The 129,314-nt window shown below is 51.2% G+C and overlaps 3 protein-coding genes and 2 long non-coding RNA genes across 6 annotated transcripts in view; 2 read left to right on the forward strand and 3 right to left on the reverse strand.

The window, feature by feature from the left end:
• Window positions 1-266, reverse strand: part of LOC134338818 (ubiquitin-conjugating enzyme E2 N-like) — a 28,569-nt gene extending 28,303 nt beyond the window's left edge. Inside the window, exon 1 of the mRNA XM_063034893.1 lies at window positions 136-266. Within this exon, the coding sequence (XP_062890963.1) occupies window positions 136-165 (30 nt within the window). The 5' untranslated portion in view covers window positions 166-266. The remainder of the gene's footprint in view (window positions 1-135) is intronic.
• A 21,614-nt stretch (window positions 267-21,880) lies between these two features.
• On the reverse strand, window positions 21,881-35,069 carry ebp (EBP cholestenol delta-isomerase). Its single transcript, XM_063034738.1, has 4 exons — window positions 34,723-35,069; window positions 34,306-34,342; window positions 33,056-33,186; window positions 21,881-24,038 (listed from the first exon to the last, which is right to left on the reverse strand). The coding sequence occupies exons 1-4, from the start codon at window positions 35,021-35,023 to the stop codon at window positions 23,821-23,823; spliced, it is 687 nt and encodes a 228-aa protein (XP_062890808.1). The 5' UTR covers window positions 35,024-35,069; the 3' UTR covers window positions 21,881-23,820.
• A 405-nt stretch (window positions 35,070-35,474) lies between these two features.
• LOC134339040 (uncharacterized) lies at window positions 35,475-40,906 on the forward strand. Its single transcript, XR_010016337.1, has 3 exons — window positions 35,475-35,559; window positions 36,051-36,337; window positions 40,389-40,906. It is a non-coding gene; the product is annotated as an uncharacterized LOC134339040 (long non-coding RNA).
• Window positions 40,907-54,183: 13,277 nt separating this feature from the next.
• On the forward strand, window positions 54,184-98,569 carry LOC134338707 (protein-serine O-palmitoleoyltransferase porcupine-like). Its single transcript, XM_063034753.1, has 13 exons — window positions 54,184-54,339; window positions 57,383-57,544; window positions 58,707-58,899; window positions 61,301-61,344; window positions 66,858-67,039; window positions 67,522-67,652; window positions 70,201-70,326; window positions 71,530-71,630; window positions 87,893-87,969; window positions 89,275-89,338; window positions 92,428-92,513; window positions 93,404-93,514; window positions 96,277-98,569. Exons 2-13 carry the CDS (start codon window positions 57,409-57,411, stop codon window positions 96,376-96,378), a joined length of 1,353 nt encoding a protein of 450 aa, XP_062890823.1. The 5' UTR covers window positions 54,184-54,339; window positions 57,383-57,408; the 3' UTR covers window positions 96,379-98,569.
• A 286-nt stretch (window positions 98,570-98,855) lies between these two features.
• Window positions 98,856-112,528, reverse strand: LOC134338708 (uncharacterized). 2 transcript variants are annotated; one of them, XR_010016284.1, is made up of 4 exons: window positions 112,171-112,528; window positions 110,879-110,910; window positions 99,917-99,959; window positions 98,856-99,052 (listed from the first exon to the last, which is right to left on the reverse strand). It is a non-coding gene; the product is annotated as an uncharacterized LOC134338708 (long non-coding RNA). The 2 variants fall into 2 exon arrangements; XR_010016283.1 differs by having other exon boundaries at window positions 99,917-99,962.
• Between the last annotated feature and the right edge of the window lie 16,786 nt (window positions 112,529-129,314).

Below are 129,314 nucleotides of genomic sequence, written 5' to 3' on the forward strand. Positions count from 1 at the left end.
CACCCGGCTCTGCCTCCCCAGCCACGGGACCCACCCAAGGCCCAGACAGCAGAGATCGACAGAAGCAAGAAGGTAGATTAGGGACCCATTGGCCGCTAATCGGCACGACATCCCGGGTTCCCCGCGAACCATTACCTTGATGATGCGCCGCGGCAGCCCCGCCATGTCGAGCCGACTCACTGAAGCAGACGGTCTGCAGCCCGGGCCCAAGGCAACAACAGCGCCATCGGCTGTGGGAGGACCGAACTGCAGCCCCGGGAGGACCGCAATGCAGCGCCCCGAGTGGCGGGCCGACCGCACTGAACCCACGGGAGGACCGCACTGCAGCGCCGGGAGGGGGCGGTTGGCAGCGCTATGGTTGTGGGAGGACCGAACTGCGGCCCAGGAGGACCGCACTGCAGCACCAGTAGGACAGCAGCGGCTCCATCGGTGGCGGGAGGACCGAACTGCAAGCACGGGAGGCCGCAGCTGCCACCCTCGGTTTGCGATGACTGGGGCACCTGTTGGTGGGAGGAGTGCATTACAGCCCTGGGAGGACCACTTTGCAGCTGTAGGAGGTCGGTGGTAGCGATACTTACTGTGGTCCAAACTAGCTGTACAAGGTACCACAATCACCTTTTGCTTTCACAGATGCTGCTTGGCCTCTGAGAGCGCAGTGCCACTGCTAGAGGGAATTTTAGAGGAAGACTCTTCCTTCAGTTGGTCCTGACGAAGGGTCTTGGCCCGAAATGTCAACTGTACCCCTTCCTAGAGATGCTGCCTGGCCTGCTGCGTTCACCAGCAACTTTGATGTGTGTTGCTATGTAGTGAAATTTATTGTTTTTGTTAACTTACTGTGTTAACAACTTAAGTAATTAGCGCAAAAGGGTGGTGAGGTAGTGTTCATAGGCTTATTGTCCATTCAGAAATCGGATGACAAGAGGGGAAGAAGCTGTTGTTGAATCATTGAGTGTGTGCCTTCAGGATGGCATCTTTAATGATGGATGCTGCCTGATTGAGGCATTGCTGGTGGAGCTGACTGAGTTTACAGCTTTCTTTCTGATGTTAGAGACAATCAATGATCACGAATAAAACATTAATTTGTGAACGCTAATATGATGTCATGCAAGTAAATTGCTCACTGCACCCATGCTTTCAATGAACGCGTACTCTGACGATAAACTTGACTTTGTTTTAAATGTAGGGTCAATGCAAATAAGTGATTCAAGGCTGGCGGTAACTCGGTGTGTGGAAAGACCTGTGAATGCATCTGCAATTTTAATTTTTATTTCAGATTACAGTACCAGGATAATCTGTGTTTGGTTTAAACAAACACCTAAACGCAGTCTGTTTCCACACAGCTCCAAATCTCGGGTACAGCAGCACCTGACGGTCGGAAGACCGCATTACAGCACCTGCTGGCTGGAAGACCGAATGTTCGGTGCAGGAAGCGGCAGCGGCTCCTGTTGCAACAACAGCCCATCAGCTGGAAGAACCCAGCGGGTTGAGCAGCCTCCATGGGATGAGAGCGATTCTCTGTTGTTCTCGGGGGTGGGAATGAAACCCTGCAGTTAGCAATTCCTTTCCAAACACGAACGAAAGAGATTCTGCACATGTTGGAAATCCAGAGTAAAACACACACACAATGTTGGAGGATCTCAGGAGGTCAGGCAATACCCTGGAGCAATAAAGAGTCGACATTTCGGGCTGAGACCTTTTATTAGGACTGGAGAGGAGGGCGGAAGATGCTAGAATAAGAAGGAAGGGAAGGAATCCAGACTAGAAGGTGATAGATGAAGCAACACACACACAAAATGCTGGAGGAACTCAGCAGGCCAGGCAGCATCTATTTTTAAAAAAGTACAATCAATGTTTCTGTCATGGTCTGGTCCGTTAACTACTCATTTCAGTTAATTTCCTTTTCCCCTTGTTCCACTGGGCTCCTTGATTAGTGCACCCGATCCTCATTCGAACCAGCCGCATAAAGACTCTGGCTGTCGTCTACTCGCTGCTGGTTCGTCACCGTGGCCAGTGCGGCTATGATTGTCCTGCAGCAGCCAAGAATCGTGGACTCTAAGTTGCTTCAGTGCCTGTGGCAGCTGAGTGAATTCAGTCGTTTTCGTGTCCAGCTGAGTTACCACCACTCCGAGTCAAGATGCGAATTCCGTCATTTTCATGTTCGGCTGAGATTTGCTGGACGATTGTCGCCACTCCGAGCCGCCAAGGATAAGGGACCGTCTTCGTGAGCTTCTCCGTGTCTAAAATACTCGAATGGACTGTCGTTGTTTTGTCGTCTCATATCCAGCTCAGTAGGCAGGCCGTTTGCCGCTACTCAAATGGACTGTCGTTGTTTTGTCGTTCCTTGTCCAAGTCCAAGTCGGAGTCCCGGCTCCCTGATCGGGTCCAAGTCCAAGCCCCAAGGCTCCGAGTCCAAGTCAAGTTCAAGTCCTGGTTCCGAGTTCCTAGTCAAGTCCAATTCTGTCTCCGTGCCTGTGTCCTCGCTTGGGTCCGCCTCCAGTCGCTCCCTACGCTCCCTTGTAACAGTTTCAGGCAAGAAATGAATCTCAGGTTAATATATAATGCACTGAAACACTGTGCAGCCAGCTAACTGACGTGCTGGTGGATATATTCAATATCTCTCTCAAACAGTCCCTTGTCCCCTCGGTGTTCAAAGCGTTAACCATCATTCCAGTGTCATTCACGTTCACAATTATGAGATGCTTTCTGCATTTGACCATGCATCTTGTCTCCTGGACCCCTTCCAGTTCGCATATCGCTTGAATTGTTCCACTGGCAATGCCAAAGCCTCTGCCCTCCAATCTGTCCTGTCCCACCTGGCAAACGGGGTCTCATATGCCAGGCTGCAGTTTATCGAATTCATTCTGCCGTTTAACTCCATCATAGCCCAGAAACTGGTGGGGAAACTGTCCTCGCTGGGTCTCGGCACCTCCCTCTGCAACTGGATCCTGGACTCCTTAACAGAGAGGCCACAGTCGGTCTGTGTGGGCAGCAACGTCCCTCGTCTCATTATAAGCAGCGGCTGTGAATTCTGTCATTTTAATTTTCGGCTCACACCTTCGACTTGTAAGGGAGAATGAGGCAGTCATAGATGAGAGCTACAGGGAGGTAGTCACACCTAGGCTGTCGGAAGCAGGTCGTTGGGTGACAGTCAGAGGGGGGAAAGCGAAGGTGAGCAGACAGGTAGTGCAGAGCACCCCTGTAGCCATTCCCCTGAATAATAAGTTTACCGTCCTGGATACTGTTGGCGGGGACGGCCGACCAGGTGTGAGCCACAGTGGCAGGGCCTCCGGCACTGAGTCTGACCCTGTGGTGCAGAAGGGTGGGACGGAGAAGAGGAGAGCTGTCGTCATTGGAGACTCTATAGTCAGGGGAGCAGACAGGAGATTTTGTGGACGTGAGAAGGACACCCGCATGGTTTGTTGCCTCCCGGGTGCCAGGGTCCAGGATGTCTCTGACCAGGTGCACGACATCCTGGTACGAGAGGGAAAGCAGCCAGAAGTCGTGATACATGTTGGGACCAATGACATGAGCAGGAAGAGGGATGAGGTCCTGAAGTGTGGGTGTCAGGAACTAGGCAGAAGGCTGAAGAACAGGACCTCAAGGGTGATGTTCTCAGGATTGCTGCCAGTGCTATGTGACAGTGATGGTAAGAATTGGAGGAGGTGGCAGTTGAATGCGTGGCTGAGGGTTTGGTGCAGGAAGCAGGGTTTTAGATTTTTAGATCATTGGGATCTCTTCTGGGGAAGGTGGGACCTGTACAGATTGGATGGGTTGCACCTGAACTCGAGGGGGAGCAATATCCTTGCAGGTAGGTTTGCTAGCATGGTTCTGGAGGGATTAAACTAATTTGCGAGGGGCATGGGACCCAGAGCGATAGAGCAGTGAAAGAAGTACATGGAGTAAAGCCAGATCTAACATATAGAGAGGCTTTGAGGAAAGAGAAGCAGAATAAACGGTGTAAAGACAGTAAGGTAGAAGGGCTGAAATGTGTGTACCTCAATGCAAGAAGCATCAGGAACAAAGGTGATGAACTGAGAGCTTGGATACATACATGGAATTATGATGTAGTGGCCATTACAGAGACTTGGCTGGCACCAGGGCAGGAATGGAATCTCAATATTCCTGGATTTCAGTGCTTTAAAAGGGATAGAGAGGGCAGAAAAAGGGGAGGAGGGGTGGCATTACTGGTCAGGGATACTATGACAGCTACAGAAAGGATGGGTAATATAGCAGGATCCTCTTTTGAGTCAGTATGGGTGGAAGTCAGGAGCATGAAGGGAGCAGTTACTCTATTGGGGGTATTCTATAGGCCCCCTGGTAGCAGCAGAGATACAGAGGAGCAGATTGGGAGGCAGATTTTGGAAAGGTGCAAAAATAACAGGGTTGTTATCATGGGTGACTTTAACTTCCCCTAATATTGATTGGCACCTGATTAGTTCCAAGGGTTTAGATGGGGCAGAGTTTGTTAAGTGTGTCCAGGACGGATTCCTGTCACAGTATGTGGACAGGACGACTAGGAGAAATACCATACTAGATCTAGTACTTGGTAATGAACCGGGTCAGGTCACAGATCTCTCAGTGAGTGAGCATCTGGGGGACAGTGACCACCGCTCCCTGGCCTTTAGCATTATCATGGAAAAGGATTGAATCAGAGAGGACAGGAAAATTTTTAATTGGGGAAGGGAAAATTATGAGGCTATAAGGCTAGAACTTGCGGGTGTGAATTGGGATGATGTTTTTGCAGGGAAATGTACTATGGACATGTGGTCGATGTTTAGAGATCTCTTGCAGGATGTAAGGGATAAATTTGTCCTGGTGAGGAAGATAAAGAATGATAGGGTGAAGGAGCCATGGGTGACAAGTGAGGTGGAAAATCTAGTCAGGTGGAAGAAGGCAGCATACATGAGGTTTAGGAAGCAAGGATCAGCTGGGTCTATTGAGGAATATAGGGTAGCAAGAAAGGAGCTTAAGAAGGGGCTGAGAAGAGCAAGAAGGGGGCATGAGAAGGCCTTGACGAGTAGGGTAAAGGAAAACCCCAAGGCATTCTTCAATTATGTGAAGAAAAAAAAGATGACAGGAGTGAAGGTAGGACCGATTAGAGATAAAGGTGGGAAGATGTGCCTGGAGGCTGTGGAAGTGAGCGAGGTCCTCAATGAATACTTCTCTTCGGTATTCACCAGTGAGAGGGAACTTGATGATGGTGAGGACAATACGAGTGAGGTTGATGTTCTGGAGCATGCTGATATTAAGGGAGAGGAGGTGTTGGAGTTGTTAAAATACATTAGGACAGATAAGTCCCCGGGGCCTGATGGAATATTCCCCAGGCTGCTCCACAAGGCAAGGGAAGAGTTTGCTGAGCCTCTGGCTAGGATCTTTATGTCCTCGTTGTCCACGGGAATGGTACCGGAGGATTGGAGGGAGGCGAATGTTGTCCCCTTGTTCAAAAACGGTAGTAGGGATAGTCCGGGTAATTATAGACCAGTGAGCCTTACGTCTGTGGTGGGAAAGCTGTTGGAAAAGATTCTTAGAGATAGGATCTATGGGCATTTACAGAATCATGGTCTGATCAGGGACAGTCAGCATGGCTTTGTGAAGGGCAGATCATGTCTAACAAGCCTGATAGAGTTCTTTGAGGAGGTGACCAGGCATATAGATGAGGGTACTGTAGTGGATGTGATCTATATGGATTTTAGTAAGGCATTTGACAAGGTTCCACATGGTAGGCTTATTCAGAAAGTCAGAAGGCATGGGATCCAGGGAAGTTTGGCCAGGTGGATTCAGAATTAGCTTGCCTGCAGAAGGCAGAGGGTCGTGGTGGAGGGAGTACATTTGGATTGGAGGGTTGTGACTAGTGGTGTCCCACAAGGATCGGTTCTGGGACCTCTACTCTTCGTGATTTTTATTAACGACCTTGATGTGGGGATAGAAGGGTGGGTTGGCAAGTTTGCAGACAACACAAAGGTTGGTGGTGTTGTAGATAGTGTGGAGGATTGTCGAAGATTGCAGAGAGACATTGATAGGATGCAGAAGTGGGCTGAGAAGTGTGGCAGATGGAGTTCAACCCGGAGAAGTGTGAGGCGGTACACTTTGGAAGGACAAACTCCAAGGCAGAGTACAAAGTAAATGACAGGATACTTGGTAGTGTGGAGGAGCAGAGGGGTCTCGGGGTACATGTCCACAGATCCCTGAAAGTTGCCTCACAGGTAGATAGAGTAGTTAAGAAAGCTTATGGGGTGTTAGCTTTCATAAGTCGAGGGATAGAGTTTAAGAGTCGCGATGTAATGATACAGCTCTATAAAACTCTGGTTAGGCCACACTTGGAGTACTGTGTCCAGTTCTGGTCGCCTCACTATAGGAAGGATGTGGAAGCATTGGAAAGGGTACAGAGGAGATTTACTGGGATGGTGCCTGGTTTAGAGAGTATGCATTATGATCAGAGATTAAGGGAGCTAGGGCTTTACTCTTTGGAGAGGATGAGGATGAGAGGAGACATGATAGAGGTATAAAAGATATTAAGAGGAATAGATAGAGTGGATAGCCAGCGCCTCTTCCCCAGGGCACCACTGCTCAATACAAGGGAACATGGCTTTAAGGTAAGGGGTGGGAATTTTAAGGGGGATATTAGAGGAAGGTTTTTTACTCAGAGAGTGGTTGGTGCGTGGAATGCACTGCCTGAGTCAGTGGTGGAGGCAGATACACTAGTGAAGTTTAAGAGACTACTAGACAGGTATATGGAGGAATTTAAGCTGGGGAGTTATATGGGAGGCAGGGTTTGAGGGTCGGCACAACATTGTGGGCCGAAGGGCCTGTACTGTGCTGTACTATTCTGTGTTCTATGCTCTATGTTCTATTACACTGAGCACTGGCGCTCCTCGGGGCTGCGTGCTTGTCCCACTGCCGACGCTCGGCTGCGTCGCAGGGTCCAGCTCTGACCGTGTCAGCAGGTTTGCGGATGACACCACAGCGGCTGGCCTCGTCAACAGCAGAGGGCAATGGAGTGGCTGGTGGGCTGGTGTGAGAACAGCGACTCTGAATCTGAATGTGGAGAAGTGAATGTGGACTTCATGAAAGGGAAGCTGAGGGAAGACACATTGTAGTCTTCACCGAGGGGTCAGCAGTGGAAAGGGTGAGCATAGAACATAGAAATCTACAACACATTACAGGCCCTTTGGCCCACAATGTTGTGCCGACCATGTAACCCACTCTAGAAACTGCCTAGAGTTTCCCTACCGCATAGCCCTCTGTTTTTCTAAGCTCCGTGTACCTATCTCAGAGGCTCTTTAAAGACCCTATTTCTCTCAAGTCACCTCTCATCCTCCGTTGCTCCAAGTTCAATCAACCTATACTCAGAAGACATGCTCCCCAATCCAGGCAATGTCCTTATAAACCTCCTCTGCACTCTCTCTACAGTATCCACATCCTTCCTGTAGTGAGGTGGCCAGACCTGAACATCGTACTCCAAGTGGGGTCTGACCAAGGTCTGATATAGCTGTAACTTCACCTCTTGAATGTTACAGCTCTTGAATCTCACGGTTGATGGATGCTAATACACACCTTCTTAACAACACTGACAACCTGCGCAGCAGCTTTGAGTGTCCTATGGACACAGACCCCAAGATCCCTCTGATCATCCACACTGCCTAGAGTCTTACCATTTATATTATATTCTGTCTTCCAATTTGACCTACCAAAATAAACCACTTCACACTTATCTGGGTTGAAGTCCATCTGCCACTTCTCAGCCCAGTTCTGCATCCTATCGATGTCTCACTGTAACCTCTGACAGCCCTCCAGACTATCCACAACACCCCCAACCTTTGTGTCATCAGCAAATTTACTAATCCTCTCTCTTCTACTTCTTCATCCAGGTTATTTATAAAAATCACAAAGAGGAGGGGTCCCAGAATAGATCCCTGCGGAACGCCACTGCTCACCGATATCCACGCAGAGTACGAACCGTCCACAACCACTCTTTGCCTTCTGTGGGCAACCCAATTCTGAATCCACAAAGCAAGATCTCCTTGCATCCCATTTCTCCTCAGTTTCTGAAGAAGCCTTGCATAGGGAACCTTATCAAATACTTTACAGAAATCCATGTACACTACATCCACTGCTCTACCTTCATCAATGTGTTCTGCTACCTCCTCAAAGAATTCAAACAGGCTTTTAAGGCACAACCTGCCCTTGACAAAGCCATGCTGACTATCCCTAGTCAGATTATGTTTCTCCAAATGCCCATAAATCCTGCCTCTCAGGATCTTCTCCAACACATTGCCCACCACTGAAGTCAGACTCACTGGTCTATAATTTCCTGGGTTATCTCCACTCCTTTCTTGAGAAAGGGAACAACATTTGCAACCCTCCAGTACAGTTCCCCATCGATGATGCAAAGATCATCGCCAGAGGCTCAGCAATCTCCTCCCTCGCTTCCCACAGTAGCCTGGGGTATATCTCATCCGGTCCCAGTGACTTATCTAACGTAATGCTTTTCAAAAAGCTCCAGCACATCCTCTTTCTTAATGTCTATATGCTCGAGCATTTCAGTCCACTGTAAGTCATCCCTACAATCACCAATATCTTTCTCCCTGGTGAATACTGAAGCAAAGTATTCATTAAGTACCTCCGCTACCTCCTCCAGCTCCATGCACACGTTGGCATGTCATCGAAGACTCTGGCAAATTTCTACAGATGTACCATGGAGAGCATTCAAACTGGTTGCAATTCTTCCACTCATCCCCACCCCCCTGCCTTCTCCCCATACCCTTTGATGCCCTGGCTAATCAAGAACCTATCTCTGCCTTAAATGCACCCAATGACTTGGCCTCCACAGCCACCTGTGGCAACAAATTCCACTCTCTGACTGAAGTAATTTCTCCGCATCTCTGTTCTAAATGGACAGCCTCCAATCCTGAAGTTGTGCCCTCTTGTCCTAGACTCCCCTACCATGGGAAATAACTTTGCCATATCTAACATTTGGAATGTTTCTATGAGATCCCCCCTCATTCTCCTGAACTCCAAAGAAAATAGCCCAAGAGCTCCCAGACGATCCTCATAAGGTAACCCTTTCATTCCTGGAATCATTCTCGTGAATCTTCTCTGAACCCTCTCCAACGTCAGTATATCCTTTCTTAAATAAGGAGCCCAAAACTGCACACAATACTCAAAGTGTGGTCTCATGAGTGCCTTATAGAGCCTCAACATCACATCCCTGCTCTTATGTTCTATATTTCCAGAAATGAATGCCAACTTTGCATTTGCCTTCTTCACAAACAACTCTGGAGGTTAACCTTTAGGGTATCTTGCACAAAGATTCCCAAGTCCTTTTGCATCTCTGCATTTTGAATTCTCTCCCCATCTAAATAATAGTCTGCTCATTTATTTCTACCACCAAAGTGCACAACCATACACTTTCCAACATTGTATTTCATTTGCCTCTTCTTTGCCCATTCGGCTGTTTGTTTCCTCAACACTACCCGCTCCTCCACCTATCTTTGTATCATTGGCAAATTTAGCCACAAATCCATTAATCCTATTCCAAATCATTGACATACATCGTAAAAAGCAGCGGTCACAACACCGTCCCCTGTGGAACTCCACTGGTAACTGGCAGCCAGCCAGAATAGGATCCCTTTATTCCCACTCTCTGTTTCTGCTGACCAGCCAATGCTCCACCCACGCTAGTAACTTCTCTGTAATTCCATGGGCTTTTATCTTGCTAAGCAACCTCAAGTGCGGCACCTTGTCAAAGGCCTTCTGAAAATCCAAGTACACCATATCTACTGCATCTCCTTTGTCTACCATCTTTGTCAAGAGATTGGTTTTGGCACACATCAACCACAGCCCACCTGTCAACCTCGCGCTTTGCAATTCGCCTACCGGAGCAACAGGTCAACATCTCTCTGGCCCTACATTCCTCCTGGAGAATAAAGACGTATACATAAGGCTCCTTTTCATTGACTACAGCTCTGCCTTTACTACCATCATTCCAAATAAACTGATTCCTAAGCTCCGGAACCTGGGCCTTAGCACTCAGATCAGCAGCTGGATCTTCAACTTCCTCACAGACAGGACCCAGGCTGTAAAAATAGGGGACAAGCTCTCCTCTACAATCACTCTGAGCACCGGTGCCCTACAAGGCTGAGTACTCAGCCCCCTGCTGTACTCACTGTACACCTATGATTGTGTAGCCAAGTTTCCATCAAACTCAATAGATAAGTTTGCTGATGACACAACAATTGTAGGCTGTATCTCGGTTAATGATGAGTTTGAGTACAGAGAGGAAATTAAGAACCTGGTGGCATGGTGCGAAGACAATGACCTATCCCTCAACGTCAGCAAGACGAAGGAATTGGTTGTTGACTTCAGAAGGAGTAGCGGACCGCACGACCCCATTTACATCGGTGGTACGCAAGTGGAACAGGTCAAAAGCTTTAAGTTCCTCGGGGTCAATATCACAAATGACCTGACTTGGTCCAACCAAGCAGGGTTCACTGCCAAGAAGGCCCACCAGCGCCTTTACTTCCTGAGAAAACTAAAGAAATTTGGCCTGTCCCCTAAAACCCTCACTAATTTTTTAGATGCACCATAGAAAGCATTCTTCTAGGGTGCATCACAACCTGGTATGGAAGTTGTCCTGTCCAAGACCAAAAGAAGCTGCAGAAGATCGTGAACACGGCGCAGCACATCACACAAACCAATCTTCCGTCCGTGGACTCACTTGACACCGCACGCTGTCGGAGCAGTGCTGCCAGGATAATCAAGGACACGACCCACCCAGCCAACACACTTTTCACCCCTCTTCCCTCCGGGAGAAGGCTCAGGAGCTTGAAGACTTGTACGGCCAGATTTAGGAACAGATTTTTTTCCAACTGTGATAAGACTGCTGAACGGATCCTGACCCAGATCTGGGCCGTACCCTCCAAATATCCGGACCTGCCTCTCGGTTATTTTGCACTACCTTACTTCCCATTTTTCTTTTTTCTATTTATGATTTATAATTTAAATTTTTAATATTTACTAATTTTAACTATTTTTAATATATTTAATGTTTAATATTTGTAATCCAGGGAGTGTGAAGAGCAGAATCAAATATCGCTGTGATGATAGTACGTTCTGGTACCAATTGTTTGGCGACAATAAAGTATAAAGTATAAAGTATACCCTGCTTGTAATTCCCTTAATAAATTGCAATAGGTTAGTCAGGCAGGATTTTCCTTTCAGGAAACCATGCTGGCTTTGGCCTATCTTGTCAGGTGCCTCCGTAATCTCATCCCTAACAATCGATTCCGACAACTTCCCAACCACTGATGTCAGGCTAACAGGTCTATAGTTTCCTTTCTGCTGCCTCCCACCCTTCTTAAATAGCGGAGTAACATTTGCAATTTTCCAGTCATCCCGCACAATGCCAGAATCTATCGATTCCTGAGAGATCATTGTTAATGCCTCCGCAAACTCTCCAGCTACTTTCTTCAGAACCCAAGGGTGCATTCCAGCAGGCCAGGAAATTTCTCCACCCTCAGACCATTAAGCTTCCTGAGCACCTTCTCAGTCATAATTTTCACTGCACAAACTTCACTTCTCTGACCCACGTGAATGTCCAGTATACTGCAGACATCTTCCACTGTGAAGACTGATGCAAAATACGTATTTAGTTCCTCTGCCATCTCTGCATCTCTCATTACAATATCTCCAGCGTCATTTTCTATTGGTCCTATATCTACCCTCAACTCTCTTTTACCCTTTATATACTTAAGAAAGCTTTTAGTATCTTCAAGACAAGACAAAGGAGCAGAAGTAGGCCATTCGGCCCATCGAGTCTGCTCCGCAGCTCCCCCATGAGCTAAACTATTCACCCATCTAGTTCCAATTTCCGGCTTTTTCCCCATATCGCTTGATACCCTGACTAATTAGATACCTGTCAATCTCCTCCTTAAACACCCTCAATGATTGGGCCTCCACAGCTGTATGTGACAACGAATTCCACAAATCCACGACCCTCTGGCTAAAAAAATTTCTCCTCATCTCTGTTTTAACTGGGTACCCTCTAATTCTAAGACTATGGCCTCTTGTCCTGGACTCACCCACCAAGGAAAACAACCTTTCCATATCTACTCTGTCCAACCCTTTCAACATTCGAAATGTTTCTATGAGATCCCCTTCTTTTATACTCTAATGAATACAATCCAAGAGCCGACAAACACTCCTCATATGTTAGCCCCTGCATTCCAGGAATCATCCCTGTAAATCTTCTCTGAACTCTCTCCAATATCAGTACATCCTTTCTAAGATAGGGGGCCCATAACTGCACACAGTATTCCAAATGAGGTCTCACTAATGCCCCATAGAGCCTCATCAACACCTCCTTACTCTTATACACTATTCCTCTTGAAATGAATGCCAACATAGCATTTGCTTTCCTTACTACTGATCCAACTTGATGGTTAACCTTTAGGGTATCCTGCACGAGGACCCCCAAGTCCCTTTGCACTTCCGATTTTTGAATTTTCTCCCCATCTAAATAATAATCTGCCTGATTATTTCTTCTTCCAAAATGAACAACCGTACATTTGTCAACGTTGTATCTCAACTGCCATTTCTTTGCCCACTCTCCTAAACTGACTAAGTCTCTCTTCAACCTTTCCGTTTCTTCAACACTTCCTGCTCCTCCACCTATATCTTGGTGTCATCCGCAAACTTAGCCACAAAACCATTTCATCCATCATCCAAATCATCGATATACATTGTAAAAAGAAGCGGCCCCAACACCGATCCTCGTGGAACACCACTAGTAACCGGCAACCAATCAGAATAGGATCCCTTTATTCCCACCCTTTGATTTCTGCCTATCAGCCAATGCTCCACCCATTCCAATATCTTTCCTGTAATTCCATGGGCTCTCATCTTATTAAGCAGCCTCATATGCGGCACCTTATCGAAGGCCTTTTGAAAATCCAAATACACAACATCCACAGCCTCTCCCTTGTCAATCTTATTCGAGATTACCTCAAAAAATTTCCAATAGGTTGGTGAGGTAGGATCTTCCCTTCATGAAACCATGCTGGCTTCGGCCTATCTTGTCATGCACCTCGAGGTATTTCATAACCTCGTCCTTGAGGATTGACTCCAATATCTTTCCAACTGCCGATGTCAGACTAACAGGTCAGTAATTTTCTTTTTGCTGCCTCCTTCCTTTCTTAAATAGCGGAACTACATTTGCGACCTTTCAGTCCTCCGGAACCATGCCAGACTCTATTGATTCCTGGAAGATCATTTCCAATGCTTCCACAATCTCCAAAGCCTCCTTCAGAACCCTTGGATGCACCTCATCCGGACCGGGAGACTTATCTTCTTTGATATTAGTCCCCAGTTTCATAGTTTCATTTCATAATTCATCTTTTCCTTCCTAATGACCAGCTTAGTTTCCTTCTGCAAGTTTTTAAAAGCTTCACAATCCTCTATCTTCCCACGAGCTTTGGCTTCCTCGTATCGATATCTCTGATCTACTCTGGGCCTAACGTATCATTGCAGGTACAACAGTGGCTTTATTTCTTTCGGAGTTTGAGGAGATTTGCTACATCACTAAAGACACAAATTTCTTTCTTTTTTTTTGCCGTGTGCCTGCGTGCGTGCGAGTCCGTGCATGTGCATCTGAGTGTCCGTGATGATGTCCTTTTCATGGCTTTTACAAGAGAGAGAGACTGTGTGGCGCGCCACTCCTCGCAGACATTTTCGCGGTACAAGGTCGAGTTGTGATCTCAACACTCAACCCGGCACGGATGGAAAACACACTCGGGGGCGGCCCCGACTGGCTTTGAACCCGGGAACCTCCGCTCCCGGGTCCGGCGCCACCTGCCGGCCCAACACTCACGAATTTCTACAGATGTGCTGTGGAGACCATTGTAACTGCTGCATCACCGACTGGTATGAGGGGTGGGAGATCTACTGCACAGGGTTGAAATCAGCTGCAGAAAGTTATAAACTCTGTCACCTCCACCACGGGCACCGGCCTCCCCTGCAGTCAGGACATCTTCAAGGAGAAAGGCGGCGTCTATCATGAGGGACTCTGCAATTCACGGACAGCTTCTTCCCCTCTGCCATCTGATTTCTGAATGGACAATGAACCCATAAACACTACCTTACTTCCTTTATTATCTCTTTTTGCACTACTTTTTCAAATTAACTTTTTATATAAATATATACTTCTTACTGTAATTTACAGTTTTTATTTTTATGGTTGGTGCGTGGAATGCACTGAGGCAGATACACTAGTGAAGTTTAAGAGACTGCTAGACAGGTATACGGAGGAATTTAGGGTGGGGGCTTATATGGGAGGCAGGGTTTGAGGGTCGGCACAACATTGTGGGCCGAAGAGCCTGTACTGTGCTGTACTATTCTATGTTCTATACATTGTAATGTGCCGCTACTACATAACAGCAAATTTCAGAATTGCGGGTGATATTAAACCCGATTCTGGTCAAGACAGCGCCAAGCTGTGATGTCTGACAAGGTTGTGGCTCAGTACTAATGGATTTTTTTTGGTGGAGGGAGAATATGGAGATGGTTTTCAGGACTGTGCAGGGTCAGCTCAGGGATAAGCGAAGGGATGAGGGAGAGAAGAGATCGGTGCAGTCGTTCAGAGTCTGAAGGCCAGTGATCGTGGAAGACACGTCAACAGACGCTGAAGACGGGGACCAGAGATCTCCAGGTCAGCGAGTCTTGGTGTCGGGGGTGGGGTGGGTGTACAAAGACTGGAGGCCCAGAGGTGGCCTCTCCTGGGTTTGAAGGCCAGTCTGTGTCTCTGTGTGTGTGAGTGGGGGGCAAAGGGAATTACTTCCCTCTCGTTTTACTGTTACTTGGTTTTGATGTTGTCGTTCTGCCGGGCGTTGTGTGCATACGATGTTGGCGCTGGAAGGTGGGGGTGGCACTTGTGGGCTGCCTCCCTGAACGTTGTGTGACGCGAGCGACAGATTTCGCCGTAGCCGTGATAAATAAATTGGATTCGGAATCTGATCTGAAAAAGGGCGGGAGGAATGGCGTGGAAGGAGTCTGAGGTGACTGGCGGAGTGAGGACAGGCTGCATCAGGTAGCGGAGGGGAGACAGCAGCAAGTGAATAATAGGTCAGAATGAGAAAAGTGAGCGGGAAAGAGTTGGGAGGCAGAGGGAGGGCGTGAGAGCCGGGGACAACTGCCAGAGCAGGGGTTCCCAGCTTGGGGCCCACGGACCCCTCGGTTAATGGTAAGGCTCCCCCATGGCATAAAAACGGTTGGGAACTGCTGTGCCAGGGGAGGGGATCTCACGCTCTGCACTCTCACTCAGACGAGAGAGATCAAATTGGGGGTGACGAAGGCGGATGCAAGGTTAGCATTCATCGACTAGAATATGAATGCACGGATGTAACGCTGAGGCTTGACAAGGCTCTGGCCAGAGTTTTGTGAGCGGTTTTGGGCCCCTCAGAAAGGTGTGCTGGCAATTGATGCTGAAGATGTGCCTCCGGTTAGATCGCAGAGGCTTCCACGGGTCCTTTTTAAACGATCGCACACCCCGCTGGACATTAATCACTGTGAGTACTGCAGGCCTACCCCGTCGGCAAGTTGGAGAAACTGGAGGATGTGGACGGTGCGGGTGGTGGTGCTGCCTGCGTCAGAGAGACATCGGAAACAAAGGCGGTTTGCAGTCTAACAGCCAGCGATCACCTCGGCCGCTTTTCCTGCGATCGTTGGACATTGTCAATGTGGACGCTGCCAGTGCAATTTACTGGTTTATAGTCGGACGGCTCGATTGTAGCGAGGACCAGGCCTCAAGCCGCAGTGCCACTTGCTTACAGCCACCCAGGAGAGAGGCACTGGAGTCGGTGCTGCCCCCCAGTGTTCACTTGGCAGAATACAAGCTGTATTGTGTTCTCCGCGGCATTCATGGACAGGGTCTCGAACTGTGCTTTTGTGACTGTATTTTATTGATATTTTATATGTGCCATATGTGCTTTGTGTGGTGTGTGAGTAGCAGTGTTTTACACCTTGTCCCTAGGGTAACGCCATTTCCTTTGGCTGTATGCTTGGGTATTTGTGTATGACCATAAGACAAAGAAGCAGAAGTCGGCCACTTGGCCCATCGAGTCTGCTCCGCCATTTTATCATGAGCTGATCCATTCTCCCATTCAGTCCCACTCCCCCACCTTCTCACCTTTGATGCCCTGGCTACTCAGATACCTATCAATCTCTGCCTTAAATACACCCAATGACTTGGCCTCCACTGCCGCCTGTGGCAATAAATTCCATAGATTCACCACCCTCTGGCTAAAAAAAATTTCTTTACATCTCTGTTCTGAACGGGCGCCCTTCAATCCTTAAGTCATGCTCTCTCGTACTAGACTCCCCCATCATGGGAAACAACTTTGCCACATCCACTCTGTTCATGCCTTTCAACATTCGTATGGTCCAATGAAAATTAAACTTGAACTTGAAGAGTTCGTGAAAACGATTCTGGCAACGGAAGGGTTAATGTATGAGGCCATTCGATGGCTCTGAGACTGTACTTGCTGCAGTTCAGAAGAATGACGTGGGATGTTGAGTTATAAGGAGACGTTGAATAGGTTAGGACTTTATTCTGTGGAGTGTTTGAGAATGAGGGAAGATATGATAGAGAGATAGAAAATTATGAGGGGTATAGACAGGGTAAATACAAGCAGGCTTTTTCCACTGAGCTTGGGTGAGACTAGAACCAGAGGTCATGGGTTAAGGGTGAAATGAGGGGAACTTCTTCACTCAGAGGGTGGCAAGAGTGTGGAACCAGCCACCAGTGGACCCGGGTCTGATTTCAACATTTAAGAGAAGCTTGGACAGGTACATGGATCAGAGGGGTATGCAGGGAGCCCGATGGTCCAGGTGAAGGTTAATGGGATTTAGCAAATTAATAGTTCGGCGTGGACTAGATAGGAAGGGCCTGTCTCTGTGGTGTGGAGCTACCCAGGAATAATCTCACAATTTCCTGACTCAGAAAGCAGTGGAGTGACAGATGGAGCCGTGCCTGAAATGGCTCGGCCCTGGGGGCCATTGTCCTAGAGCACTAGTCCATGCCAGACCATCAATCTGCCTTGCACCCAGACCATAGCCATCCAGATCCCTCCCATTCTCATACTTACCCAAACTTCTAGTCCTAGTCCCACCCCACTTTAGCAGGAAAAGACCCTGCTTGCATTTATCCTCTCCATAACTCATTTTGTATCTGTCAAATCTCCCCTTGTTCTCCTACACACCAGGGAATAAGGTCTGCACCCATTCAACCCTTCCCTCTTAATCAAGTTGTCCCAGCAACTTCCTTGTAAATTTACTTGGCATTCTTTCCATCTTATTGATATCTTTCCTGTAGGACAGTGAGCAGAACTGCACTCTAGATTTGGCCTCACCAACATCCTATCCAGTGGTGCTTGAAAGTTAGTGAACCCTGTAGAATCTTCTCAATTTCTGCATAAATATGACCCAAAATGTGATCAGATCTTTGCGCAAGTCCTAAAACTGGATAAAGAGAACCCAATTAAATAACACAAAAAATAATACTTGTTCACTTATTTGAGAAAAATGATCTAATATTTCATGTATTTGTTGAAAAAAGCATGTGAACCTCTGGGGTCATGCCTTCTACAAAAGTTATCTGGAGTCAGGTATTCCAATCAATAAGATGAGATTGGAGGTGTGGGTTGTAGAGGTGCCCTGCCCTATAAAAAAGACACACAAAGTCAGGTTACTGACAGAGCAACACTCACAACATGCTGGAGGAACTCAGCAGGTCAGGCAGCATCCGTGTTGGGGGGGGGGGGTCCTTATAAGGCCTCTGCCCCTTCCCTCTTCAGTCCTGACGAAGGGTTCTGGCCCGAAAAGTTGACTGACCGTTTCCACGGATGCTGCCCGACCTGCTGAGTTCCTCCAGCGTGTTGTGAGTGTTGCTTTGACCCCAACATCTGCAGATTATTTTGTGTTTAGGTTACTGACAGAGCCTGCTCTTCAAGAAAGATGTGTTTATGTGCATTATCCCTCAATCAAAACAACTTTCAGAGGACCTGTAGGCACGCATGAAGCTGGAAAAGGTTATAAAAGCATTTTCAAAGATCTGAGTGTTTATCACAGTACTACAAACGGAGGGTACTCTCCGAAGAGCACCAACGTGCAATGCTGAAGGAGATGATAAAGAACCCAAAGGTAACAGCAAAGGACCAGCAGAAATCTCCAGAACTTGCTAAAGTCCGTTTGTGTGTCCACTGGGAAAAACACTGAACAAGAATGGTGTTCATGGAAAGACACCATGGAGGAAACCGCTGATCTCCAAAAAAAAAGTCAAGTTTGCAAAAGACCCCCTGGAGGTTCTACAATGTTCCGTGGACAGATGAGTCAAAAGTTGAACTTTTTGGCAGAAATGCACATTGCTTCATTGCTTTGTTAGGAGGAAAAGAGGTCACTGCACACCAACACCAAACCCTCATCCTAATTGTGAAGCACGGTGGAAGGAACATCATGGTTTGGGGCTGTTGCACTGCCTCGGGGTCTGGACAGCTTGCAATCGTTGAGGGAACAATGAATTGAAATTTTTACAGGAGGTTATCAGGGTAGCAGTCAGGCACCTGAAACTTAGTAGAAGTTGGATAATGCAGCAAGACATTGATCTGAAAGACAAGAGTAAATCAACCAACAGAATGGTTTAAAAAGAAAATTAGTGTTTTGGAATGGCCGAGTCAAAGTCCTGAGCTTAATCCTATAGAAATGTTGTGGAAGGCCCTGAAGCAAGCAGTTCCTGCAAGGAAGCCCACCAACATCCCAGAGTTGAAGCAGTTTTGAGAGGAGGAATGGCCTAAAATTCCTCTAAGCCGATGTACAGGACTGATCAAGTTACTGGAAATGTGTGGTTGAAGTTATTGCTGTACAAGGGGGTCACACACCAGTTACTGAAAGCAAAGGTTCACATACATTTCCCAACAAATATATGGATCATTTTTCCAAATAAATAGATGAAAAAACATGATACCCGAAGATCTGATCACATTTTAGGTCACATTTATGCAGAAGTAGAGAAGATTCTACAGGGTTCACAAAGTTTCTAGTGCCACATCTTAACTCCTGCACTCAATACTCGGTTAATGAGGGGCCACTGTGCCAAAAGCTCCTCCAACACCGTAATGCCACTTTCAAAGAATTATAGATCTGTGTTCCCAGATCCCTTTGTTCTACCACACTCCTCAGTGCCCTACCACTCACTCCATCAGCCCTCTCCTGCTTTGCCCTCCTAAAGTGCAACCCCTCACATCCGTCTGCATTAAATTCCACCTGCCATTTCCCAGAATCAGGTTTTTAAAATCTCTGACACGTCAGGAAATTTGTTGTTTTGCAGCAGCAGTATCAGAACCTATAAATCACAGTAAGAACTACTGGTAAATTCAAGACAACTGCACCACTCCAAGGAGTGCTATAGGTTATTCTTACCCTCGGCCATTAGGCTCTATGATGAGTCAATCTATAGCTGACTCCCCCCCCACCCCCCATTAGACTGTTGGAGGGAACTTAATGATTTTTATTCTTTTTTTAAAAATTCTAATGTTTTGCATGTATGTTCTTGGATTGGTTAATTGGCTTCAGAGATCTGGTGGCAGAGTGGAAGAAGCTATTCTTCCTATGTTGAGTGTCTTCATGCTCCTGTACCTCCACCCAGTGAGAAGAGGCACATCTGGGGTGATGGGGTCCTTAATGATGGACGCCACCTTTCTTTTTGGCATGTGACTGCATGCTTGCATGATGTCTTTTTCATGGCTTTTACAAGGCGCGGAGTGAGACAGAGACTGTGTGGCTCTGTCCCGCACAGACATTTTTGCAGTATTTTGCCATTTATTTTACGAGGTCGAGTTGCGATCCCTGAAACTCAACCCGACACGGATGGAAAGCGTACACGGGAGCGGACCCGACTGGTTTTGAACCCGGGAACCTCCGCTCCTTATGCCACCAGCCGGCCCGGACGCCACCTTTTTGAAGATGTTCTCGACGTCGGTGCCCACAATGACGAAAACTGAGCCACACAGAAGCTGTAACTGGGAAATATAAAAGTCTTTATTCACACAGAGAACCCAAGTGACATTAAATAAGTTTGAACCTCCAGGGAGAGTCTCGGAGAATCTCACTCTGACACGATATTTTATGCTTCAACACAAAGACAACAATAAACAATTAACAACAGCTTCAATTGTGGTAATCACTTATTTTAACATTTGCAATATCATCATGTGCTGTGGGCAATCACGGTCTTCCACCTGCATTCTAATAAGACCCCCTTCAGTGTCTTTACAAGATGGATGACCCCAGCCATTATCAATACTCTTCAGAGATTGTCTACCCGGCGTCAGTGAGCGCATAACCAGGACTTGTGATCTGCACCGGCTACTCATATGACCATCCACAGCCTAGGCTCACGGCTTCATGTGACCCTGATCGGGGGCTAAGCAGGTGCTACACCTTGCCCCAGGGTGACCTGCAGGCCAGCAGAGGGAAAGAGGGCCTTACACCTCCTTTGGTAGAGATACACCTCCACCCCACCACCCAAATTTGGAATATAGTCATGTAAATTTGTTCTGGGACCCCCACTCTTCGTGATTTTTACATTTCCCTGGATGAGGAAATGGAAGCATGGGTTAGTAAGTTTGCTGATGACACAAAGGTTGGGGGTGTTGTGGATAGTGTGGAGGGCTATCAGAGGTTACAGCGGGACATTGATAGGATGCAAAACTGGGCTGAGAAGTGGCAGATGGAGTTCAACCCAGATAAGTATGAAGTGGTTCATTTTGGTAGGTCAAATATGACAGCAGAGTATAGTATTAATGGTAAGGCTCTTGGCAGTGTGGAGGATCAGAGGGATCTTGGGGTCCGAATCCATAGGACACTCAAAGCTGCTGCGCAGGTTGACTCTGTGGTTAAGAAGGCATACAGTGTATTGGCCTTCCTTAACCGTGGGATTGAGTCTAAGAGCCGAGAGGTAATGTTGCAGCTATATAGGGCCCTGGACAGACCCCACTTGGAGTACTGTGCTCAATTCTGTTCGCTTCACTACAGGAAGGATGCGGAAACCATAGAAAGGGTGCAGAGGAGATTTACAAGGATGTTGCCTGGATTGGGAAGCATGCCTTATGAGAATAGGCTGAGTGAACTCAGCCTTTTCTCCTTGGAGCGATAGAGGATGAGAGGTGACCTGATGGAGGTGTATAAGATGATGAGAGACATTGATCATGTGGATAGTCAGAGGCTTTTTCCTAGGACTGAAATGGCTAGCTCGAGAGGGCGCAGTTTTAAAGTGCTTGGAAGTAGATACAGAGGACATGTCAGGGGTAAGTTTTTCACGCAGAGAGTGGTGGGTGCGTGGAATGGGCTGCCGGCAACAGTGGTGGAGGCGGATACGATAGGATCTTTTAAGTGACTCCTGGACAGGTACATGGAGCTCAGAAAAACAGAGGGCGCTGGGTAACCTGAGGTAATTTCACAAGGACATGTTCCGCACAGCTTTGTGGGCCGAAGGGCCTGTATCGTGCTGTATGTTTTCTATGTTTGCATAATTATGCATTTATTGTGGTAGCACATCCCAAATTGTAGAATCACTTTGAATATTCAATGCTGGTGGTCTCTCTCTCCCCCTCCCCTTTGCTCACTGCTCCCGAAGGAAGGTCCCTCAATTCCAATGTTCTCCCTCCTGTCGGAGGATGGAGTCAGTGTTTTGGGTTTGTGGATTGGACTCTGTAGCTCACGTTATGATAGGTTTTAGTCATTCCTATGTTGAATCAGGGCAGCCTGCAGATAATAATCACGAAGTTGAACTGAATACAGACCCTTTCAGATTTTTATGTTTCATATTGTGTTTCTCCGCTCATTTTTTTTGTTGCCATTTCAGAGACTTGTTTTTGCACATGGCGGGGCGGGGGGATGGTTTGAAAGTTCTTCTTTGAACGGTATCCATGGCGTTTCTTTGTTTCCTGGCCGTCAGTGGGGAAGACTAATCTCAGGGTTGTACACTGCTAACGTTCTTTGATAAAGTATATTTTGGCGCCTGTTTTGAAAGCAAGACAAAACCCAAGAGGCGAAACAAATCGAGACTTGTCTGGAATTGCGCATTAAACGCACAGATACACCTTCATCAACGCTCAGAAACATCCACCTTTTGTCACCTGTAGTTTCAATGGGACAGAATATTCCCCCCACCCCAGCCACACATTGGTTTTACCAGCCACAAAGTATCACTCAGAAGCTAAACTGTTTTGTCTCCCAAGACTGGCTCACACTTTAGTTAATTGGGCAAGATGGTGCTGTGTTGCGGTCCCCATTAAGGTCATGGCTCAGACATTTTTAGGTTTGCAGGGATTGTTTTAGGGGGCAGGGGTTCCCAACCTTTTTTATGCCATGGACACCTACAAGGCATTTGTGGACCCCAGGTTGGACACTCCCGGATTAGGAACAGGGATTAGAGAGGAGTGAGGGGTCCAGGCCTCTGCTCAGCGTTTTAAAGTTAGCAATGTGACAGAGGACATCTGTCCGGCCTGTATCCAGTGAGGACAGTGGCTGACATGGACACCCCCCCTCCCCCCACAGGTCAGCAGGATCTGGGATCAGAGTTCCGTGCAGGCAGGAGGCACAAGGGCCTCAGCGAGACCAGAGATCGAAGCTTAGGCCTCGTGCTTGGTGTCTCCATCATTGGTGATTCTGGGGCTCGAGGCCTTGAGCCTCATTCATAGCCATCGGTGAGTCCTGGAGATGATTGGAAGACGGAAGCCCGGAGGTCAGTCAGAAGGGGGCAACTCCAGGCCTGTTGGCTGAAGCCTTGGGCCTACCAGTCCTCCTCTGGGGTATATGGGGTGTCAGGGAGGGGTAGCACCTCTGTGGGGGAACATGTCGCATCCTTTTCAGGGTGGTTAGTCCACCTTTGGTCCCCACCTGGCACTCAGCTCTCACCTGTGGCTCCCCGTAGCTGTTTGCATGCGACAGCGGCCACACCCCGGGCAACGGCTTCGACAAGCCGGCTAAACCAGGTGAGGGTAGCCGACGGGTCTCAAACCCTCGGTGAGATAGGGAGTTGCCTGTCCCAGCATGTGAAGACAGACTCCGGCGGATTGAGCGGACGAGACCTATGGAAGGTCCAACGGTCAAGAAAGCGGTCTCCGCAAGTGTCGTGGAACGTGTAGAGCAGGACAAGACACAGAAGATGTCCTGGTCATCCACTGTGCCTAGTCCCATCTCCAGCCGTCTCGACTCTGCCTTGCCGCTGGATCCAGACGGGAATTGGGAAGAGAGAGTGAGGCTGACGCTGCGCAACTCTCCCTCACTTAAATCCAAATCACGCGCTAGTCTCGACACCATCTGGTGTCGAGGTCCTCATCGACGTCAACGATGGACGAACAACAACAACGACAACAACACCAGTCCTTGGGGGGGGGGGGGAACATCGAAGGTCCAACGTCTGCAAGTGAGCTGGAGGACTGTCTACGCGCGTGGGTGTCTGTGTGGGAGAGGGAGGGGGCCTGTTCCCGTTTCATTGTGTTCTGTGTTGAACTGAACATTGACATTGACGACATGCTGTGTCGGTGACGGCAGAATTTGTGGCAACAGTTGTGGGTTGCCCCCCCCACCCCCCCATCGACAGAAATCACCGTGTTTTAAAAAAAAAAGATTCTGAACCTGAACATCTCTCAGAATTATTCCCAGCGAGCAGCCACCATTAGAATCTCTCTGGAGAAGGGCGGAGAACACAGCCCACCGTTGAATCACAGGAGCAGACTTGGGGGGTGGGAGCTGGGGACCCCACCCTGCTCAGGTGCTCTTGGCCTTGGGCCGTTGCTGGTCAGCGGCAGCCTGCGCGGCGCTGAGGTGCCTGCAGGCGTCGAGGATCAGGGCGACGGGGATGAGAATCCACAGGGAGTTCAGGAAGACGAAGTAGAACCAGAAATAGAGGGGGTGTCCCGGCTCGCTGTGCCGGAAGCCGTCCCGGTACTCCGTGAAAAGGTAGAGGACATCGCCGTACAGCTGCCCTGCGGTGGGGGGGGGGGAGGAGGGAGCAACAAGGGGTACATCAGTTAAAGAGCGAAGTTTCGTCTCCATCCACTGCAAAAAGTGGGATTTCCCAATGGCCTCCAACCTTTCAGCATGAGCATTGATTTCTCCAACTTCCAATAACTTCTCCCCCCCCCCACCCACTCACCCCAACTCATCTCCATCTCTGTTCCTCATTTTGGTTCTCTATTCACCTCCCTCTAGTTCCCCCCCCTTCCATGGTCCACTCGTTTTAGTTCCCTTCTTCAGCCCCTTTACCTCTTCTCTGGACCCGGACTTGCTGGAGTTTAGGAGAATGAGGGGGACGTCATTAAAAAAAAAACCTATCAAATGCCTAGACAGAGTGGACGAGGACATTTCCAACAGTGAGGGAGTCTAGAACCAGAGGAATGGAGGGACGTCCCTTTAGAACGGAGACCAGGAGGAATTTCTTTAGCCGGGGGCAGCGAATCTGTGGAATTCGTTGCCACAGATGGCTGTGGAGGTCAAGTCATTGGGCAGAGGCCGAGAGGCTCTTGATTAGTAATGGAGTCAAAGGTTAGGGGGAAGAAGTCAAGGGAGTGAGGTTGAGGGGAGATGATAAACCAGCCATGGAGTGGCAGAGCAGACTCGATGGGCTGCCAAGTCAAATTGCTCACATGTCCGAGGGCCCATCACTTAACAGGCCCCCAACCCGGTCTCACTCACAGCTCCCTCCCCCAATTTATTCCGGCTTCTGCCCCCTTCCTTTCCAATCCAGATGCAGGGTCTTGGTCCAACGTAGGCTGTTTATTCGACTCCATTGATCCTGCCTCACTTGTTGAGTTCCTCCAGCATTTTGCGAGAAACTCCCTCTATACCAAGAGATCCAAACCTTCATGACATTCACCAAAACCATTAAGCAAGTGGTCCGTGGATTCCAGGTTGGGAACCCCTGCTCGACACTGTCCCATCACACACTCCCAGAGTCAGACACAGAGTGTACCTCCCTCCACACTGTCCCATCACACACTCCCGGGGACAGACACAGAGTGAAGCTCCCTCCACACCATCCCATCACACACTCCCAGGGTCAGACACAGAGTGAAACTCCCTCCACACCGTCCCATCACACACTCCCGGGGTCAGACACAGAGTGAAACTCCCTCCACACCGTCCCATCACACACTCCCGGGGTCAGACACAGAGTGAAGCTCCCTCCACACCGTCCCATCACACATTCCCGGGGTCAGACACAGAGTGAAGCTCCCTCCACACCGTCCCATCACACACTCCCAGAGTCAGACACAGAGTGTACCTCCCTCCACACTGTCCCATCACACACTTCCGGGGACAGACACAGAGTGAAACTCCCTCCACACCGTCCCATCACACACTCCCGGGGTCAGACACAGAGTGAAGCTCCCTCCACACCATCCCATCACACACTCCCGGGGTCGGACACAGAGTGAAGTTCCCTCCGCACCGTCCCATCACACACTCCCGGGGACAGACACAGAGTGAAGCTCCCTCCACACCATCCCATCACACACTCCCAGGGTCAGACACAGAGTGAAACTCCCTCCACACCGTCCCATCACACACTCCCGGGGTCAGACACAGAGTGAAACTCCCTCCACACCGTCCCATCACACACTCCCGGGGTCAGACACAGAGTGAAGCTCCCTCCACACCGTCCCATCACACACTCCCGGGGTCAGACACAGAGTGAAGCTCCCTCCACACCGTCCCATCACACATTCCCGGGGTCAGACACAGAGTGAAGCTCCCTCCACACCGTCCCATCACACACTCCCAGAGTCAGACACAGAGTGTACCTCCCTCCACACTGTCCCATCACACACTTCCGGGGACAGACACAGAGTGAAACTCCCTCCACACCGTCCCATCACACACTCCCGGGGTCAGACACAGAGTGAAGCTCCCTCCACACCATCCCATCACACACTCCCGGGGTCGGACACAGAGTGAAGTTCCCTCCGCACCGTCCCATCACACACTCCCGGGGTCAGACACAGAGTGAAGCTCCCTCCACACCGTCCCATCACATATTCCCGGGGTCAGACACAGAGTGAAGCTCCCTCCACACTGTCCCATCACACACTCCCGGGGTCAGACACAGAGAGGAGCTGTGCTGACTGAGCTGGGAGAAATCGAGGCAAAACTACTGGATAAAGTTCGTGGAATACTTTGGAAATGGCACTAAAAGTCTCTTGGACAACTGAGTGAGTGACGGCACTGGTGTGGAAGCTCGGTGTGGAGTTTTACTGCCGCTTTGGGCTGGGTTTGTTGCCGGCTGCTAACTGCGTAGCTCCCAGCTGCGGCCGCTGGCAACTCGCCAGGAAGCCGGTTCACTCCAAAACCGGAGGCAAACGCCGTTGTTCCCCCCCCCATTGAGTAAACGGGGCAACGTTCCTCCTCCTTTATCTCCCTGATTTTCGTCCGGTGTCGGAGCCGGAGCATCTCAAAGGACGTTTCGACCTCTCCCGGCCTGGGTTTCTGCAAGTCCGACGGAGCCTTTCCTGGCGCTGAGCCAGTGAGGAACTGTCGACTGCAAACTTTCCCGGCCAGTTACTTGATTCGCTCCAGGACTTCTAATCGACACCGCTGTAAAATTTCGCGGACTGGAAACAGCGCCAGCATGCCAGACCGGTCTCCAGGGAGTCACGGGCCTTCGGGGAGTTACGCAAGGGCGGCTGCCTCCCCGGCCTCTGACAACGCCCTGTTTCGGTCGGTGAAGGTGGAACGTGGGGTGCAATGTATTTTGCGCCCTGGAATGACACTAGAAAAGTGTACGGAGGCAATGGAGGACCTGGTGGGGAAAGGTAGTATTTTGGCCACCGAAAAGGAGTTCGGAAAGGTGGTGTTCTATCTGGCAAATGAAGAGCTAGTGCACCGGGCCCTAAGCAGGGGAGTCACGGTAGACAACATCTTTTTACCTATGGAGCTGGTGACGGCCCCCACGCAACGTATCGTGCTTGGGCATGTTAAGCCTTTCATTCCGAATGAGGACCTGCTTCCCCCACTGGCCCGTTTAGGGCAAGTAAGGTCGGAGATCACTGCCATCCGACACAAATTTAAGAGACGCACCCTCCACGCCGTAATCTCTTTCCGGCGTCAGGTATTCATGCAGCTGGAAAGGGAGGACGACGTTGAGGGCCGGTTTACTGTCCGGCACGAGGGAGTAGATTATCAGGTGTACTGGAGCTCCGAGCGCCCACGGTGCCATGCGTGCAGGGAGGTGGGGCACTTTCGGAGGGACTGTCCCAACACCTGGAACCCGAGGGAGCCCACTTCGGGCACCAGTGCCCCAGCTACCTCTGCCCCTGATCCTACTCCTGCGCGTGCGCCTGCGCCTGCATCTGACCCTGCCCCCGCCCGTGATCCTGCCCCAGCCCCTCACCCTGCCCCTACTCCTACGGTTGGGTCGGTCCCTGCTCCTCTCCCTGTGGTTCAGGTGGGGGACGGGGTGGAGTCTGTACGGAGTAAGAAGGCAAAGGGGAAATCCAAACACAGTAAGAAGTCGACCTCTGGGGCCGCAGAGCTCACGCCCATTTCCCCTGAAGTGGAGCGTGGGGCTCGGGGAGGTGCGCAAGCAGATGGAAACAGAGAGCACCGCCCCATCGGTGAAGTCTGCACCTGTGTGCTCCTCAGGCGTGAAGAGGAGAAGGGAACGTTCCCGCAAGAGGGCAGGGGATGTAGATGCGGGGGAGTCCCAGGAAGGGGTGGGAATCCGGGTAGGGGTTGGTTCTAAACCTGAGTCCTCAGATGTAGCCACCAGTCCTGGGGTAGATGGTGTGGTTGTGCAAAAAGCTTGTGATAGCCCTGTTTGCACAAATGAGGCAGCCCTGGAGGCCTCCACCCAGGACTTACAAGTCAGCGCCTCTCTGGAGGCAAGCGTATCAAATAGTGTAAGAGGAGACGAGACAAAGCTCTCTCATTCTCAGCACCAGGCGGCTTGTGAATCCCTTGGACCAAAGGTGCCGGGTTCCCCTTCATACCTGCCCCCTGGGGAGGACGATATTCTGTGCACGTCTACCCCAGCAATTAATGGCTTGCAGAGAGTCCCTGGGGATTGTCCCTCCACTGTTGCAAATGTGGATGAGGCTGATGCGACGGTGGAGCGGGCAAGTAAGAGCGAGGTGCCCGCTGTGTGGTGTGGGTCACAGGCGCAGCCATCTATTGGAACATGCGGGGAGGACGATGGGGATTCTGTCTGCAGTGACAGGTTGGAGGGGGACTCCTTCGATAGTGAAACAATGGCCATCCTCACCCCTCCTGAGAAATCCCCATTGATAACTGTGGAGGAAATTAAGCATTTCATTCTCACCTCTGAGGGTGCCAAGCACCGGCCTCAGCTAGCCTCGCTTCGCTGGCCCAGCATGCCGAGGCTGGTGAGGTCCCTGCGAGTCATCCTCAGACGAAAGGGAAAGGGAAAGAGGAATGCGGTGGTGGGGAACGACAGACGGCAACTAAAATCTTTCCTAGATGACCTAGTAAGGGACATCAGAGGGAGAAGCAGCCTCGCTCCTACGGGGGATGGTGGGTCACAGGGTGGCGTTGCTACCACTCGAGCCCGGAAGGCAAAAAGTATCCTTGCTTTCTTTCGGGACAGTGTGGTGGAGGGCGCCTCCGCTCTCACCGGAATGGGCACAGCTGCTGAGGCCTAGTGTACTCCCGACATGAAGCTTACCATAGCTAGTCTCAATGTAAACGGCAGCAGAGGTCCTCTTCGCAGGCATAACAATCTCTCAGTCCTCAGGGATGGGCGGTATACGGTGAGTTTCCTGCAGGAAACCCATACCATCCCTGGGGACGAGTCCGCTTGACTCCTGGAGTGGCAGGACGGGGTCTACTTGAGCCACCTCGGCTCCAACTCTAGCGGGGTGGCGATCCTGTTGGCCCCGACCTTCCAGCTAGTAATTGAAAAAGTCCAAGACATTGTGCCCGGCTGTCTGCTCCACCTGGCTGTGCGCCTGGATGGCGTACCATTGCATTTTATCAATGTGTACGCTCCCAGGCGCGGTGTGATGCAGACCCGCCTATTCTGTCAGCTGTCCACCCTGCTGAGTTCCATCGATCCTGGGGACTGCGTCATCCTCGGGGGAGATTTCAATTGTACCCTCGAGGCGGAGGACCGCTCGGGCCTCCAACGCGACCCAGCATCAGCAAAAAAGTTAAAGGAGCTAGTCGGCTCCTTTGACTTGGTGGACAGCTGGCGGAATTTTCACCCCAACTCTAGCGCCTTCTCGAGAAGGTCGAGAGAAGGAGGTTCCAGGATAGACCGCATTTACATCTCTCGGGCCTACGCCTCCCGCGTGTCGGCGTCCTCCATGCAGCCAGTGTCGTGCTCGGATCATCACCTTGTGTGGATGGAATTTATTCCACTACACCCTCGGGTGAGATCCGGGTATTGGCATTTTAACAACCGGCTGCTGGAGGACAGCCGGCTCCGGGATTCGTTCCGAGCGTTCTGGGTCTCCTGGAAGGAGAGGCGGAGAGAGTTCTGCTCCCTACGGCTGTGGTGGGATGTGGGCAAAGCCCACATCGGGTTTTTATGTCGGGAGTATACTGGGGGTCGACAAAAGGGCGGGGCTCTGAGATTGAGCAGCTTGAGAGAGCGTTGCTTGACCTGGAGTCCCGTCTCGGTCTGACCGCTGGAGACCAGCAGCTGTGGCAGGAATACCAGGAGAAGGAGGACGCACTAAGGAACCTGCAGCTCCAGCAGTCCCGAGGTGCGTACGTGAGGTCACGGATCCAAATGCTGCAGGATTTGGACCGTGGCTCACCCTTCTTCTACTCGTTGGAGAGGTGGCGGGGAGTTCAGAAGCAGCTAGTGGAGCTGCTGGCTGCCGATGGCTCCTCCATCACGGACCCTGATGGAATTAACAACGAGGTCCATTCATTCTATCGGTCCTTATTCTCACCTGATCCGTCAAATGCAGAGGCATGTAATGAGGTCTGGAAGGATTTGCCTAAGGTCAGCCCAGAGGACGCAGTGCATCTGGACGCCCCCCTGACTCGGGAGCAGCTGTCCACTGCCCTTCGGCAACTCCGGAGGGGCAAGTCCCCTGGTTTGGATGGTCTGAGTGTTGAGTTTTATCAGGCTTTTTGGGATGTCCTGGGGGATGATTACAGCCATGTCCTAGGGGAGAGCCTAGCCACCGGAGAAATGCCCCTCTCATGGTGAAGAGCTGTTGTGGTCCTACTGCCCAAGAAGGGAGACCTGCGCCTGCTAAAGAACTGGCGGCCGGTCTCCCTCTTGTGCGTGGACTACAAGATCTTCGCCCTGGCAATGGCCAACTGTCTGGGTTCGGTAATTGGACAGGTGGTCCATCCTGACCAATCTTACACAGTCCCAGGCTGCTCCATTCAGGACAATGTCCACCTAGTGAGGGACTTGATTCAGCTACAACAGGAGACTGGGACCCCGGCAGCGTTTCTTTATCTTGACCAAGAGAAGGCGTTTGACCGGGTGGACCACAGTTTCCTGGTGGGCACCCTGCAGGCTTTTGGGCTCGGACCACACTTTGTGGCCCGAGTTTGGCTCCTATACTCTGCCACAGAGTGCCTAGTTAAGATTAACGGATCACTGACAGGACCTATTCCCTTCCGAAGAGGAGTGCGTCAAGGGTTCCCCATGTCTGGTCAACTGTATGCGATCTGTGTCGAGCCATTCCTCGGCCTTCTTCGTAGAAGGCTGACAGGTCTGGTTCTGCGCGAACCGGACATGGGGGTCGTCCTCTCGGCCTACGCCGATGACGTACTCCTCATGATGACAGACCCCTGTGACCTGCGGAGGATGCGCGAGTGCCAAGATGTTTTCTCGGCAGCATCCTCCACGAGGATCAACTGGGCGAAATGTTCCGTACTCTTAGTAGGCCAGTGGCAGGTGGACTCCCTGCCAGAGGAGATGAGAGCTTTTGAGTGGAGCACCAGACGTCTTCTCTATCTGGGAGTCTACTTGAGTCCTTCTGGGGAGACCTGGCTGGCGAACTGGCAGGACCTGGAGACAAAGGACATGGCCCGGCTAGGGCGCTGGTCAGGCCTTCTCAGGGTGCTTTCCTATCGAGGCAGGGTGGTGGTCATAAACCAGCTGGTGGCCTCCATGTTGTGGTACCGGATGGTCACCTTGGTCCCCGCCCCCTTTGTTGCGAGAATGCAGAGGAAGCTAGTGGACTTCTTCTGGGGAAACAGGAAACACTGGGTCTCTGCAGCGGTTCTGAGTCTCCCAGTAGGAGAGGGCGGACAGTCGCTGGTGTGTGTACGCACACGACTGGCGGCTCTCCGCCTCGGGACTCTGCAGAGATTCCTGTACGCCGAGCGCCCTCCCAGGTGGCACGTGTTGGCGACTTTCTTCCTCTGGAGGGGCTGCTGTCTTCACGAAGATATGCAGCTACCACCGGCAGGCGTCAGCCGTGCTGCTTTGCAGCGGCTGCCCGGCTTCTATCAGGACCTACTGAGAGTCTGGAACATGGTGGCCTCAGGCCGGGAATCCCCTCCTCTGGCAGAGGGCGGGGTCCTGGCCGACCCTTGCCCTGCCTCAACGGATGTCGGTACGGCTCAGGTGTGTGGATCGACTCAAGCTGAGCTGCTCGTCGGGCCCAGGCCCCGCAGCCTTACCCGAGAGACGAACCCACACAACTTGAGCCGTCTTTCATCGACACCCACAATCCCATTCAGGGATGCAGGCAGGAGGTACCTTTATGGGCTGCTGCTCCACACCCTCCACTTCCTAGCCCTTGTCCACCGTCCCGACACGCCATGGCGGTCGGTCTTTCCACCTGGAGGTGAGGGGGGTCCCCAGTGGAAGTCCCTTTACGAGGGAGCTCTTCCCATGCACCTTGGGGATCTCGGCTGGAGGGTGCTGCATAAAGCGGTACCCTGCAATAAGTTCTTTAGTTTGTACACGGATCTCCCAGCCGCGTGTCACTTCTGCGGGCTGGAGGAGACCGTGTACCATACGTACGTGGAGTGTGTGAGGCTGCAGCCCCTTTTCGCGTATTTGCGTGAGCTGCTTCTCGCCTTCTGGTCGCATTTCAGTCCCACCCTATTCATATATGGTCATCCAGTAAGGAGGGGGGCACAGAGGGATGAGGATGTCCTTGTCAACTTGATCCTGGGGCTGGCGAAAATTGCCATCCGTGGCTCCTGGAAAAGGGTGGCAGGAGGTTCTCCCCGGGCGGACTGCCTGGCTATGTTTAGGGGGTATGTTCGTGCCCGGGTGAACATTGAAAAGGAATACGCACAGTCCACGGCGACCGTAGAGGTGTTCCGGGACCGTTGGGCTCCGCGGGGTGTAAATGCCATCATTGATGAGGATGGTAATATATTGGTTTAACATGTATTGGGTCTGTTTGTAGTAGTAAATGTGTTAGTCACTGGTTTTGTACATACTGTATAGCACCAACATTTGTAATAAAGAATTTTGTTTAAAAAAAAATGTCAGACACAGAGTGAATCGCCCTCCACGCCGTCCCATCACACACTCCCAGGGTCAGACACAGAGTGAAACTCCCTCCACACCGTCCCATCACACACTCCCGGGGTCAGACGCAGAGTGAATCTCCCTCCACACCGTCCCATCACACACTCCCGGGGTCAGACACAGAGTGAATCTCCCTCCACACCGTCCCATCACACACTCCCAGGGTCAGACACAGAGCGAAGCTCCCTCCACACCGTCCCATCACACACTGCCAGGGTCAGACATTCCCACACCGTCCCATCACACACTCCCGGGGTCAGACACAGAGTGAAACTCCCTCCACACCGTCCCATCACACACTCCCAGGGTCAGACACGGAGTGAAACTCCCTCCACACCGTCCCATCACACACTCCCAGGGTCAGACACAGAGCGAAGCTCTCTCCACAGCGTTCCAATCCTGGGGTCAGACAGAGTTTGAGCTCTCTCCACACCAGCCCAGCACACCCCCTTGGGGTTGGACACAGGTGAAGCCCCTGCACCAAAGTTCCAGTCCCCTTCCCCACCCGCGAGGATCTGTGACACTTACCCAGTGAGATGATAAGTTGCAGGACAAGTCGGTATGGCTTATTCTGAAGGAAAGCAAAAACTGTCCAGATACTCAGGGGACCCCAGGCCCAGGCTGTTATGGTCTCCATGCAAACAGTGAAGTTGTCACTGCTGTGGAGAGAGTGGAGAAGATGACAATGCACCAAGAGAAATTCATTTACCTTCATATTTTAAGGGTACTCCCCATTCTGATGGAAGAAAGTACATTTAAACACTGTCGCTCAGTGGCCACTTTATTAGGTACGCCTGCTCGCTAACACAAATCAGCCAATCACGTGGCAGCAACTCAATGCAGAAAAGCATGCAGACATGGTCACGAGGTTCAGTTGTTGTTCTGACTGACCATCAGAATGCGGAAATGACCGCTGCTGCCAGAGGAGGTGGTCTGAGCATCTCAGAAAATGACCTCTTGAGATTTTTACACGCAAGAGTCTCCTGAGCAGGGGCTCCCAACCCGAGGCCCACTGGCCCCTCAGGAAGGGCCCATGGCATAAAAACGGCTGGGAGTCCAGAGATAACAGAGCATGGTAGTACAGAGCATACAAAATTTTGAAAGGGGGAGATAAGATAGAAGTAGGAAAGTTGTTTCCATTGGCTGGTGAGACTAGAACTAGGGGACATTCGGGGAGAAGATTTAGTACGGAGATGAGGAGAAACTGTTTTTCTCAAAGAGAGGTGAATCTGTGGAATTCTCTGCCCAGGGAAGCAGTTGAGGCTTCTTCACTAAATATATTTAAGATACAGTTAGATAGGTTTTGACATACGAAGGGAATTGAGGGTTTATGGGGAAAAGGCAGGTAGATGGAGCTCAGTTTACGGACAGATCAGCCGTGATCTTATTGAATGGCAGGGCAGGCTCGATGGGCCGGATGGCCTACTCCTGCTCCTATTTCCTATGTTCTCATGGTACAAGAAACAAAACAAAAAACAACCAGTGAGCAGCAGTTCTGGGTGTAATCAACTCGTTAATGAGAGAGGTCAGAGAATGGCTAGGTTGGTTCAAGCTGACAGGAAGGTGACAGTAACAGAAATAACCACACGTTACAACAGGGGTGTGCAGATGAACACACATATCAAACCTGGAAGTGGATGGGCTACAGTAGACCTCAAACAGACACTCAACGGCCACCTTACTCGGTCGGGGTTATGTTATGATCACTATTGCGGATATGCTCCCCCAGACGGAGATCCGATTCATCCAGCCAGTAGACAGTAAATGTAGGTACTCACCTGATATACCGGCTGTCACCCTTGGCGTATTCCTTCCCTGTAACAGGAGAACATACTGAATTAAATACTGACAGGGCACCCACCTCTGAGGGTGGGGTCAGTGCATGGGGGAGGGGCTCCCTCTGCCTCCCTTCCCCTGGGCTGACAATCCCCACCCAGCCTGTCACTCCCATATCCTTCACCCCCCAGGCCTGACAATTCTTCCCCACCCCACCCACCAGCAGCTTCACTTCCAAACCCCCTATGCTCACAGGTATCCCTGACACCCTCCTCCTCCCCCAGGAGACCACCGATGCCTCTCCTGCCTTCCTTCACCCACCCCACCGCCCAAGAAGCCCTCTTTTCATCCCTGCATCAACCCTCAGGGACGGCCTCCCCTCCCCACCCAGGGGAAACCTCCCTTCACCCGATACTCACAGATTTGCGACAGGAAGGCCTGGTCGCCGGCCAGCTGCCCGTGGTACAGGCTGAACCAGCCCTCGATCACGCCGTGCACGAAGGCGCAGACCGCGAACCAGCAGACGACGAGCCGGCGCGCTACCCCCGGCCGCCCGGCCCGGGCCCGGGCCGTCAGCAGCCAGGTGCCGGCCAGCAGCAGCCCCGAGCCGGCAAAGACGAAGGACAGCAGCTTCCAGAGCGGCTTCTCGTTGTGCCGGTAGCCGGGCAGCTGCAGCTCCCGCGGCCAGTACGGGTGACCGGTCGTCGCCGACTCCGCCATCGGTTCAATGACCTGGCCGCCCGCCTTCGTCCCTATGTTTATATGTTAGCCCAGATCTGGGCCGTTCCAACCTTGATAGATACCTTCTAAACCAATAGTAATTAGGTACTCTTTGATTGACAGCGCCGTCTACAAGTCATTGAAGACGGGGATAACAACAAGCGGAGGGAAACTGATTGGACGCAATTCCACCAACGAACGTCATCCCAGAACTGGGCCGTTCCAACAATGATAGACACACTCTAGACCAATAAATATTAAGAGCCCTTTGATTGACGGCGGAATCCTCAAATCAATCTAGGGATGGAAGTAGGAGATAAACGGCGCCACCAATGAAGACCTCAGCGCCGCCCCCCGTGCCTATTAAGAAAGCGCTGTTAATCATTGACGGCTCCGCTGACCAATCAGCAGTCACCGGTGGGTCCGCCCATGCGGTCTTCCTCACGCGCCAGGATGGTGCGATCACAGCGATTGGCTCGCACGCTGGGGTTGCTGCGGCAACGGGAGGCGGTCGATCTATCAGCAGCCAATGGCAGGTTGGTCCGACCTCACACCATGTGGGGACCCACACCGATCCCGTCCCTACCCCCCGGAACCGTAGCCCGGTGTGAAACCGTGAGGGGTCAGGCCCGCAACCTACGAGCCCATATGTTGCGCCGTTCAAGTTTACTGTATATACAACCAAACGAAACAACGTTCCTCCGGATCACGATGCCCCCACAAATTAGATAATACCATATAATTCGAAGTGCATGAGAGGTGCTGGCTGGCCCAGGGATGAGACCTCGGTGGTGGCCGGGTATTCATTAGTTACCCAGTCTGATAGTCCTAGTCCTGATGCTCCTGTACCTCCTCCCTGACGGGAGTGGGTCAGAGAGATTGTGGTAGGGATCCTCAAGAGTGTTTCTGGTCCCTGGTCTGCAACAGTCCCGGTAAGTGTCACAGGTCGTGGGGAGGGAGACCCCCAGTGAGCCTCTCGGTGGTCTTTGCTGTCCTCTGTAGGGTCTGGTGATCTGATGTCTTGCAGCTTCCAAACCACTCAATGATGCAGCCAGACAGGAAACTCTGGATGGTGTCCCTGTGGAAAGCTGTTAGAACGGGCGCCGGGAGCCTAGCAGGCCTCAGAAGGAGTAGACGCTGTGGTGACCGGTGAGGAGGTGTCGTGGGCCCAGGTTCGATCGTCCGTCTGTGCACAGTGTTACGTACCCCGTAACTGGGTTGCCAAACCAGCAGAAATGGACCACTAGTTGGAGTCTGGATTACTGGAAGCTAATGAAGTTTTATTAAAGAAATAAGTAACACAGTACTCTAATCGTAAGGATATAAATGCAACGGGTTAGCAATGATAAAACACACATGTACACAGAACTAGGGCAATAGGAATCAACCAAGCTCTATCGCAGTTCACATTTTCCGTTCCTTTATATGTTTTATTTTAATATCAAGTTCCTCTAAGACCAGGCTCCAACTTAGCAACCTTTTGTTTTTATCCTTCATAGTGGCCGAAAACATTAATGGGTTGTGATCAGTGTAAATTATCAGTGGTTTTCGTGCCAGACAAATATAACAAAGGTCGTCCCACACAAACTTTGCATTCTTTGGCAAGAGTTTAATAAGAGGGAGGGTAATATCCGCAAAGTTTTTGCAAAACTTCCAATTGTAACCCACCATCGCCAAACCTTCTCAGGGCTCTCTTGTCTGTCGGGGTGGGGACTTCAGAGATAGCCCGCACCTTAGCCTTCATCGGTGCCAGCTGGCCCTGTCTTACCACAATTCCCAGATAAGTGATCTTCAGATGGCCAAATTCAGTTTTTGCGAGGTTCACTATCAGGCTGGCTTCAAACAGTTCCTCTACTGCCACAATGTGCCCCTCCCATGTGTCACTCCAGACCACTAAATTGTCAATATACGCTTCTGCGTTCTTTAGCCCTTTTGTCACTGAATTAATCATCCTATAGGGGTGTTGCTCACTAGGCTAACCTGATGTGGCAACAACACCATGTATCGGCTCTTTGCATCGCCTTGAGATATCTGGACATACGTCTGCGTGCCGGTTAATTAGCTTTATCAGCGGCTCGCTCTGTTCGGGGGTCAAGTGAGAGAACTCGTCAGCAAAGTTGGCCAAAACAATAGAGTTCTCCCATCTGGTCGGTACCATACTTATCTTTTCAAAATGGGTTTTCCCCTTATCAGGTGGCACCCCAGCCTCATTAATTTTCGTGATAACACCAACAACTAGATCTGTTTTCTGATCGTGGTAAGCTTTTAACATGTTAATAGCCTTTCACTGTGTTAGCTCACGTCTACAGTAGTCAATAGCATCCTTCCTCCTGTGCGGCCAGTAAAACTCTTTCATGATTCTATCGACTGTCTTCCTCACCCCAAAATGTCCACCGAGGGGTATCTTGTGGGCCAGGTTAAAAATCTCATCCCTATAAATTTTCGGCACTACCACCTGGTGCACCACCCCCCATTCCTCATCTGCGGGCACAGTACTTGGTCTCTATTTCCTCCTTAGTACTTCCTCCTTCACATAATAGCCCACTGGCTCCCTTTTTAATTCTTCTTTGGAGAGAGCTGTCTCCGTCAAAACTATTAGCTCCTCGTCTCGTTCCTGTGCCTGTATAAATTCCTTCCTCGCTAATGATAAATCTACCTCAACTCCCTCACTTCCTTCCGCTCCACTATGCTCCTTCTTCTCACTTTCTAACCCCTCCTGGTACAAGGCTGGTAAAAACGTCTCAGCTAAATCTATATTCACTTCGGCAGCCTTTCTGGACGTGCGCCGAGTCACTGCGCAAATGGGATAAACCTGTGAGTCCATGGGCGGGGCCTCAATGCTGGCAGGCTGGTTTGTCAATCTCACTGCTGGGTACACCTCTCCGTCTGCAAGGTCATTACCGAGTAAGACCTCCACGTCTTCCATCGGTAGTTCGCGCCTCATCCCGATCGTGACCGGTCCGGAGACCAAGTCGCTTCTCAGGTGTATCTGGTGCAAAGGTACTGCTTCAGTCTCTCTCCTAATGCCTTTTATCACCCTGACCTTCCCAGTCTGGGTCTCTGAATTAAAGTCTAACACACTCTTTAAGATCAATGACTGACAAGCTCCAGTGTCTCTCCAGATCCGTACTGGAACCGGGTTTAACCCCTCCTTCACCGACACCAATCCGGCTGAGATAAACTTCTTGCGCCCTTCCTGAACTTTATCAGACCTCTTCTCCCCTAGCGGTTTGTTTGCCAGCTCAATACAGCCAGTCGGAACCGTCCTTTTCCCTTTCCCTGTCTCCTTCTTTGGGGCAAAGCACCTGGATGCAAAGTGACTGGCTTTCCCACAATTATAGCATACGACCCCAGGAGACTTCCTACCAAACTGCTTCCTGTCTACCTTCTCCTTCTCACTAGTCCCCGGCTTACTTTCTGACTTTTCTGGCAGACTCTCTCCGCCCTCTTGACTACCTTTCTGGTAGCTCTTACTCGGGGTAAACTACGCTTTGTGCATTAACGCGTAATCATCCGCTAACTTAGCAGTTGCGGCTAAGGTTTCTGCCTCTTTCTCATCTAGATAGGGCCTCATACCGTCAGGGACACAACCTTTAAACTGCTCAATCAGGATCAGCTGTAGCAGTCTGTCATAATTCCCTCTACCCCCTTTGAGGCGCATCAACGCTCACAATATGTCTGCATCTCACGGGCAAACTCTAAATACGTGTGGCCCCACTGCTTCCTCACATTCCGGAACCTCTGCCGGTATGCCTCAGGGACCAACTCATAAATCCTGAGGATGGCCTCTTTCACCACATCGTACCTCTGGGCATCTTCTGCGGACAATGCCGAGTAAGCTTGTTGAGCCTTCCCCTTAAGTACGCTCTGAAGCAAAACAGCCCACTTATCCCTCGGCCAGTCCCGACTTGCAGCGACTTTTTCAAAATGTAGAAAGTACCGATCAACATCGGCCTCCTCAAATGGGGGAACCAGCCTAACCTCCTGGGTCGCCCTGAACCCTCCACCTTGGTTCGACATGGGCCCCTGCACTACTGTCATCCTTAACTTCTCCAGTTTAAATTCCCTGTCCTTCTGCTTCTCTCTCTCTTCTTGTTCTAACTGCTTGTTTCTCTCTTCTCGTTCTAGCTGTTTTACCCGGAACTCGTGCTCGAGTCTCAATTTTTCCATCTGCAGCTGTACTGCTTCTCCACCAGGTTTGCCCATAGATACCACCTCCAGCTCCCCGTGGGGAAACACACCTTTAGATACATAATGCTCAATGATAGCTCTGTGCATCTCTGCTCTCCTCATTGTCCGCTTCCCCTTCAAAAGATTCAACCGTTTGGCAACAGTTGCCAACTCTGATTTCCTGGCATCCTCTAATGCCTCCAAGGTTGGTGCCTTTAGAAATTCCTCAATCTCCATTTCTACTGTTTGCCTTTTCTTTCTTTCGGGAATTTTAACCCAATCAATTTACCCAGTCCCAAATTTGGCGTTCAAAATCGCGGATGAGAACCCCACTTACGTTACGTGCCCTGTAACTGGGTTGCCAAACCAGCAGAAATGGACCACTAGTTGGAGTCTGGATTACTGGAAGCTAATAAAGTTTTATTAAAGAAATAAGTAACACAGTACTTTAATCGTACGGATATAAATGCAACAGGTTAGCAATGATAAAACACACATGTACACAGAACTAGGGTAATCGGAATCAATCAAGGTCTATCGCAGTCTAGGGGTAAAATGATCAGTCTCAAGGGATGCAGAGTTCAGTTCAGCTTAGTACAGCTCGCAGTAATGGCTGTTGTGCCATGGGGGGGGGGGGAGAGAGAGAGAGAGAGAGAGAGAGAGAGAGAGAGAGAGAGAGAGAGAGAGAGAGAGAGAGAGAGAGAGAGAAATGCAAATTGGATTCAGGCAGACCTTTGATGTTCTTCACAGTTGGCTTTCGGGCGGACCCTTTTTTATGTCTTCTGAGGTCACCGACTGTGACCCCTCTGTTCCGGATACGACCGTTCTTCCGCGGTGAACCCGGCACCCAGGCAAGGGCGGACACATACACCAGGTTCCCGCCGATCGTACCTTTTCACCCTGTGTGTCTGTGGTCGGTTCCTGCGACCAGACCTCCAAACTCTCACGAACTTGTGGGGGCACACCGCTCTTCCAGGGTCTCGTTATCGCGTGATCTCGTGGTGTCTGTCTTGCTTTAGCGAACCTGCTCTTTTTATCCCCCTGCTGGGGTATCGCCTGTCCATCAAACTTCAAACAGTTTAGGTTCAAAGCAACCGGTCTGTCAATACTCGGACTGGTGTCTCTTTTCGTGATCTCTCTCCTCTCTCATTAACATTTTGGACGTTTCTCCATTTGTCTCTCTTATCTCTCTCAGCAGCATCAATCTTCTGATAACTTGGTTTGTCGTCACAACAGCAAGGAGCTTCGTGCTGTTCACTCTCTCCACGGCAGAGCCATTGACGTCCAGTGGAGAGTGGTCAACCTGTGCCTTCCTGAAGTCCACAGTCACCTCTTCTGTCGTGTCCATGTTGAGACTCGGGTTGTTGATCTCACACCATCTGACAAGCCTCTCTGTCTCTCCTCTGTCTGCTGGCTCCTCATTGTGAGTACAGAGGAGATTTACTAAAATGTTGCCTGGGTTTGATCTCCTAAGTTACAGAGAAAGGTTGAACAAGTTCGGTCTTTATTCTTTGGAGCTTCGAAGGTTGAGGGAGGGACTTGATAGAGGTGTTTAAAATTATGAGGGGGATAGATAGAGTTGACGTGGATAGACTTTTTCCATTGAGAGTGGGGAAGATTCAAACAAGAGGACATGAGTTGAGAGTTAAAGGGCAAAAGTTCAGGGGTAACATGAGGGGAACTTCTTTACTCAGAGAGTGGTAGCTGTGTGGAACGAGCTTCCAGCAGAAGTGGTTGAGGCAGGTTCGATGTTGTCGTTTAAAGTTAAATTGGTTAGATATATGGACAGTAAAGGAATGGAGGGTTATGGGCTGAGTGCGGGTCGGTGGGACTAGGATAGGATAAGAGTTCGGCACGGACTAGAAGGGCCGAGATGGCCTGTTTCCGTGCTGTAATTGTTATATGGTTATATATGTTGGCGACGAGGCCAGTCACCGCAGCGACATCGGCGAACGATGATGCGGTTTGAGCTGGATGTGACAGTGGGGTCGTGAATCAGCAGTGTGAACAGCAGACGGAGGAACACACAGCTCCGGGGGTCGCCAGTACTGGGCATGATGGAGCTTCAGGTGTTGCTGGCAACTCGGACAGACTGGGGTCTTTCCGTCGAGACGTCCAAGGTTCGGTTACAGAGAGGGGCGTTGAGTCCCAACGAGGCCAGTTTGCACCCCCAACCCCAGCCTCTGAGGAATAATTGTGTTTAACTGGTCCAGTGTTGTAGGTGGGATAGGAGGGAGTGGCGGGCCGAGTGTCCGCATCCTTAGTGGACCGGTTTGGGCGGTGGGCCAACTGGAAATGTGGCTGGAAGGTGTCACGGGGAGAACGTACAAACTCCTGACAGGCAATGGGGGGAATTGAACCCTATCGTGATAACCACTAGGCAACTGAGTGTGTGCCCAGCAGCTTCACCCCATCTGCCCCAGAGGTGCTGTCTTCATCACCCTGTCCCCCAGAAGGTGCCTTCTTCACCCTGTCTGCCCCAGAAGGTGCCTTCACCAACCTGTCTACCCCAGAAGGTGCCCTCACCACCTTGTCTACCCCAGAAGGTGCCATCTTCACCACCCTGTCTGCCCCAGAAGGTGCCTTCACCACCCTGTCTACCCCAGAAGGTGCCGTCTTCACCCTGTCTGCCCCAGAAGGTGCCTTCACCACCCTGTCTACCCAAGAAGGTGCCGTCTTCACCCCGTCTGCCCCAGAAGGTGCCTTCACCAACCTGTCTGCCCCAGAAGGTGCCATCTTCACCCTGTCTACTCCAGAAGGTGCCATCTTCGCCCTGTCTGCCCCAGAAGGTGCCATCTTTGCCCTGTCTGCCCCAGAAGGTGCCATCTTTGCCCTGTCTGCCCCAGAAGGTGCCTTCACCAACCTGTCTGCTCCAGAAGGTGCCATCTTCACCCTGTCTACCCAGAAGGTGCCGTCTTCACCCTGTCTGCCCCAGAAGGTGCCTTCACCACCCTGTCTACCCAAGAAGGTGCCGTCTTAACCCCATCTGCCCCAGAAGGTGCCTTCACCAACCTGTCTGCCCCAGAAGGTGCCATCTTCACCCTGTCTACTCCAGAAGGTGCCATCTTCGCCCTGTCTGCCCCAGAAGGTGCCATCTTTGCCCTGTCTGCCCCAGAAGGTGCCATATTTGCCCTGTCTGCCCCAGAAGGTGCCTTCACCAACCTGTCTGCTCCAGAAGGTGCCATCTTCACCCTGTCTACCCCAGAAGGTGCTGTCTTCACCCTGTCTACCCCAGAAGGTGCCATCTTCGCCCTGTCTGCCCCAGAAGGTGCCTTCACCAACCTGTCTGCCCCAGAAGGTGCCGTCTTCACCCTGTCTACCCCAGAAGGTGCTGTCTTCACCCTGTCTACCCCAGAAGGTGCCTTCACCAACCTGTCTACCCCAGAAGGTGCCGTCTTCACCCTGTCTACCCCAGAAGGTGCCTTCACCAACCTGTCTGCCCGTGTCAGCACAACTGAGGAATGATGAACCTCTAACCCCAAGATCCCTTTCCTCCAAATCAGAATCAGGTTTAATATCACTGGTATAGATTGTGAAATTTGTTGTCTTGCAGAATTGCAATGCTGAATAATTCAAAAAACCTATAATTTACAATAACAAATATATTTCTAAAAATTAAATTAAATAGGTCGTGCAAAGAGAGAGCAAAAATAATATCGAGGTAGTGTACCTGGGTTCAATGTCCATTCAGAGATCTGATGGCAGAGGGAAGAAGTGGTTCCGAAAACTCCCGTATTTCAGTCCTGTACCTCCTCCTCGATGGTAGCAATTGAAACCCCTTCTTACTGGGCGTCTCTGAAAATGGAGCTCGTTAGCCCCTCGCTAACAGCCAGTGGACTCCGCAGCGAGAAACCCACCTTTCTCAGGCTTCGTACGTCCCGGGTTTATAGGACCTTGGTCCCACCAAATCCGTGGGGTTGGGTTGTCTCACCCTGCCAAACCCTGGTTTGTGAGAATGCTGTGTGATTTACTGCTCCCCCCACCCCCTGTAATCGCCTGTCAGCAGGAAATAACAGATCGCACACTGCATACAATTATAAAGAAGTACATTTGTGAGCGTTATCTTACCAACAGAGTCAATAAAGAACAGACAGAGGAAAAAAAACAAAAAGGGCCCATTATATTTAAACAGTCAAATATGTACAGGTTGGAGCTCAGATCTTCCAAAAGCCGTAATCACCGGTCCCCGGCAGACCTCCGCGCCTTGGCTTCATCAAATCGCATTTCCCACTCGATCAAATCCTACGACCCGTTCTCTCCAGAGTTCCCTCTTCATCTCCCGCCGAACAAGGACAAAGCCCAACCTCAGTATCTCTCACAAAACCCCTTCTCCACCCCGCGAGGCATTCTCTAGAACCTTCTCCCAGTCCCACCATCCTAACTGGATGACACACAACCCTAAGCATCCCTCATCTTCAACGATAACCCAACCAGGCTGAAAGCAGAACGGACTGCTCTTACAGAGCTGCTAAAATGAAATACCTGCAGCGTAACAATAAAAAATGTGAACCAGGAACCACAATGAATCAGAATCAGGTTTAATATCGTCAGCACATGCTGTGAAATTTGTTGATTTGCATCAGCAATACATTATACTTTATGCTTTATTGTCACCAAACAATTGATACCAGAACATACAATCATCACAGCGATATTTGATTCTGCACTTCTTGCTCCCTGGATTACAAATCGATAGTAAATATTAAAAATTTAAATTATAAATTATAAATAGAAAATAGAAAAATGGGAAGTAAGGTAGTGCAAAAAAACCAAGGTGCAGGTCCGGATATTTGGAGGGTACGGCCCAGATCCGGGTCAGGATCCGTTCAGCAGTCTTATCACAGTTGGAAAGAAGCTGTTCCCAAATCTGGCCGTACGAGTCTTCAAGCTCCTGAGCCTTCTCCCAGAGGGAAGAGGGACGAAAAGTGTGTTACAATACATAATAATGCAAAATCTGTAAATGAGAACAAGTGTATATCTACATATAAAAATGTGTAAGTGTGCAGATATGTATATATAAAATATATATATTTTAAGTTATGCTAAATAGCTAGTGCAAAAAAGAGAGGAAAAGGTAGTGGGGTAGTGTTCATGGTTTAATGTCCGTTCAAAATCAGATGGCATGTTCCTGAGTTGTTGAGTGTGTGCCTTCAGGCTCCTGTACTTCCTCCCTGATGGAACAGTGTGAAAAGGCATGTCCTGGGTGTCCCTAATGATGGGTGCCGCCTTTTTGAGGCATCGACATTTGAAGGTGCCCTCAGTGTTGGGGAGGCTCACGCCCAGAATGAAGCTGGGTAACTTCGCAACTTTATGCAGCTTGTTCCGACCCTGTGCAGTTGCCCCTCCAGACCAGACTGTGATGCAAACCGTTCGAATGCTCTGCACGGCACATCTGGTGAAATTTGTTGGTGCCCTTGGTGACAGACCGAATCTCCTCAAACCCCGGATGAAATATTGGCACTTTTGTGCATTATTTGCAATTTGATCAATTTTTGGGCCTTCAGAGATGTTGGCACCCAGGAACTCAAAACTGCTCAACCTTTCCACTTCTGATCCCTCGATGAGGACTGGTGTGTGTTCCCTCATCTTTCCCTTCCTTCCTTCTTGACATAAGTGCCGAGATGTGGTGAAAAGCTTGTCTTGTTTACTGTTCACACAGGTCATTACTGAGATCGAAAGATTAGCTTTATTTGTCACATGTACATGGGAAAATACAGGGAAATGTGTTATTTTGCTTCAACACTCAAAATAACACATTGTTTTTTGTTTGTGGGTAGTTTTTTATAGATTGCATTGTGTTTCTTTGTTCTACTGTGAATGCCCACAAGAAAATGAATGTCAAGGCAGCATAAGACCAGAAGACATGGGAGCCCATCAAGACTGCTCTATCATGCCATCATAACACTGGGCAACAAACTTCTTCAAAAGTGTTGCTTCCTCAGAATTTTTTATTGTTGTTTATGATAGATGGCTTGAAGCTGAACACAAATATAATGTCAGACTACTTGAATCACATAGGAATTTGGAGAAACAAGAAATTAAGTTTTATTGAATATAACGTGTTTAATTGTATAATGGTGCTGAGGCTTCAGCTGAGCTAAAATGTTTTGTTGATGATTTTCATTTGTGCTCAGTGTCTGAGGTTTCTCCCTTAAGTGTCTGACAATAATCAGCCAGCGTTGATGGATTCCAGTTGCCCTGATACCGTTTCTCCATGACCGCAATGTCCTGGCGAAACCTTTCACCATGCTCGTCACCGACAGCACCGAGATTTGCAGGGAAAAGGGCTAAATGGGAGTGCAGGAAATGAATCTTTAGTGAGGTGTTTGCACTTCATGGTTTTGTATGTATGCTTGAAGCATGTTGTCAATCGGTTGCATGTAGTTTGGTGTAGCTGCCGAGAAAATTTTCAACAACATCCCCGAATGTCGTTAGGGACTTGAGTTAGAGAGTAAGTTTGAATAGATTCGAACGGAGGTTCGAACAGGGGTTTGAACATAAGGTGGCTGACAGGAAGTGATAAAGTAGTGGTGGTTGGGGGTGTGGAGGGGTGGGGTAGTGGGTGGAGGTGTCCATCAGCCTTACTGCTTGAGGAAAGTAACTGTCTTTCAGTGTAGTGGTTTTAGGATGAATTGTTATGTAGTCTCCTCCCTGCTGGGAGTGGGACAAGCAGTCCATGAGCAGGGTGGGCGGGATCCTTCATGACATTACCAGCCCTCTCTCCGGCCTCTTTCTCTGTCTATGTGTCTGATGGCGGGTAGGATGGTGCCAGCGATGCGTTGGGCAGTTTTGACTGCCTGCTGTAGGGCCCTCCTGTCCGCCGCGGTGCGGTTTCCATTCCAAGCAGCACCATTCTGTCCTGCCTCAACCTGGTACGAAGGTGGAGCGGAGGTCAGAGAGATTGGTGAGAAAGTGAACTTCCTTAACCTCCCAAGGAAGCAAAGACACTGGTGCGCCTTGCTTGTGATAACTTCTGCGAGCCGGACCCGTTAAAAATATGCAATGTGCCCAGGGCGGGTAGGTTAACGCCCAGGAATTTAAAGCTGCTGGCTGAGAACACTCCTGCAGATCCACTGGCTGGAAGTCAGCAACAGTGATCGATGGTGGAGAACACGCGGCTACCAGTGGACGGAGAATTAAGGAAGAGAAGACGGGGGGTGGGTCGTGTGCCTACATCGCCAGGCGTGGGGAACCCCCAGGGGAACGGGGAGACAGGCCCAGCAACGAACACCTGCCAACGTGACCTGGAAGGTGGCACCAAGAAGGTGGGCTTCACTTGGGGGCAACTTGAAACCCTGGCCCAGGACGGAGGGCTCGGTCGAGCGGCTGTCGGCAGCCTCCGTCCCTGTAGGGGTGACGGGCTTACTGACTGACTCTCTGCGCCACCAATCCCCCTCTCAGTGTAGACGGGCACACGTTCACCTCCACCACCCCACTCACCTTCCTGGTCAATGGTCAGAATTGGACCTAATATCGTATTTAAAATCACCGGCATATTAGATTATGAGGACACGCAGTCCTCTTTTATTGTCATTTAGTAACTCATGCGTTAAGAAATGATACAATATTCTTCCGGTGTGATATCACAGAAACACAGGACAGACCAAGACTGAAAAAACTAACAAAAACCACGTAATTATAACATATAGTTACAACAGTGCAACAATACCATAACTTAATGAAGAACAGTCCATGGCACAGTAAAAAAGTTCAAAGTTTCTCGAAAGTCCCACATCTCACGCAGACGGGAGAAGGAAGAAAACTCTCCCTGCCATGCCCGACCACAGTCCAACTCTGAGTCGTCCGAAAACTTCAAGCTCTGATCAGCCCTCTGACACCAAGAACTGTCCGAACGTTTCGACCTCAGCCTCAGTTGCCAGCAGCAGACAAAGCCGGGGATTTTGGGGCCTACCCTTCGGAGATTCTCCATCGCACAGTAACAACGGCAACGAAACCAGGCATTCCATAAATTTCTCCAGATGTTCCTCTGCTTCTCACGTCTGTCTTCATCAAATCAGAATTGTCCACGGCCCCTACTTAACAGATACAATGTCATTTCACCGGAGAGCTACGCGCGCTGCGTCGTGCCGCCATCTCCTCCTCCCTCCTCATGTCATATGACATGAAATTTGTTACTTTTGCAGCAGCGGTGCAACGCAATACATAATAATATGGAGGAGGAGAAGGTGGCAGTGCGCGTGGCCTCTCCGGTGATGAATATCTGTAATCTGTCAAGTAGGGTGCTGTGAACAATCCTGATTTGATAGAGGCAGACGTGAGAAGCACGGAGGAACATCTGGTGAACCTTCTGAAATGCCAGCTTCGCTGCCGTGTGATCTGAAATCTCCGGAGGGGAAGGTCCCAAATCCTCGGCGCTGCCCGTAGCTTGGCAGCCGGGGCCGGGGTCGAAGCGCTTGGTGGAGATGGTGCTCGGTGCTCAGTGTCAGAGGGCTGGTCGGAGGCTTGAAGTTTTCGGACGGACTCAGAGTCGGACTGTGGTCGGGTGCTTCCAGGGTGCTGCATCGGCAAGTTTGCAGTGCTGGAGGCTCATGGCAGGGAGAGTTTTTCTTCCTTCTACCGTCTGCATGAGATGTTGGGGCTATCGGGACTTTGACACTTTTTTTTACCATGCCCATGGTCTGCTCTTTATCAAATTACGGTATTTCTTTGCACTGTTGTAACTATATGTTATAATTATGTGGTTTTTGTCAGTTCTAGTCTTGGTCTGTCTTGTGTTTCTGTGATATCATACTGGAGGAACATTGTATTTTTTTTTAATGCATGCATTACTAAATGACAATAAACGAGGACTGAGTGTCCTCATAATTTAATCTAGTAATAGAGAAAATAAAATGTCAATTACATTAAGCATTAAATAACAATGGAACATTAAATAACACACACACACACATTTAAAGGCATCCGTTAGTCTTGCGAGACCATGGATCTGTGCCTGGAAAGTCTCCACTCTCCAGGGCGCAGGCCTGGGCAAGGTTGTATGGAAGACCAGCAGTTGCCCGTGCTGCAAGTCTCCCCTCTCCACAACACCAATGTTGTCCAAGGGAAGGGCATTAGGACCCATACAGCTTGGTACCAGTGTTGTCACAGAGCAATGTGTGGTTAAGTGCCTTGCTCAAGGACACAATACGCTGCCTCGGCTGGGGCTCGAACTCATGACCTTCAGTTCACTAGTCCAATGCCTTAACCACTTGGCCACGTGCCTGTATTTTATATGTGTGTGTGTGTAACCCTCAGTTTTGGCTGGCGGCATTAGTCTATGGAAGACAGACTGGCGCCGTCAAACGTGTGGAGTCTGAGGTGCAAAACCTCTTCTTTATGTGGATGCTGTGTGATCTGATCCCCGTTACAAATCAATACTACGAGAAAACAGGCAGTACACCATATGCAGTTAAACAATTTAGCTTCATAATTCTTAACTTGACTAAAGGGTTAGTAAAGGTGTGCCGGGATCCTGAATTATCCCTATGAATTGTGCTTTTAAAAAGAGAGAAAGAGCCATACAACACAAACACCTTGTTATTAAGAGAGAGAGAGAGGCGAAAACTGCTCACAGTTTGTTTTGGAATTTCTGCAAGGACACTGAGAAGGGAGGAGCTACTTGATGGACAGCTGGTGTTCAGCACGGTGAGATAAATACAAGGCCAGCTGGTTGTTAGACACACATGGTTTTGGACACTGGATGACCTTTGTTGTGCCCCCAGAAAGGTGGGTTTTTGGAGGATTGATCAGTGGCTCTCGCAGTGTGGAAAAGGTGTGACTGGTGGGAAGTTTTTAGTGTGTCCAACCCTGGCCTGGGTTGATAACTCCACCACAGAAAATGGTCCCCTTGTTGTGGTCACATTCGGTGACTTCTAAAGGATTTCGGAGGACAACGGGAAGAATCAACAGTATCGGCTTACTCGGACAACCTCAACACCTCTCTCTCTTCATCACTACTCAACTAAATACCACGAACTGAACTGAACTTTACCCATCACCGTAAGACTGTATCCATTTACCTCTAGGCTTGAAGAAGCCTGTTTTTCATATTTCCACACATATATATAAAAAATATTGCTGTAATGCGTAGTTACCAATAAATAGCATTATTTAACAGCAATACCAGACTCCAAAGTGTCTTCCATTTCTGCTGGTTCTTTAACCTGTCATGGGGTACGTGACAAACGAAAATTTTAATGGAACAGTCTAATGTGCACAAGATGGAGCTCACCATTTCCCTTCCGTTGCTGTCAGGGAGGGAATGCCATGATTTTGACCCAGCGACAATGCTTTCAGTTTGAGAATTTCAGGTTACCGCCCTGTTGGCCTGGTGTTTATTGGTGTTAATTTCTGCGCGGTTCTCACTAAAATTCGGCGAACTGCTCACCTGCTGCAGTGTCTCGCCCTCAGCACTTGGGCCATGACTGCAAGCTTCGGTCACTCTGAGATACTGACGCCCAGGGACCTGAATCTGATCACCTCTCCCACCTGCTGATCAGTGGGTGTTCTCCTGGCTTCCTCTTGCTGAGGTCCACAATCAATTCCTTGGTCTCACTCGACATTAAGTGCAAGCCTGTTGTAGTGACACCACTCAGCCGAGCGACGTATCTCGCCCTTGTACGCCCGCTCGTCACTTTCCGAGATTCTCCCAGCGGTGGCGTTATTGGCGAATTTATAGGTGGTTTATACCAAGGCTGTTGATTCCGAGGGCAATGCTGCCTTGAGTTTAAGCCGTCTGGCTCATGGTAGGGCCACCATGGCAGGAAGGTCAAGGGGGAGGTCCCAGACAAAGAACGAGCCTACCAAGACCTTAGCGGTGGAGTTGGAGGAAGATAAAGACGGATCATAACAGCAGCGAAGGCAGAGGAAGGCTGCAGCAGTGAAGCATCCCCAGTCACCTTGCACTTCACGCCCCTGGTCCCTGACCCCGATCTGTCAAGGACTGTGTGGGGGCAGCCCATGCATCAGCCTCCCCACGTTGACCAAAGTCATGCACAGGCGTTCTCCATTAAGGGAATAACCCACAGCAGGTGCCATCTTATTGGCTCTTCTCAACCCTGGAATATCTGGACAGCAAAGGTGCATACATCAGGATATACAGCTTGGCATTCAATGCCATCATACCTCAAAACTAATCGTTAACCTTCAAGTCCTTGGACTCAATACAACTGGATCCTCGATTTCCTCACTTGCAGGCCCCAGTCAGTTCAGATTGGCAACAACAACTCCTCCACAATCTCCGTCAGAACAGGAGCACCACAAGGCTGTGTGCTTAGCCCCCCCTGCTCTACTCACTTTACACTTGTGGCTGCTTGGTTACGTACAGCACCAATGCCACATTCAAGTTTGCTGGTGACACTGCTGTCGTAGGCCCAGTCAAAGATGGTGACAAATCGGCATGTAAGAGGGAACTTGAAAATCTGCCTGAGTGGTGCCACAATGGCAACCTCCTACTCAATGTCGGCAAGACCAAGGAGCTGGTTATCAGCTTCAGCAGAAGGAAACCAGTGGTCTGTGAGCCAGGCCTCATCGGAGGATCAGAGGGTCAGCAACTTTAAATTCCAAGGTGTTATTATTTCGGAGGACCTGTCCTGGGCACGTAAGTGCAGTTACGACAAAAGCACAACAGTGTCTCGATCAGCTTAGGAGTTTGCAGAGATTCCGCATAACATTCAAAACTTCGAAAAACTTTGATTGGTGTGTAGTGGATAGTATACTGACTGGCTGCAACACAGCCCGGAATGAAACCACCAGCTCCCTTGAATGGGAAAGCCTACAAAAAGTGATGGATTCGGCCCAGTCTATCCCTCCCCACCACTGAGAACATCCACACGAAACATCGCGAGAAAGCAGCATCCATCCTCAGGGACTTTCACCACACAGGACAGGCTCCCTGTTCGCTGCTGCCACCAGGAAGAAGGTACAGGAGCCTCAGAACTCACACCACCAGGTTCAGGAACAGTTACTATCCCTTACACAAAATACTCTGCAGATGCTGGGGTCAAAGCAACACTCACAACAGGCTGTAGGAACTCAACAGGTCCGGCAGCATCCATGGAAATGATCAGTCAACGAAGGGTTCCGGTCCGGAACGCTGACTGATCGTTTCCAAGGATGTTGCCCAACTTGCTGCGTTCCTCCAGCGTGTTGTGAGTATTACTATCCCTTAACCGTCAGGCTTTTGAACCAGAGGAGATAACTTCACTCGCCCCATCATTGAAATGTTCCCATAACAGTAGACTCACTTTCAAAGACTCTTCACCTTACGTTCTTGATATTTATTGCTTATTTATTTACTCTATTTACTCTTTCTTTCTTTTTGTATTCACAAAGTTTGCTGTCTTTTGCACTCCTGTTGAGTGGTCTTTCACTGATTCTGTTGTAGTTATTATTCTATAGATTAATTGAGTATGCCCACAAGAAAATGGTGTATAATATACAGTATTTCTGTTTTTGCACATTCTTTTAAATCTATTCAATATATGTAATCCGCACCAAGGGGGAGGAGAAGATGGCAGTGCAACGCAGAGCACGCGTGGCCGCTCCAGAATATCTGTATTTGTGAAGTAGGGGACCGTGCACAATCCTGATTTGATGGAGACAGATGTGAGAAGCACAGAGGAACATCTGGAGAAACTTCTGAAATGCCCACTTTGCTGCCGCTGCTACTGTGCGATCCAGAATCTCCACAGGGGAAGGCCCCAAATCCTCAGCTTTGCCTATTGCTTGGCGGCCGGGTCTGGGGTCGAAGCGCTCGGCAGAGATGGTGCTCGGTGCTCGGTGTCGGAGGCTTGAAGTTTTCAGACGGACTCAAGAGTCGGCTGTGGTCTGGTGTTTCCAGGGTGCTGCATCGGCAAGTTTGCGGTGCTGGAGGTTCATGGCAGGGAGAGTTTTTCTTCCTTTTACCATCTGCGTGAGATGATGGGACTTTCGAGAGACTTTGAGACTTTTTTTTACGGTGCCCATGGTCTGTTCCTTATCAAATTACGGTATTGCTTTGCAGTGTTGTAATATATGTGGTTTTTGTCAATTTTTCAGTCTTGGTCTGTCTTGTGTTTCTGTGATATCATACTGGAGGAACATTGTATCATTTCTTAATGCATGCATTACTAAATGACAATAAAAGAGGACTGTATGTCCTCATAATCTAATCTAATTGATTTACTTGTTTATTTATTATTCTGTTTTATTTTATTTATTATTTATTTTTTCTCTCTGCTAGATTATGTATTCCATTGAACTGCTGCTGCTAAGTTAACAAATGTCACATCACATGCCAGTGATAGTAAATCTGATTCTGAGATACAGTATTTACTTTGATAACAAATTTACTTTAAACTTAGGAGAACGTCACACTCAACTCGAGTGATTGAACAACTGCTACTGTTGTCGGGACACTACTGAACCAGGTGTCCTACCTCACTCCTCCGCTGATATACTACCGACTGTGGTTCACCCAGCAAATGTGTACACGTTACTGGAGCTGTGTTTGGCCACATGACCAGGGCGGGGGGGGGGGAGGAAGAGAAGTGCACGCAGGAGCCTACACACACAGCCTTGGGTGACGGGGTCCTGAATTGCCCCTATAAACTGTGCTCGATTACCCCTATGAACTGTGCTTTGGAAAAGAGGGAGAGAGAGTTATTTAACACAGACATGTTGTTTTGAAAACGAGACAGAGACGAAGACTGTTCACAGGTTGTTTATACTTTCTTCAAGGACATTGCCTGCTTGTACATTTCTTACACAGAGAGAGGAAGGAGGAGTTATTGAATGACAGCTGGTATGTCATTCAGCTGGAATGACAGTACGGTAAGATAAATAGGTCAGATGATATAGACCTCAGAAACATGTTTTGGACACTGAATGAGCTTTGGGGTGCCCGCAGAAAGAGTGGGTTTTTGGAGGATCGATCAGTGGCTCTTGCAGTGTAGAGGAAAGGCAGTGACCGGTGGGGAGTTGTCCATGTGTCCACCCTTGCCTGGGTGATGGCTCTACCACAGAAACCCAGTCTACTTTCGTTGTGGTCACAGTCGGTGACTTTTAAGGGATTTCGGAGGACAACGAGAAGATCGACGGTGTCAGCTCACCTGAAGACTCAAATCTCTCCCTCTCTCTCTCTCCATCACTACTCAACTCAATACCACAAACTGAACTGAACTTTACTCATCATCATAAGACTGTATCTTTTTATCCCTTAGACTTGAAGAAGCTTGTTTTTTTAATATATATTTCCACACTTACTGATATACTTACATATGTATATAATCATTGCTAACCTGTTTGATTTATCTACATTTATATTACTGTACTGTATTGCGTAGTTACTAATAAACAGTATTAGTTAATAGCAATACTGGAGTCCAAAGTGTTTTCCATCTCTGCTGGTTCTTTATTCCCATCACGGGGTAGGTGACACTTGCAATCCACTAGTCTCGAAGGTCAGCAGAAAGAAGTTTCCAGGAATCATTTATTTACTTATTGAGATACAGCAGGGAAAAGGCCCTTCAAGCCATTCCCCCCCCCCCGCAATCCACCGATCTAACCCTGGCCCAATCACGTGACAATTTACGTCTTTGGACTGTGGGAGGAAACCTGAGCACCAGGAGGAAACCCACGCAGACGTACAAATTCCTTCCAGGCAGCGACGGGAAAGGAAAAGCCTGTAACGCCACCGTGCCGCCCTTCAAGGGACGATCAGTATCTCTGACTCTTTCCAGGAGTCCCCATGTTCCCATGATAAAGTCAGCGTGCATGGGCAAAGCAAACTGCGCAGGCGCAGCAGCCCGGTTGATGGAGGGGGGGAAGCTGGCAGTCGTGCGCATGTCCAGTGGGCGCACAGGTCCGGCAATCCCGGTGTGGTAGGAGGCAGTACGCACGCGTACCGATTGGACACCTGCCGACAATGCCGGGTGAATGCATGCGTGATGACGGCCGAGCCGGCTGCCTGCCAGGCAACCGTGCGCTTCCAGCCGCCCTGGCGCATGCGCGTTGAGCCACCCCCCCGGCGTCGGAATTCCTTTCCCTCTGGCGATCCGGCGGCAGGGATGATGTCGGAGGTCGGGATGGGTAGCGGCGGCCGTGTCGGGTTCCGACCGCTTTTGGACTGAGAAGCAGCAAGCAACAGCGGCTCGGCGACTCGATAGGTAAAGCCGGCCGATGGTGGAACCTCCGCCGCTAGGCCACATCGCCCTTCCCCCCTCCTCCCGGGATTTGGGGCCGGCCTTAAAGGTGGAACGAAACCTTGGGGAGAGAGAAAAAAACAATCGATGGATTGTCCCCAAATCCCGGCCTGGCGGCACAATTCCTCCATTGCGGGGAAATCCGCAAAGAAACCCGGGGTCACCGGGGGGCAAAGTGGAGCAACCCAGGGGGAGCTGATTGGTAGGGAGGCAATGGGATGGTCCTGGGGGGGGGGGTAGGAGAATGCAGAGGTGGGGTGGGGGTTGATGCATTTGCAGTGGAGATCCTTCCCGATGTACCGCCACGGCTTCCCGTTCTCAAACCCAGCAGGAATGCGAACCCTCCCCCCCCAGCCCACTGTGCATGGGAGGTTACCCCAAAAGGGAGGGGAATGGGAATGCAGATCCTCAAAGGGGGGAGAAGGAGTGTTTCATGAGAGGGGTGGAGTGTTTCATGAGAGGGGTGTTCCTGCTTTATTGTCTTAGCGCCATGAATCTGGAGCAGAATGCAGAGTGGGTGCATTCTCTGTGCTCCTTTCTGCCGTGTCAGGGACCCGGGCGATGTCTGTGTGGAGATCTCCCGGTGACCTCATGGGCTTCCTTTGGTGCTCCCGTTTTTCTCTATGATCTTGCACTCCTATCGTTTACCCGCTCTGCACTTTCACCTTTTTACAATGCATTGTTATCGTTTTACCTCGTTCTACCTCAATGCACTCGGTCATAGAGTCGTAGGACGGAAACAGGCCGTTTGGCCCATCTAGTTCGTGCCAAACTACTATTCATCCACCGGGACCATAGCCTGCCCATCCATGTACCTATCCAAACTTCTCTTAAACGTTGAAACCGAACCTGCATGCACCACTTGTGCTGGCAACTCGTTTCAAACTCTCAGCACCCTCTGAGAAGTTGTTCCCCTTAAACATTTCACCTTTCACCCATAACCCATAATCTCTAGTTGTCTCACTCAACCTCAGTGGAAAACGTCTGCTCACATTTTGTACGGTTTGTTTGTTTTGTGCCGTGTCCATAATTTTGTATCTCTCAATCAAATCTCCTTTCATTCTCCTACACTCTAGGGATTAAGTAATGATAGTAACAACTTTATTTTTCAAGCAGTTTTCATACAGATGATGTAGCTCAAGGTGCTTTACAATGGGCTAAAAGTAGGAACGTGAAAATAAAATAAAAACAAAAGACAAAATGATTTTAGTTAAAAGCAAGGTTAAATAAATGGGGTTTGAGCTGCCGTTTGAAAGTGTCAACAGAGTCTGTATCCCTTGTAGTTTTAGGGATTGAGTTTCAAAGTTTAAGAGCATAGTGTGAAAAGGCTTATCTGCCTCTTACCTTTTGAGGGAAATTGTGTAAGTTTAAGAGACTGGCGGAAGAAGACGTGAGAGCTAGAGCAGGAGAATAAAATGAAAATGATTCTGTGATGTATGTACTCTGTCCCAGACTTAAAAACAAGTAAAAGAACGTTAAAATCCTTCTGTAAGATACAGGAAACCAGTGCAGAGTAGCAAGCACAAGAGTGATAAGTTCCCTCATCCTGGTCTAGCAGCGATGTTCTGAATGAGTTGATGTTTGCCAATAGATTGCTTTGGAAGGCCAGTGTGAAGTGCAATGCATTGCTGTAATCTAGTCTATTCCATATAAAGGCATGAATTTGTTACATGACAAATAAACGTACTTAAAATCTCAACCAATTCAACCCTTCCCTATAACTCAGGTCTTCAAGTCCCAGCATCATCCTTGTAAATGATCTCTGCAGACTCCCAACCTTACTTTTATCTTTCTTGTCAGTAGTTGACCAGAACTGCGCACAATATTCCAAATTTGGTCACACCAATGTAACACCTGTGTAGCGTTGGTCTAATCTCATGTGAATGGTCGTCGCACTCTTTATGAGAAAATCAAATCACATAGTACTACACTAGATGCTAGTGGGCCATCAGAAGCTGTAGGTATCGAAAGGAGGCAATGAATAGAAAACACACGCTTCTGGTGGTAAGTTTTTTTTTAATATAAAAAAAAGCAAGATATACAAATTTTTTATATGAGTAAGAACAATTCAAAATTCCAGCGTTCTGTCTAGGTTCCAAATTTTAGGTATCAATCAAAAACCAAATTCCTTTTTAGTTAGAATTAGTGAGATTGATTAGAATAACCTTTATTACTTCAGTTTCTCTAACTAATTAGATCTAGTGTCATTCCCTATTTAAAGATTTATAGACTAACCTTTCCTTTTTATTTATCCCCCAGCCAGTTAAAAACTAATTGAATTCTTATTATTAAGTATTATGGTTAACTTCAGTTTCAGTTCAAGTCATTATGTCTACAAATTCAAATTCAATTTCAAAAATTATATGTCTATACAGCTTAACTCCTTCCACGACAATTCTCCAACATCACAGCTTTGAAATAAAGTAAATTAATTAGTCATTATAAATTGGCCTGTGGGGTTACATCGGTAGTTTGCTGGGTGGTGTGGCTCTGTGGGGCAGGAGGGTCTGTTCCATGCTGTATCTCTGAATAACAAATAACAGCGGGGTAGAAGCCGTGCTGGAGCCTGGTGAGACGTGCTTTCAGGCTTTTGCATCTTCTGCCTGAGGGGAGGGGAGAAGAGCGAACGTCCGGGGTGTGTGGGGTCTTCGACCACATTGGCTGCTTTACTGAGGCAGTGGGAAGACGATGGAGTGGAAGGACAGAACGTTTCGGCCCATCTGAGCTGATGCTAGCTCACAGAGCAATCCCACTTGCCCACTAATTCTCTGTGACCTGTTGCCCCTATAACCTGCCCCACACTAAAGGTGGGCAGTTGCGCCACAAGAAAGCAGCGTTCCGTGGAAAAAGACCCCCACCACGCAGGCCATACTCTGAGCCATAGGTCCCACACCCCCAGGTTCAGGAACTGGCGTGGAAAGCATTCCGCAAACGACAGACTCATTTTTAAGGATTCTACAGCTATTATTGATATTTACTTCGAAGCCTGTGCTCTCTCCTCTGGCAGGGATCCGATGAAGTTGGCGAGAGGCAATGGCTGCACTCAGTCAACAGGAGTTCTTCCGTCAGTTAACCCATGGCTGCATCCTCCCTACTGCCCAGCAGGGCCTGGAGCAGGTCTGGCAACTTCTCATCACCTGCCTGGCGTGCCGGGTCCTGTGGAGGTTAGGTGAGGCAGAGGGCAAGTGGACCCTGGCGAAGCACATCCCCGACTCCTTGATGCCTTCCCTCCCCGTCTCCATGTCCCCCTCCCTCCCCTACACCCCAACTCGTGTCTGTGAATCCCTCCCCTGCACCCCTCCCCTTGTATGTGACCCCCCTCCCTCCCATATACCCCTCCCAGTGTCGGACCCCCTCTCTCCCCTACACTCCTCCCTGTCTCCATGACCCCCTCCCTCCCCTACACCCCTCCCTGTCTTCATGACCCCCTCCCTCCCCTACACCCCTCCCTGTCTCCATGACCCCCTGCCCATCTCCGAGACCCCCCTCCCTCCTCTACATCACTTTGTGAACCTCTTCCTCCACGCTAACCCTCCCCATCTCTGTGACCCACCTCCTTCCCGGTCATCGTGGCCCCATTCCACCTTAACAGCCCTCCCCACCTCAGTGATAACTTCCCTTACCTTCACCCCTCCACATCTTTGTGACCTACACCCCTCCCAGCTCTGTGACTTCCTCTCTCCCCTACACCCCTCCCCGTCTCCATGTCCCCCCTCCCCTACACCCCTCCCCGTCTCCATATCCCCCTTCCCCTACACTCCTCCCTGTCTTCGTGACCCCTCCTCCCCATCTCTGTTACCCCTCCCTCTCCTACACCACTCCGTCTCCATGTTCCCCTCCCTCCCCTACACCCCAACTCATGTCCGTGACCCAATCCCTCCCCTATACTCCTCCCTGTCTCCATGACCCCCTCTCTTCCCTACATCCCTCTCCATCTCCATGACCCTCTGCCCATCTCCGAGACCCCCCTCCCTCCTCTACACCACTTTGTCTCTGTGAACCTCTCCCTCCACGCTAACCCTCCCCATCTCTGTGACCCACCTCCTTCCCGGTCATCGTGGCCCCCCCCCACCCTAACAGCCCTCCCCACCTCAGTGACAACTTCCCTCACCTTCACCCCCCAACATCTTTGTGACCCACTCCTTCCCTACACCCCTCCCAGCTCCCCCTGCACCCCTTCCTTCCGTACACCCCTACATGTCTCTGTGAGCCCTTCCCCATTTCTGTGACCACCTCCTCCCCTAGACTGCTCCCTGTCTCTGAAACAATATGTGCATTACCTCACAAGTGTGTCCTATTAACTGTCTTTTCTCTCTCTTCCTTACCCCCAGGTCTGCCCCCCTGGCTGAAGCACCTGAGCACGGTAGCCGGGGGTTTTTACTGTCTTTACCACTTCTTCCAGCAGCAGATGGTGTGGGTGGTGCTGCTCAGCCTGATGTGCTACACCGTGCTCTTCCTCTGTCGCCACTCGCAGCATAAAGGGGTCTTCCTGTCCGTCACCATCCTCATCTACCTGCTGCTCGGGTGAGTGGGCAGTGGTTGACTGACCTCCCCTTCTCCTCACCTCTCCGTCACCCCCCTACACCTCCCTCCGCTCCCCTCACCTCTCCATCTCTCCCCTACATCCACCCCCCTCCACTCTCCCTCTTCCCCTACACTCCCCTTGCCACTCCCTCCATTCCACCTCCTACACACTTCCACTTTCAGCCCCACCACTAACTCTCATTCCTCTGTCCCCCACCTCTCCCCCTTCTCTCCCTCTTCTCCCCTTCACTCCTCCCATCTCTCATTCACCCCTCCGCCTCACCCCCTTCTGAGGTCAAAATCCCGGAAATCCTACCCCTGACGGCACAGTGGGAGGTCCGTCCTCGCGTGACTGCGGCGCTTCGAGGGAACGGCTCGCTTCCCCTTCTCAAGGGGGGCGCAATTGAAGGGTTCATTTATTATCAAAGTATTCTTCTTCTCCGGCTAGCCGTGAAACCAAGAAAGAAAAGAAAGGCAGCATGATGACCAATGCCAAATTTCCCCCTCCCCACGCAAAAAATGAACAAAAATGGAACAGGCATATCAATCTTTCCTCCCCAGACAAAAAAATGAGCAAATTCGGAACAGGCACATCAAACCCCAAATACCCCCTCCCCACACAAGAATAACGAGAAAGATCTGGCAAAAAATACAGAGTATAAAAATGCTACAAGACTGGAAAAAATAGTCTATAGACCAAGTCCACGTCGAAAACACAGAAAACCTGAGTGACATTCTGCAGGCAGAGTGACAGGCTGTCCTCTCTCAGTAGTGTGGCAGAATGATCCTCAGCGATCAAAAGGCAGGCAGCGGGCACTTATCTTCCGCATCCACCTCAATGTTTCAATCTCCCTTGTCACTTTAACCGGTGAAATAGAGTCAAACATTGGCCTGCGCTCCGTCCCGCAGCCTGCCCGCCACGAGCTTCGCGCGGGCTACCTCTGCCTCCCCAATCCTCTCAGAGACTGCAGAATGTTGAAGCACCCAGACGTTCTCCAAGCAGCAAATCCTCACAGGCTCCCACAGTTCCAGAATCGCATTCGAGACAAGAGACAAACGTAAAGGACGTACGAGAAGTGGAATATATGGTTTCATGATCCATCCAGAAGATGTCGACTGAAGGAGCATTGTACGTGGGCTTTTTATCCCACCTCCCCAAAAGTGGCTTTGGCCGATGTGTCCTCTGTTGAACCGGCTTTCGATGGGATGCTTTGCCAGGTGTTGGTTAGAGACGGGGAGAGGGAAAAATCCTCTTCACTAAACCCTCCCTCTGAGACTGGGACTGGTTTAATATTGTCACAAGTAGATAGAGTGAAAAGCCGGTCGTACAGACTGTTCACACAGATCAGATTGTTACACAGTGAAATGAGGTAGAACAAGGTGAAACAGTAACAATACAGAGTAAAGTGTAACAGCTACAGGGAAAGTGCAATGCAGGCAGGCAATAAAGTGCAAGGTGAAGCCTGGTTTATACTTCTGCGTCGAATCTACGCCGTAGGTACCGCGTACCCTATGCTGTAGGGTGACGCGCACCTCCCTAAAAAAGTAACTCGCGCGTCGTGGTGACGCAGACTGCAACAACTCCGATTGGTCTGCTTGGTAGCATCGCATTTCCGGTTGCTTTTTCTCCGCCATGACTGTAGGCACACTGTGCATACACCGATGCAAAATAAATGGTTGGAGACGATGAACCAAATCGTCAAATCTACCTGCCGACGTCCGAAAATATTTGAAATGCATTTCCTTGTCCGTGTCTCTCATGAAGAAACTCAACACAGTGGCATAGAAACCCCACCGCCAACTAGCACTTTGGCGGTGAATTGCAGAGTGACGCAGACACACCAACACATACTCGCAATGGCGTAGAGCCAACACAGAAGTTTAAATCAGGCCTATGGCGTAGCCCGAATGCAGAAATATAAATCAGCCTTGATAGCGTGGTATGTTAGTGAGGTGAGGCCGAGAGTCCATTTTTTCATCCAAAACTCCAAAAACAATGGGATAGAAGCTGTCCTTGAGCTTGGTGGGACGTGCTATCTTCTGCCTCATGAGACGGGACAACAGGGGGTGTCCTGGTTGGATGGGGTCTTTGATCATACTGGCTGCTTGACTGAGGCAGTGAGACAAAGCAAGTCAGGAGCCGAGCCACAGACCATGCGATCCAGCCTAGCCACCAGCGAGAACTGCAGACCGGCTCCGTGGAGAGGAAGCTGGTTTCCGTGATGCTCTGAGCTGCGTCCTCAGCTCTCTGCGGTTTCTTTCAGTCACAGGTCGAGCATTTCCCGTACCGAGGGGAGGCTGGTTTCTGTGCTGCCTGGGGAGGGGGAGTGGGAGTGGGAGAGGGCGGATGTTGGTGGCTGTAACCCACATGCACTAACAGTGACGTTCTCTGCCTCTGTAGGGAGATGCACATGGTGGACACGATCAGCTGGCACAAAATGCGAGGTGAGTGCCCACGCGGTCATCGGACGGCAGCCCAGAGCGTTCCCCGTCTGAGTGCGGCTCATGAGGCCCGGCACCGGTGGGTGACTGAACCGGCCGCTCTCCGGCGCAGTTCATAGATTAGCGTAACGCTTGACGCCAGCACTCACTGATTGGGGTTCAATTCCTGCCGCCGCCTGTAAGGAGTTCGTACGCTCTCCCCGTGACTGCAGGGGTTTCCTCCAGGTGCTCTGGTTTCCTCCCACATTCCCAAGACGTACGGGTTAGGGTCAGTGAGTTGTTGACGCCGGAAGAATGGCGAAGCTTACGGGCTGCTGGCAGTGCAATCCTTGCTGGTCTGATTTGACGCAAACGATGCATATCACTCTCTGTTTCCGTTGTAACAAATAAAACTAGTCTTTCTTTTGATATCCTGATAAAGAGTCCTGGCCCGAAATTCGTATCTTTATTCCTCTCCAACTTCAAAGTAAATTTATTATCCAAGTCCCTATACGTCACCGTATACAACCCTGAGATTCATTTTCGTGAGGGCATTCACAGTAATAAACACGATAGAACCAGTTCAAAACCACGTACAGTCAATATGCAAATACCAAAAGAGTCAAAAACAAGCAATAAATATCAGCAGGAGATATAGATACTCCATAGATGGTACCCCAAAAAAAAGGTAAAGATATGCTTGAATCCTGCCACCAAACATTTCTTTACTTCCAGCCCCGGCTTCTGCCAGGATCACTCTCTCCACGATTCCCTTGTCCAATTGTCCCTCCCCACTAATCTACCTCCAGGCATCTATCCCTGCAAGCAGCCAAAGTGCCTTCACCTCCTCCCTCAGCTCTATTCAGAGCCCCAAACAGTCCTTCCAGGTGAGACAACACTTCACCTGTGAATCTGCTGGGGTCACCAATTGTGTCTGGAGCTCCCGATGCAGTCTCCTCTACATTGGTGAGGCCCGCTGTAATTTGGGGGACTGCTTCGTCGAGCACCTTCAAAAGCAGAATTTTCCAGTGGTCAAAGCATTTTAATTCCCATTCCTCTTCCCGTTTCGACATGTCAGGCCATGACCTCCTCGTGTCATGACGAGGCCACCCTTGGAGTGGAGGAACAATACTTTATATTCTCTCCGGGTAGCCTCCAACCTGATGGTATGAATATCAATTTCTCTTTCAGGTATTCAAATTCTCCCACCCCCCATTCCCCACCCTGCCTTTTAACTCTCCTCTGCTGACTGTTACCTCCCCCTGGGTCCCCTCCTCCTCCTCTTTCTCCTATGGTCCATTCTCCTGTCCTATCTTCTCTAGCCCTTTACTTTTCCTCCCCACCTCGCTTCCTCTATCACCATCCAGCTATCCTCCTTCTCCTCACCCCACCTTAATTTTTCTTCTTCTTCCCCCTTCCTTCTCAATCACGAAGAAGTGTCTCGGCCCGAAACATTGACTGTTTTATTCATTTTCCGTGGACGCTGCCTGACCTGCTGTGTTCCTCCAGCACTTTGTTTGTGTTGATTTGGATTTCCAGCACCCGCAGAATATCTTGTGTCTTTAATCTTTTCCTTTTTCATCTTTAGCCAGAGACAGTACAAGAACAGACCCTGCTGAGCACAATGCCAAATTTAGCTAATTCCCTTTTAGCCTGCACGTGATCCAAATCACTCCCATTCATGTGTTTCATACAGCCTTGCAAGCACCTCCTTCGTATCTGACTGGACCACCACTCCCAACACCCAAATGGCGTCACCCACCACTCTCTGTGAAGAACTTGTCTCACACATCATCTTTAAACTTTCCCCCTCTCACCTTAAATTAATAACCTCCATCATTTGTCATTGCCACCCAAGGGTGAAAATTTTGTCTTGTCTAACCCATCTCTACCTCCCATCATTATACAGGAACATAAGAAATAGGAGCAGGAGTCGGCCATCTGGCCCGTCGAGCCTGCCCCACCATTCAATAAGATCATGGCAGATCTGGCCATGGATTTGACTCTACCTACCTCCCTCTTCCCCATAACCCTTAATTCCCCTACTAAGCAAATATCTATCCAACCTTGTCTTGAGTATATTTATTGAGGTAGCCTCCTCTGCTTCTGGAGTAGAGAATTCCACAGACTCACCACTCTCTGGGGAAAAACAGTTCCTCCTCATCTCTGTCCTAAATCTACTCCCCTGAACCTTGAGGCTATGTCTCCTAGTTCTACTCTCACCTCCCAGTGGAAACAGCTTTCCTGCCTCTATCCTATCTATCTCTTTCATGATTTTATATTTTTGTAAGACCTCCATCTGGCCTCCCCCTCAGCCTCTGCTGCTCTGGAGAAAACAACCCAAGTTTGGCCGATCGCTCTGATACAGGAGTTTCTGTCCTTTCTGATGTCATGGCCCCGGGACCCCGAGCATTAATTGAGGGAATGTGGATCCCAGGTTAGGAACCCTTGCATTGATTGTTGAGGGGTAATGCCAGGTTCAGGAGCAGTTCAACCCTCAGGCTCTTCAACCAAAGGGGATAACTTCACTTGCCCCATCATTGAAATGTTCCCACAACCAATGGACTCGCTTTCAAGCTCCCGTTATCTCGTGTTCTTGATATTTATTGATTATTTATTTATTAATATGGTTTTTTTTTTTGTATTTGCAGTTTGCTGTCTTTTGCACATTGATTGAACGCCCAGTTGGTGCGATCTTTCATTGATTCTATTGAGGTTATTATTTTATTATGGATTTTTTGAGTATGCCTGCAGGAAAATGAATCTCAGAATTGTAAATAGTGATATGTGTGTACTTTGATAATTTTTAAACTTTAATCCAGGCAGTATCCTGGTGAACAACTCCTGCAGCCCCTCCAAAGCTTCCACACCCTTCCTATATTAGTGAGCAGACTGAGTGCAGATGAGGCCTAAGCAGAGTTTAATAAAACTGCAGCATAACTTCTTGACTCTGTAGCCCCCCGGCCACCCTCAGGGTCGCTCGGCTCGCTGTCGTCTAGGGAAACAGCCCTCGGCCCCGCCAAACCGGGTAATTAGTTTGTGTGGATGCTGTGTGATGTACCCCACCCTGCTCAAATAACAGACAATCCACCAGATACAATTAAATGATTTACAGTTTTTAGATATTACTGGAACTATATAATTAATAGAGAATAAAATAAAAAAGGAAAATAAAAGGCGCCACACTTATCAAAGTTCAATCTCTTCGTGCACAGAACAGTTGGAGCTCAAGACCCTTCTTCTTCACCCTGCGACCCCTCGGACCACCTCGACCGGCCGCCTGGGACCAACAATGGTGGTCAACCAGACGCTCCACACGAATCCGTCTCCATCTCCTCTCCTCGCCGAACGCCCTCCTCGGGGTCCGACCCCATTAGCGGACTCGCAGCACCTAGTCCATCCTCTGTCTTGCTCTCCCGCCTTCTCCCACAAAACCCCGTGCATACAAATCTTCCAGATATACCAAAGTCATAACAACTATCCCAATTGGTTCATAACATCCTTTTATCACCCCCAACCCACAACAAGCTGCTAGCGCAAAGCTTTCTCAGCGTTTAACATAACAAAGAAGCATTCCCGATTATAACATAACAAAGAAGCCATTTTAATTAGCCTCTGCAGTAGCATAAAAGACAAAACCCCCTTACAACTCTCAAACCGAATACCTCGTCTAATAAAGGCAAATGTCCTAAATACATGCCCTTTAGATTTAGACATCTCAACCCTGGGGAGAAAAAAAGCTGGCCATCGACCCAAGCTCAGCTGAAGCAGGCGGTTTATCGTAATACCGAGGCTTTGGAAGGCGTTGGTCAGACTGCACATAGAGTATTGTGAGCTATTTTGGACCCCTTATCTAAGAGAGGAGGTGTTTACTTTGGAGAGGGACCAGAGGAGGTTCATAAGAATGATTCTGGGAATGAAAGGGTTAATGTGTGCGGGGGCATTTGATGACCTTGGGGCTGCAGTCGCCGAGTGTAGAAGAGTGGGAGGGACTGTTGCTGGGACCCGAGGACCTGATTTATTAGGAAAGGTCAGGACTTTATTCTCTGGAGCGTAGAAGAATTGAGGGGAGATTTCACTGAGGTATGCTGCCAAGATCAATCATGGTCACAGATAGAAAAAAAGAATAAGAACAGAATGAAGAAGTTCTTCCCCAGCGGAAGAGCAGGTCAAAGACAGATGGAAGACCACGATCGTCCACGTCATACGACAGGACACATGATGATGAATGATGGCAGTATACAAAATTATCAGGGGTAGAGGCCGCAAATGTAAGGGTGATTGAAGAAGAATACTGAAATTAGATGAGAGTGGATGTTGAGTGGGGGAGTCCAGGATCAGAAGGCACTGCTCAGAATAGAGGGACGTCCATTTAGAACGGAGATGAGGAGAAATTTCAAATGGCAGAGGGTCGCGAATCTGGTATTCACTGTCACAAACATGTTGTGGAGGCCAAGTCATTGGGCATATTTGAAGCAGATATATTGGGTATATGTTCTAGATTTGTCGGATTTGAAAGGTTATGGAGAGAGAGCAGGAGATTGGGATTGAGAGGGATAAATGGCAGAGCAGACTCGATGGCCCGAATGGCCTAATTCTGCTCCTGTGGTCGCTGCCTCTCAATATTTTATGAACTGCTATCAGATCTCCCCTCAGCCTCCGTCACTCCAGAGAAAACAACCCAGGTTTGTCAAACCTCTCCATATAGCTCACACCCTCTCACCAAGGCAGCATGCTGGTGAACCTCTTCTGTACCCCCTCCCAAGCTTCCACAACCTTCCTGCTTCGGGGTGACCAGAACTAAGTTCAATACTCCCAAGTGCAGCCCAACCAGTGTTTCGTACACCCAGTGGCACTTTATTCGGTACAGGAGGCCTGCTGCTGTAAACTGAGTTCGTCTCTTGCCGTGTTTGGCCCAAAAACTTTCCAAAAACTTTTCTAAAACTTTCCTATCCATGTACCTGGTACGATGTCTTCTCAAAATTGTGCCCGCCTCCACCAGTGCAGTCTTTGAACCTTGCCCCCTGCCCTCTTGAGTTCACTGTGGAGCCTGGCACAGAGCCTCGTTTCCAGGAGCCTGGCGTCAGGGACGTGGCTTGCCCGACAGAAACAACCCACCATGTCTGTCCCTGCTTGTGAGCGCGAGTTCACCCCACACCCAGGGAGAACGTGGAAGCTCTGTGCTGACTCGTTCTCCCCCCTCGATCCCTGTCTTGTTCCCCCGGCCCCTGAGCCCACTCTGCACTCCGAAACCCACCCTCCTCCCCTCTCTTGCCCTGCTGTAGCTCCAGAGCTACTGTTGAAATCACTTCCCATCGGTAAAATCCCTCTCCCATCAGTAAGATACGCACCCCTGCAATAAATCGGCAACCTCTGAGGGTCGGGGTGTAGAAAAGTCCTCACTGAATTATCCCAGTGCTCTCTGCCCTGCCACAGGGGTGAGTGAGTACACAGGAGAAAGAGGAGGCAGCAGGCGCGGGGATGAGTTCAACGGGCCGAGTGTCCTCATCGGCTGACCCCGTCTGCTTCTCTCCCAGGGGCCCAGATGATTGTTGCCATGAAGGCCATCTCGCTGGGGTTCGACCTGGACAAGGGCACCGTGCCAGCGATGCCGTCTCCGGTCGAGTTCATGGGTTACATCTACTTTGTGGGCACGGTGATCTTCGGTCCCTGGATCAACTTCAGCACCTACCTGCAGTCCGTGGAGGGTCGGAGTATGGTGAGTGGAGGCAGCGGCTACCCCGCCCCCTCCCCCAGCACATGACGTCTCTCTCTCTCCCCCTCCCTCCCACAACGTCCCGTCTGCTCATGAGGTAGTGTCCATTCAGAAACCTGACTGGGGGGTAGGGGGAAGAAGCTGTTTCTGAAACATTGTGTGTGTCGTCAGGCTCCTGTACCACCTTCTTGAAGGTAGCAAGGGGAAGAGGGCACATCCCGGGTGCTGGGGAGTCCTTAATGATGGATGCCGTCGCCTTGGGGCACTGCCTTTTGAAGATGTCCTCGATGGTTGGGGGGGACGAGCCCGTGACAGAGCCGGCTGAGTTTACAATCAGCTTTTTCCGATCCTGTGCGTTGGAACCCCCAGACCAGACGGCGATGTTAGAATGCTCACCACCGTACATCCGTAGAAATTTGAAAGAGTCCCTGTTGTCTTCTCATCTGTGTGTGTGTGTGTGTGTCTTACTCTCTTCCCCCTCCCAGAGCTACTCCTGGTTCAGCAAGGTGTTGCTCAGTCTGCTGAAGAGCCTGCTCTGCCTCGTGGTCTCCACCTGCGTGGCCCCCTACCTCTTCCCCTACTTCATCCCGGTCTACGGGGACAAGCTCCTCAAACGGTGAGTGGCCACCCTTGTCCCGTCCCACCTTAAATGTGACCCAGCAGCTCCTGTCCGTCACGTCGATTACACTTCGCGATTAAAATTCATGAATCGGTGAATGGTGTTGCTAATTCTTTACTGGTTATTAGTTCTTTACCAGTAACGCTCGCCCCTTCCCTCTGCTCTCCGTCTCCCTGTTCTCTCTGTCTGTCGCACTCCCTGTCTCTGTCTGACCCCCTTCCCACCCTTGTCTCTTTCCCAATGCTTCCTCAGTAAGAAGAGTCGTAAGATGAGGTAAGCCCAGACTCGTTTCTCCCGCAGTGTCCGTGAGCGTTAATCTTTTGGGGATACAGTCACATTCTGAACTTGTAGCTTCATTGCCACTCTTGCCCCCATCCCTCCTCTCCCCTTTCCTCCCCACCACATGCCCGTTGTCAGCATTTGTTCATTGGTCTGTTGGCAGTGAACCAAACCCTTCCCCCTTCACTATGGCTGCTGTTCTATTGTTGGAGGTTTCTGGGTCTGCTGGCCTGCTCTGCATTTTCCTGTCACTGGGTGTCTGCCAAGTGCTTCTCCCCAACCCCTCCCTCAGCACAGCACTGACGCACCCATCTTTGTTGTTGGGTGGGACAGGGGGTGGGGGCTGGGTTCATCATTCATGGGACGGGGGGGGGTTATCGTTTGTGGGACAGGGACAGAGTAGAGAAGGGGTATTATGTGCGGGGCAACGTGGCGGAGTGGGATGGTGGGGGGTGCTTGGGCAGGGGGCATGTCCTACGGCTCGGCTCCTGACTTGCTTTTGTCTTCCTGCCCCCCTGCTGCCTCCCCCAGAGGATCCCTGCTGAGGTGGGTGCGTTGAATGGACCCCCCGCCCCCTGCTCTCTTTGGCCACTGCATTTGTGCCATGTCCCTCCTGCCCAAAGTGTGTTGTAATTGTAGCTGTCTCAGCCACTTTCTCCAGCAGCTCGTTCCACACATTGACCAGTCTCTGTGTAAATAACACAATTCCCCCCCTTCGGGTTCCTTTTAAATCCACCCCCCCCCCCGCAACCTGTACCCTCCAAAGATTAAAACTTTACTTCTCACATCGAAACATACAGCGAAATGCGTTGCTTGCATCACATCGAATCAGCGAGGATTGGGCTACCAGCAGCCTTGCTTCTGTCATCAACGTAGCAAACCCAGAACCCGCTAACCATAACCCGTATGTTGGGAGGAAACCCACTCAGTCCCAGGGAGAACGTGCAAACTCCCTATGGAGAGCACTGGGATTGAACCCTGATCTTCCAGCTGGCACTGTGGTGTGCCAACCACTACACCGCCAACCACTACACCACCCACCACAGTCATTGATTCCCCCAGCTCTGGGGAGAAAGACTGTGTGTGTTCACCCTGTCTGTACCCCCTGGTGATTTTATACATGTCTATAAGCTCCACCCCTCTGTCTCCAGCACTGCATGAAATAAAGTCACAGCCTGTCCAATCCTTTCAAGACTTGGCAATGTCACCCCACCAATGCCTGTCAGAATTTTGTGTTTTAAAATTTTATTTAGAGGTATAGGGTATCTACTGCCCCAGAAACCGCCGGTAACCCTGATTTAACTCTAACCTGATCCCGGGACAATTTACCATGACCAGTTAACCTACTCGGCACTGGTCGGTTAACTTTTGGACTGTGGGAGGAAACCAGAGCACCTGGGGCTAAACCCCGCATTCCACGGGGAGGATGTACTGAGGATGCTGGAATTGAACTCGGAGCTGTAAGTAGTGTCGGACCAGGTTAATGAAGGAATGGGCCAGATCAATGTGACACCGAGTAATGAGATCAAGAACCACAAGAGGGATTAATTTTCCCACAAAATCACATCCTGACCCGACCCTCGGCGTTGAGCTAACTGCGACACTCTCCAGTGGCACCCAACTCCACGTCACCCTGCGCTCCGGTGGGGATATAGTCCCAACCTGCTCAAACTCTCTGGGAGTCCCGGCAACATCTTTGTAAATCTTCCTGTACCATTTCAAGCCAAATCACACCTTCCCTATAACAGAGTTGTACACAGGACTCCGTGCGGCCTCACCAGTGTCTCGTACAACTGCAACTTAATATCCGACTCCTGTACCCAGCGCACTGCTGATGAAGGCCAGCGGGCCAAATGCCTCCTTCAGCACGCTGTCGAATTGTGGCACCGGCGTTGTGTGGGATGGGGATGTCCAGAATCCTTGACCTTCCCCAAAATCTCACCGAATTAAATTCTCCCCCGTTTCTCCTGCAGTCTCTTTGTCCCACCTCCCCCCCTCACTTGAACACATTGCTGTCGTCGATTAGCACTGTCACTGTCTCTGAAAGCTGACGTGAAATATTCCACCCTTCCTCTCCCCTCCCTCTCTCCCCTCCCTCTCTCCCCTCCCTCTCTCCCCTCCCTCTCTCCCCTCCCTCTCTCCCCTCCCTCTCTCCCCTCCCTCTCCCCCTCTCCTCCCCCTCCCCCTCCACCTTGCTCCCTTTTCCCCTCACCCCCCTTCCTCCCCCCCCGTACCACCCCCTCCCTCGGTGTGCCCCTCCCCACAGGTGGCTGCGAGCCTACGAGAGTGCCGTCTCTTTCCACTTCAGCCACTACTTTGTGAGCTTCCTGTCGGAGAGCAGCAGCACCCTGGCGGGGGCCGGCTTCACCACCCACAAGGAGCATCTCCAGTGGTAGGTGTCGTCAGAACATTAAACTCTCCCACACAACGACACGGGCGTCCGGAACGAGGGTCTGATTCGAGTGGTGGCAGAGTGGGCAGTTGGGGGGAGTGATGGCAAAGTGGGCAGTTGGGGAGTGGTGTCAGAGTGGGCAGTTGGGGGGAAGTGGTGGCAGAGTGGGCAGTTGGGGGGGAGTGGTGGCAGAGTGGGCAGTTGGGGGGAGTGGTGGCAGAGTGGGCATTTGGGGGAGTGGTGGCAGAGTGGGCATTTGGGGGGAGTGATGTCAGAGTGGGCAGTTGGGGGGGAGTGGTGGCAGAGTGGGCAGTTGGGGGGGAGTGGTGTCAGAGTGGGCATTTGGGGGGGAGTGGTGGCAGTGTGGGCAGTTGGGGGGGAGTGGTGGCAGAGTGGGCAGTTGGGGGGGAGTGGTGGCAGAGTGGGCAGTTGGGGGGAGTGATGTCAGAGTGGGCAGTTGGGGGGGAGTGGTGTCAGAGTGGGCAGTTGGGGGGAGTGGTGGCAGAGTGGGCAGTTGGGGGGAGTGGTGTCAGAGTGGGCAGTTGGGGGGGAGTGGTGGCAGAGTGGGCAGTTGGGGGGGAGTGGTGTCAGAGTGGGCATTTGGGGGGGAGTGGTGGCAGTGTGGGCAGTTGGGGGGAGTGGTGGCAGAGTGGGCATTTGGGGGGGAGTGGTGGCAGAGTGGGCAGTTGGGGCGAGTGGTGGCAGACTGGGCATTTGGGGGAGTGGTGGCAGAGTGGGCATTTGGGGCGAGTGGTGGCAGTGTGGGCATTTGGAGTGGTGGCAGAGTGGGCATTTGGGGGGAGTGGTGTCAGAATGGGCATTTTGGGGGGGAGTGGTGGCAGAGTGGACAGTTGGGGGAGTGGTGGCAGACTGGGCATTTTGGGGGGGAGTGGTGGCAGAGTGGGCATTTGGGGCGAGTGGTGGCAGAGTGGGCATTTGGGGCGAGTGGTGGCAGTGTGGGCAGTTGGGGGGAGTGGTGGCAGAGTGGGCAGTTGGGGGGAGTGGTGGCAGAGTCGGCATTTGGGGCGAGTGGTGGCAGTGTGGGCAGTTGGGGGGAGTGGTGGCAGAGTGGGCATTTGGGGGGAGTGGTGGCAGAGTGGGCATTTGGGGAGAAGGAGCAGGGGCAGACCGGGGATTGGGGAAGAGGTGGGTGTGGCACGGGTGTGGAATCCACTGTAGATTCTTCTGTCTCTCCCTCCTCAGGGACCTGGTGGTGTCGCGGCCCTGGAACATCGAATTGCCTCGCTCCATGGTGGAGGTTGTGACGAGCTGGAATATACCCATGTCCCGCTGGCTAAACACCTGTAGGTACCAAGTAATACCCCTTACCAACCCCTGCCCCCATCCACGAACACCGAATCCCTTCCCTCCAACAGCCGTGCAATTCCCTCCGTCTGTCCTTCCGTACCACATGAAGCACAGAGCGTGAAACTGGCAGCTGGGTCCTCTGCCTCATCACTCTAATGCATGGTTTTGTAGCACCCTGGGTCAGACACACACGGGGAGCACCGTGCACAGTTCCCATCTCCGTATCCCTGGGTCAGACCCACACCGGGAGCACCGTGCACAGATCCCATCTCCCTATCCCTGGGTCAGACCCACACCGGGAGCACCGTGCACAGATCCCATCTCCCTATCCCTGGGTCAGACCCACACCGGGAGCACCGTGCACAGATCCCATCTCCCTATCCCTGGGTCAGACACACACCGGGAGCACCGTGCACAGATCCCATCTCCCTATCCCTGGGTCAGACACACACCGGGAGCACCGTGCACAGATCCCATCTCCCTATCCCTGGGTCAGACCCACACCGGGAGCACCGTGCACAGATCCCATCTCCCTATCCCTGGGTCAGACCACACCGGGAGCACCGTGTACATTCCCATCTCCGTATCCCTGGGTCAGACCCACACCGGGAGCACCGTGCACAGATCCCATCTCCCTATCCCTGGGTCAGACCCACACCGGGAGCACCGTGCACAGATCCCATCTCCCTATCCCTGGGTCAGACCACACCGGGAGCACCGTGTACATTCCCATCTCCGTATCCCTGGGTCAGACCCACACTGGGAGCACTGTGCACAGTTCCCGTCTCCCTATCCCTGGGTCAGACCCACACCGGGAGCACCATGCACAGATCCCATCTCCGCATCCCTGGGTCAGACCCACATCGGGAACACACTGTACATTCCCATCTCCGTATCCCTGGGTCAGACCCGCACTGGGAGCACGGTGCACAGTTCCCGTCTCCCTATCCCTGGGTCAGACCCACACCGGGAGCACCGTGCACAGATCCCATCTCCCTATCCCTGGGTCAGACCCATACTGGGAGCACCGTGCACAGTTCCCGTCTCCCTATCCCTGGGTCAGATCCACACCGGGAGCACCGTGCACAGATCCCATCTCCCTATCCCTGGGTCAGACCCACACCGGGAGCACCGTGCACAGATCCCATCTCCCTATCCCTGGGTCAGACCCACACCGGGAGCACCGTGCACAGATCCCATCTCCCTATCCCTGGGTCAGACCACACCGGGAGCACCGTGTACATTCCCATCTCCGTATCCCTGGGTCAGACCCACACCGGGAGCACCGTGCACAGATCCCATCTCCCTATCCCTGGGTCAGACCACACCGGGAGCACCGTGTACATTCCCATCTCCGTATCCCTGGGTCAGACCCACACTGGGAGCACTGTGCACAGTTCCCGTCTCCCTATCCCTGGGTCAGACCCACACCGGGAGCACCATGCACAGCTCCCATCTCCGCATCCCTGGGTCAGACCCACATCGGGAACACACTGTACATTCCCATCTCCGTATCCCTGGGTCAGACCCGCAATGGGAGCACTGTGCACAGTTCCCGTCTCCCTATCCCTGGGTCAGACCCACACCGGGAGCACCGTGCACAGATCCCATCTCCCTATCCCTGGGTCAGACCCATACTGGGAGCACCGTGCACAGTTCCCGTCTCCCTATCCCTGGGTCAGATCCACACCGGGAGCACCGTGCACAGATCCCATCTCCCTATCCCTGGGTCAGACCCACACCGGGAGCACCGTGCACAGATCCCATCTCCCTATCCCTGGGTCAGACCACACCGGGAGCACCGTGTACATTCCCATCTCCGTATCCCTGGGTCAGACCCAGACTGGGAGCACTGTGCACAGTTCCCGTCTCCCTATCCCTGGGTCAGACCCACACCGGGAGCACCATGCACAGATCCCATCTCCGCATCCCTGGGTCAGACCCACATCGGGAACACACTGTACATTCCCATCTCCGTATCCCTGGGTCAGACCCGCACTGGGAGCACTGTGCACAGTTCCCGTCTCCCTATCCCTGGGTCAGACCCACACCGGGAGCACCGTGCACAGATCCCATCTCCCTATCCCTGGGTCAGACCCATACTGGGAGCACCGTGCACAGTTCCCGTCTCCCTATCCCTGGGTCAGATCCACACCGGGAGCACCGTGCACAGATCCCATCTCCCTATCCCTGGGTCAGACCCACACCGGGAGCACCGTGCACAGATCCCATCTCCCTATCCCTGGGTCAGACCACACCGGGAGCACCGTGTACATTCCCATCTCCGTATCCCTGGGTCAGACCCACACCGGGAGCACCGTGCACAGATCCCATCTCCCTATCCCTGGGTCAGACCCACACCGGGAGCACCGTGCACAGATCCCATCTCCCTATCCCTGGGTCAGACCACACCGGGAGCACCGTGTACATTCCCATCTCCGTATCCCTGGGTCAGACCCACACTGGGAGCACTGTGCACAGTTCCCGTCTCCCTATCCCTGGGTCAGACCCACACCGGGAGCACCATGCACAGATCCCATCTCCGCATCCCTGGGTCAGACCCACATCGGGAACACACTGTACATTCCCATCTCCGTATCCCTGGGTCAGACCCGCAATGGGAGCACTGTGCACAGTTCCCATCTCCCTATCCCTGGGTCAGACACACACGGGGAGCACCGTGCACAGTTCCCATCTCCGTATCCCTGGGTCAGACCCATACTGGGAGCACCGTGCACAGTTCCCGTCTCCCTATCCCTGGGTCAGATCCACACCGGGAGCACCGTGCACAGATCCCATCTCCCTATCCCTGGGTCAGACCCACACCGGGAGCACCGTGCACAGATCCCATCTCCCTATCCCTGGGTCAGACCCACACCGGGAGCACCGTGCACAGATCCCATCTCCCTATCCCTGGGTCAGACCCACACCGGGAGCACCGTGCACAGATCCCATCTCCCTATCCCTGGGTCAGACACACACCGGGAGCACCGTGCACAGATCCCATCTCCCTATCCCTGGGTCAGACCCACACCGGGAGCACCGTGCACAGATCCCATCTCCCTATCCCTGGGTCAGACCACACCGGGAGCACCGTGTACATTCCCATCTCCGTATCCCTGGGTCAGACCCACACCGGGAGCACCGTGCACAGATCCCATCTCCCTATCCCTGGGTCAGACCCACACCGGGAGCACCGTGCACAGATCCCATCTCCCTATCCCTGGGTCAGACCACACCGGGAGCACCGTGTACATTCCCATCTCCGTATCCCTGGGTCAGACCCACACTGGGAGCACTGTGCACAGTTCCCGTCTCCCTATCCCTGGGTCAGACCCACACCGGGAGCACCATGCACAGATCCCATCTCCGCATCCCTGGGTCAGACCCACATCGGGAACACACTGTACATTCCCATCTCCGTATCCCTGGGTCAGACCCGCACTGGGAGCACTGTGCACAGTTCCCGTCTCCCTATCCCTGGGTCAGACCCACACCGGGAGCACCGTGCACAGATCCCATCTCCCTATCCCTGGGTCAGACCCATACTGGGAGCACCGTGCACAGTTCCCGTCTCCCTATCCCTGGGTCAGATCCACACCGGGAGCACCGTGCACAGATCCCATCTCCCTATCCCTGGGTCAGACCCACACCGGGAGCACCGTGCACAGATCCCATCTCCCTATCCCTGGGTCAGACCCACACCGGGAGCACCGTGCACAGATCCCATCTCCCTATCCCTGGGTCAGACCACACCGGGAGCACCGTGTACATTCCCATCTCCGTATCCCTGGGTCAGACCCACACCGGGAGCACCGTGCACAGATCCCATCTCCCTATCCCTGGGTCAGACCCACACCGGGAGCACCGTGCACAGATCCCATCTCCCTATCCCTGGGTCAGACCACACCGGGAGCACCGTGTACATTCCCATCTCCGTATCCCTGGGTCAGACCCACACTGGGAGCACTGTGCACAGTTCCCGTCTCCCTATCCCTGGGTCAGACCCACACCGGGAGCACCATGCACAGCTCCCATCTCCGCATCCCTGGGTCAGACCCACATCGGGAACACACTGTACATTCCCATCTCCGTATCCCTGGGTCAGACCCGCAATGGGAGCACTGTGCACAGTTCCCGTCTCCCTATCCCTGGGTCAGACCCACACCGGGAGCACCGTGCACAGATCCCATCTCCCTATCCCTGGGTCAGACCCATACTGGGAGCACCGTGCACAGTTCCCGTCTCCCTATCCCTGGGTCAGATCCACACCGGGAGCACCGTGCACAGATCCCATCTCCCTATCCCTGGGTCAGACCCACACCGGGAGCACCGTGCACAGATCCCATCTCCCTATCCCTGGGTCAGACCACACCGGGAGCACCGTGTACATTCCCATCTCCGTATCCCTGGGTCAGACCCACACTGGGAGCACTGTGCACAGTTCCCGTCTCCCTATCCCTGGGTCAGACCCACACCGGGAGCACCATGCACAGATCCCATCTCCGCATCCCTGGGTCAGACCCACATCGGGAACACACTGTACATTCCCATCTCCGTATCCCTGGGTCAGACCCGCACTGGGAGCACTGTGCACAGTTCCCGTCTCCCTATCCCTGGGTCAGACCCACACCGGGAGCACCGTGCACAGATCCCATCTCCCTATCCCTGGGTCAGACCCATACTGGGAGCACCGTGCACAGTTCCCGTCTCCCTATCCCTGGGTCAGATCCACACCGGGAGCACCGTGCACAGATCCCATCTCCCTATCCCTGGGTCAGACCCACACCGGGAGCACCGTGCACAGATCCCATCTCCCTATCCCTGGGTCAGACCCACACCGGGAGCACCGTGCACAGATCCCATCTCCCTATCCCTGGGTCAGACCACACCGGGAGCACCGTGTACATTCCCATCTCCGTATCCCTGGGTCAGACCCACACCGGGAGCACCGTGCACAGATCCCATCTCCCTATCCCTGGGTCAGACCCACACCGGGAGCACCGTGCACAGATCCCATCTCCCTATCCCTGGGTCAGACCACACCGGGAGCACCGTGTACATTCCCATCTCCGTATCCCTGGGTCAGACCCACACTGGGAGCACTGTGCACAGTTCCCGTCTCCCTATCCCTGGGTCAGACCCACACCGGGAGCACCATGCACAGATCCCATCTCCGCATCCCTGGGTCAGACCCACATCGGGAACACACTGTACATTCCCATCTCCGTATCCCTGGGTCAGACCCGCAATGGGAGCACTGTGCACAGTTCCCATCTCCCTATCCCTGGGTCAGACCCACACCGGGGGCACCGTGCACAGATCCCATCTCCCTATCCCTGGGTCAGACCCATACTGGGAGCACCGTGCACAGTTCCCGTCTCCCTATCCCTGGGTCAGATCCACACCGGGAGCACCGTGCACAGATCCCATCTCCCTATCCCTGGGTCAGACCCACACCGGGAGCACCGTGCACAGATCCCATCTCCCTATCCCTGGGTCAGACCCACACCGGGAGCACCGTGCACAGTTCCCGTCTCCGTATCCCTGGGTCAGACACACACGGGGAGCACCGTGCACAGTTCCCATCTCTGTATCCCTGGGTCAGACCCACACCGGGAGCACCGTGCACAGTTCCCATCTCTGTATCCCAGCGTCAGACGCACACCGGGAACACAGTGTACATTCCCATCTCCGTATCCCTGGGTCAGACCCACACCGGGAGCACCGTGCACAGATCCCATCTCCGTATCCCTGGGTCAGACCCACACCGGGAGCACCATGCACAGATCCCATCTCCGTATCCCTGGGTCAGACCCACATCGGGATCACAGTGTACATTCCCATCTCCGTATCCCTGGGTCAGACCCGCACTGGGAGCACTGTGCACAGTTCCCGTCTCCCTATCCCTGGGTCAGACCCACACTGGGAGCACCATGCACAGATCCCATCTCCCTATCCCTGGGTCAGACCCATACTGGGAGCACCGTGCACAGTTCCCGTCTCCCTATCCCTGGGTCAGATCCACACCGGGAGCACCGTGCACAGATCCCATCTCCGTATCCCTGGGTCAGACCCACACCGGGAGCGCCGTGCACAGTTCCCATCTCTGTATGGGGAACGGTGAAGGACAGAGGTCTTGTATTTCGTCTGGGTAGCATCCAACCTGATGGTATGAACATCGATTACTCAAACTTGCGGTAATGGCCCCCGTCCCCTTCACCATTCCACATTCCCTTTTCTCGCTCTCTCACCTTGCCTACCCATCACGCCCCCCCCCCGTGCTTCTCCCCCCTTTTCTTTCTTCCAGGGCCTTCTGTCACCTGTTAGATTCCCCCTGCTCAAGCCCTGTATCTCTATCACCAATCAACTTCCCAGCTCCTTACTTCACCCCTCCTCCTCCCCTTCCCGGTTTCACCTATCACCTTGTGTCCCTGTCCTCCCCCCACCTTTTAAACCTCCTCTTCATCGTCTTTTCTCCTGTCCTGCCCGAAACGTTGACTGTACTCTTTGCCATAGATGCTGTCTGGCCTGTTAAATTCCTCCAGTATTTTGTGTGTGTTGCTCGGATTTCCAGCATCTGCAGGTTTTCCCTTCTTTGCATTCCATCGTGGCTGATTTATTATCCCTCTCAACCCCATTCTCCAGACCTCTCCCCATAACTTTTGAGGCCCTGACTAATCAAGAACCTATCAACCTCAGCTTTAAATACCCAATGACTTGGCCTCCTTAGCTGCCTGTGGCAATGAATTCCACAGATTCACCACCCTCGGGCAAAAGAAATTCCTCCTCATTGTTGTAGCGTGGATGAGATCACTGGAGAGACAGAGTCACTGGTAGATACAAAGCAGCTTCTTTATTCGACACAACAAAGTACAGCGGGCATTTTACAGACGGGGACGCTTTCCGCAGAAAGGTCTGCTAGCCCAATATGGGCTCGATATTTATATGCTAAACACAAAGGCAATCGCTACTTAAAAAGTTACAGACAATGCTTCCTTTTGAAGTTACATACAAAATATCACACCATCCTTTCCTTCTGACGCCAACATGTCTGGGTTGGTATCCACAGCCTTTAGGATTTACTTGGCATTTTACGTGCTAACGTAGAAGACAATTAATACTTATAATGTATAGATAATACTGTCTTCGAAACTACAGCATCTGGTCAAACTACGGTGCCAGAAGCATCCGGTATTCACACCTTCTAGGAAGCCCATTGTGGTGGACTCAGTCCACAGTCCTTTGTCAAACAGTTAAAATGGAAGTCTGCAGGCCAAAGTCATTTAAGTCTAAACAAATCATCTACCCAAAAAAAACTCACTCTAACACTGATAACTGTTCTAAAGCAGTGGTCCCCAACCACCGGGCCGCAAAGCGTGTGCTACCGGGCCACGAGAAAACGATATGATTTGGCGATATGAAACGATATGAGTCGGCTGCACCTTTCCTCATTCCCTGCCACACACTGTTGAACTTGAAATAACCTACCAAATCATACCAAATAACACATAAAACCTAAAATAACACTCACATATAGTAAAAGCAGGAATGATATGATAAATACACAGCCTATATAAAGTAGAAATAATGTATGTACAGTGTAGTTTCACTGAGCAGAATCGGGCAGATTAAGCCAAAACCGAATTGTAGAAAAACAAATCGGCACGTCACGCATGCGCACACAGGTGCCCGCGCAAGGCGTCATGGTAGTCTTTCTCGGGGTAAACACAAGTGTCCCGTATTTGACTGCTACTTTTGTCCCTTATTTGGGAGTGAGAAAGTTGGCAACCCTACTTGAACACGCCCCACCCCATGGTCGGCCGCTCTGCAAGAATATTCAATATTAAACCGGGCCGTGGTGCGAAAAAGGTTGGGCACCCCTGTTCTAAAGGGACATCTTTACATTACGTGGCTGTGCCCTCTGGTCCTAGGAAACATCCTCTCCAGATCCACCCTATCTCGGCCTTTCACCATTCGATAGGTTTCAGTGAGATCCAGTCTTCTAAACTCCAGCGAGTACAGGCCTAGAGCCATCAAACGCTCATATGTTAACCCTTTCATTCCTGGGACTGGACCCTCTCCAATGCTGCATACCTTTTCCTAGGAAAGGCGTCCAAAACTGCTCACCGAACTCAGACATGTGGTCTGACCAATGCCTTATAAAGCCTCAGCATTACATCCATGCCTTCATATTTTAGTCCTCTGGAAATGAGTGCATTTACCTTTCTCACCACCGACTCAACCTGAAAGTTATCCTTTAGGGAATCCTGCAGGAGGATTCCCAAGTCCCTTTGCACATCTGAATTTTGAATTTCCTCCCCATTTTGAAAATAGTCTATGCCTTCATTACTCTTACCAAAGTGCATCACTGTGTACTTTCCTACACTATATTCCATTCGCCACTTCTTTGCTCATTCTTGTAATCTGTCTCAGTCCCTCAGCAGACTCCCAGCTTCCTCAACACTACCTGTCCCTCCACCTATCTTTATATCATCTGCAAACTTGACCACAAAGGCATTAATTCTGTATTCCAAGTCGTTGGCATACTGCGTAAAAAGAAATGGTCCCAACACCGACCCCTGCGAAACAGGGGCAGCCAACCAGAAAAGGCCTCCTTTATTCCCACTCTTTGCCTCCTGCCAATCAGCCAATCTTGTATGTACGCTAGTACCTTTCCTGTAATACCACGGGCTCTTACCTTGCTAAGTAGCTTTGTGTGGCACCTTGTCAAATGCCTTCTGAAAGACATCTAATGACTCTCCGTTGTCTATCCTGCTTGTTATTTCCTCAAAGGATTCCAACAGATTTGTCAGGCAAGACTTCTCCTTGAGGAAACCATGCTGATTTTGGTCTATTTTATCATGTGCCTCCAAGTACCCTGAAATCTCATCCTTAATAATTGGCTCCAACATCTTACCAACCACTGAGATCAGACTAACAGGTCTATAATTTTCTTTCTTCTGCCTCCCTCCCTTCTTGAAGAGTGAAGTGACGTTTGCAATTTTTCGGTCCTCCAGAATCGTTCCAGAATCTGGTGATTCTTGAAAGATGCCTCCACATCTCTTCAGCCACCTCTTTCAGAACCCTGGGGTGTAGTCCATCTGGTCCAGGTGACTGATCTACCACGTTCAGACTTCCCAAGCACCTTCTCTTTACTTCTGCTCCGTAACACACTCAAATTTCTGATATACTGCTAGCGTCTTCCACAGTGAAGACTGATGCAAAATACTTATGCAGTTTGTCTGCCATTTCTTTGTCCCCCATTACTACCTCTTCAGCGTCATTTTCCAGTGGTCTGATATCTACTCTTGCCTCTTTTTATCCTCTTTTATATTATGGGCTCACTTCCCAAACCTCTAACTTCCCACAGATTTTTGCTATATTATGTGCCCTCTCCTTTGTTTCTGTGCTGTCTTTGACTTCTCTTATCAGCCACAGTTGCCTTTAGAACACTAATTTATCTTTGAGACGTACCTGTCCTGCGCTTTCTAATTTGTCCGCAGAACCTCCAGCCATTGCTGTTTTGCCATCATCCCTGCTAGTGTCCCCTTTCAATCAACTTATTTATTTATTTTATTTATTTAGTGCAGAGTAGGCTCTTCCTGCCCTTAGAGCTACACCTCCCACCAATTCCCCCACTTAATGGTAGCTTAATCACAGGACAATTTACAATGACCAATTAACCTACCAGCTGGTACGTCTTTGGGCTGTGGGAGAAAACCAGAGCACACAGAGGGAACCCACACAGTTACGGAGAACGTACAAACTCCTTACAGGCATTGAACTGGGGTCCCCTGTACCGTAAAGCGTTGTGCCAACCACTACACTACTGTGCTCCACACTTTGTCCAGCACTTCTGTAATTCCACTTACTCCACTGTAATACTGATGCAGAGTCTGGCCCTGTAGCTCAGAAGGGTAGGGCAAGGAAGAGGAGGGCAGTTGTGATAGGGGACTCGATAGTAAGGGGGTCAGATAGGCGATTCTGTGGACGCAGTCCAGAGACCCGGATGGTAGTTTGCCTCCCTGGTGCCAGGGTCCGGGATATTTCTGATCGTGTCCAAGATATCCTGAAGTGGGAGAGTGAGGAGCCAGAGGTCGTGGTACATATAGGTACCAATGACATAGGTAGGAAAAGGGATGAGGTCCTGAAAGGAGAATATAGGGAGCTAGGAAGGGAGTTGAGAAAAAGGACCGCAAAGGTAGTAATCTCGGGATTACTGCCTGTGCCACGCGACAGTGAGAGTAGGAATGCGATGAGGTGGAGGATAAATGCGTGGCTGAGGGATTGGAGCAGGGGGCAGGGATTCAAGTTTTTGGATCATTGGGACCTCTTTTGGCGCAGGCGTGACCTGTACAAAAAGGACGGGTTACACTTGAATCCTAGGGGGACCAATATCCTGGCAGGGAGATTAGCGGGGGCTACTGAGGTGACTTTAAACTAGAATGGTTGGGGGGTGGGAATCAAATTAAAGAGGCTAGGCGTGAGGAGGTTAGTTCACAACAGAGGGATGGGAACCAGTGCAGAGAGACAGAGGGGTGTAAAGTGAGCGTAGAAGCAAAAAGTACAAAGGAGAAAAGTAAAAGTGGCAGGACGACAAATCCAGGGCAAGCATTAAAAAGGGCCACTTTTCAACATAATTGTACAAGGGCTAAGAGAGTTGTAAAAGAGCGCCTGAAGGCTTTATGTGTCAATGCAAGGAGCATTCGTAATAAGGTGGTTGAATTGAAAGTGCAGATTGTTATTAATGATTATGATATAGTTGGGATCACAGAGACATGGCTCCAGGGTGACCAGGGATGGGAGCTCAACGTTCAGGGATATTCAATATTCAGGAGGGATAGACATGAAGGAAGGGGAGGTGGGGTGGCGTTGCTGGTTAAAGAAGAGATTAACACAATAGAAAGGAAGGACATAAGCCGGGAAGATGTGGAATCGATATGGGTAGAGCTGCGTAACACTAAGGGGCAGAAGACGCTGGTGGGAGTTGTGTACAGGCCACCTAACAGTAGTAGTGAGGTCGGAGATGGTATTAAACAGGAAATTAGAAATGTGTGCAATAAAGGAACAGCAGTTATAATGGGTGACTTCAATCTACATGTAAACTGGGTGAACCAAATTGGTAAAGGTGCTGAGGAAGAGGATTTCTTGGAATGTATGCGGGATGGTTTTTTGAACCAACATGTCGAGGAACCAACTGGAGAGCAGGCTATTCTGGACTGGGTTTTGAGCAATGAGGAAGGGTTAATTAGCGATCTTGTCGTGAGAGGCCCCTTGGGTAAGAGTGACCATAATATGGTGGAATTCTTCATTAATATGGAGAGTGAGATAGTTAATTCAGAAACAAAGGTTCTGAACTTAAAGAGGGGTAACTTTGAAGGTATGAGACGTGAATTAGCTAAGATAGACTGGCAAATGACACTTAAAGGATTGACGGTGGATATGCAATGGCAAGCATTTAAAGGTTGCATGGATGAACTACAACAATTGTTCATCCCAGTTTGGCAAAAGAATAAATCAAGGAAGGTAGTGCACCCGTGGCTGACAAGAGAAATTAGGGATAGTATCAATTCCAAAGAAGTAGCATACAAATTAGCCAGAGAAAGTGGCTCACCTGAGGACTGGGAGAAATTCAGAGTTCAGCAGAGGAGGACAAAGGGCTTAATTAGGAAGGGGAAAAAAGATTATGAGAGAAAACTGGCAGAGAACATAAAAACGGACTGTAAAAGCTTTTATAGATATGTAAAAAGGAAAAGACTGGTAAAGACAAATGTAGGTCCCCTGCAGACAGAAACAGGTGACTTGATTATGGGGAGCAAGGACATGGCAGACCAATTGAATAATTACTTTGGTTCTGTCTTCACTAAGGAGGACATAAATAATCTTCCAGAAATAGTAAGGGACAGAGGGTCCAGTGAGATGGAGGAACTGAGCGAAATACATGTTAGTAGGGAAGTGGTGTTAGGTAAATTGAAGGGGATGAAGGCAGATAAATCCCCAGGGCCAGATGGTCTGCATCCTAGAGTGCTTAAGGAAGTAGCCGAAGAAATAGTGGATGCATTAGTGATAATTTTTCAAAACTCGTTAGATTCTGGACTAGTTCCTGAGGATTGGAGGGTGGCTAATGTAACCCCACTTTTTAAAAAAGGAGGGAGAGAGAAACCGGGGAATTATAGACCAGTTAGCCTAACGTCGGTGGTGGGGAAACTGCTGGAGTCAGTTATCAAGGATGTGATAACAGCACATTTGGAAAGCGGTGAAATGATCGGACAAAGTCAGCATGGATTTGTGAAAGGAAAATCATGTCTGACGAATCTCATAGAATTTTTTGAGGATGTAACTAGTAGAGTGGATAGGGGAGAACCAGTGGATGTGGTATATTTGGATTTTCAAAAGGCTTTTGACAAGGTCCCACACAGGAGATTAGTGTGCAAACTTAAAGCACACGGTATTGGGGGTAAGGTATTGGTGTGGGTGGAGAATTGGTTAGCAGACAGGAAGCAAAGAGTGGGAATAAACGAGACCGTTTCAGAATGGCAGGCGGTGACTAGTGGGGTACCGCAAGGCTCAGTGCTGGGACCCCAGTTGTTTACAATATATATTAATGACTTGGATGAGGGAATTAAATGCAGCATCTCCAAGTTTGCGGATGACACGAAGCTGGGTGGCAGTGTTAGCTGTGAGGAGGATGCAGGGTGACTTGGATAGGTTGGGTGAGTGGGCAAATTCATGGCAGATGCAATTTAATGTGGATAAATGTGAAGTTATCCACTTTGGTGGCAAAAATAGGAAAACAGATTATTATCTGAATGGTGGCCGATTAGGAAAAGGGGAGGTGCAATGAGACCTGGGTGTCATTATACACCAGTCATTGAAAGTGGGCATGCAGGTACAGCAGGCGGTGAAAAAGGCAAATGGTATGCTGGCATTCATAGCGAGAGGATTCGAGTACAGGAGCAGGGAGGTACTACTGCAGTTGTACAAGGCCTTGGTGAGACCACACCTGGAGTATTGTGTGCAGTTTTGGTCCCCTAATCTGAGGAAAGACATCTTTGCCATAGAGGGAGTACAAAGAAGGTTCACCAGATTGATTCCTGGGATGGCAGGACTTTCATATGAAGAAAGACTGGATGAACTGGGCTTGTACTCGTTGGAATTTAGAAGATTGAGGGGGGATCTGATTGAAACGTATAAGATCCTAAAGGGATTGGACAGGCTAGATGCAGGAAGATTGTTCCCGATGTTGGGGAAGTCCAGAACGAGGGGTCACAGTTTGAGGATAGAGGGGAAGCCTTTTAGGACCGAGATTAGGAAAAACTTCTTCACACAGAGAGTGGTGAATCTGTGGAATTCTCTGCCACAGCAAACTGTTGAGGCCAGTTCATTGGCTATGTTTAAGAGGGAGTTAGATATGGCCCTTGTGGCTACAGGGGTCAGGGGGTATGGAGGGAAGGCTGGGGCGGGGTTCTGAGTTGGATGATCAGCTATGATCATAATAAGTGGTGGTGCAGGCTCGGAGGGCCGAATGGCCTACTGCTGCACCTATTTTCTATGTTTCTATGTTTCTATCTGACTTTAGCTTCTCCTTCTCAAACTGCACGGTGAATTACAGCCGAATGCTGACTCTGTGGAATGCTGTACCGCAGACTGTGGTGCAGGCCAAAGTCCGTGGGTATATTTAAAGCAGAAGTTGATAAATTCCTGATTGGTCGGGGCATCAAAGGATATGGTGAGAGGGCAGGTGTATGGGGTTGAATGGGATCCGGGATCAGCTATGATGGAATGGCAGAGCAGACTCGATGGGCTGAATGGCCTAATTCTGCTCCTTTATCTTGTGGTCTTATGATCACATATTTTCTCATATTATGAAATCTGTAATCACAGTGTAGTCTACAACAGGAGTACAGTACAATGACAGCAATTGCAGACAATACTCCTGGTGTGGGTCTGACGCAGGGATACAGAGACAGGAACTGTGCACGGTGCTCCTGGTGTGGGTCTGATTCAGGGATACAGAGATAGGAACTGTGCACAGTTCTCCCAGTGTGGGTCTGACCCAGGGGAATACAGAGATGGAAACTGTGCATGGTGCTCCTGGTGTAGGCCTGACCCTGGGGAATATGGAGATGGGAACTGTGTATGGTGCTCCCAGTGTAGGTCTGACTTCAGCGGATATGGAGTCAAGAACTATGTACGGTGCACCAGGTGTGGGTCTGACCCCGGGGAGTATGGAGATGGGAACTGTGTATGGTGCTTCTGGTGTGGGGCTGACCCAGGGGATATGGAGACACAAACTATGCATTGTGCTCCCAGTGTGGGGTTGACCCAGGGGATAGGGAGTCAAGAGTTGTGTATGGTGCTTCCGTTGTGGGGCTGACCCAGGGGATAGGGAGTCAGGAGTTGTGTATGGTGCTTCCGGTGTGGGGCTGACCCAGCGGATAGGGAGTCAGGAACTGTACGTGGTACTCCTGGTATGGGTCTGACCCAGGGGATAGGGAGTCAGAAACTATGCATTGTGCTCCCGGTGTGGATCTAACCCTGGGGGAGATGGGATCTGATCCCGGGGGACGTGGAGACAGGAACATTTATAACAGGTATCTTGTCCCTTCACTGGTGCAGATATTTTACCGTCTGAACCCAGCAAGCTCCTGAGCCCCAGGAGCTCTGACTCCGTTCACCCATCCCAACCAGATCCTGCGCTGGCTCTTTGTGTAGGCCGACGGCTGGTCGAGACGTCGTTTATTGTGGGTGATGAAATTCCTTGCTCGCACGAATCTCATAATTAAACAGTGTTCACGGTAATAAATGGTGTGACGCGAGCCAAACAGCCACATGGGGCAAAGACTGTCGTGCACTGCAGGAAGAAGCTCCTTTGACCCCCCTCATTAACGGGGCACTTTCTCTCACAGAACTGCTGCTTGTTGGATTGTTTTTATTTGTTTTTCACACCATTCTCTGTAAGCTCTAGGCAGGGGTTCTCCATTTTTTTTATACCATGGACCCAATACCATTAAGAAAAGGGTCATTGGATCCCAGGTTGGGAACCTCTGCTGTAGCGACTTCTGTGGTCTCTCGAGAAATGCGGAATAACTGAGAGAGGGAGAGTTAAAGGTCCGTGAAAGCGGCGTCATTACCGGGAAGGTGATGTGAACGTACGCTCAGTGGGCACTGGATTAGGGGCACTGCTCATTAATGCAAATACCTCATCAGCCAATCACGTGCCAGCAGCTCAGTGCATAAAAGCATGCCGACATGGTCAAGAGGTTCAGTTGTTGTTCAGACCAAACACTAGAATGGGGGAAGAAATGTGATCTAAGTGACTGACTGCAGAATGGTTGTTGGTGCCAGATGGGGTGGTTTGAGTATCTCAGCAACTGCTGATCTGGGATTTTTGCACACAACAGTCTCTAGAGTTTACAGAGAATGATGTGATGAAGAAACAAAAAATATCCAGTGAGCAGCAGTTCTGAGGGCGAAAACTGACAGGAAGGTGACAGTAACTCAAATAACCACACGTTACCACAGCGCTGTGCAGAAGAGCATCTCTGAATGCACAGCACGTCGAACCTTGAAGTGGATGGGCTCCAGCAGCAACACCCATGAGCCTACACTCAGTGGTTACTTGATTAGAAACAGGAAGCACCCAATAAAGTGGTCAGGCAGTGTAGATCACATTCCCTCTTCTGAGGTCATTGCAAAGCCTCCCCGGCCTTCCAGAACTCTACACAAGTGCAGCCTCAGCAAAGTTCCATGCAGGTGCGACCTGACTTCCTGACGCTTGTACTCAGTGCCCTGACCGTTGGAAGACAAGCACGCCCGGCAGCCTTCTTTACTACCCTTTGTGTCGCCACTCTCTACGAGCTGTGGACTCGCGTCCCAAAGATCCCCCTGAAAGACGTGATTGATTCAGAGTTATAACGTGGGGGAAGAAGTTGTTCTTAAGTCTGGGTTTTGAGCTCCTGTGGAATCTCCTAGTCGGTAGAGGGTGGCGGATTATCGGGATCTTAAACACAAAAGATTCTGCAGATGCTGGAAATCCAGAGAAGCACATACAAGATGCTGGCACAACTCTCAGGACAGGCAGAAAAGGAATAAAGAGTCGACGTTTTGGGGCTGAGATTTATTGGAGTCTTGTTGTATTGTGAAGGATATTGAATGTATCTGTCCAGGGATGATCTTCCCTGAGACAGTGATGGATGGGTTGTCTCCTGCCGGGGTTAATTTTCAGTAATGCTTTCTCCTCCTCTCTCCCCAGATGTGTTTCAGAGTGCGCTGACTCTGGGAAGGTTCCCTGCCATCTTGGTCACCTACAGTGCCAGTGCATTGCTGCACGTGAGTACAACTACCTCACATCCTGAGGGGGAGGGCACAGGCTCTCCAGGGTTTGTGGTTTCCAATTGCAGTTTACCACCAGTGCCAGCAATCAGTTTACGAAATCTACTTAAATAAGATCAAATGGTCTTTGGAGTCTATTTATAGATTGCACTACAGCAAACAGTCCACAGAGTCTACTTAACATGCAAAGGCATACCACCTCAAGCAGTCTGCCAAGTATTTTTACACTGCACTACATCAAACACTCCACAGAATCTCCTTTAACAGCAGTCTACGGTGTCTGTTTATGCAATGTTCTGCAGTAACCAGTCGATAGAATCCAATTAATAAGCTACAGCCAGTAGCTCCCCTCTCAGTCTGCACAGGCTTAATTATACACAGCTCTATAGCAAAGTCCACCGAATCTACAAAAGCAACATCAAACAGCCTACGGAGTTTATTTACTCAGTGCAATGGTTAACCTACTCATGGAGAATCTATTTTCACAATGGGAACAGCGGCCAACTAACGCAATTTATATAAATAGTGCAGCAAACAGTCTGTAGAATCTACTTGACACACTACAGATGCTACAGCAGTCTGCAGAATCTACTTAAAACAAACACACTGTGCAGTGTTTGTGAACAAAACTGCAGCAGCAACTGCTGATAATGGATTATTTGGTTGGAGGGAAATTCCACTCGACAAGTTGTACTTACTGCCCATTATGCTACTGGTGTCTAGGGCAACAATGAAGATTCTCTGTCTTTGGGATTTCAAGGCTTCCTTCATTGTGTCAGTAGCTTCCTCTCAGTTTTCACTACTGTCAGTCATGAAAGTCCCGAGTGGAGACTCGAATGCTGTCACGCACAGATATAGGATTCTTCACTGCTGTTTCCATAACTGTTTTGTTTTGCCAGTCAGGATTGTTAGCCCTGAGCTGAACTGAACCCCCGCCCCCCGCAACTTAGAGGATCGGTGGACCTCTCTTAGTCTGGCCTCTACCCTTTGACCTGTTAGGCATGGGTGACCCTACCAAGAGCAGAAGCATAAAGCCCTGACTCCAGCCAACATCGCTCTCCGGATCATTGAGGCACACAAACCTCCAAACCCAAAGACAAGGTTGTGGGCATCTTGGAGAGCTCCACAAGTTGTGTGTGCAGTTAAATTGGGCCGAGAACTGATGGTTTGATGAGCCACGTTTAAAAGCTCCTTTTATCCTAATGTGGGAGGCAGGTGCAGTCTGCAAGCCACTTTGTTGGCCATTAGGTGGAATGTTTTGCCTTGTTGAGTTGTACTACTGATTTCCGCATCTCGTTCCAGGGCCTCAGTTTTCACCTTGGAGCCATCCTCTTCTCGCTCGGATTTATCACCTATGTTGAACACGGTGAGTTCCCCGATTTCCTGTAACTCCGCCATAAGATCCTGGGCTCTGGAATTCCCCCTCTGAGCCCCACCACCCATCCTGTTGACCCTGTCATCAACCGGTCTAGGTTAGATGATTGACTATCAAATCTTAATTAATTCAGAGCTTGCAGTTTACTTATTAATTGATTGATCGATACAATGTGGAACTGGCCCTTCCAGCCCTTTGGGCAACACTCCGATTTAACCCTTCCCTAATCACAGGACAGGCCCTTCCAGCCCTTTGGGCAACACTCCGATTTAACCCTTCCCTAATCACGGGACAGGCCCTTCCAGCCCTTTGGGCAACACTCCGATTTAACCCTTCCCTAATCACGGGACAGGCCCTTCCAGCCCTTTGGGCAACACTCCGATTTAACCCTTCCCTAATCACGGGACAGGCCCTTCCAGCCCTTTGGGCAACACTCCGATTTAACCCTTCCCTAATCACGGGACAGGCCCTTGCAGCCCTTTGGGCAACACTCCAATTTAACCCTTCCCTAATCACGGGACGGGCCCTTCCAGCCCTTTGGGCAACACTCCAATTTAACCCTTCCCTAATCACAGGACAGGCCCTTCCAGCCCTTTGGGCAACACTCGGACTTAACCTTTCCCTAGTCACGGGACTGGCCCTTCCTGCCCCTTGAGCAACACTCTGATTTAACCCTTCCCTAATCACGGGACAATTTACAGTGACCAATTAACAAACCAACTGGGACTGTGGGAGGAAATCAGAGCACCCGGAGGAAACCCATGTGGTCACAGGGAGAAAGTACAAGCTCCTTACAGGCAGGAGTGGGAATCGAACCTGGATCGCTGCTACTATAAAGTGTTGTTGTAACCACTACACTACTGTGCCATCCCAATTTATCATTTCTACACTATTATATATAGACTCCTGGCCAAAACTTATTAAACTAGGGAAGTTTTTGACAAACTTCTATAGATGTGCAGCAGAGAGTATTCTGATTGGCGTGGTCTAGAAACATCAATGCCCAAGAATGGAAAGACCCTACAAAAAAGTGATGGACGCAGCCCAGTCCGGCACAGGGAAAGCCCTCTCCACAAGTGAGCACATCTATAAGGAGCAGTGCCACAAGAAAGCAACATTCATCACCAAGTATCCCCACTGTGTTGCTTTTATTCGCTGCTGCCTTTGTGAAGAAGGTACAGGAGCCTCGGGTCCCACACCTCCACGTTCAGGAACAGTTATTATCCTTGAACCAGCATGGATAACTTCACTCACCTCAACACCAAACTGACTCCACAACCTACGCACTCACTTTGAAGGACTGTACAACTCATGTTCTCATTATTTATTTATTTTTACATTTGTACAGTTTGTCTTCTTCACATTAGTTGTTTGTCCGTCTTACTGTGTAGTTTTTCATTAATTCTATTGTATTTCTTTGTTCTTCTGTGAATGTCTGCAAGAAAATGAATCTCAGTGACATAAGTGCACAATGATTTTACTTTGAAGTCCCGTCCCATTTTCCTTCGTTCCAAAGAGAAAAGCCCAAGCTCACTCAAACTATCTGTATTATCCAAAAGCTTACTAATATGCCCATCTACATTTTTGTTCGAATCACACAACTTGAACTGGAGAGCTGCCGGCCCATTCCCTTCAGAACCCCACTGGACGCAGAGCTCCAGACAGGACAAAATACCCTTTCACCACTACCTGTGGGCAGCCCAGTTCCAAATCCAGTTTACCATGTACTCCCGTTTTCTGGTTCGGGGTGGGATCTTATGGAATGCTTGAGATGGGAAAGTCGGTGATGATAGTGGCAGGAGGTGGGGGATATAGATAGATCAAGAGAGAGTGCAAAGGTATGGTAAATGTATCAATCTGTTATTTACGGAAGGAGGTTGATGCTTTGGGAGAGGGCTTACTAGACCGTTATCTGGTATGGGTGAGGTCAGACAGGCTGGGCTTGTATCCCCTGGAGTTTATTAGGGCGATGAGAGGGGACTGGACTGAGAAGTACAAGATCCCAAGAAGAGGATGTGGAGAGTTTGTTCCTTGTGGGAGAATCTAGCCTAAAAATCTGGGGCCTCTTTTAAAATGGAGTCAAGCTGAAGCTTTGTTCACAAGCCACCCCCTTCCTCGAGGCCGTGAACACGGAGTCTGTGAGAAAGTTTTCAAAGTAGAAAGAAATCGGTCACAATCTGATTAGTATGGTCGGCTTGAGGGGGCATCAGATTTTCCTGTATTCCTTACAAAACCCCACCCCTTAAGTATCTTTACTACAGAGGTTCCCAACCCAGGTTAATGGTAGGAACCCTCGCCTTACTATATCATGAAGCAATACGGCTCACAACTAGACCCTTTGGCCGAGATGCCCACCTATTCTAGTCCCACCTAGCCGTATCCCTCTGAACCTTTCCTGTCCAGATGTCTCTCTTAAATGTTATTGTACTCCGGCAGCTTGTTTGAAGAATTTCTGTGCTGGATCTGTGGAATTCATTGCCACAGGCAGCTGTGGAGGCCAAGTCACTGGGTATGATGAAAGGGGAGATTGATAGTCGTAGGGTTTGAAAGGTTACAGGCAGAAGGCAGGAGAATCGGGTTAAGAAGGAAATGGATCAGCCATGAAAAATGGCGGAGCAGAGTCATTGGGCCGAATATCCTAATTCTGCTCCGATGTCTTATGATTCAGGGATGTGTGTAGGGCCAGGGAGTTGGTATGCACCACAGACCTGTTTCAGGGAAAGGCTGTGGGTCAAGGTTGTTTTGAAGGCTTGAGCTGGTAAGTGCCATGATCGGCCTCTAGAAGGACTTCACGGTAGTGTTTGTCAGAGCCTCTGTGGTACTACGATGGTAGCCCCACAGCGTGTGGGTGAGCTGTGGGAAAGAGATTTTGGGAATGTTGGAAGGGTTAAGCCAATTCTCTCAACCTAAGCTCTTCCAAGTTCATCTTTGGGGTCTAGTCTACACCTCCCAGTCCAATCCTGAGACAAGTTCTTGCTCCACCCGCCCCCCCACCGATGCCTGGCTGCTCTCTTCACTGGCACGAGTCTGGGGAAGGGCCATTGTTCTTGTCAGTCAAAGGCTGCTCTCATTCTCCACAGTCCTGCGGGCCAAGCTAGCGACCATCCTCAGTGCCTGCGTCCTGTCCCGGAGGTGTCCAGCGGCTTGTTCCCACCGCAATAAGTCGGTGAGTATGCGGGGGTGGGGTGTGGACAATAGGGGGGAGGATGCAGCAGCGAGTGATGGGGGGGTTGTGGTCATTAGGGGCCTTCAGAACAATGTGAGCCCCACGTCCCTCTCCGATGTGACCCCCCCACGTCCCTCTCCGACGTGACCCCCCCACGTCCCTCTCCGACGTGACCCCCCCACGTCCCTCTCCGACGTGACCCCCCCACGTCCCTCTCCGACGTGACCCCCCCACGTCCCTCTCCGACGTGACCCCCCACGTCCCTCTCCGACGTGACCCCCCACGTCCCTCTCCGACGTGACCCCCCACGTCCCTCTCCGACGTGACTCCCCACGTCCCTCTCCGACGTGACCCCCCACGTCCCATTCCGACGTGACCCCCCACGTCCCTCTCCGACGTGACCCCCCACGTCCCTCTCCGACGTGACCCCCCCACGTCCCTCTCCGACGTGACCCCCCCCACGTCCCTCTCCGACGTGAACCCCCCCCACGTTACCAACCGACGTGACCCCCCCACGTCCCTCTCCGACGTGACCCCCCCGTCCCTCTCCGACGTGACCCCCCCCCACGTCCCTCTCCGACGTGAACCCCCCCACGTCCCTCTCCGACGTGACCCCCCCACCCCTGTCACCCTCTGATGAGAACCCTCCCCTCCCACTGATGCAGCCACCCTGTTCCCCCCATGAGTCCCATTACCCATCCTCACCCCGTTACCTCTCCCTTGCCCCCACCCACCCCGTCCCTCTCCCCCTTCTTCCACCATGTCCCATGCTAGAGATTGTGATTTATTTCCCGGGTGTTTTGACATCTGTGTTTGTACCTTCCGCTCCCCCCCCCCATTTCAATTCTCCCTTTTCAACCCCCTCCCTTACTCTCTGCACCTCCCCACAGAATCTCATGGTTTGGACCATCAACCTCCTGTTCGGCTCCCTCAGCATCTTCTACCTCACTTATCTGGGATCTTTCTTCGACATTGACGTCGAGGATGAGGTGGAGGAGGAGGTACGTTGGGTGGCGGGGGGGGGTAGGTGGGTGGGCGAGTCATCACCATTAGACCTAGGAGAGGAATTAGGCCATCTGGCCCATCAAGTCTGCACCATCGTTCCACCATGGCTGATTTATTATCCCTGTCAACACCATTCTCCTGCCTTCACCCTGTAACCTTTGACACCCCGACTTAATAATCACCCTCCGCTTTCAGTAGACTCAATGACCTCCACAGCCATCTGCGGCAATGAATGCCTCAGATTTACCAACCTCTGCATAAAGAACTTCCTCCTCCTAACTGGGGACGTCTTTATATCATGTGGCTGTGCCCTCCGGTGCTAGGCTCCCCCACTACTGGAAACATCCCGTCCACATGGACTCTGGGCCTTTCAATATTCGATCGGTTTCAGTGAGATGCACCCATGTTCTAAACTCCAGCGAGTACAGACCCAGAGCCACCTCATACATTAAGACATTGATTCGCAGGGCCATTCTCGTGAACCCTCTCCTAAGCCCTTAACTAAGGTGCCCAAAATTGCTCTCAACAATCAAAGTGCGGTCTGACCAACGGTTTATAAAGCCTCAGCATTGCTTTTATATTATAGTCCACATGTGGACACGTGGCCAACTGGTTAAGGCATTCGACTAGCGATCTGAAGGTCGGGAGTTTGAGCCCCAGCTGAGGCAATGTGTTGTGTCCTTGAGCAAGGAACTTAACCACACAGTGCTCTGCGACAACACTGGTGCCAAGCTGTATGGGTCCTAATGCCCTTCCCTTGGACAACATCGCTGGCGTGGAGAGGGGAGACTTGCAGCATGGGCAACTCCCGGTCTTCCATACAACCTTGCCCAGGCCTGCGCCCTGGAGAGTGAAGACTTTCCAGGCGCAGATCCATGGTCTCGCAAGACTAACGGATGCCTCTGAAAAAGTGGGAATGCTGGACTGTCCTGCAGCAAGGAGAGGGTGGGGAGGGGGGGTTGGCCCCTGGTTCCTGTGCACTCTGTATGTTTTCCCAGGCAGTACAGGACCGTACGGGAGTGTGGTGGTTAGCACAATGCTTTACAGTACCGGTGACCCAGGTTCAATTCCAGCCTCTGCCTGTAAGGAGTTTGTACGCTCTGCCTGTGACTGTGTGGGTTTCCTCCGGGTGCTCTGGTTTCCTCCCACAGTCCAAAGACGTACCGTTTGGTAGGTTAATTGATTCTGTGATTAGGTTCGCATTAAATCAGGATAAACAGCCGAGACCCTTTTTTATTGCCTTGGTAAAGCAGCTTGCTTTTATCAAAAACCCCACCCACCCCAGACATTTGCTCTTCTTCTCACCCCCCTCCCCAATCAGACAGAAGATATAAAAGCCTCAAACCACGTGCCACCAGACCGGTACCCTGCTGTTCTAGTACGATAGGATGGACTCTCCACCTCACGGTCTACCTCATTATGGCCTTGCACCTGCATTGCACACACTCTGTAGCTGTTACACTTTATCTTCTTTTGTATTTTACTCTTCTGTTTCACTCTATTTAAACATGCCCACCTTCAAATCATGCTGCCTCATATTCGCCATTTCTGCTCTGGATGAAGTCTCTGCCCGCTCCCATCTCTGCCTCATCATCTTGTGCATCTCTCTCGGGTCAGCTCTCATCCTCCGTCACTCCAAAGAGAGAAGCCCTAGCTCGCTCAACCTCTCCTCATAAGACATGACCTCTAACTCAGACAGTGCCCCGGTAAATCTTTGCATCCACCCCGGACGTTCTGTGCTCTCTCTTTCCCATCAGCCGGAAGATGCTAGAGCCTTAAAGCACGTCCCACCAGGCTCGAGCACAGCTTCGAGCCCACTGTTAGCAGACTCTTGTGCGACTCCCGACCTTGTTATGTTTTTGCACCTCGTTGCCTATCTGCATCGCACTTGCTCTGTGACTGTCACACTTTATTCTGCACTCTGTCACTGTTCTCCTTTGCTCAGGGTGAAATGCTTAGTTCTGTACGAAGTCTGCAAGGCAAGCTTTTCACTGTACAACCGTACAGGCGACAAGAGTAAACCAAGACGGAATTCCAGTGTCCGTACAGCCCAGAGTGTCGTACCAAACTGAACGGACACATTTCCCTCTGCTAGCACACAGTCCCTCTCCCTCCTCGCACATTCACTAAGTGCATCTGCTGCAGGGTTTCCCAATCTACCTTATTCCACAGAGCCTCGGAATTAAGCGAGCGCTCCGCGGACCCCAGGGTTGTCCTCCTTCACCGCCATCCGTGGCAGTGCACCCACACAAACACAACCTTGCTTCCTCGAACTTACCGGAAAACTCTTGATGGGAAAGCCACAGCCCAGCGGATCGCGGGAAGAGCCCTCCGCACCAGTCAGCCCGTGCAGCCCTTCAGATCGATCCCTGACACACCGTACGCCTTCTTGGCCGCCTTATCAGCGTGGGGCAACTGTGGCTGTGAACCCCCAGATTCGCCTGGTCCTCCACACTGCCAAGAATCCTGCCGTTAGACCTGTAGTCTGCCTTGGAGTTCGGCCTTCCGAAGTGAATCCCTTCACAAGTGTACTGAGAGAGACCGATCAGCCTGTTACGACGGCGACAGAGCTCAGTTCTGGTGGGGAGGGGATCACCGTCCCTCTGAGGCGTTCAGGAGTCTCGGGTTAACTGTCTGAAGGTGCCCACTGCGGCCGATCAGTGGGGTGGGTGTCGGGGATGGGGAGTTTATGCGCGAGCCTCTGACCTCTGCTTTTGGCTCTCTCCCTCCCCCTTCCCCACCCCTCCCTTTCCTGCAGGGTTACGGGATGTCCTTCACCATCCAGAGGTGGCAGGAGCTGAACTGGAGCGGGCACTGGCTCACATTTGGACTCTGGGTTTTCTACCGCCTCCTGGGCTGAGTTCCCCGACCCACCACACCCCCCCCCCGCCACCCGAGATCCCCGACCCACCACACCCCCCTCCAGCCCGGATGCAACCCGCCGCGGGGCCCGGATACCCACGGGTTTCGGGGATCAGGCGTTTTCCCTGTCTGCCGACGTCCTCCTCCTGCTCCCAGCCCAGCCAATCCCACAGACAGTATCATGGTTCCTAACTGGAATATACCCCTCACCCCACTCTCCCCCTCCCCCTCTCTTCTCTTCCTCCTCTCTTCTCTTCCTCCTCTCTCCATTTCCACCCTCTCTATCTATCTCAACCCCCTTCCTCCATCTCCAACCTCTATCTCTGGCCCCCCCCCACCACCACAACTCACCCACTCGTGCTCTTTCAAAGCACGAGACTGTGCCCTCTGGTCCTCGACCTCCCTGTGCTGCCCACGTCCACTTTATCCAGCCCTGTCGGCCTCGACTGTACTCTCCAACATATCCTGCTCCTCCCTTAACTCCCCCCCCCACCCCTCCTGTTCCACCTTCAGAACGATGACTGGCACCGTTCTGGAAGAGAGTTGCAAAGACTCGCCACCTTGCAAACAAATTTAACCCCCCCCCCCCACAACCCCCATCTGCCTGCAGTTCCAGATCCGCACCAGAGATCCAGCAGATGCTGGAAATCCAGAGCAACCTACACAGAATGCTTGAGAAACACATCAGCTCAGGCAGTGTCCACGGAGAGGAGTGACCACTCATTTACGGACAGAGTCCTGATCAAGGGTCTTGGATCAAAATGTTCATTCCTGTCCGTACGTGCTGCCTGACCTGCTGAGTTCCTCCAGCACTCTTGTGTGTTACTCTAAATCAGCACACCCCTCCACTAAAAAAGAGAAGCCTCCTCTGCTATCCACTTAATAACACTAAATAAACTCAACTGAATGCTCCCTCACCCACCTCAGCGAGAACGCCTTCCACTCTTCTGAATTCCCCCTGTTCATCCACGGACCCCCGCCTCCCATCCCGGGAGTCTCTCTGCTCCAGTTAACCCCCTCCTCAACAAAAGCAGCACTGCCTTCCATCGCCGAAGGGGGTTAACCCTTCGACAACCCACAGTCATGCGCCCACCCTTCAGGGAAGGGCGCAGAACTGAATGCCACTGTTGGGGAGGTTTAACCCAATCTTGGATAGAAATGTCTCGTCTCCCCCCAGCACCGCAGTCCCATTTGATTCGGGGGGGGGGTGGTCTTGATAGGGCCGGTCACCTCCTCAGTCGCCACCTCCCAAAGCAGCCCAGGACAAGCCACCTGGAGCCTTGATCCTGAGGGAAGCGAGTTGAACCCTCAGCAGCAATAGACGGGATATCTGAATCCTGTTTGTTGATTGAATCCAGCATTTAAATGCCTGTGTCCTTCTAGGAACTCCTCCCTTCTGCAGAGGCTCTTGGGGAATAGGCCATTGGGCCCCTCAGCTCTGCTAGCCCTGACATGCCAAAATCATGATAGATCAACAATCATGACTTCTCTCTTGATTATCAGACTTCAGATGTACTGTAACTGGAATTTCGGCATGGTATTCCAGAAATTCCTCCGGGGGGGGGGTCCTTTCATTCCCAAACTACCCAAGCAGTGGTATGGGGTGGGGGACGGAGTTGCCCACCCCACATCTCCATCAGGGGAATGAGGGCCCTCCCCGGCTATCAATGCCCCGTCAGCACCTCCTCGTCTCATCCTCTCTCTATTTGTCGTCAGCTCCACCTCCCCCCGGGCTCTTCCCTCTCCCACACGCCGGGGTTAACGTAAGGTGGCCGATTAACCCACCGACCCCTCACGTGGTTGGGTCCGCAGGGAGGAAGTGCAACTCTGCGCACACGGGTGGCAGCCGGGATAGATTCCGGGCCTCCAGGGCCTCTTGGCAGATTGACACCCCACCTTTCTAAAACTCCAGAGGGACTATAACCTCTCCCCACAGGAGAAACCAATCTCTGGCAAAGAGGCAGAAGGAGGCACCCATTCCCATCCTGCAAAATCACAAGGGACCCTCCCCTCTACCATCCTCCAACCTGCCCCACCACCAAACACCACTCCTGACTCCTGTCAGTGTCAGGAAACCTCGCCCTCTCCCAGGAGGTTTTTGTTACTCTCCCCCCGCCCCCCCACCTCCATCATTCTGCGTTGCCCTCGGTGTATTTATATTCCAATATATACAAACTGTTTGTATACGTCGGCGTGTGACTCTTGTGCTGGGGGTGGGGGAAGGTGTGGGACCCTGTCCTGTCACTGTGAGGGTGGGGGAGTCACAGACACAGACTCCATCCCATCATCGTGTGCGTGCGTGCGTGTGTGTGTGTGTGTGGTTTCACATAGACCCTGTCCTGTCACTGTGAGGGTGGGGGAGTCACAGACACAGACTCCATCCCATCATGTTGTGAGTGTGTATATTCACATAGACCCCGTCCTGTCACTGTGTTGGTAATCGAACCCTCCCCACCCCGATCCCAGAGACCCTGGGTGAATGAACTCTCGACAACAGGGTTATTCAAGTCGACTTTATTGGAGCGGCAGTTGTCCAGCGGCCCCCGTCCGGTGCAGGGGCCTGGTTAGCCCGAGGGTCTCCGCTTGCGGGAGCCGATGCAGGAGCCCAGCAGGACGGCCAGAGCCATCTTCAGCAAGTCGCGCAGCTCACTGCCCCTCGGCCTTTGGCTGCCCTGCCCTCGGGAGGAAGGGAGGCGGCAGCGTTAGTCCCGCGTCATTGAGTACGTGGTCCGGGCAGGTGACGTCGGGACCCAGAACGCGGCTTCGCGCACGTGGTCCGTGTCCGGGCGGCTGACGTCGGGACCCAGAACGCGACTTCGCATACGTGGTCCGTGTCCGGGCAGGTGACGGGACCCAGAACGCGGCTTCCCGCACGTCGTCCGGGTGGGTGACGTCAGGACCAAGAACGCGGCTTCGCACCCGTGGTCCCGGCCGCCCCCACCCCCCCAGAACCCCGGAGTGCGCACCTGAGGGAGTGGTGGAGGGGCATGGGTGCGCACTGGTAAAACTCACAGGAATGTGCACTGTGAGAGGGCTTTGAGTGAGGGAGGGGCTGCGGGTGACGGGTATTCCTTGGGGGAGGGGGATTTGACGCGCGAAAGGCTGTGGGAGGGGGCGATTAACTGAGGGAGGAGCTGGGATTTGTTGAGGTAGGGAGCTGTGGAGGGGTGGGTGATCAGTGGGGTGATTGAGGGAGGGTCTATGGGGAGGGGGGAGATTGGGTGGGGAAGGGTGATTTGTTGAGCGAGGAGGTGATCGGTGGGAGTGTGTGTGTGGATTCCGACAGGGAGTGGGGATTTGGCCAGTTGACTATTTCAGCAAAGATGGAGGGGAGTGTGGGTGTGGATTCTGATGGGGTGTGGGGGTTTGGTGAAGGGAGGGGCAGTTGACTACTTCATGGAAGATGGAGGGGGTGTGTATGGCAAGTGGAGACGGCATCAGGCAGGGAGGAAGATTAGGTAAAGCAGGTTCAAGGAGCACCGGACAAGACCACCCCAACCTAATGACAGCCACCCTGCCCTCCGACCATTAATTACCTCCTTGTTTCTTGTCTTCTCCTTTCTTGGACTCCTTCGGAACCTGCTGAGAGAGGGACGTGAGCTGGGTCGGACTATCAGTAAACAACATGCCGGACGGACTGAATGCCCACCTCCGTGGGGGCCACCCAAGAGTTTATTTTATTTATTGAATAGGCCCTTCAAGCCACACTGCACAGAAAACCCTGATCTGACCATAGCCTTATAACGGGCCAATTTACCTACCAGCCAATGTTTTTGGACTGTAGGAGGAGACCTGAGCACCCGGAGGAAACCCACACAGTCAGAGAGAGGTCGTACAAACTCCTTACAGTGGCAGGAATCGAACCCAGGTCTCCGGTACTGTAAACTGATGTGCTAACCATCATGCTACCGTGCCAGTGACCACACACTGCGGTGATCTGTTGCTGGAATCCAGAGCAACACACCACCCCTAGAGAAGCTCGGGGGTCCAAGCAGCGCCTGTGGGAGGGGAGAGGAACTGTCGAGGCTCTGAATCCCACCATGTCTGCCATTCCACACGTGCCGCTTGACCTGCGGAATCCCTCCAGTGGATAGGATGCTACCCCCTCTAGAACTGTGGCCATCTCCCATCACATCCACACCCCTGTCCCACTTAGACCCATCCAATTTCCCAAAACCTTTTTATGTTGGGAGCCTTTGAAGACACTGCCTTGGTCAGACACAGAGTGAAGCACCCTCCACACCGTCCCATCACACACTCCTGGGGTCAGACACAGGGTGAAACTCCATCCACACCGTCCCATCACACACTCCTGGGGTCAGACACAGAGTGAAGCTCCCTCCACACCGTCCCATCACACACTCCCGGGGTCAGACACAGAGTGAAGCTCCCTCCACACCGTCCCATCACACACTCCCGGGGTCAGACACAGAGTGAAGCTCCCTCCACACCATCCCATCACTCACTCCCGGGGTCAGACACAGAGTGAAGCTCCCTCCACACCGTCCCATCACACACTCCCGGGGTCAGACACAGAGTGAAGCTCCCTCCACACCGTCCCATCACACACTCCCGGGGTCAGACACAGAGTGAAGCTCCCTCCACACCGTCCCATCACACACTCCCGGGGTCAGACACAGAGTGAAGCTCCCTCCACACCGTCCCATCACTCACTCCCGGGGTCAGACACAGAGTGAAGCTCCCTCCACACCATCCCATCACTCACTCCTGGGGTCAGACACAGGGTGAAACTCCATCCACACCGTCCCATCACACACTCCTGGGGTCAGACACAGAGTGAAGCTCCCTCCACACCGTCCCATCACACACTCCCGGGGTCAGACACAGAGTGAAGCTCCCTCCACACCGTCCCATCACACACTCCCGGGGTCAGACACAGAGTGAAGCTCCCTCCACACCATCCCATCACTCACTCCCGGGGTCAGACACAGAGTGAAGCTCCCTCCACACCGTCCCATCACACACTCCCGGGGTCAGACATAGAGTGAAGCTCCCTCCACACCGTCCCATCACACACTCCCGGGGTCAGACACAGAGTGAAGCTCCCTCCACACCGTCCCATCACACACTCCCGGGGTCAGACACAGAGTGAAGCTCCCTCCACACCGTCCCATCACTCACTCCCGGGGTCAGACACAGAGTGAAGCTCCCTCCACACCGTCCCATCACACACTCCCGGGGTCAGACACAGAGTGAAGCTCCCTCCACACCGTCCCATCACACACTCCCGGGGTCAGACACAGAGTGAAGCTCCCTCCACACCGTCCCATCACACACTCCCGGGGTCAGACACAGAGTGAAGCTCCCTCCACACCGTCCCATCACTCACTCCCGGGGTCAGACACAGAGTGAAGCTCCCTCCACACCATCCCATCACTCACTCCTGGGGTCAGACACAGTGTGAAACTCCATCCACACCGTCCCATCACACACTCCTGGGGTCAGACACAGAGTGAAGCTCCCTCCACACCGTCCCATCACACACTCCCGGGGACAGACACAGCGTGAAGCTCCCTCCATACCGTCCCATCACACACTCCCGGGGTCAGACACAGAGTGAAGCTCCCTCCACACCGTCCCATCACACACTCCCGGGGTCAGACACAGAGTGAAGCTCCCTCCACACCATCCCATCACTCACTCCCGGGGTCAGACACAGAGTGAAGCTCCCTCCACACCGTCCCATCACACACTCCCGGGGTCAGACATAGAGTGAAGCTCCCTCCACACCGTCCCATCACACACTCCCGGGGTCAGACACAGAGTGAAGCTCCCTCCACACCGTCCCATCACACACTCCCGGGGTCAGACACAGAGTGAAGCTCCCTCCACACCGTCCCATCACACACTCCCGGGGTCAGACACAGAGTGAAGCTCCCTCCACACCGTCCCATCACTCACTCCCGGGGTCAGACACAGAGTGAAGCTCCTTCCACACCATCCCATCACTCACTCCTGGGGTCAGACACAGGGTGAAACTCCATCCACACCGTCCCATCACACACTCCTGGGGTCAGACACAGAGTGAAGCTCCCTCCACACCGTCCCATCACACACTCCCAGGGTCAGACACAGAGTGAAGCTCCCTCCACACCGTCCCATCACACACTCCCGGGGTCAGACACAGAGTGAAGCTCCCTCCACACCATCCCATCACTCACTCCCGGGGTCAGACAGAGTGAAGCTCCCTCCACACCATCCCATCACACACTCCCGGGGTCAGACATAGAGTGAAGCTCCCTCCACACCGTCGCATCACACACTCCCGGGGTCAGACACAGAGTGAAGCTCCCTCCACACCATCCCATCACTCACTCCCGGGGTCAGACACAGAGTGAAGCTCCCTCCACACCGTCCCATCACACACTCCCGGGGTCAGACACAGAGTGAAGCTCCCTCCACACCGTCCCATCACACACTCCCGGGGTCAGACACAGAGTGAAGCTCCCTCCACACCGTCCCATCACACACTCCCGGGGTCAGACACAGAGTGAAGCTCCCTCCACACCGTCCCATCACACACTCCCGGGGTCAGACACAGAGTGAAGCTCCCTCCACACCATCCCATCACTCACTCCCGGGGTCAGACACAGAGTGAAGCTCCCTCCACACCATCCCATCACACACTCCCGGGGTCAGACATAGAGTGAAGCTCCCTCCACACCGTCCCATCACACACTCCCGGGGTCAGACACAGAGTGAAGCTCCCTCCACACCGTCCCATCACACACTCCCGGGGTCAGACACAGAGTGAAGCTCCCTCCACACCGTCCCATCACTCACTCCCGGGGTCAGACACAGAGTGAAGCTCCCTCCACACCGTCCCATCACACACTCCCGGGGTCAGACACAGAGTGAAGCTCCCTCCACACCGTCCCATCACACACTCCCGGGGTCAGACACAGAGTGAAGCTCCCTCCACACCGTCCCATCACACACTCCCGGGGTCAGACACAGAGTGAAGCTCCCTCCACACCGTCCCATCACTCACTCCCGGGGTCAGACACAGAGTGAAGCTCCTTCCACACCATCCCATCACTCACTCCTGGGGTCAGACACAGGGTGAAACTCCATCCACACCGTCCCATCACACACTCCTGGGGTCAGACACAGAGTGAAGCTCCCTCCACACCGTCCCATCACACACTCCCAGGGTCAGACACAGAGTGAAGCTCCCTCCACACCGTCCCATCACACACTCCCGGGGTCAGACACAGAGTGAAGCTCCCTCCACACCATCCCATCACTCACTCCCGGGGTCAGACAGAGTGAAGCTCCCTCCACACCATCCCATCACACACTCCCGGGGTCAGACATAGAGTGAAGCTCCCTCCACACCGTCCCATCACACACTCCCGGGGTCAGACACAGAGTGAAGCTCCCTCCACACCATCCCATCACTCACTCCCGGGGTCAGACACAGAGTGAAGCTCCCTCCACACCGTCCCATCACACACTCCCGGGGTCAGACACAGAGTGAAGCTCCCTCCACACCATCCCATCAAACACTCCCGGGGTCAGACACAGAGTGAATCTCCCTCCACACCGTCCCATCACACACTCCCGGGGTCAGACACAGAGTGAAGCTCCCTCCACACCGTCCCATCACACACTCCCGGGGTCAGACACAGAGTGAAGCTCCCTCCACACCATCCCATCACTCACTCCTGGGGTCAGACACAGAGTGAAGCTCCCTCCACACGGTCCCATCACACACTCCCGGGGTCAGACACAGAGTGAAGCTCCCTCCACACCGTCCCATCACACACTCCCGGGGTCAGACACAGAGTGAAGCTCCCTCCACACCGTCCCATCACACACTCCCGGGGTCAGACACAGAGTGAAGCTCCCTCCACACCATCCCATCACTCACTCCCGGGGTCAGACACAGAGTGAAGCTCCCTCCACACCATCCCATCACTCACTCCCGGGGTCAGACACAGAGTGAAGCTCCCTCCACACCATCCCATCACACACTCCCGGGGTCAGACACAGAGTGAAGCTCCCTCCACACCGTCCCATCACACACTCCCGGGGTCAGACACAGAGTGAATCTCCCTCCACACTGTCCCATCACACACTCCCGGGGTCAGACACAGTGTGTTGCTGTTTTAACAGCTGGGACAAATCGGGGGAAACTGCTTTATAAAGTTTGTAAGATAGCTTGGAAGTATGGACAGTCTCCTGAATATCCGAGTGAGTGAGTGGTTTAGTGTGGAAGCACTGTGTTTGTTGGTTGCCACTAACTGGCTGCTGACAACTTACCAGAAAGCCATATTGCTCTGAGAGAAGGGAGAGAAACACTGTGATTCCCTCACTAATAGCACCTGTTCCTCCTGCCTTGTATTTCTTGGTCAAAGTGGTTTAGATGTCTTGGTCTTTTGTAGCCTGGGAATTGACTTTGAGACCGACCGAGCCACGCCAAAAAGTTCTGAGCACCTTCCGACTGCCCCAGCCACGGAAGGTTAATCTTCTACCTTGCTGGGTGCAAGAGAGCTCACGTGCACCCTGGTGCCTCGTACCGAGAAGCTGGCTTGCTTTGAATATCACTGGGAGACTGAGGGAAGAGCGTGGGTGGTCAGGGTAACGGAAGCAGAGGGTGCTGCTGCATCAGTGGTTCCTGTACCTAAACGCTCTTCTCTCCCAATAGGAGAGAGTGTGTAGATGTTGGGGTGTCATCAGAGGCGGCCAGAATTGCGGTGGGTGATCCTGAACTCCCAGATGCAGCCTCAAGCCCTGTGGTGGATGGGGTGTGTGTATGGGAATATATTGGTGAACACGGCGTTGTCCCTGGTCTGATAACTGATATGGCCCTGGAGCTGTCCACCCTGGCCTTATTAGTCAGTGTCTCCTTAAGAGGCAGGTACACTTGGGATTTGGAGATGTCAGGGTCCACATTGGGCCTGGCTCCTAAGGTGAGGGATATTCTCACCATGTCGACCCCATCAACAGGGAATTCCTGGGGGTGATCCTTCCGTTGTTCTGGGGGTAGGGCAGAGGGAAATGTGAAGCCAGCAGGTTCCCCGCTGCGCAGTGTGGTTTACACAGGGAGGAAGATTGGGACTTGGTGTAATGACGGGGTGGAGGATGACTCATTTGTTAGACTTCCTCACGCCTCCCATGATACCCATCATGGAGATCAAATAATGCACTCTCACCTCTGAGGGTGCAAAGCATCGGCTGAAGGGTGGTGACCTTGTTGCCCCAACTTTCCAGCTGTAAGCCATAAAAGTCCATGACATATCGTTCCTGGCCATGTGCCAGCATGGTGTACCACTGCACTTCATCAACGTGTTGGCCCTGAGGCATGGGGTGTTGCAGACACACCTATTCCATCAGCTGTCCACTCTCTGCAGTCCATCGACCCTGGGGACTGCGTCATCCTCGGGAGATTTCAACTGGACCCTCGAGGTGGAGGGCCAGTCTGATCTCCAGCGAGAACCAGCATCGGCAAAGAAGTTCAGGGAGCCAGTGGGCTCCTTCGACTTGGTGGACATCTGCCAGAATCTTCATCCTGACTCTCGCACCTTCTTGAGAAGGTATAGAGTGGGAGGTTTCTGCTTAAACTGCCTCTACATTCCTCGGGGGCTCATCTCCTGTGTGTCAGTGTCCTGCAGGCAGCTGGTGTCGTGATCAGACCAGCACCTTGTGTGGATGGAGTTCGCTCTGTAGGATCTGGGCCCCAGCACTTTAGCAATCAGCTGCTGGAAGACAGCTGATTCTGGGTCACCTTGAGGGAGAGACGGACGGGAGGATTTCTCTTCCCTGCGGCAATGGTGGGGCTCACACCTGATTTCCATATCAGGAGTCCACTAGGGGGTCAATGAAGAGCCAAAGCTCAGAGATTGAACGGCTTGAAAGAGAGTTGCCTGACAGACTCCTGTGTGACTACTGGGGACCAACAGTGCTGGCGGGAAAACCAGGAGGAGGAGGATGTGCTGAGAAATCTGCAGCTTCAGTGGTCCTGAGGCACAAATGTGAAGTCACAGATCCAAACTGCAGGATTTGGACCATGGCTCACCCTTCTATTCATTGGAGAAGTGGTGGGGAGTCCAGAAGAAAGTAGTGGAGATATTAGCTGTTGATGGTTCCTCCATCATGGATCCTGATGGAATCTACAAAGAAGACCACATTTTCTACACGTCCTTGTTCTTGTCAGACCCATTAAGTGCGGACACATACAATGAGGATTTGTCGATGGTCGTGCAGTGGCTGGATGCTACCCTGACCCGTCCACAACCCTTCAACAACTTCAGAGGGGCAAATGCCCTAGCAAGTCATACCATTCTTCAGGCTTTCTAGGATGCCCTGGGCAATGACTAGGAGAAAGCCTAGCAACCGGGGAGATGCCCCTTTCATGCCAGAGAGCTGTTGTGGTCCTGTTGCCCAAGAAAATGTCAGACTGTTAAAGAACTGGTCTGGTCTGTCTCTAGTGCATGATCTTCTGGGCAATGCTCAACTATCTTGGTTCAGTGTTGGGGCAGGTGATCCATCCTGATGAATCCTACATGGTCCTAGACTTCTCCATTCAGAAGCATGTCCATGTAGTCCAGGACTGGATCTACCTGCTCCAGGAGACTGGATCTCCAGCAATGTTTCTCTCTCTTGACCAGGAGAAGGCGTTTGACTGGGTAGACCAGTATCCTGGTGGGCACGCCGCACGCATTTGGGCTCAGACCACACTTTTTAGCCTGAGTTCGGCTCTCATACTCTGCCGCAGGGTGCCTCATGGAAGTCAATGGATTGTTGAGGGCACCCACTCCCCTTCGAAGAGGAGGAAATCAGGGATGCCCTTGTCCGCACTGTTGTATATCATCTTCATCAAACCATTCCTGTATCTTCTACGGAGCAGGCTGACAGGTCTGGTGCTGTGTGAGCCGGATGTGGACGTGCTCCTGGTGGTGGCAGATCCCAGTGTCCTGTGACGAATCTACAGGTGCCAGGAGGTTTTCCTGGTAGCCAGGATCAACTGGGTGAAATGTTCTGGATTCTTAATGAGTCCCTGCTAGGGGGAGACGGGACCTTCTGAATATCTCCTCTACCAGGGAGTCTACCGTAGTCCTTCTTGACAGAGCTGGCAGGATCTAGAGACGAAGATCATGGCCCGCTTGGGACGCTGGTCAGGGCACTCTCCTGGCGAGACAGGTGGTGGTCATCAGCCAACAGGTGTCCTCTGCGTTCTGGTCACCTTGACCCCCCCACGCTACTTTCACCGCGAAGACATCACTGACTGCTGCTGGAGGAAGGTGTCTGCGTGTGGCGGTCTCTCTCTCTCTCGATGCTGTCAGAGGGTGGTGCAGGGTTTCTGGGACTTGGGCAAGGTTTAATCAACGCAGTTTGTGGATTGGACTAGTTCATGTTATGAGGTGTTTCTGGTTTCTGGTCACCTTTTTGTTGCTATTTTGGGCGATTTTTGATCAGGGTGGCCTGCAGGTGACAACACCGAGCTAGATTGAACTAGACTGAATGTGCCTGGACTCTTTCGATTTTCTCTTTTTATATTCTGTGTTTTTTCACCCATTCTTTTGCTGTTTATACGATTTGTTTTATTTTGCGCGTCGGGGGTGGGAGGAGCGGTTTGATGTTTTTCCTTGAACGACTTCCAAGGTGTTTTCTTTGTTCTGCGGCTGTTTGTGGGGAAGGTGGATCCCAGGGTCGTATTCTGTCGTAATAAATGTTTTCCAAAATGCAGAGGAAGATAGTGGGCAACGGACAACACTGGGTGTCTGCAGCGGTCCCGAGTCTGATTGGAGAGGGCGAGCAGTTGTCGGGGTGTATCCGTGCACAGTCGGCAGCTCTTTGCCTCAGGACCCTGCAGAGATCCCTGCACTCCCAGATGGCATGCGTTGGCGACGCAACCTTACCTGGAGGGGCTACTGTCCTCGCAAAGAGAAGTGGCCACCCCCAGCGGGCATCAGCTGGGCAGCTCTGCAGATACAATCCGGCTTCTATCAGGGTTGCCTCCGGCTGGTGGAGGGTGGTGTCCTGGCTGAGGGAGTGGCTCACCCCTGCCCTGCCTCGTCGGGTGTGTGGGGTGATTCCAGCCGAAACCCACCTCCGCTCAGTGGAGATGCTCTTCAGACGTAGGACAAGGAATCTCACCTGGGTGTCGGTCCCTTGAAGCTTGAGCCATCTCTCTTTGACAGTTACAGACCCTTTCAGGCCCTGCCCTGGACACAATGATCAAGTAGGCCTGTAAATCATGAACCATCTTGGCCCTGTGTTGGGACAAGGGATGCATCCCGACCAATCCTACTCAGTGCTGGGCCGGTCCATTCAGGACAATGTCCATCTAGTCCCAGACCTGAGTCCACCTGCTCCAGGAGACTGGGTCCCCAGCAGTAGTTCTCTCTCTCTGACCAGGAGAAGGCATTGGACCCGTTAGACCACTGTTTCCTGGTGGGCACTCTGCAGGCATTTGTAGCCCCGGTTTGGCTCTTGTACTCTATCGCAGAGTGCCTAGTCAAGGTCAGTGGATTGTTGACGGAGGCAATCCCCTTTCGACGAAGAGTATGTCAGGGGTGCCCCCTGTCCAACATCTGTGTAGAGCCAATGCTGTGTCTTCAGAAGAGGTTGACTGATCTGGTTCTGCGTGAACCAGACATGGAGTTTGTCGTCTTGGCCTAGGCTGATGGCATGCTTCTGATGGTGACAGATCGTGGTGACCTGCGGAGGATGCGCGAGTGCCAGGAGGTTTGCTCGGTCGTGTCCTCCCCTATGGTTACCTGGGTGAAATGTTCTGGACTCTTAGTCGGTCAGCAGCAAGTGGACTCCTTTCCGGAGGAGGTGAGGCCTTTTGAGTGGAGGTCCTTTACCTGGGAGTCTACCTACCTGAGTCCTTCTGGGGAGACAGTTGAAAGGATGAGATGGGGTGGGTGTGGAGAGGATGTTTCCTATGGTGAGGGTATCCAAAACTAGAGGGCACAGCCTCAAAATTGAGGGGCAACCCTTTAAAACAGAGGTAAGAAGGAATTTTTTTGGCTAGAGAGTAGTAAATCTGCGGAATGCTCTGCCACAGACTGCGGTGGAGGCCAGGTCCGTGCATATGTTTAAGGCGGAAGTTGATCGTTTCCTGATCGGTCAGGGCATCAAAGGATATGGCGAGAAGGTGGGTGTATGCGGTCGAGTGGGATCCAGGATCCGCCATGATGGAGCAGACTCGATGGGCTGAATGGCCTAATTCTGCTCCTATGTCATACGGTCTGGCTGGCAAACTTGCAGGACCTGAGAATGAGAGTCGTGGCCTGGCTGGGGTGCTGGTCAGGCCTTCTCAGGGTACTTTCCTATCAAGGCAGGGTGGTGGTCAAAGCCAGCTGGTGGCCTCCATGTTGTGGGAGCAGATGGTCACCCAGGCCCCACCCAGCGCCATTGCTGCAAGGACACAGACAGAGGGAGCTGGTGGATTTCTGGGGTAACAGGAAGCACCAGGTCTCTGGGGCAGTCTTAAATGGACAATGGCAGACCGTTGCTGGTGTGTTGGCAGCTCTCTGGCCTCAGGACCCCGCAGAGGTTCCTGCAGGCCAAGCGCCCTCCCAGTTGGCATGTACTTTCTCCGGAGGGGCTCTGGCGGGCGTCAGCTGTGCTGCTTTGTGGAGGCTGTATAGAGCAGTGCTCCACAATGAGTCTCTCAGTTTGTATACGGATCTCCCAGCCTCCTGTCGCCTCTGTGGGCTGGAAGAGATCATGAACCATAGTGCACGGAGTGTGCAAGGCTGCAGCCCCGCTTCGTATATCTGAGGAGGCTGCATTTTAGCGTCACCCTCTTCATATTTGGTCATCCTGTAAGGACAGGGGCGGGGAGAGAGGAGGGTGAAGAGCTGACTTGCTCCTGAGGCTGGCAAAGATAGATATCCGCGGGTCCTGCAGACGGGCAGCAGAGGGTTCTGACTGGCAGTGTTTTGGGGGTACGTAGTGGCCGGTTAGCTATCGAAAAAAACATGCAGTACCCACGAACATGAAAAGTTTTCAGGATTGTTGGGCACCACAGGGATTAAATACCAACCTTTATGAGAATGGGAATGTATTAATTTAATGTATATGGCTTAAAATTTGTCTGCTCTTTTGTAATGTTGACCGTACAATAGTGTAGTGGTTTCAATCTGTAATAGGTGTATCTTCATATAAAAAAAAGTGAAACCCCCTCCACACCGTCCCATCACACACGGCCGGGGTCAGACACAGAGTGAAACTCCCTCCACACCGTCCCATCACACACTACCGGGGTCAGACACAGAGTGAAACTCCCTCCACACCGTCCCATCACACACTCCCAGGGTCAGACACAGAGTGAATCTCCCTCCACACCGTCCCATCACACACTCCCAGGGTCAGACACAGAGTGAATCTCCCTCCACCCCATCCCACTATTCTTCCCTTGAACGCTGCTACACTGAGTCCTCTTTCTGTGACCCAGAACAGCATTTTCCCACACACAGGACGTCCCTGGAGAATGTCAGAGTTTCTGACTCACCACTTACCTTAGTGGATGACTTCTTGTCAGACTTGCTACCTGTAAGGGACAGACAGACAGAGTCATCGATGGCCTGGATGCAGACCCCTGTGTGCTCACCGTGAACAGGAACAGATGGGGGCCATTCAGTTTCACCTGCCTGCCCTGCTGGTGAGCATATTCCTGTCTGATCTTTCCCTCAATCCCACACTGGCTCAACGGTAGAAACACTACCCCTCAGCACGGGCCGGAGGGGTGTCGAGGAGGAGGTGTAGGATTCAGTGAGCCGGTCACAGACAAGGAGGGATGTACGGGAGGAGAGGGTCACAGGGACGGAAGGGTGCAGGAGAGGGAGGTTTTCATAGATAAGGGGAAAGGTATAGGGGAGGGAGGGGGTCAAAGATACAGAGGGGTGTAGGGATCGGTGTGGGGCTCGCAGAGACAAGGAAGGGTATAGGGGAGGGAAAGAGTCACAGAGAAAGGGAGGGGTGTGGATGTCAGTAGGGAATGGGATGGTGCAGGGGAGGGAGGGGGTCATGGAGACAGGGATAGGGGTTGGTAGGTGTGGAGGGGAGAGAGGTTCTCACAGATAAGGAGAGAGTGGGGGCTCACAGATGGGGAAAGGTGTAGGGGAGGGAGGGAGTACAGAGACGGGGTTGTATAGTGGTTAATGGGGGAGTCATAGAGTTTGGGGGAGGGAAGTGATCGCAGCTACGGTCATGGAGACAGGGATGATGGGGGAGAGAGGGGGCCACAGAGATGGGGAGGGTTGTAGGGGAGGAAGGGTTTCACAGAGATGGGGAGGGGAAAAGGGGGTCACGGGGAGAGGTATAGGGGAAGGAGGGGGTCATGGAGAGAGAGGGCATCACATAGATGGAGTGTGGTGTAGGGGAGGGAGGGGGTTCATGTAGATAGGGTAAGGATCACAGAGTGGGAGGGCATCACAGAGACAGGGATGGAGGGGGTCACACAGACAGGGATGGAGGGGGGTCACACAGACAGGGACGGAGGGGGTCACATAGACAGGGACGGAGGGGGTCACACAGACAGGGATGGAGGGGGTCACACAGACAGGGACCGAGGGGGTCACACAGACAGGGATGGAGGGGGTCAGAGAGACAGGGACGGAGGGGGTCAGAGAGACAGGGACGGAGGGGGGTCACAGAGACAGGGACGGAGGGGGGTCACAGAGACAGGGCGAGCAGCGTAGGGGCTGAAGGGTGTCACAGCATCGGGGAGGGGCAGAATGTTAAAAGAGGCATTCCGTCTCTTTCCCACCGTTGAAAACTCCTTTCTCACCACACACACCCAGCCTCTTACCTTTTGCCCCCGGCATTCTCAGCTCTCTGTGTCCCAACGCTGCTCGTCTCTCTCTGTCTCTGCATTAGCATTCGGCCGCTGGGAGCTGGCCCGGAATTTATGTCCTCCCCACCGAGGACAGGGGAAGGCTCTGGAAGGGAGAGATCCCCAGCGTGCTGTCCAGGCCTCACAAAGCCTTTGGTGGTGTCAGCACTGTCTCTGTGTCCTGGTCAGCAGCGAGGTGCTGACAACCAGCTCTTTGTTCATTAAACCCAGGGTCAGCGCTCTTCCCTCACCGGGCAGCCGAAGGGGAGGGGCGGGGGTAGTTGTTTGATGGCTGTCCGTTCCGATGCTCGCAGGCGTTACCGTTCTGTCCTTATGCCCCTCCCCATCTCCATAGCCCCTCCTTCCCCTGCACCCCTCCCCCTCCCCCTCCCCCATCCACCCCTGACTCTCCCCTCCCTGACACCCCCCTTCCCTGTCACCCGACCACCCCCTCCCCATCTCCCCGACCCTCCCCGGCCACCCCCATCTCCCTCAACTCCCCGACCCCCCCCATCTCCCTCAGACCCCCGTCCCTCTGACCCTCCCCTCCCTGACACCCCCCTCTCCCTGTCACTGTGACTTCTCCCTCAGCCCTTCTCCCTCACCCCCTCTCCATCACCCCCCCTCTCTCTGACCCCCCTCTCTCTGACCCCCCTCTCCCTGACCCCCCTCTCTCCCTGACACCCCCCTCTCCCTGTCACTGTGACTTCTCCCTCAGCCCTTCTCCCTCACCCCCTCTCCATCACCCCCCCTCTCTCTGACCCCCCTCTCTCTGACCCCCCTCTCTCTGACCCCCCTCTCCCTGACCCCCCTCTCTCCCTGACACCCCCCTCTCCCTGTCACTGTGACTTCTCCCTCACCCCTTCTCCCTCACCCCCCCTCTCTCTGACCCCCTTCTCTCCCTGACACCCCCCCTCTCCCTGTCACTGTGACTTCCCCCTCACCCCCCCTCCCTGACCCCCCCTCCCTGTCACTGTGACTTCCCCCTCTCCTCCTGTCCCTGACCCCCCCATCTCCCCAACCCCGCCTCTCCCCGACCCCCCAACTCCCTCTGATCCTCCCCTCCCTGACCCCCCCTCCCCCTCCATGACCCCCTCCCTGTCACTGACTTCCTCCTCCCCCTGACCCCCCCTCTCTCCCTGTCACTGTGACTTCCCCCCTCCCCCTCTCCCTGACCCCCCTCTCCCCCTCTCCCTGACCCCCCTCTCTCCCTGTCACTGTGACTTCCTCCTCTCCCTGACCCCCCCCATCTCCCCGACCCCCCCATCTCCCTCTGACTCCTGTCCCTCTGACCCTCCCCTCCCTGACCCCCTGTCACTGTGACTTCCTCCTCTCCCCACCTCCCCGACCCCCCATCTCCCTCTGACCCTCTCTCCCTGACCACCCCTCTCTGTGACACCCCCTCTTCCCGTCTCCCTGCCCCTCTCCCTCCCCACACCCCTCCCTGTCTCCATGTAACTCTGTGACTGTGTGAGTAAATGTCATGCAGTCATCGATCACGGAAGCAGGCCCTTTGGCCCATCAACTCTGTTCTAGCCATCACCATCGGGTGGGACCGTGTTCTACCATTTGCACTGCCCCCTCTACAGCTTCCCTCGCCCCTAGATTCTGCCACTCCCCCACACACCGGAGAGAGATTGACTCGGCCAGCTAACCTACCTGCCCTGCACGTTGTTGTGGCCTGGGAGGAAACCAGCACGTTCACGGGTGGGACGTACGGACTCCACTCACAGACAGCTGTGGAGGTTGTGATCAAACCCAGGTCACCAGTGTGGGAGCGGGTCTGCGTGCCTCAGAGACGGTGTCTGTCTCTGCCTGCGTACCTCAGTCTGTGGCTGCCTGTGTCTCTGTGCTCAGTGCAGTCTGTGCGGGTGTCTGTCGGTATGTGAGACGGTGTGTCTGTGTACAGTCATAGAAAAGTACAGCACAGAAACAGGCCTTTCGGCCCATCTAGTCCATGCCAAACCATTTAAACTGCCTCCTCCCATCGACCTGCACCGGGACCACAGCCCTCCACAACCCTCCCATCCGTGTACCTATCCAAACTTCTTCAACATTGAAATCGAGCTCACGTGCTCCACTTGCACTGGTAGCTCGTCCCACACTCTCCCCACTCTTTGTGAAGAAGTTTCCCCTCTTGTTCTCCTTCAACTTTTCACCTTTCACCCTTAACCCACGACCTCTAGTTGAACTCAGTGGAAAAAGCCTGCTTGCATTTACCCTCATAATTTTGCATACCTCTATCAAATCTCACCTCAGTCTTCAAAATTCTATAGAAAACAGTCCTCACCTAATCAATCTTTCCTGCAGTCCCAGCAACATCCTTGTAAATTTTCTCTGTACTCTTTCAGCCTTGGTTCCTTCGGCTGTTGTAGCCGGCAGTGGTAATGGTGATAAGCACCCACTACTATTAAATGCTCCCAATGCTGTGCACCTCAAATGGCCTCTGACAACCAAGTCCAGCTCCTGGCCTTCACGTGTGGCTTAGCTACCGAGCCCAGCAGAATCATTTCTAACGACAGGAGAAGGGGCAACGTCAGGTTACTGGCGCCTTAAAACCAGTCGCTTCGGGCTGATGGGGCTCGTCAGCCGTGGTTGGCAGCTCATCGAGGAGAAGGAAAACTCTGATCTCAAACCTCCGCTGCCCTGCGGCTGTACCCACTCACGGGGAAGGCTTCGGGAGTGAACCCCGAGGGAAACATCTGGAGCTGGAGTCCCTACGGCAGTCCTGCGCTGACTGGCAACTCCTGCGATGCTGTATCGGGTTCTGTTCCTTTGGGTTCATCAGTTGTGAGGAGAGGGGAAGCTTGTTACACGGGCAACAGCTTGCTCTCCATATTGTACAGCCCTGGCTTGTGTATTCTCAACAGCTGGGACACAGCATCAGTGGTCGAACCTGACCGATCCAGGCCTCAGACTTTCAACCGTACTTACATCTTTCCAGTAGGTAGGTGACCAAAACTGCACACAATATTCACCAAGTTAGGCCTCACCAATGTCTTAAACAACTTCAACATAACATCCCATACTTTCATTTCTGAAGGCCAATGTGCCAAAAGCTTTCTTTACGACCCTATCTACATGTGATGCCATTTTCAATGAATTATGGGCCTGTATTCCCACACTCCTCACTACCCTACTGCTCACCGTGCAAGGCCTACCCTGGCTGGCCCTCCCAAAGTGCAACACCTCCCACTAGTCTGCATTAAATTCCACTCTGATATTTTTCAGCCCATTTTTCCAATTGTTCCAGATCCCACTGCAATCTTTAACAGTCTTCCTCACTGTCATCCACAAATTTGCTGATCCAGTTAACCACATTATCATCCAGACCATTGACATAGATGACCAACAACAAAGGCCCAGTGGCAATCCCTGTGGCACACCACCAGTCACAGGCCTCCAGTCAGAGAGGCCACCAGCTACTACCACTCTCTGACTTCTCCCACAAAGCCAGAGTCTGATCCGATTTACTACCTCACCCTGAGTGCTGAGCGACTGAACCTTCTTGACCAACATCCCACGCGGGACCTTGTCAAATACCTTGCTGAGGTCCATGTGGACAACATCCACTGCCTTGCCTTCATCAACTTTCCTGGTAACTTCCTCAAAAAATCAATAAGATTGGTTAGACAGGACCAATCATAAAGCCATGCTACCTATCCCTAGTCAGTCCATGTCCATCCAAATGCTGATATATTTGGTCCCTTAGGTTACCTCTAATAACTTTCCCACTATGGATGTCAGGCTCACCGGCCTATAATTTCCTGGTTTATTTTTGCAGCCTTTCTTAAACAGTGGATCCTCCAATCATCTGGTACTTCACCTGTCGCTAAGGATGATTTAAATATCGCTGCTAGGCCCTGGCAATTTCTGCACTTGTCTCCCACAGGGTCCGAGGGAACATCCTGTGGGAGACAGTGTGATTCAATATGTGCTCATGTGTGTCTGTGAATCACTGTGTAACACTTTCAAATGCGTGTGTGTGTGTGTGTTATAGCGTGTTATCAGTCAGTGTACTCTGTCAGAGTACATGTATATGTGATTGTGTCTGTGTGTGCACGTGTCTGTGTCAGGTACGATTGTTTTGTGTGTGTGTTTGTGTATCAGTGGGTCAGTTTGTGAGTGAGTGGGTCAGTTTGTGTATCTGTGTGTGAGTGGGTCAGTTTGTGTACCTCTGTGTATCTGTGTGTATTGTTGGGTCAGTTTGTGTATCTCCGTGTGCTTGTGTGTATCGGGGGTCAGTTTGTGTATCTCCGTGTGTTTGTGTGTATCGGTGGGTCAGTTTGTGTGTGAGTGGGTCGGTGTGTGTATCTGTGTATGTGTTTGTGTATCGGTGGGTCAGTTTGTGTGTGAGTGGGTCAGTTTGTGTACCTCTGTGTGTGTGTGTGTGTGTATTGGTGGGTCAGTTTGTGTATGAGTGGGTCAGTTTGTGTACCTCTGTGTATCTGCGTGTATTGTTGGGTCAGTTTGTGTATCTCCGTGTGTTTGTGTGTATCGGTGGGTCAGTTTGTGTACCTCCGTGTGTTTGTGTGTATTGGTGGGTCAGTTTGTGTGTGAGTGGGTCGGTGTGTGTATCTGTGTATGTGTTAAGTATTTAATATTTCAGTAATATTGAGTATCACGGCTTTGACCAGCAGCCAGTCCGGACATTGGAAGTTTTGAGAAGAGGGAACCAATCAGATCCGCTGCCCGAGGATAAAAGGCGGCAGTCGCTACAGCAATAAAGGGCTTTGACCAGCCACCATTCGGCAGTTATGATTGATTAACAAAAGCAAATTACAGGAAGGCAGGGGCAAACGCAGCGGCCGTCTTCTGAGTGGACAGAGTCGGAGTGGTGATCGTCAGGCTTTAGCTCTTCGAGGCTTCAGTCAGAGAAAGAAAAGAAAAGCTCTTGGTTAAGTTTTTTTTTCCCCCTTTCCTTTCTTTGTATCTGCTCAGCTGGGACAGTAGAGATGCCAGGCAGGATAGTGGAATGCTGCTCCTTGCGGGATGTGGGAAGGCAGGGAGACCTCCAGTGTCCCTGACCACGACAACTGCGAGAAGTGCATCCCGCTGCAGCTTCCGACAGTCCGTGTTAAGGAGCTGGAACTGGATGAACTCGGGATCATTTGGGAGGCTGATGGGGTGATAGGTAGGACGTATAGAGAGGTGGTAAACACCCAAGGTGCAGGGCACAGGAAACTGGGTGACAGTCCGGAAGGGGAAAGGGAGTCAGTGCAGAGTACCCCTGTGGCCATCCCCTCAACGACAGGGTTGAATACTGTCGGGGGTGATGGCCTAACAGAGGGAAGTCAGAGTGGTCGGGTCTCTGGCACAGAGTCTGCCTCTGTGACTCAGAAGGGAAGGGAGGTGGGAGAGGAGGTGCACTGTGGTGACGGGGGATTTATTATTTAGGGAAATGGACAGGTGGCTCTGTGGGTGAAAATGAGATTCCCGGATGGTATGTTGCTTCCGCGGTGCCAGAGTCCGGGATACCTCTGATCAAATCCCCACCGTTCTAATGTGGGAGGGTGAGTGGCCAGAAGTCGTGACCCATATAGGTACCAATGATGTGGGCAGGACAAGGGACGAGGTTCTGCACAGGGAGTTAGGTGCCAAGTTAAAGGCCAGGACCTCCAGGGTTGTGATCTCAGGATTGCTCTCCGTGCCACGTGCTAGTGAGGCCAGAACTAGGAAGATAATACAGTTTAATACATGGCTAAGGAGTTGGTGTAGGAGGGGGTAAGATTTTTGGATCATTGGGCTCTCTTCCAGGAAAGGCGGGACCTGTTCAGAAGGGGCTGTTTGCACCTGAAATGGAGGGGGGACTCGTACCCCAGCAGGAAGGTTTGTTAATGGTGGGTTTAAACTAGAGTTGAAGCAGGTGAGAACAGCCTGTGGAGAGGTTGCGGAGGCAGATGCTGGTACAAAATTCAGACAAAGTTAGGACTCAAAAGTCTGAGCATGGAGTGAGTAGTGTCCTGAGCTGCCTATACTTCAATGCAAGAAGTTTTGCAGGAAAGGCAGGTGATAGTGCTGAAGATGAGGTAGCTGGTTTACAAACCGAGGCAATGTGTAGTGAGGAGGGACTGTTGATGGGGTAAAATTCCAGTCAACAGGGTGAGTTGCAGTGTAAAAAGCAGATGAAATCGAAAAGGGCGAATACAGGACTGAAGGTGTTACATTTGAATGGGCACAGCATACGGAATAAGGTAGATGAACTTGTAGCACTGTTACAGATTGGCAGGTATGATGTTGTAGGCATCACGGAATCATGCTGAAAGATTATATCTGGGAGCTTGCTGTCCAAGGATACACGTTGTATCAAAAGGACAGGCAGGAAGGCAGAGGGGGCGGTGTTGCACCCTCTGTTGGTAAAAAGTGAAATCAAATCATTAGAAAGAAGCGGTTGAATCAATGTGGAGAGAGCTAAGATAATACAAGAGTAAAAAGACCTTGGTAGGAGTTGTATACAGACCCCCAAACAATAATAAGGATGTGGTCTACACATTACAATGGGAGATAGAAAACGCATGCCAAAAGGACAATGTTATAATATGCATGGGGAACTTCAATATGCAGGTAGTTCGGGAAAATCAGGCTGGTGCTGGATTACAGGAGGGGCAATTTCTAGATTGCCTGCAAGATGGCTTTTCAGAGCAGCTGGTGGTTCAGCCCACTACACGATCAGCTATTCTGGAATGGGTGTTGTGTAATGAACCTGAATTTATTAGAGAGCTCGAAGTAAAAGACCCCTTAGGGGTGAGTAATCATAATATGATTGAATTCAGTCTTAACTTTGAGAAGGAGAAGCTAAAGTCATTTATATCAGCATGACAGTGGAGAAAAGGGAATTACAGAGGCATGAGAGAGGAGATGGCCAGAATTGACCAGAAAAGAACACGGGCAGGGATGAAGGCAGAGCAGCAACTGCTGGAATTTCTGGAAGCAATATGGAAGGCACAGGGAGAAGTTTCTGAAAGGAAAGATGATAGAACCGTGGCTAACAAGAGAAGTCAAAGCCAACTGTGACGCCAAACCAAGCTATCGGACGATTGATGCTAATAAGAGAGATAAGAGAGACAATGGAGAAACATTCAAAACGCAAATAAGAGAGGAGAGAGGGATTAACGGAAAAGAAACACAATTCAGGATATTGACAGACCGGTTGCTTTGAACCTGAACTGTTTGAAATTTTATGGACAGATGATACCCCAGCAGAGGGATAAAAAGAGCAGGTTTGCTAAGGCATGCGACACCACGAGACCACGAGACCCTGGAAAGAGCGGTGTGCCCCCACAAGTGGTGAGAGTTTGGAGGTCTGGTTTGCGGGAACCAGCCATAGGCTCACAGGGTGTAAAGGTACGATCGGTGGGAACCTGGTGTGTGTGTCTGCCCTTGCCTGGGTTCTGGGTTCACTGCGGAAGAACGATTCTATCCGGAACGGAGGGGTCACAGTCGGTGACCACAGCGGGATAGAAGACATCAAAGAGGGTCTGCCCAAAACCAACTGCGAAGACATCAAAGGTCTGCCTGAACCAAATGGCATCCCCCCTCTCTCTCTCTCCAACGTACAACAGCGATTACTGCGAACTGCACTAAGCTGAACTGAACTCTGCGTCACTGTAAGACTGATCATTTTACCCCTAGACTGTGATAGAGCTTGGTTGATTCCTATTACCCTAGTTTCATGTATAGGTGTGTATTATCATTGCTAACCTGTTACATTCATATCCTTACGATTAGAGTACTGTATTATTTGTTTCTTTAATAAAACTTTATTATTTCCTAGTAATCCAGACTCCAATGCGTGTTCCATTTCTGCTGGTTTGGCAACCCAGTTACGGGGTACGTAACACAACATAAAACCCAGAGAAGCCGTGGGTTCATGGTACAGAAGGGAAAGAGCGAGAAGAAGGGAGCAGTAGTGATAAGGGACTCGATAGTGAGGGGAACAGATTCTGTGGGCGTGAACGGGACACCCAGATCGTATGTTGCCTCCCAGGTGCCAGGATCAGGGATGTCTCAGATCGTGACTACAACATTTCGGAGAGGGAGGGGGAGCAGCCAGATGTCTCGGTACATATTCGTACCAATGACATAGGAAGGAAAAGCAATGAGGTCCTGAAAAGAGAATTTAGAGAGTTAGGTAGAAAGCTGAGAAGCAGGACCTCCAGGGTAGTAATTTCTGGATTGCTGCCTGTGCCACGCACCAGTGAGGGTAGAAACAGGAGGATTTGGCAGATAAATGCGTGGCTGAGAAGCTGGTGCAGGGGACAGGGCATCAGGTTCTTGGATAATTGGGATCTGTCCTGGGGGGAGGTATGACCTGTTCAAAAGTGACAGGTTGCACCTGAACCCAAAGGGGACCAATATCCTTGCGGGCAGGTTTGTTAGAGCTGTTGGGGAGGGTTTAAACTAGCTTGGCAGCGGGTGGGAACTGGATTTAAGGTACTCAGGTTAGGACAGATGGTAAAAAAGTAAAGGTAACATGCAGTCAGACTGTCAGGAAAGGCAGGCAGGTGATGGGACGTAGTTGCAGCCAACAGGCTGAGTATCAGATCATTAGGGATGCAGAATCAGAAAGGACAGCAAATACAGTACTCAAGGTGTTGTATCTAAATGCACAGAGTAAAAGAAATAAGGTGGATGATCTTGTTGCACTATTACAGATTGTCAGGTATGATGTTGTGGTCATCACTGCATCGTGACTGAAGGGTAGTTGTTGGGAGTTGAATGTCCAAGGTTACATGTTGTATGGGAGGGATAGGAAGGTAGGCAGAGGGGGTGGTGTGGCTTTACTGGTAAAGAATGGTATCAAATCAGTAGAAAGATGTGACATAGGATCAGAAGATGTTGACTATTTGTGGGTTGTGTTAAGAAACTACAAGGGTAAAAGGACATTGATGGCAGTTATATACAGGCCTCCCAACAGTGGTTGGGAGGTGGGCCACAGGTTACAACAGGAAGTAGAAAAGGTGAGTCACAAGGGCAATGTTATGGTAGTCATGGGAGATTTTAACATGCAGGTCGATTGGGAAAATCAGGTTGGTAATGGATCTCAAGAGGGTGAGTTTGTTGAATGCCTAAGAGATAGCTTTTTGGAGCAGTTTATCATTGAGCCTACTAGGGGATCAGCTATACTGGACTGGGTGTTATGTAATGAACTGGAGGCAATAAGGGAGCTTTAAGGTAAAAGAACCCTTAGGAGGCAGTGATCACAATACGATCGTGTTCAACTTGAAATTTGATAGGAATGCTGACACAGCAGTATTTCAGTGGGATAAGGGGAATTACAGTGGTAGGAGAGAGGAGATGGCCAAAGTAAATTGGAAGGAGTTGCTGGCAGGGATGACAGCAGAGCAGCAATGGCGTGAGTTTCTGGGAACAATAAGGAAGTTGCAGGACATGTTGTATTCCAGAAATAAAGAAATACTCAAATGGTAAAATAGTACAACTGTGGCTGACAAGGGAAGTCAAAGCTATTGTAAAAGCAAAAGAAAGGGCATACAACAAAGCAAAAATTAATGGGAAGATAGAGGATTGGGAAGTTTTTAAAACCCTACAGAGAGCAACTACAAAAAAACAGAAGGGAAAAGATGAAATATGAAAGCAAGCTAACAAATAATATCAAAGTGGACAGTAAAGGTTTTTTCAAGTATGTTAAAAATAAAAGAGAAATGAGAGTGGATATAGGACCGCTAAAAAATGAGGCAGGAGGAATAGTAACGGGGGACAAGGAGTATTTTGCGTCAGTCTTCACTGTGGAAGACACCAACAGTGTGCCTGATGTTGTAGTGTGTGAAAGAAGAGAAGTGGGTGCAGTTACTATTACAAAAAAGAAGGTGCCCAGAAAAGACCTAAGGGTACATAAATCACCTGAACCAGAAGAACTGCGCTCTAGGGTTCTGAAAGAGGTAGCAGTAGAGATTGTGGTGGCATTTGTTACGTGCCCCGTAACTGGGTTGCCAAACCAGCAGAAATGGACCACGCGTTGGAGTCTCGATTACTAGGAAATAATAAAGTTTTATTAAAGAAACAAATAATAGTGTTCTAATCGTAAGGATATAAATGTAACAGGTTAGCAATGATAATACACACCTATACACGGAACTAGGGTAATAGGAATCAACCAAGCTCTATCGCAGTCTAGGGGTAAAATGATCAGTCTCAAGTGACGCAGAGTTCATTTCAGTTTAGTGCAGTTCACAGTAATCGCTGTTGTACGTTGGAGAGGGGGGGGGGATGCAATTTGGTTCAGGCAGACCTTTGATGTCTTCGCAGTTGGTTTCGGGCAGACGCTTTTTGATGTCTTCTATCCGGCTGTGGTCACCGACTGTGACCCCTCCGTTCCGGATACGATCGTTCTTCCGCGGTGAACCCGGCACCCAGGCAAGGGCAGACACACTCACCAGGTTCCCACCGATCGTACCTTTACACCCTGTGAGCCTATGGTCGGTTCCCGCGAACTGGACCTCCGACCTCCCACCACTTGTGGGGGCACACCGCTCTTTCCAGGGTCTCGTTGTCTCGTGGTGTCCCATCCCTTAGCGAACCTGCTCTTTTTATCCCCCTGCTGGGGTATCGCCTGTCCATCAAACTTCAAACAGTTCAGGTTCAAAGCAACCGGTCTGTCAATATTCTGAATTGTGTTTCTTTTCCGTTAATCCCTCTCTCCTCTCTAATTAGCATTTTTGAATGTTTCTCCATTGTCTCTCTTATCCCTCTCATCAGCATCAATCGTCCGGTAACTTAGTTTGGCATCACACCCCTACCCTTCAAAGGATTTTTACCGGGGTTAAAATCATGGGCATGAATTAGATACACACTAATATACAGGGTCATCAGCTATTCGGCTAATACAGAGAACTTTAAGTTTCAACACCTTGACAGACAGTCAGCAATCACATTGTCTGTTCCTTTTATATGTTTTATTTTAATATCAAATTCCTGTAAGACCAGGCTCCAACTTAGCAACCTTTTGTTTTTATCCTTCATAGTGGCCAAAAGCACTAATGGGTTGTGATCAGTGTAAATTACCAATGGTTTCCGTGCCAGACAAATATAAATCTCAAAATGTTGTAATGCCAGAATGATTGCCAGTAATTCCTTCTCCACAGTGGAATAATTTCTCTGATGGACATTAAATTTCTTAGAAAAATAAGCCACTGGGTGGTCAATCTCCTCTTTGTCTGTCTGCAACAGCACCGCCCCTACGGCTTCGTCGCTAGCATCTGTTGCTAGGGAGAGGGTTTTGAAAAGTCAGGCGCATCAAGCACAGGATGGTGACACAGAATCGCCTTAAGACTCTCGAAGGCCTGTTGACATAGGTCGTCCCACACAAACTTCTCATTCTTTGGCAAGAGTTTAGTGAGAGGGAGGGTAATATCCGCAAAGTTTTTGCAAAACTTCCGATAGTACCCCACCATCCCCAAGAACCTTCTCAGGGCTCTCTTGTCCGTCGGGATGGGGACTTCAGAGATAGCCCGCACCTTATCCTGCATCGGTGCCAGCTGTCCCTGTCCTACCACAAATCCCAGATAAGTGACCTTCGCATGGCCAAATTCACTTTTCGCGTGGTTCACTGTCAGGTTGGCTTCAGACAGCTGTTTAAACAGTTCCTCTACTGCCATAATGTGCTCCTCCCACATGTCACTCTAGACCACTAAATCGTCAATATACACTTCTGCATTCTTTAACCCTTTTATCACTGAATTAATCATCCTCTGGAAGGTCCCTGGGGTGTTTTCATGCCAAAAGGTAAAACATTATACTCATATAACCAGATGGAGTGACAAATGCTGAGATTTCTCTAGCCCGATCGGTTAAAGGAACACACCAGTACCCTTGCAGCAAATCGATCTTTGTGATGTACTTAGCTCTCCCCACTTTATCGATGCAATCGTCTACCCTTGGGATGGGGTAAGCATCAGTTTTTGTGATGGCGTTGACATTTCTGTAATCTGTACAGAATCGTATGCTCCCATCTACTTTCGGGACAACCACACTGGGGGACGCCCATTCCGATTTAGATGGCCTAATAATATCTGTGGCTAGCATGTGTTCAATTTCTTTCTCCACTAGCTTGCCCTTCTCCAAGTTCATCTCTTTCTCCACTAGCTTGCCCTTCTCCAAGTTCAAGGGGTGTTGTTTAATAGGCTGGTCTGAGGTGACAACAACATCATGCACCATCCCTTTGCATCGCCTCAGGACATACATCTGCGTGCCGGTTAATTAGCTTTATCAGCGGCTCGCTCTGTTCGGGGGTTAGGTGAGAGACCATATCAGCAAAATTGGCCAAAACAATAGAGTTCTCCAATCTGGTCAGCACCATATTTATCTTTTCAAGATGGGTTTTCCCCTTATCATTTGGCACCCCAGCCTCATTAATTTTCGTGATAACACCAACTAGATCTGCTTTCTGATCGTGGTAAGCTTTTAACATATTAATGTGTACTAATTGGGTTGGTTTACGCCTGTCCGGCGTTTCGATAACATAATTCAAAGAGTCTATCTTTTTAATCACTTTGTACGGACCGTGGAATCTCACCTGCAGGGGGTTGGTTACCACTGGAAATAGAACTAAGACCCGATCACCCACTTGAAACACTTGTTCGCGGGCACACCTATCATACCATTGTTTCATTTTAGTTTGGGAGTGTCGTAGATTTTCTTTGGCAAGGTCACAGATCCTTTTAAGCCTCTCACGAAATTTTAAAACATAATCAATCACATTAACTTGGACTCCCGGACTGGACCATTGCTCTTTCAGTAAGGTCAGGGGTCCTCTGGGCCGATGAACGAAGACGAGCTCGAATGGGCTGAACCCCAATGACTCCTGAACCATTTCCCTTACGGCAAATAGCAGAAGAGGCAAGGCATCATCCCAGTCCCTAGCGTTCTCTTGACAATAAATTTTAATCATGGGCTTTAATGTTGCGTGGAATCTTTCCAGTGCCCCTTGGGACTCTGGGTGGTACACGGAGGCCAAAATCTGCTTTGCTCCCATCTCATCCAACATCCATCGGAATGTGTGAGATGCGAAGACACTCCCCTGATCTGACTGGATTTCCCTGGGCAGCCCCACCGTAGTGAAAAATTTCACAAGCATCTTTACCACTGCGGGAGCCTTGACGCTTGCCAGGGGCACAGTCTCCGGAAACCTGGTGGCGGCGCACATCAGAGTCATCACATACTCCCGCCCACTCGCAATTCTGGGCAGGGGACCGACAAAATCCACAATTATTCGGGAAAACGGTTTCCCGAAAGCGGGTGTCGGTCGAAGGGACGCTTTAGGCAGGACCTGATTCGGCTTTCCTACACCTGACAGGAATGACATCGTCTACAATATTCAATAACATCCTTCCTCATGTTCGGCCAGTAAAACTCTTTCATAATTCTATCGGCTATCTTCCTCACCCCAAAATGTCCACCGAGGGGTATCTTGTGGGCCAGGTTAAAAACTCATCCCTATAAATTTTCGGCACTACCACCTGGTGTACAACCCCCCATTCCTCATCCGCGGGCACAGTACTTGGTCTCTATTTCCTCATTAGTACTTCCTCCTTCACATAATAGCCCACTGGCTCCCTTTTTAATTCTGCTTCAGAGAGAGCTGTCTCCGTCAAAACCATTGGCTCCTCGTCTCGTTCCTGTGCCTGTATAAATTCCTTCCTCGCTAATGATAAATCTACCTCAACTCCCTCACTTCCTTCCGCTCCACTATGCTCCTTCTTCTCACTTTCTAACCCCTCCTGGTACAAGGCTGGTAAAAACATCTCAGCTAAATCTACATTCCTTTCGGCAGCCTTTCTGGACACGCGCCGAGTCACTGCGCAAATGGGATAAATCTGTGAGTCCATGGGCGGGGCCTCAATGCTGGCAGGCTGGCTTGTCAATCTCACTGCTGGGTACACCTCTCCGCCGGCGAGGTCATTACCGAGTAAGACCTCCACGTCTTCCATCGGTAGTTCGGGCCTCACCCCGATCGTGACCGGTCCGGAGACCAAGTCACTTTTCAGGTGTATCTGGTGCAAAGGTACTGCTTCAGTCCCTTTCCCAATGCCTCTTATCACACTGACCTCCCCAGTCTGGGTCTCTGAACTAAAGTCTAACACACTCTTTAAGATCAATGACTGACAAGCTCCAGTGTTTCTCCAGATCCGTACTGGAACTGGGTTTGACCCCTCCTTCACCGACACCAATCCGGCCGAAATAAACTTCTCGCACCCTTCCTGAACTTTATCAGACCTCTTCTCCCCTAGCGGTTTGTTTACCAGCTCAATACAGCCAGTCGGAACCATCGTTTTCCCTTTTCCCGTCTCCTTCTTTGGGGCAAAGCACCTGGACGCAAAGTGACCGGCTTTCCCACAGTTATAACATACGACCCCAGGAGACTTCCTACCAAACTGCTTCCTGTCTTCCTTATCCTTCTCACTAGTCCCCGGCTTACTTTCTGACTTTTCCGGCGGACTCCCTCCGCCCTCTCGACTACCTTTCTGGTAGCTCTTACTCGGGGTAAACTTTGCTTTGTGTGTTAACGCGTACTCATCCGCTAACTTAGCAGTTGCGGCTATGGTTTCTGCCTCTTTCACATCTAGATAGGCCCTCATACCTTCAGGGACACAACCTTTAAACTGCTCAATCAGTATTAGCTGTAGCAGTCTGTCATAATCCCCACTGACCCCTTTCGAGGCGCACCAATGCTCACAATACATCTGCATCTCACGGGCAAACTCTAAATACGTGCGGCCCCACTGCTTCCTCGCATTCTGGAACCTCTGCCGGTATGCCTCCGGGACCAACTCATAAATCCTGAATATCGTCTCTTTCACCACATCATACCTCTGGGCATCTTCTGCGGACAAAGCCGAGTAAGCTTGCTGAGCCTTCCCCTTAAGTACGCTCTGAAGCAAAACAGCCCACTTATCCCTCGGCCAGTCCCGACTTGCAGCGACTTTTTCAAAATATAGAAAGTACCGATCAACATCGGCCTCTTCAAATGGGGGAACCAGCCTAACCTCCTGGGTCACCCTGAACCCTCCACCTTGGTTCGGCATGGGCCCCTGCGCTAGCGTCATCCTTAACTTCTCCAGTTTAAATTCCCTGTCCTTCTGCTTCTCTCTCTCTTCTCGTTCTAACTGCCTGTCTCTCTCTTCTCATTCCAGCTGCTTTATTCTCTCTTCTCGTTCTAACTGCTTGTTTCTCTCTTCTCGTTCTAACTGCTTGTTTCTCTCTTCTCGTTCCAGCTGCTTTACCTGGAACTTGTGCTCGAGTCTCAATTTTTCCATCTGCAGCTGCCCTGCCTCTCCACCAGGTCTGCCCATAGATACCACCTCCAGCTGCCCTTGGGGAAACACACCTTTAGATACATAATGCTCAATGATAGCTCTGTGCATCTCCGCTCTCCTCATTGTCCGCTTCCCCTCAAAAAGATTCAACCGTTTGGCAACAGTTGCCAATTCTGATTTCCTGGCATCCTCTAATGCCTCCAAAATTGGTGCCTTTAGAGATTCCTCAATCTCCATTTCTGCTGTTTGCCCTTTTTTTCTTTCGGGAATTTTAACCCAATGAATTTACCCAGTCCCAAATTTGGCGTGTTAGCAATGATAATACACAGCTATACACGGAACTAGGGTAATAGGAATCAACCAAGCTCTATCGCAGTCTAGGGGTAAAATGATCAGTCTTACAGTGACGCAGAATTCATTTCAGCTTAGTGCAGTTCACAGTAATCGCTGTTGTACCGTTGGAGAGAGACAGAGAGAGAGGGGGATGCAATTTGGTTCAGGCAGACCTTTGATGTCTTCGCAGTTGGTTTCGGGCAGACCCTTTTTGATGTCTTCTATCCCGCTGTGGTCACTGACTGTGACCCCTCCGTTCCGGATACGGTCGTTCTTCCGTGGTGAACCTGGCACCCAGGCAAGGGCGGACACACTCACCAGGTTCCCGCCAATCGTATCTTTACACCCTGTGAGCCTATGGTCGGTTCCCGCGAACCGGACCTCCAAACTCCCACCACTTGTGGGGGCACACTGCTCTTTCCAGGGTCTCGTTGTCTCGTGGTCTCGTGGTGTCGCGTGCCTTAGCGAACCTGCTCTTTTTATCCCCCTGCTGGGGTATCACCTGTCCATCAAACTTCAAACAGTTCAGGTTCAAAGCAACCGGTCTGTCAATATTCTGAATTGTGTTTCTTTTCCATTAATCCCGCTGTCCTCTCTTATTAGCATTTTAAATGTTTCTCCATTGTCTCTCTTATCTCTCTCATTAGCATCAATGGACCGATAGCTTGGTTTGGCGCACACATTAGAAATGATCTTTCAAAAATCATTGGACTCTGGCATGGTCCCAGAGGACTCGAAAATTGCAAATGTTACTCCACTCTTTAAGAAAGGAGGAAGGCAGCAGAAAGGAAGTTATAGACCAGTTAGCCTGACCTCAGTGGCTGGGAAGATGTTGCCATCAATTGTTAAGGATGAAGTGATGGAGTACTTGGTGACACAGAACAAGATAGTACAAAGTCAGAATGGCTTCCTTCAGGGAAAATCCTGCCTGACGAACCTGTTGGAATTCTTTGAGGAGATTACAAGTAGGATGGATAAGGGGGATGTAGTGGATATTGTATATTTGGACTTTCAGAAGGCCTTTGACAAGGTGTCACACATGAGGCTACTTACCAAGTTAAGAGCCCATGGTATTACAGGAGAGTTACTAACATGGTTAGAGCATTAGCTGATTAATAGGAGGCAGTGAGTGGGAATAAAAGGAACCTTTTCTAGTTGACTGCCAGTGACTAGTAAGGGTTGGTGTTGGGACCACTTCTTTTTATGCTGTATATAAATGATTTAGATGATGGAACAGATGGCTTTGTTGCCAAGTTTTCAGATGATATGAAGATTGATGGAGGGGCAGGTAGTGTTGAGGAAATAGGTAGGCTGCAGAAGGACTTAGATCAGGAAAATGGGCAAGAAAGTGGCAAATGAAATACAATGTTGGAAAATGCATGGTCATGTACTTTGGTAGTAGAAATAAACGTGTGGACTATTTTCAAAACAGAGGGAAAATCCAGGCATCTGAGATGCAGAGGGACTTGGGAGTTCTTGTGCAGAACACCCTGAAGGTTAAATTTCAGGTGTGTG

The sequence above is a fragment of the Mobula hypostoma genome, chromosome 28 (genome assembly GCF_963921235.1).
Source record: "Mobula hypostoma chromosome 28, sMobHyp1.1, whole genome shotgun sequence".
NCBI lineage: Eukaryota > Metazoa > Chordata > Chondrichthyes > Myliobatiformes > Myliobatidae > Mobula > Mobula hypostoma.

Coding starts and splice junctions, on each gene's coding strand:
- ebp (XM_063034738.1), bottom strand. CDS start 35,023: ATGGCGGAGTCGGCGACGACCGGTCACCCGTACTGGCCGCGGGAGCTG. Junction 34,343..34,722: donor GGCCTTCCTGTCGCAAATCT/GTGAGTATCGGG, acceptor CTCCTGTTACAG/GGAAGGAATACGCCAAGGGT. Junction 33,187..34,305: donor GGTGACAGCCGGTATATCAG/GTGAGTACCTAC, acceptor CTCTCTCCACAG/CAGTGACAACTTCACTGTTT.
- LOC134338707 (XM_063034753.1), top strand. CDS start 57,409: ATGGCTGCACTCAGTCAACAGGAGTTCTTCCGTCAGTTAACCCATGGC. Junction 67,653..70,200: donor GGGGACAAGCTCCTCAAACG/GTGAGTGGCCAC, acceptor CCCTCCCCACAG/GTGGCTGCGAGCCTACGAGA. Junction 71,631..87,892: donor GTCCCGCTGGCTAAACACCT/GTAGGTACCAAG, acceptor CTCTCTCCCCAG/ATGTGTTTCAGAGTGCGCTG.